This window comes from Hetaerina americana, unplaced genomic scaffold, assembly GCF_022747635.1.
Source record: "Hetaerina americana unplaced genomic scaffold, ioHetAmer1.1.p SCAF_5, whole genome shotgun sequence".
Classification (NCBI taxonomy): Eukaryota; Metazoa; Arthropoda; class Insecta; order Odonata; family Calopterygidae; genus Hetaerina; species Hetaerina americana.
The window spans coordinates 55731244-55875422 of record NW_027287095.1 but is presented as its reverse complement, the minus strand read 5'-3'; the positions used below and the strand labels follow the sequence as shown (position 1 = coordinate 55875422).

At 37.1% G+C, this 144179-nt stretch overlaps 8 protein-coding genes across 12 annotated transcripts in view; 4 read left to right on the top strand and 4 right to left on the bottom strand.

Moving 5' to 3' along the window:
* Positions 1 to 29250: 29250 nt before the first annotated feature.
* On the top strand, positions 29251 to 30923 carry LOC139694067 (transmembrane protein 231-like). The gene is made up of 4 exons (XM_071592489.1): positions 29251 to 29304; positions 29377 to 29505; positions 29784 to 30003; positions 30637 to 30923. The coding sequence occupies exons 1-4, from the start codon at positions 29251 to 29253 to the stop codon at positions 30921 to 30923; spliced, it is 690 nt and encodes a 229-aa protein (XP_071448590.1).
* A 2625-nt stretch (positions 30924 to 33548) lies between these two features.
* Positions 33549 to 38773, bottom strand: LOC139693940 (mitochondrial import inner membrane translocase subunit Tim21). Its single transcript, XM_071592286.1, has 4 exons — positions 38488 to 38773; positions 37803 to 38037; positions 34185 to 34284; positions 33549 to 33807 (listed from the first exon to the last, which is right to left on the bottom strand). The coding sequence occupies exons 1-4, from the start codon at positions 38702 to 38704 to the stop codon at positions 33688 to 33690; spliced, it is 672 nt and encodes a 223-aa protein (XP_071448387.1). The 5' UTR covers positions 38705 to 38773; the 3' UTR covers positions 33549 to 33687.
* Positions 38774 to 38840: 67 nt separating this feature from the next.
* On the top strand, positions 38841 to 42705 carry LOC139694195 (uncharacterized protein C8orf76 homolog). 4 transcript variants are annotated; one of them, XM_071592630.1, is made up of 6 exons: positions 38841 to 38938; positions 39036 to 39174; positions 39347 to 39574; positions 41710 to 41891; positions 42036 to 42207; positions 42277 to 42704. In XM_071592630.1, exons 2-6 carry the CDS (start codon positions 39067 to 39069, stop codon positions 42430 to 42432), a joined length of 846 nt encoding a protein of 281 aa, XP_071448731.1. In that variant the 5' UTR covers positions 38841 to 38938; positions 39036 to 39066; the 3' UTR covers positions 42433 to 42704. The 4 variants fall into 4 exon arrangements, 2 of the variants coding, with proteins under 2 accessions (XP_071448731.1, XP_071448732.1); XR_011702096.1 differs by having other exon boundaries at positions 38860 to 39174; positions 42040 to 42207; positions 42277 to 42705; XR_011702097.1 differs by lacking the exon at positions 41710 to 41891 and having other exon boundaries at positions 38862 to 39174; positions 42277 to 42702.
* A 7-nt stretch (positions 42706 to 42712) lies between these two features.
* On the bottom strand, positions 42713 to 67467 carry LOC139694194 (MMS19 nucleotide excision repair protein homolog). Its single transcript, XM_071592629.1, has 20 exons — positions 67380 to 67467; positions 66993 to 67231; positions 66775 to 66919; positions 66388 to 66575; positions 64356 to 64517; positions 61796 to 62012; positions 55953 to 56065; positions 55756 to 55876; positions 55105 to 55342; positions 52615 to 52706; positions 52300 to 52474; positions 51730 to 51984; positions 51305 to 51446; positions 47551 to 47737; positions 46968 to 47137; positions 46314 to 46426; positions 44138 to 44291; positions 43826 to 44044; positions 43308 to 43388; positions 42713 to 43000 (listed from the first exon to the last, which is right to left on the bottom strand). Exons 1-20 carry the CDS (start codon positions 67465 to 67467, stop codon positions 42896 to 42898), a joined length of 3204 nt encoding a protein of 1067 aa, XP_071448730.1. The 3' UTR covers positions 42713 to 42895.
* A 45-nt stretch (positions 67468 to 67512) lies between these two features.
* LOC139694425 (ubiquitin domain-containing protein 2) lies at positions 67513 to 77217 on the top strand. The gene is made up of 5 exons (XM_071592966.1): positions 67513 to 67689; positions 68008 to 68244; positions 71097 to 71219; positions 71304 to 71422; positions 76180 to 77217. The coding sequence occupies exons 1-5, from the start codon at positions 67608 to 67610 to the stop codon at positions 76321 to 76323; spliced, it is 705 nt and encodes a 234-aa protein (XP_071449067.1). The 5' UTR covers positions 67513 to 67607; the 3' UTR covers positions 76324 to 77217.
* A 505-nt stretch (positions 77218 to 77722) lies between these two features.
* LOC139694424 (heme A synthase COX15) lies at positions 77723 to 89192 on the bottom strand. Its single transcript, XM_071592965.1, has 9 exons — positions 88896 to 89192; positions 88739 to 88822; positions 88533 to 88665; positions 88310 to 88442; positions 87652 to 87838; positions 87065 to 87317; positions 86462 to 86616; positions 81173 to 81286; positions 77723 to 77863 (listed from the first exon to the last, which is right to left on the bottom strand). Exons 1-9 carry the CDS (start codon positions 88974 to 88976, stop codon positions 77723 to 77725), a joined length of 1281 nt encoding a protein of 426 aa, XP_071449066.1. The 5' UTR covers positions 88977 to 89192.
* A 4115-nt stretch (positions 89193 to 93307) lies between these two features.
* Positions 93308 to 107572, bottom strand: Noc3 (Nucleolar complex protein 3). Its single transcript, XM_071591935.1, has 14 exons — positions 107445 to 107572; positions 107075 to 107358; positions 106723 to 106889; positions 104654 to 104898; positions 104397 to 104553; positions 103468 to 103601; positions 103178 to 103378; positions 102869 to 103057; positions 101460 to 101641; positions 99528 to 99751; positions 96603 to 96784; positions 95379 to 95510; positions 94348 to 94445; positions 93308 to 93696 (listed from the first exon to the last, which is right to left on the bottom strand). The coding sequence occupies exons 1-14, from the start codon at positions 107451 to 107453 to the stop codon at positions 93447 to 93449; spliced, it is 2454 nt and encodes an 817-aa protein (XP_071448036.1). The 5' UTR covers positions 107454 to 107572; the 3' UTR covers positions 93308 to 93446.
* Positions 107573 to 128462: 20890 nt separating this feature from the next.
* LOC139693885 (methyltransferase-like protein 27) overlaps positions 128463 to 144179 on the top strand; it is a 16072-nt gene continuing 355 nt past the window's right edge. The window contains exons 1-4 of one of the 2 annotated variants that reach the window (XM_071592201.1): positions 128463 to 128833; positions 142181 to 142332; positions 143137 to 143249; positions 143780 to 143872. In XM_071592201.1, coding sequence (XP_071448302.1) covers positions 128681 to 128833; positions 142181 to 142332; positions 143137 to 143249; positions 143780 to 143872 — 511 coding nt within the window. In that variant the 5' untranslated portion in view covers positions 128463 to 128680. Of the gene's footprint in view, positions 128834 to 142180; positions 142333 to 143133; positions 143250 to 143779; positions 143873 to 144179 lie in introns of both variants that reach the window. The other variant, XM_071592200.1, reaches the window with a different exon arrangement.

The following is a 144179-nucleotide window of genomic DNA, read 5'->3' as shown; positions in this document are numbered from 1 at the left end:
TCGTGTGCCCTGCCGAAAGGGGCTTGTGACTTTACGCGTTCGCTAAGATTTTCCCCAATTTAGAGAATTATGAACTCACTAAAGGAAACCTGGGGCTGAATACTGGCTCAGGCCTGTTTTATCATCATCACAGGTTTTCATTAGAAGATTTGTTCGTAGCAGCTCACCAAACTATTCTGTTCTCCTCCAATTTCGTCATTCCTTCCTTGCGCTTTTTCTATCACCAGCTTCTCGTAATTCATCCTAGGCACCCTCTGCAATAATTCTCATCCATGTTTACTTCAGTTATGATATTCAGTAAACTATGGTTCCTCAGGATATGCCCAATAAATTAACCTCTGCTTCTTGCAAGTGTCCTCCATAGACTACTCTCTTAGCCCACCCTTCGAAGAACTCCATTTGCTGATCTCTATACCAATTTTTTTCAGAATTCTCCGAGAGCACCACATATCCATCGCCTCTAATCTTCTTCTCTCTACTGTTCCTTCCGTCCAAGTCCCACATCCTTAGAAAAGTACACTCAATGTATAACATTTAACATATCGCTTCCTTGTCTCTTCTTCCTTGGGTCATGACTTCCGATTCCACTCCGCTTGCATCCAAATTGTAAGGTGCAATGGCCGTGGAATGGTGATTGTCAACGCCAACAGATTTACAATAAATGGCCTAGTGGATCTCTGAGATGTTCTCGGGTCACCCCATGAGTTTCGGGGAAAAGGGAGGAAAAATTGTAACATGAATACACGTCAGTTTCCGGGGAAGAGGGCACACCAATGGCATAAGGTGAGGAGAGGCACCGGAACACGTGCGGTGTGTCCGTAACCAACTTTGCGTGTGGGCGTTGGGGAGAAGGATGGGGAGGTTAATGATGAGTTGGAAGGGGGAGTAGAGGGGAAGGGTGTGGGTAAGCGGAGGGATCGGGAAGGGAAGAGGGAGATGGGGAAGTGAGGCCTCGTTAGTCTTTCGCGGCCGCTAGTGTTCAGAGACAGAGGCTGCGATTGTTCCCAGAGCATTCGTTTACGTCCCCTCCCACCCCACTCCACCCCCCAACTGATCAACTATTCTGATTTTCGGATGAAAGGACTGACAGTCTAAAGCGATCCTCGAAAGAGAGTTTCTTTTTTTTATCCCTCTTTGCGAAACGTATATCCCAAGTTAACTCATTAACGCATGAAAGGAGCAACCCCCTTCCGAAAAGAGAAATTATTTCCCCCCCCCTCCAGGGGCGCTACTCTCACTGTAGCGCCTAGCTGTGCGACCCAAGGTTTATTATCGTTTCCCTAATAAAACGCGTGCGATCCGCCTCGATTAATGTTACCACTCCTCTTGAATTTGAACGTGGGTCCAAACCTAAAAAAAGTGCGCACAAATTATATCACACTGTAAATATTAGATGTACAGATTTATTATCTTTAAGGAAAGTCTCAAGTTTATGAATAATAATTTAAACGGAAAAGCGAGGCAGCGCTAGCACAAAAAAACACAGAGAAACAAATACAAAAGAAACTTAAACGTATTCCGAATTTTCGGGGGCCACACCAGCTTTCTCTGGGGAAATCTTTCTCTAGGGTATTTACGTTTAAATTATATGCATATATATATATATATATATATATATATATATATATATATATATATATATATTATATATATGGGTCGCGGTAGTCCAGGGGGTAGAGCGTTGGACCAGAGGGTCCCGGGTTCGCTTCCCGGGACAGGCACTCTGGGCACCTGCAGCTCCACCCAAGCTATGTGATTTTTCGGGTACCAGGTCTTCGTGGGAAACCATAACCGGCACAGGGAAAGGAACTGGCCCCCATACCCTGATGTGTGAATTTCACACGCCGTCGGGCTTAGTACTGGATGAATTCTACCATCACCTACCAAACCGACCTTCCGGTTGATTACTGTGTTTATGGTTTATATATATACAAATATAAAAAATTATATATTTTTTATACATATGTATATATATATATATATATATATATATATATATGTATGTATATATATATATATATATGTATACACATAAACATGTGTATTTCTATTTATATATATATATATTTGGTCACCTGATTTCAAATTCAATTACACGTTCATGTGATGGTATCGACCACATATGGTTCTCTTCGATGATAATTGAAGCTCATGAGCATTTAAAAGTTAATTTTCCGTTATCAAATATCTATCTAAAACGTACATTTGGTTTTCTACGATTCGTGTTGGGTAGATAGCTACTGTAAATACACAGCTCTTTCCCTAAGAAAAATAAGTTGCTCAAAACTATAATCCATTTTATTTCCATTAAAGTGTCGTATGAACTAAAACGAACTTTGAAATGTACCACACACTTCATTGATTCCGACTGTCACTTCAACATCTAAGTGCAATTATCAAGGTCTCATAAAAACATATTTACCATTTTTCACCCTTGATAATGATGAGTAGACATGGAGAGAACGGTCAGGATGGACAAAGTTCCTATTATTACATGAGGTAAATATTGCACAAAGTTAGGCCTAAGGGCTTACCAATCACGAGTCGCAGTGTACTCATATAATAGTACAAATGTTCTAATGGCGATAAATCATATTCCATACTAATCACATCTACATTTGACAGTAAGTAATTATTTCAAATTACTACTAATCCGTAAACAGCTTTATTTTTTAGCATTTGCGTCGGATTTTTAACAATATTATAGCATTAAAGAAATTGAAAACATCCATTATAAAGATAATTATCACACAGGTGGGAATCTAGCAGGAGACGTCCGTGTTGGCAGGAGAGGACTTCTCCGCCACCGAGGCCGGCTAAGATTAGAAAAAGATTGCAACATTGTCAAACGTTTTTAGAGATCTTGAGGACTCAATTTTGATACTTAAACCCCAGATATAACGATGATTACCGAATAACACCCTTTTCTTAGGTATCTTAAACAAATATTCCATCAACAGGATCGCCTTAGAGCTCTTCCTTTGAGAACTCAATTATCCGAATCTCATTCTCCTTCGTAGGACGCAGACGACTAACACAGCAGTCTGTTTTCAACTTTTACCCATTCCTTATCAACACTTCATTTATCTGGCCCATTCCACCACGATGCTTGACATTTATTGGGTTCATTTCTTTTCCCTGGAAAAATGTGTACGTCGATAGCAGAAGGAAATATTTTTAGAAACCGTGGCGTTGAACCGTAAACGGTTTGAAGATGCCGCGCTGTGCGACCGAGCAACCATACCAAAAAAATATTTAAAATATAGTAAGACCTATGGCCACACACTGCGATCACCTGGGTTTTTTTTCATTTTCATGTACGGAGTAACGGATATGAGAATTTTTGTAACATAAAAAATGAAAGGTAAAAAAGTTGCGGGACTATGAATAAAAAAGCAAGTGTAATTTGACGACTCTATTAACAGAATTTTAATTTAACCGCTGAAACAATTGCATCTTTCCAGTCCAAGAAGTTGAAAGTTATTGAAAAATATTGTGGATGACAAGACTCAATTACAATAGAAATCGGACTGAATTAGAGTGTAGCTCATGACAGGAAAAAACCTTCCCTTCACTTAAAACATTCGATGCACAAATAACTTGGCATATTCAGATCAAGGTTAGGGGAAAAGGATTACTTATCCCCTAATGTGTATGAAAATGCTAGCCCAATTACTTCAAACTTATTGCTAATAGTGTTGAATGTAAAATATATAAGGCATGTTGAACAAAATGCATAGTTGTGAATTGCTACCTACCTACTGGGTGCATCTGAACAAAAATTCTAAATTCTGCAGCATCCTCAGTTTGCAATATGAATTCCAAAAGTTTTTGGAAATTTTATTTTTCTCTGACCAGAAGAACTCTATATTGCTCATTTACAATAATCAATCAGAAGGTTGGTTTGATCAACACGAAACATGTTGACCTGTTATTTATACATGCACTGAATTTATATACAGTATTCTTTCTATCAAAGTACCCAGTGGTATGTCTCGCTGTAGTCGGTATTTCCCTTATGATCATTATAACAGTTATCAAAGGCTAATACCTTTTGGGTCTTACACGCGTCTGCCGAATTTCAGGGCCATAAGTACATAAGCAATATAGCTCGTTAATATTATTAGTGAATATATTTTTATAATCTAACACCATTCATGACCACAATAAATGTTCTTAAAACATTTCTGACACCATTAAAGTACTTCTAATATTTTGATGAGAAGTTCTTCTGAATTTGTTACTATTTCCTTATATAAAAACATAAAATAAAAGATGCCTGTTCTTTTTCTAAATTTCTTTCCTTATAGTAAAGGTGCACGTAAGGAAGGGTGTACGATTGCCGCATTAAGATTAGTTCGTAATTAGTTTGACGTGCTCGTTAAAATATGCGGTGAAAGATTCTTTCTTTCAATCCCTGATCAAAATTTCGATTTGCTTGTATCCATCCTTTTTTGCTGAATGGTAAGTTAACAAATGAAGACGATTCTTTAAAATACACATAATTCTCAAATTCATGAGCAAATCCAGGTAAAATATCGCGGTGAATAAACATCTCACCGTTTCTTAATAATTTTTACTTTTAAATTTTTTAACTTTACTTTCACATACCTTTACTATTACAATTTACTAATTCTCAAAACCATCTCCTTAAGTTGATGATGTTTTTGGCATAATTTTAGCCACAATTTGAGAGAAATGAGATTTTGTTTAATATTACGTTTTCCAATAAAACAATCAAATATAATAAAGATATAATTTTGCAACAACAAAATTATCATAACGAAAAAGCCCAAACCATTACAAACTAAATTCGTAGTATCTGAGCGAGCAAACATAATTAAATGTGCTATGTCTGAGCTAACGCACTGAAAAATCAAGAAGATATACATACAAACAAGCGTTGCACTTCATTGTATTCAACACTAGAATTTGCATGGCATTCTGCTCCATTCACAATCCATAAAAGTTAGTGTCACTGGTGCAATCCTGTAGAGGGTTATTTTTCCATTGGCCCACTTTCTATGGTGCAAGGAACACAAGGGAGGCTGCCCGAGGGAAATTCCAGGAAACAGACCCTTCTTAATACAGCGGGAATATTTTTTCGTAAAATGAGGGTTCTTTATGGCTACCGACCTCCTCGGACCACCAAAGGGTTATGGGCAAATATTGTGACAGGGTACTACGAGGAAACATCTGCCTCTCCCGGCTTTATGCCTACTGTTCATTCCTCCCTCTTCTGCATAGACACCAAATCACCGCAGGGATTGACATTTATTACGCCTTTATTCATCACAGCAATTTTTAAACCCCTCGAAGAAATGGCAGCGGGAAGCTCATTAAGTCGTTAAATTAAGGGTTTGCTAATTTAAATGCACATCATTAACGAGTTCCATACACTTCCCCGGGTTTACAAGTTCCCAAATATCCGGTTCCTTACATAAATAATGTATTACTATACATCAGTTTGGAACAAGAATAGTGTTTTATTTTAATAGCGCAGTAATTTTTATTGGCATGTCTCAGGTAACACTTTTGCGTGGTGCCAGATCCACCGCGGCACGCAGGGTCCGTTTTCGAAGTAGTCGCGCCAACGTTTTCGTCGATGTATTGACAATAATAAAAATATATATAACTGCCCTATTGTGTGACCTATCATGCTGCAAAAATTAGGAACTACTAGGGCAGCCAAAAAGGTTCTTATTCTAAAAAGGAGATGCAAAATCTGCGGGAATGTCCCATTCTGTCATGTTATCAGAGACATCTTACATCAAACCAAGATCGAGTAACTGAAATACAATCACTTTCTCTGCTTGCCATCAGTTAAGTTCGCATACTAACCGAAAAGAGGAAAATGAGAAATACGGGATACTCGCTATATTTGGTTCAATAGATTAAAACAAAAAAAAAGGTCGGAATAATTGGGGCAGCAAAAGTAAAGTAAGCCGTTGATTATTTAACTGTATAAGCCGTTCCCAAACCTAACTAGTATTGTGGGATGAAACTTTAAGATTTCACCTCTAAGTCGTTTTTGTGAGTTACATTTGTAAGCAGTTGGTGCCGATGTTCAATGGTGACCTTATAACGCCATTAGGCGTAGAGATAAACCTTTAACACTCTATACAGGAAGGAAAATCAAGATAATTAGGTGATGGGGAAAATGTTCACTTAAGAGTGCAACTGACTATGGAAGGAAGTCATGAACATTGAAATCCCAGGAGACTTCTCCAGAAGAAGGGTGAGGTACGAGGGTCATCCGGAAAGTAGTACCCGTTCGTGCCGCATGAAGTGCTGACGACGCGAGTAGCCGCTGGACGAGGTCAGATAGCTTCAGTGGCTTGTCTGCCTTCTCTGAGCCAAGTTGCGTGACGCTAGCATTGCCTGTGTTGTTTCTGTGATTGTTTACAATGTTTAAAAAAATTGAGAACGCCGCCAGTTGTGAAGTGAGGGCAGTGATTAAATTCCTCAATGCAAGAAACGTTCGCCCATGTGATATTCATCGCCAATTAAAGGAGGTGTATGGAGACAATGTAATGGACGAGTCGTCTGTTCGGCGGTGGTGTCGCAACTTCAACATGGGGAGGGGGAACACACACGACGATGAGCGTTCGGAGAGACCGTCTGTCATTACAGACCAACTGGTGAGCTCAGTTGACGAATTCGTGAGGAACGATCGGCGCGTCACAATTGATGACATCTGTGAGCATTTTCCCAATGTTTCTCGAACAATTGTTCATGAAATTGTTAAACACCATCTGCATTATGCAAAAATTTGTGCAAGATGGGTCCCTCGCGTATCTCAATGAGCTGGCGGCGAAGGACTATGCAGCAGGAATACAGAAACTTGTCACACGTTATGACAAATGCCTTAATTTGCTTGGAGATTATGTTGAGAAGTAGTTTAAAGTATCCTCTTTCAAATAAAATTTTTTATGTTTGTTAATATTTACTTTTGTGTCTTTATTTCACGAACGGGTACTACTTTCCGGATGACCCTCGTAGAATTTTAGCGATGGGGAAAAATGAGGATAAGCGGGATATAAATTAGGAAATTCCTTGATGTACTGAATCTGAATGACGCCGAAGAGCAAAACAAAGGTTTATTTATTATCTAATATGGACAATTCAATCCCAAAATGCAATGAGTCAAATGATAGTTAATTAATTATAATGCAAGCAGTCAAATTGGAAATGGATTATTTCCTTCTAAAAATTAAATAAATAAATAAATTACTATTTTTCCTAGCATTGAAATGAAATGAAATAATTTACTTGGTGATTCCTCACGCTTTATTTTAAAAAAACACGACCCAGGTTTCGACGCTGGTATTTTTTTAAATAAAGTGTGTGGAATTACAAAGTAAATTATTTCATTTCAATATGCTATGCAAATTCCATAAAGTTGCGCCTGAGACAACACATTTTATTTCTTAGCAGTGTTAAACACCTGTTTTCGGCAGACAGGAAAAAAAATAGTATTAGCAGAAAGCCGTAGTGGTAGTATAGTGATTCTTCATAATTTCTGAATTTTACTAAGAAATAATTATTCGTTTCTATAATGTGAAACGATCCCACAAAATTAAACTTCATTCCATTAATTTCTTCTCAAAAGACAGGAGTTTCAGCTGATTCCCAAGGAATCAAATTCAAACGGATTTCAAGGACGCCACAAGCATTTGAATGCGGACCTCCTTGGAATGAAAACCATAGTATTGGACTCCGACATTTTCGAAAAATCTTCATTCCACTCTGGCCGTGACTGAATCTCTTGATTGACAACTTTGAAGGTAGAGCTAGTTAAAACAGATGATTCATCTATTACAACAGTTTATTTTGAAAATATTAGATAAAGCATGAGTGCGCCAAGTGAAGATGAGAAATTACGGTGTGTGAGGCGCTAATACACGAAGCCAATATCGTAGAAAATATCGTGGCTGATGTCGACTTATTTTGCGGGAGATCGGTGCATCTCATGGCGATAACTACCGTCGGACGTACATTTTTCCTCAGCTCTATGAATATTTTTGGAGCGATGGATGCTTACAGCAAGTAATAAATTAGGGAGAGGATAATGTTGACGAGATACCTAAACGCCATCGTCGCCGCATCAATCCTTCAAATTCGTTCATCGCTACTCTCAGATCTCTTATCGGTTGATCTCTTCAAGTTGAAGTATTTTTTCTCTTCAGTGGATGCCATTATGCGTTATATCGTATGCATTTCATCCTGAGTCTTCCTCCTCTATGAGCATACTAATCGCATAATCAGGCACATAATTTAATCAACTGCTCTCGGAACCTCCATCCAGTTCAAAAAACACGGGGCTGTATCGGGGATAGGAATATGAGAGCTTAAAATGTTAGCATTCCCTAGGAATCGCATAAGGAACGTGTCGGAATGCTCAGCCTCCTACCAAAGCTCTCTTCACCTTTTGTACAACGGTCGTGTGTGCCCAGACCTTCATCCGAGCTCTCATTTTCAAGTACATCTCTGGAGAAAGATAGCTCTCATCAGAACTAGAGCCGTTGTGGAACACTAGTAACTATTTTTTCCGTATCAAATGCGTCATGAACCCTTGGTGGAAAAATAACATTCCATATTTTTATTATTTTATCCACCGATATATTTAAACTTCATGATTGGAATATTCCGACTTTTATATTTGATGTTTTCAGGCTAAACTTCGTAGAAACCGAATGTCACTGAAGTAAAAAACACAATGTACCTTTCCACCAATTTGGAACTTGGAATTCCACAAATTGGTGGAAAGATACATTTTTTACTTCAGTGATTCCGACTTTTTTTCATAACTATATTTCCAATATATTTCCCGCCATTATCATGACTGGTTGATTTGTCGAAGATTGCAAAAGCAACTAATGATGAAGCATTTCCATCGCCTCCGTTCCTCTGCTCAATATCTCATTTCGTCCGATATTCTGAGGTTGTGGACGATCATGCAAATACCTAGGTGGTCGAGAGAAACGGGGAAGGTTGGTAACTGCCCTTCCCAGGGAAACTGTGCCTGAAGGATGCGTGCAAATTCCCTTAGTATATTCCTGGACCACAAGTTCGCCAAAATTAAAACACGCGCCTTGCATGTATAAGCAGGTGGGTCATCCGAAGGTGACAATATTTTGTAAAACTAAGAACTTACGCCGAGGGCCAATGGCACGCGAAGTTGGGTGTAACAGCCGTAGACCACAACCAAAAATTATAAAACGGCGACTGTGACAAAAAAAAAACCACGAAAACCCCTCGATCAATGGCACGCGAAGTTGGGTGTAACAGCCGTAGACCACAACCAAAAATTATAAAACGGCGACTGTGACAAAAAAACCACGAAAACCCCTCGATCGTAGAATGAAAAAACAAGAGCAAGCGACGCGACTGGTTGCTGGAAGAAGATGAGGGTGAGGGATGGAAGACGTCGAATCGACGGGATGCATTGAAGGACCAATTTACGGGGAAATGAGAGAAGGGGTGGTGATGGGATTCGGGTGGAGTTGAGGGAGGAGTACGCGTGGGAGGGAGGGGCGGAGTGGGGGAGTTGGGAGGGTAGGGAAGGCTTTGAGAAGGAGACGGGAAGATATAACCGGCAGGCAAGGAGGAGTGTGAGGGAGGCGATGGGAGGATGGTCCTTCGGTTCGTGGGAAGGGGGACCCGAGGTTGAAGGATGAGTTCGGGATGCGTAAATAAATCGTTTCTCTTCGCTCCTCGAGGAAAAGGGGCATAAACACTCTTCGCTCCCTCTCGCCACTTCCCATCCCCTTCCCTCTCCTTTCCTTGTCTCCACCCTCCTCCCGTTTTCCCTTGCCACCACTCTCGTGTCGACGTCCGACGGGCAACAAGGCGTGGGTAGGAGCGGCCACACTCGGGGGCGCTCGGAAGTGTGCGTGGCGAGCATCGAAGCTCCTTAGCTTCCCGAAATCTCCTCCCCCGTTAAGCCCTTGTCTCAAGGGCCGTGCCTAAAGCGCTCCGAGCCGTGATTCCAGGGCTACCGTGCGCGTATCCAGATGGGTGGTAAATTCGTCCGTTTATCGAAATTTTATCGTCGCACTTCGATGAGAGTTGTCCAATGAAAAGAAGTCGATATCCACCGTCGAAAGAGAACTTGGAACCTATAAATTATGGAGTTATCGAAATTCTCGAAATCATTGTATTTTACTGCTGCTGTAAATTTCTCGAATTAAGTAATTATACTCCGAGTAACTGTCAATCCAATGGCGTCAAAATATGTAAATATATATTAACGATGGGTCGTGATAGTCCAGGAGTAGAGCGTTGGATTACTGACGCTGGAGGACGCGGGTTCGACTCCCGGGCAAGAATCTTTGGGTGTCCTCATCTCACCCCAAGCTGTGTGATTTTTCGGGTACCAGAACTTCCTGGGAAACCATAACCGGCACAGAGAAAGGCGCTGGCCCCCTTACCCTGATGTTTGAATTTTACACGCCGTATAGGGCTTAGTATTGTATAAGATTTCGATAATATATACATACAGGTATAACAGAACGCGATAGTGAGTTATATATATTTTTATATATATTTTTATTTTTAGCAAGTATAGTAATATAAGTATATATTTAGTAAGTATATGTTTATATATATAGTAAGTTATATATATATATATATATATATATATATATATATATATATATATAAAACCATAAACACAGTAATCAGCCCGAAGGTCGGTGTGGTAGGTGATGGTAAAGTTCACCCAGTACTAAGCCCGACGGCGTGTGAAATTCCCGAAAAACCACATAGCTTGGGTGGAGCTGCAAGTGCCCAGAGACTTGCCCGGGAATCGAACCCGGGACCCTCCATATATCCTGTATATGTATATACATATACATATTTTTTTCACGAAAAATGTACACGAAGGTGAAGATGAAGTCAGCCACAAGCGTGGTAATGGTACAATTTGTATACATACAAAAGATTTGTGCACAATATATATATAATACTTAGGAACACAATATTAATAGACAGTTTTGGTAAATACATGTATGTGTGTGTAGCATCATAATTTTAACCGCCTTAAAAAACAAACTATTCCTCCGACTAATGAAATAATAGGCAAGCGCACTACTATATGGGCACATCTTAAGAATGACTGTTTCTAGATAGACAAGAAAAACCTCAGCAACGACACCTAATTAAAGAAGACAAGAAAATGGGTGGATCAAACAAAAAAAAAGATATGGGGGACGTTGACATCAGTCTTAAAGACATATGGAATCAAATGGTGCTTCGAATAATGGTTGATGAATTTAAACGGTTCCAAGGAAAACAAAGTAGAAAGGCTAAGAACGTCTAATCATATGAAAGAAAGAGGGACCACAGCTGAAAAATGAAGACATTTTGGAGGCAGAGGAAAAAGACTAATGATAAAACAAAAACACTTTGTCATTTTCCACACTACTTTTAATACCATATACCTCAGCCGGTTTCAACGCCTACGCGTCCTCTCGTGCCAAGAACTCTTGTCACAATCTCCACTATTCCCAGAACATTTCATTTCGACCAAATTGTCCACCCATCCCTAATGGTGCGAAAGTCCTTAGCTGTGTCTCGCCTCTCCTAATAACGAGCACTATCATGATTAAGATCTTAATTTTATTTAGTGAATAGCTGGCGACTGGAACTGGCAACCTTAAGGATTCGGGTCAGTGTGTATATACATTCCGTATTGAATTGCGATCCCTGTGCACTCACTATACGATGGCTTCCTCGCTCTAGCTATTGCTCTTCAGTTGTAGGTTTGCTCTGCTTCAATTGGAGTTTCAAGAGGCATGCTGCAAACTGCATTATAAGACAGCCGTATTACAATTCATACGCCCAATTTTCTGGTAAATTATTGGTTCTCAGAGTTCAAATAATTTCATGTAATTTACCAATTCCCTTAATTTTCCCCGGTCCACAATTGGTCAAACACTAATATGAAGAAGAGAAATGCAAAATCATCCGTCAACTCGATTGCGACCCAGAGCAGGCTTATTTCTCGCAAAATGTACGCCCACCCGCTATTTTTCGGCAACATTCTCGAAAGCTGTACGGAACTACGATCGGATGATGATGATTCTTTGTCCTTTATTTTCCGCCTTATAATCTCCAAGTCCGATTTTGAAAACCCTTGACCACTCATTAAAATTAGAACTACGGAATCCCATTACATTTTAATTTCTGAAAAATAATTCTTAAAAAAAACTAGTGAAAAATCAATTAAATAAAAAAAGTACACGAAGATACTTTGGCAATATCAATAGTCCAGAGGTAAAGGTCTTAACTATTCATCGGGGAGGGACAATCAAAATGACAACAGTCGTGCGTGAAATTTCCGTTTACATCAAGTTTCAAAACAACAGCAAAGACGCATGGAAACTCCATGAACAATTCAAAATTAACAAAAAAAACATATACGGAAAACGCAACCACCAATACATTTTTTTCTATTCAACGAGCTTCCCTAATTTTGAATATTAATAAAACAATGCAATATCTGCCTTCCTTGAATTGCAGGTATGTTTGATTATTATTGATTATTGAGTAAAAAAACTTGAAAACAGGAAAAGGGAATCAGACTAGCTAAACGAAATAAGAAGGAAACGGAACAATGACGAACGCATCAGAATTTAGGCCATTTTCAAGTACCCAAAAAAACACGTAAATTTTTAAGCTGAGGCAATTAAATATACAAAAATGTCATAACGCCTCGGAATAAGTAATTAGAATGGCACCATCGACGACAGCGTTCAACGACTCCTGGAGAGAAACCATAATTTAAGAAAAATGAGAGGAAAGAATTATACGAAGATGACCTTACCAGGAATGCTTGACGATGAGAATTATATTGCACAGTGAAAATAATAAAAATAATATATTTTGTGGTTTGGGGCGAAATTAACAGTGCTCCCAACCCAATCCCAGGGACGAAATAAAGACGCAATCTGTGGAGAGAAGAGATTGAGAGAAGCAGCAGGCCAATATCCGACTTTATAAATACTGATGAAAAACGGATTTACAAATGAAAACGCATGGGATTAAATGGGTAGAGAGAGGAGAGAGAAATACTACGAAGAATCCAAGTGACTTGGAGTGGCATGCATATGGAATGGCCTGCTGAAAGATATAAATGAATGGCTAGCCATAGGCGGAACAGAGAGGAGGAGAAAATCTATTTAGGAAGAAAAAACTTATTTTTAATTCCATTAATAAGGAAGGGGAGTGCACAGGGTATTGGAAGCGCCCAAATGCAGAGCAGCGAAGGTAGCTAGGATATCGATTGTGTTTTAGAGCTTCGTTGACGGTTCGTATGACATAATTGGATTGTGCAAACATTTCATCAATTTTGAAAGCGCAAAATTGTGCGTAGTAATTCGAATAACGCCATGCTCTTGTCTCATAATCTTACAAATATATGCATTTTCCTCATACGCTTGAGGCTCTTTGGGTCCCATTTCGATTCAAGGCACCAATACGTAGAGATCGGAATGGAGCGGAGGCTAACGTACTGGCTTCCCACCTTAGAGGGCCCGGGTTCGAATCCCGGCGGCAAATATTTTTCAGTTTTATCCCGACCCCTACTTGCGGTGCTTTGTGGAGGGCTTGGAGTGAATACGACGTCCGTCGGGCGGGACGTTGAGCTGCGGACCCCTTGACGCCTTGGGTTAAGAGTAGGCTTATACCGACGCCGGGTTTCTCTCCACCCTTCATCCTTTCCTGTTCCTCCCCAATCGTGCAAATGACCTCAGCTGTCGGTCACCTCCCATATAAAATACTACTATTACTACTACGTGCTACCAGTTCATGGAATACCCAATGCTTCATCATTGATTCAGACAAGGGTCTACTAGTGTATTCTTGAATTATCGATAACCCGTATTGATTGCCATGGCCAATTTTGCGATTCAGTGGGCGTAAGCATATAAGAATAGGAGGGCCGTGACAAATATCGGCACATTCCCCAGCGCTGATGGAAACATGCGGTTTTCCTTTCATGTTCTCTAAGAAATAAGCAGATGGTTCCACGTATTCAACATTTCCGCTGATTTGGCGAAGGACTTGGATGGTGATTTGGGCGTGCTGGAATACGTATTTGTTGGTAAGGCCAAATTTAAGCGAAAACAGACGACCATTCTGATATTTTGATAACCAGGTCGATTGATATAAATTCAAAGAAATTTTACTTACCGATCGACCTTTTTGACAGTAAGTCTTCACAATTATTATTATCTACACATGTTCCCGAGAGATGACGCAAAAGTAGACGCACTAATTATTATTCCCCGAGTTCTCTTTCGGATTCTCATTTCCTGAAAGTGTATACATGTCAACAGAAGTTGGCTGGAACATCGATATCAAGAGGCTCTAAAAATATGGATTCCAGGGAAACTTGAAGAATCTCTGTCCCTCCTTGATGTCCCAATTTCTCCCAAAACATTCAGTTCCCTATCTTTTTCATCCTCCCTTTGAGACGAAATCTCTCTCCCTCTCAAGCACACAAGTTCCGAAGAATTCCAAGAATTCTCGAATGTATTTATTGTCTTTTCGGACTCTTTGTGCGGCCTCCTTGAGATTTCCAAAATGGAGGCTGAGACCATCCCGAGGACTCGACGCATATTTCTGAAATCAGAGGAATCCGAAAAGACGAGGAGATGAAGCCATTTTCAGAGTAATAGTATCAACAAAACGAAGAAAGCACCATTTGGTGCCATTTTACGAACACTCATAGGGTTCCTTTGCTGCCACTAAAATTGGCGTTACTTCCCGATCTTCCTTGATCTGAACCAATAAAAACATTATTATTATTATTGATAGTCTTCCGTTTAATGTATGTTTTGGATGATTACAGACTGACATCGCTGTATTTCTTAGCTTCGTCGAACAAGACATACCCTGACACCCCATACTACATTAAGCTCCTCTTCAATTCCGCATACTTACTTCCTCCCTTCATTCCGTCCAACATGCCTATTCTTTTCCTGCTTCTAACTCAATTACCTAGTGCTCTCACCGTCTATGTCAGCCTTTAACCTCCCATCACCCACCAAAATTCTGTGCCTCCACCTTTCCTGCCTCCTTTAGATTTCTTCCAACAATACCCTTTACCTCCTCACCTTGTACAGGGTTCGGCAGCATAACTTGCTGATTTGCATAATATTCAAATCAGCAAATTATGCTGCCGCACCTTACTTCTTCGTTTGTTTTCCTTTCAGCCTTTTTTAACCTCTTCCGTCCTTCCCCAATCTCAAGACTTCTAATCTACACCTTTCAGTTTGCGTTGACGACCATGTTTCCGGCCCTATAAAACCACGCTACATATCGATGTTTTCTTTAATATTTTCCTAATATCCTTACTCAACATCCCTGTCATCAATTCCCTCTTTTTTGTGAAAACGTCTTTGCCTAACGCAATTCTTCTTTTGATGTCCCTACTAATTATTTCAGTCAGGTCCAAAAAAACCTTCAAGATATACTGTATGGTAAGGAAAACTCTCCATCCTTCACACGCACCCGAGCAGTCTGAGACATATACAGGTTGCAGTTATGTCGCCTATCCCTCCTGTAAACTGTTACACCTGCTTTAGATTTTAGCCTTCAATTTCAACGCTTAGTTTTGCCATTTAACTCTTAGAAAATCTTATCAACTTTGTTTAGTAACATTGATCTTCATCACCAACCTATGAAACTGATATTCCAATTCTCTCAGCAATGATTTTGACCCCTCAGCTGACCGTCTAAACCGTAACTAGATCTTGATCATTCGCAAACCTAAATGATTTTATAAATCTCCAACTGACTTATATTCCTATCTCCAGTTTACCCTATGCCTCTTTTGCCATTTCCGCCACATACTCATATTAGTTACCCGCCATACCCGCCGAAAATCACGGATGATAAGGGACAGCACTGCCTTACTACCCTTCCTATCACTTCCCATTCTGACCCTCGATCCGTCGCACACACCTAGTCTGTAACCTGTGCGTGTCTGAGACACGCACAGGTTGCAGATAAGTCGCCTATCCCTTCACTCTACTCCTATCGTATCTAATGCGTTGATAAATTACTCTCAAACGTCTACTCGAAATCTAAGAGACAAAAAATACGTACTGATTGCACTTGATGGTCCTCTATATTAGTGACCTCAACGCTGCTACCTCAAGGGCACGCGCATCTCTTTCCTGAACCCAAACTGATCATCCCCTTTGCAGTCACTTGCCCTCATCTCCATCCTCTTATTGATGATCCTAAGTACCGTATTACACTGACCTCTATACCATGTCCTGGAAGCCACCTCGAGGGCGTGTTGCAGGCGTAGTTAGGTCAGTGTTAGTTATTTTGTTGCGAGTATATGTGATTTGTTCGTAAAGGAATTGAAAGGAAAACTAGGCTTAGATCAGGGATTGTACTCGGGAAGAAAGAGTATATTAACTTTTCAGTACTGGGGCCTTTTTCTTCTATTTAATTCGACTAATCTTAATTGTCGATATCCCAACAGATTAGACCTCCCGAAACTCCATCGCTTCCACAAGCACGAGTAAACTCCAGTGAACACTGTATGTCTCTTATATTCTAGATTTCGTTTGTTCGTTCCGTGCATGGAGGAACCACAATCTAATTTATTCAGTAACCACATCAACCAACTTTCTTCTCATAATAAATTTTCATGAGTAGAGAGCATCTTTTTTATACTTCATCCAATTTCTTAATTGAAAGTTTCTGCGATGAATCTTAAATGCATTCTGCGTAGTCCTAATTAGACCTTACCAAGGAGAAAAAACCATTTGTTATTTATTTTAAAAATATATTTTTCTTCGACCGATCTAAAAATTGAGGGTGGATCCGAGTTATTTGACAATGCACAGACAGACACCAAAATCAACATTCGTGCACCTCCGGAACTCATCATCGCGAAGCCATTTCAGACCACCACTTTACGAGTACTATGCGAACTTATTGCAACGTTTGAGAGAAGAAATCAAGCAAAAGCGGCCGCATTTGGCTAAGAAGAAAGTGTTGTTTCATCAAGACAATGCACCAGCTCACAAATCCGTTCTTGCAAAGGCCAAAATTCATGGATTAAAGCTTGAATTGCTATCTCATGCACCCTATTCACCAGATTTAGCCTCCTCAGGTTATTTTCTGTTCCCAAACTTGAAAAAATGGCACGGTGGTCAAAGATTTTTCAACCGTGAAGAATTGATGTCGGCAGTTAATGGCTATTTTGAGGAGCAACTATTGATGGCTGCCAAACAAATACTAAACAACGTGGCGTCTTCAAAATTGAAACATAAGCTTTATAGACTACGTACTTTCTGATACAGTGATATTTTTCAAATAACTATCCCCATCTCTAGGTCAGGCAGGGCACTATTGGGACCACCCTTGTATCTAAGAAGGGCTGTGTGATATTAAACTGAGATGCCGATCCGCTAATCTAAACGATACACCGCGATAAAAAAACATTATGACGATTATTAGGATTGTTCGACTTTTTTACGCAAGAGTGTTAGCTTATTCCTCACATATTAGTATATAAATCACAATAAGCAGAAACAAATTTCCTTGGCATCCAATCGATTTATAGACACACTTATAGGGGTATTTCATGAGCAGATTCTTATAACATATCAAGTATCGAATAAATACTTGGGAAATCATTTTACGTCCTCTCAAGCTATAATCTTGTCTGGAGGTGTCTCTATCTGAAAGTTTTTCAGAGCGATTTATTTTAACCGTATTTACATTGCCTAGTGCCGGAGCTTTTTCCCTAATTTTATTCAAATGGTCTTAAGTGTCAACAACGTGATTGAATTCATTATTTGCATGCATTTATTTTATGCCATATATTGCCTCTCGACTAAAATATATTGATAATGGGGATACAAATTGGTCAAGTCGAGAATATCCACTAAACCGATTTCATTAAGTATCGATTTTTAGCACAAGGTAACAGCGGTGGAGGAGAGAGGGGTGGCATTTGGCATGCCGAATAACAACCGACCACTACCACGTCCATACGTAGACGCGTCAGGAAATGCGAGTATGGCTATACAACTCGAAAACATCGAATAAAAACACGCTCGCGATACTCAGGTTACAACGGGAATCGACGCTCAAATACGAGTATCGCCGAGATTTAGATCCATAGGAGAATGGGGTCGATTGTGACGGCTTTGCCAGACGAACCGCGGCGGCGGCGCGAGCGAAAATGTTATCACGGAAGGGAAATCTACGCTTCGGTCCGGCTTCTCGCCGTGGGTTACACGTCCCGCGACGACGCGACGTGGAGTACGCCCGCCTCTTCGACGTCACCCAACCTTCTCCCTCGGCACCCGACTCATCTTCGGGTAATTCTGCGCTCGATCCGAGGCTCAGAAACCGTCTCTCCTGCTCCCCGACCCCCTTCGCCGCGGGTGGCCTCGGCGATCGGAATGGGATCCCCTCTGCCATCGTCGCAAATGCCCCACGTCACTCATACGATCCCTTCGCCGCCGTCGCCGCTCAATGCCCACGTTTCCCCCGCGGCGGTCGGTCGGTCGACTCGCGGAGTAAGACTACCACCGCGCGACGTTTGAGTAGCGTAACCGATTAGCGTCATGCGAGAAATGAATGAAAACTCCGCACATTCCGCGCCACGAAAATAGAATTTAATTCTAGCAATAAGTATCTCCCTCGCTCTTCACCATACTTCCCTGCTTCGATTAAAAAAGCACGCATTAGAAAATCGGATCAATTATTGTACGCCTTAAGCGTGCAGTTGATATTTAATTACTCTGCAAGCCACCGCTAGGATGTGTGGCAGGGGGTGAATACACACCAGACTAATTTTGACACGAATATTTTTACACCTACCGCGGTTGGACGATATTATTCTAATCCCTTATCGTTCGTGGGAAAAATGACACCTTAAATCTATCTATTCTACACTTGATATCTATAATTTTACTGGCGTGATCTCGTCTAACGTAGTACGATGGGGGTAATAATAAATTTTCAACATCACTGCTAAAGACACATCCTTCCAATGTGTGCAAGAGATTTATTCAATAATTTAACCTTCAATCAGTGAGTAATGGCCAGCCTAGCGCCTCTAATATTTTGGATATATCCTTTACATTTCTAGCGACAAAAGAATTGAGATCATTCATCAATTACATATATCATTATATATGGTAATTTTATGTATATATATATATATATATATATATATATATATATATATATATATATATATATATATATATATATATATACCCTACCCTACCCACTGGACTACCACAACCCATATATATTTATATATATATATATAAATATATATGGGTTGTGGTAGTCCAGTGGGTAGGGCATTGGACTGCTGACCAGAGGGTCCCGGGTTCGATACCCGGGCAAGGCACTCTGGGCACCTGCAGCTCCACCCAAGTTTAAGTGATTTTTCGGGTACCAGGTCTTCCTGGAAAACCATAACCGGCACAGGGAAAGGAACTGGCCCCCCTACCCTGATGTGTGAATTTTCACACGCCGTATAAACTGGGTGATCTCTACCATCACCTACTAAACCGACCTTCGGGTTGATTACTGTGTTTATGGTTTTATATATATAAGCGATAAGCAAATTCAAAAGCAAAAGATTAGCGGCATATTTTAAAGAGAATCCGAAACAATTTTGGTCGTACGTCAGAGAGGTTCATTCAGTTCACCGCATGAATCTTTCCTTCCATTTTCGATTTTGGCTCCCGTGGGTTGGTTTGATACGCGAGGGTTGGAACCCATGGAACATTCGAACAAATTCCTATCCGGAACGCACACATTTCACATGCTATATGAAACCGGGGGTAATCTTTTGGGTAGGTCATTCGGTTATTAATGACCGTAGGGCTCAGGTTTGATCCCCGATGACATCGGGCGTCCCCAGTTTCGCTTAAGCTGTGTGATTTTTCTGGGGTACGAAAGGCCCAGGTACAGGGGCTGAACTTTGTCTTAAATTCAACACAAAACTTTCTAATTCGCATGTAGTGTATTGTAGGAGAGTGACAAGTGCTGTTCTATTGTTTATCATCATTAGATTTCGTGCATGGAAATTAAAGGTACCTGTAAACTGTAACTTTGAGTAACTAGTAGTAGATTCAGTGGAGGCGACCGATAGCTGAGTTCATTTGCGCCATTAGGGATGATGGGAAAAGAGGAAGGGTGGAGAGAAACCTGGCGTCAACATTAACCTACTCATAATGAAAAGTGCCAAGGGTTCCGCAGTTTGACGTCCCATCCGACGGGCGGCGAACTCACTCTAACTGCTCTCCACAAAGCAGCACCTGAAGGAGGAAACGGAATACCAATGAATAAGATCTGCCGTCTCCAGGATTCAAACACGGGCCCTCTGGGTAGGAAACCAGTACGCTATCCTCTGCTCCATCCCGATCCCCTTGTAACTTCGAGAAACACTAACACAATCGACGTAAGAGGGTTTGGCGTTGATTAACGACCAAAAAGAAAAACCATCGTGCAACGAAGCAAAATATTATGTAAATTCAGAACAATTAAGTCAATCGATTCAGTGACGAAAAAACAAATATAGCATTTTTTTTAATGGGCACGTCATTTGGCAAAACCAATTTTCTAAAAAACTCGCTTCATTTGTGTACATTTTTCGGTTAACACTCATTTCTCGATTTGTTTGAAATACATTAATTTTTCCCTTTCACTACCCACTATCAACACAGTCTCGCAAACTACTACCATTTACGAATTACAGTATCGCTTGGTTGGACTAATTGGATGACGTGGAGTTGACGATGATTCCCACCACCGTATTTTTTAAACGCGCCAGTAATTTTACTTCTAGTTTCATAACCAAACTATAGCTTTTGAAATTTTAATAGTAATTTGCCTTTGATATATTTTTAAATCTGCACGACTGGAAATCAGCATCCCACGAAATAGAAAACTCTATGAAGTTGATGATTATCACTTAGTTACATTATTAATAGAAAGGAATTTCCTCGGAAATTCGCCACTGAATGGCGGGGAAATTCCACGTACATAAAACACACGTATCACCAATAAAATGAAAAATTCGAAGTTCGGCCAGCAAAATACATTACTTAATAATATATTTAGTAAATTTTGATTTTCGATGAAAAGTTTACTTTTAGATTTGAATAGTCCCGGATAGACGCTCAACAAATATTCCTGAATAATTTCGGAGAGGCTTTAAACAAATATTCCTATCACGAATTTTATAATCTCCATCCAATCGGAAAGCATTTTGCCACCAATGTAAACAGTTTCTTTTCAACATGGAAATACTATTCTGAACGCAATACTTACATTTATTAAAATGAAAGGACCACCACACGACAAATAAAAAATAACACAATTACCCACTTAAATTTAAAGTTTAACCTTATCCCCGTCAGAAGAAATCCTTGAGACGTAAATGCGACCTACTAATACTTTCAACCAGGTTATAAAATGCAAAATACAATAAAACTTTAGTAATTAACCTCTAAATTGGTTTACGAACGAGAAATACAAATATGCAGAAGGATAAAATGAATAGGGCATTTGGATATTGTTCATCAGGAGGAGGATTTTCAGCAACCTTACTTATTCAGTGAACAGCCCTGAACTATTTAACCGCGCGTTTCAAGACGCGAACCCCTAAGAGTCCTACGTTCAGTCCTCACCAGAATGGCGCGTATTTTTTTCACTAGTGGCTGGTCCGAGACTTCGGCAGAATCCGAGGAGTGGTAAACGGAAGGAAAAGGGCTATCGGAGCGGGCGAAGGTCAAAGGACAGCAGAGAGAGGGTGGTAGGAGTGTGGTGGGGGGAAGAGGTGGTGTGTGGAGGGGGAAACATGGAAGCGGAAGAGGGGCGTTTTGGGCGTAGGGCGGGGAGAGCGTCCCGTGGACCGGAGGTTGAGAGGGTAGGGTTAACGGGAGGAAGGAATCGAGGGGGGGAAATGGTGTTTGGGTCAAGAAGGAGGGGCGTAATCTCTTAGGCATTAGGCTTTGGGCTGGGGTGGGGTGGGGTAGGAGAGGGGAGTTTGGTTTGAAACAGGACGGAGATGAGCGTTTCTCAGTCAGATAAGCCTCGCGGGGGTGGGTGGAGTACAAGCGCTTACGTTTGTTGTGCTCTGGACGGCCCGCGGGGTCGGCCTGGCGGAAGGTCTGGAAGATTTGGGCCGGCCAGGATGAGATAGGGGAGTAAATGAGGTGTGGGAGGGCGGGGGGAGAATGGCATAAAGGGAAGGATTGAGAGAGGTGGTGGGGCAAAAGGAGGCGCCGGGGAACGAGAAGAGGATGGCATCGGGTAGTTTGGGGAGTAGTGGACAGTAGGGGAAGTTCCAGCGCCTCTTTTTAACCTCTAGGTAATTAAGGAGCAGGAGGCTTATCCCTCGGGTTTTAAGGGACGCGATCGTTCTTTTACTTACATCCATAATCAATTTTTTTAAATCGCTTATCATGTACAATCCAGTGGGTAGAACAATGGCCTACTGAACGGAGGGTCCGGGTTCCATTTTGGGTGACGTCTCCGTGTAACCACAGCTTCAACCAAGTCGCGTGATTTTTTGGGCACGAGATCTTTCCGGAAAAGCGCAGACTGGCCCGAGGTTTAGTAACTTGCCCCCTCCACACCCTACCCTGCTGGTGTGTGAATTTCACATACCGCTGGGGGCTTAGAATTAGATGACCTCTACCTAACTATCACCTGTCAAAGCTAGCTTCAGGATAACTGCGGTTATCATGTGCAGAGCGCAGATGCAACAAACTCTGCAACATTTAGTATGAAGAACGGAGGAAGGTTAGGGCCGAGACGGGCCACATTTCTATGTGCTCTTAGGTATTCACGGATTTAGTAGGAGAGTATCATTAACACAGCCTTTAATTAGCAGGGCCATGCTTGGAGTTGATGGTAACAATCCTCCAGACACAGACCTCGCCAGAGATTTCGATTGCAAACGGCCTATCAGAGTACTTGAATAAAACAGTCGTATTCGAAATTTCGAGCCGAGTTGAGTTCCCGTTAAAGGTAACTTGACGCATTTCTTAAAGGCATGAACACATTGATGCGATTAGTAGTTACTATAGCCAAGCTAGAGTCGCACTTAGAAGTGAATATTATCTCCTAATGCCAGAAGCAAACCAAGGACACGCGGAAAAGTCGGATGTGGAAAAGATACTTCGCAGTTATACGATTACTGGTGAATTATACAACCGGGAATCGTCTCACTTCTGTTGAAAATAACTATTTCATAATCCTTCAATTTTACAAATTGTTAGAAAACGAAAGAGAAGGAAGAAAATCATGAATGAAATCCATTCACTCAAATATTTAAAAATCATGTGCTCACACTCAACCAAAATTCCGCGATTTTATTTCATTCACGCCTGTTTCATAACTAATTAACCGTATCCCAGTTATTGGAGAATCACCAGGCTTCCCGGGTAACTCATGTTAGTGGCAAATATCACGAAGTGATTCCGCGACCATCGTGACACTTGTCATTCTAATGCTCACCTCATTATTGGCTTTAATTACTAAGGAAGATAGTAGACAGAATTTAGTGAATATATCAGCAAGCCATCTCACGGTACCTCTTTAGAAGATGCATTTAAACCATTGATCGGGGAATTTCGCCATGAAGCAAAACAATCTTGGAGGTTCGAAGCACGGAGGTCGCGAGTGCATTGACTCTTGGAATGCAGTTGTCTTGATTGTAGTGCTTACCATATGAAATAATAACAGTCTCAGGTGAGACTGGAAAGCAATTGTACTAGTCAGAAAAAAACACATTTCGTGAGAGAAAACACTCAGATATTATGGAGTGCAAGAAATCTATTAAGAACAAATGTGACTCATACTACATTTAAAATAAGTCAGCTATGTCGGTATTCTTTCATTGCGACACCATATGTCCAATAATGTCACCCTTTTGCTTCCAGAGTTTGAAATGGCACACGCATGCGTTTAGGGCCACTTTAGAGCGCAAATCGTTCGACAGTGCAAGGTAAAAATGCACAATAAGGTCATCAAGCTCTTTTATGGCTGCAGGTGCCCTGCGGTACAGTTACTCTCTCAGAAAACTACAAAGAATGAAATCCCGCTCACTAAAATGGCAATTTGAGAGGGGATACATATAATTACCGCATTTATTCTTCATATCGACCATTTTTGTTTCATTCACACCCCCAGGAATGCGATGTAATGTAAATAGATATTTTTCAGTTTCACCAAGTATGTTTTAATTTGTCTAAAGATCATATGTGAGAAAAAATGATGAGTAATGAGTTTAATATACTGGTAATTTCTGTCTGCTAAAACTATTTAGCCAGTATTCATATTCTTCGGTTCATTATTTTTACAAAAGTTAATTCCAAAAGTGACCCCATCTCGATTTTCCCTCCGCTAGAAAGCAATCTAAGTCTCATACTAAGTTGTCACTTCTCCAGCTATGCTAAGAAAATGTCTTGGTATATGTAAGGGAGAATAAGAAGATTCCGAATTCGAATTTTAAATAAGAGCATATGCATTTAAGACAGTACACGGAAACAGCAGGCTACCAATTGATCATTTAGAGAGTTTACAAGGATAAAAAAGAGACATTTTACTTTTTATTTCATCAAATGAATTCGAATCAATCAAGGTATGAAGTTAACGAGTTTCACCGCACCATTAAACAAATATCTATAGGGCGAATATCGACTTAGATAATTAGGCCGAAAGTTTTAAATAGTTACTAGGCACATTTCGCGGTGAACACCGAGGTCCTCTGGTATTTTGTTGATCGGAGTTCAGTGTACCGAACGAAGCGCTGTTATTGTTCCTCAGTACTTTTTTTTATTGTTCAAATACAATCTAATAATAAAATTCGAAGCTCCTCATAGTATCAACGATGAATCACTTTTCCGTAGGCTCTTGGTACATTTTTGTGCCATGTCCTCCGCAAAGTGGTAAAGAACACCATGTGTCGTTAATGGCGCCTCCGTCCGAAATAATTCGATCGCTGAGTACGGTTTGGCGCCAATTCCGACCACTTATTGTTCAACTCTCATTGTTGTTGCTTTGGATTTTTATGCAACGTCGACCTTTCTGCAATCAAAATATGGACGAGCATTTAGGGGACGATTTTTCGTCAACTTGATAATTGATTTACTTAGTAACTGATGAGGTATCATAAAATACTTGCCAGTCAATTGCTACTTTTTGCAGAGTAGGAATACGAACTTCACAAAGCCTAATGGCAAATGGCAAGACCTTGGAAAAATCCACCTACACAGCATCTTTGTTTTGGATAAAAGTTATATGAAATCATCCAAAACACAGGTGCCATTCACAATGAAACGTTTTTATAAATAAAAATAGAGCCCTTAACAACATGGAAAAATCTTGCAAAATAAATCTAGAAGCTTCCTTCACCATTAACTATAATATCCGATATTAATAAAAAAAGGTTAAACATGACGATCAATGAGTTGATCAAACAAACTCCTTCGATAAAAAAGGAGGAAGAAAGCATTAATGAGAGTGGCCGTTTCTTAATGGAAATGGCCAGCTAACAACATAGATTTAAAAGAACGTAGGCCTAAAGGTGCATAGGTCTAAAAGCGAAGCGCGGTCGTAAAATCTAGGGCCTTGCCACTAAGGCCAGTAAACACAATTTAAAGCCGACCTCCAGGAAAATAAGGAAGGGCCGGATGTCACGATTAGGGGTCATTTGCAAAAAAGCAGTGTTTGCATTTTCCAACAGACACGATTAGTTACTACCATCCTGGCGTGCTGGTGCGTTCCGATGTCCCCGAGAGCTCATGCGGCGGGGTTAATGATAATTGTTCTTGGGTGGGTGTCGCCCGTGGGTTGAAGGGTAGGTGCCAGACGAAAGGTGGTCTGCCCAGCGTCTGTTCTTCCGTAAGCCAGCTGCTAAGGCGTCTGACCACAGAGGGGGGTCCTTTAAGTGATTGTGTCGCGTCAAATGCACCATTGAGGAAGACAACGGGAAAGCTCCGAACATATATATATATATATATATATATATATATATATATATATATATATATATATATATATATATATATATATATATATATATTGTGTTCGTCCTTTATGTGTGTTCCTATCCCTTTTCCTTATATCTGTTTCTGTATATATGAGTATTTATTCGCCGTTTGGCGGGATTTCGTGTTTGAATGTGTATATATATATATATATATATATATATATATATATATATATATATATATATATATATATATAATCGTATACATATTGGCGATACCACCATTCTCCCTTGAGAAGGTGGTATCACCACCGAAAATTCGGAAACGAGTGAGTTTCTTTTCTTTTTTGCGTGTTTCTGTGTTTTTGTCTGTGTCTATTAGTGCTAAATTTTACACATAATTATTCACGTCCGTGAGAATGTCAAAAAAGTGTTGTATATTTATTCTCTACATCATTAATATGGCCGGTACTAAACAGATAGTGAATCCTGGCAACAACGGGATTCGGTCTGCAGGGCCGATTGTGCCGAGTTGTAGCGGAGTTAAAAAGACCTTTGCGGTCATCATCAAATGAAATTCTTGCGCAATCTAACTGCCAACAGAGACTAAGAAGACTCGGAAGAACCGAAGCGGTCAGGATAGAGTCATGCACTGTTATATAAACGTTTATAAAAACTGTTCATGTAGATATGTTATGTTTGAGAGAAGTGTGATGAAGACACAGCAGGGTTTACTGGAGCGATAGCTGCAGAGTGATTTATAGCAGGGATTGAGGAGAGTCAATGTGGAGTAGGTAAAAGTACCGAAGAGGAAACTCGGGAGAAATGAATTGAATACTGAGAAATTGAGTGATAAAGTTTTATTGATTGAGATGATAGCAGATATAGCCATGTAGGAGGATGAAGTGTTTGTTTTATGATAACAATCATCTAAATCAAACACCATTACATGTGTAGACAGACATGGAAAATGGCCGTATAAAAATGTAGGTACCAGTTATGATTATTTCAGGATAAGAGATAGGTTTAGGAACAGTGTCCATCAATTCTCAGCCCTTCCTGAGGGCGGATACAGTTTTGGACCATAATTTAGTTGTTGCGAAATGCAATCTAAAATTCATTAACATTAGGAAGACTGCAAGATTGCGAAAGTGATATGTTCAAGTTTTAATGGAATAAGAATTGCCGTGAAAAACATAAAATATCTAATGAAGGATATGGAGCTGTAGAAAACTTTGGAGGAAAGAGGGGGGTAGATGATAAAAATGGGACACAACGAGCAGCAAATGAAACAATAGGAATGATACACCACGAGGGCTCATAGTATCCTCGTGTGCCCCTGAAGAGTATGAGTAGTGTATATTTCCTTCATTATATTATATTGAATAGCCTAATGTCTCCGAAGTGTTTCTAAGAATACCGCATAACTCCAGTTAATGTTCCTGCTAACTTATAACTATTTCAATTCTCGTAAAGAGCCGGATTCGAATAAAGACTGCAATTATAAGTTTCTATTAGTTTAAATGCCGTCTTCAAATTATTGAAATATTAACGCAGTTGAGGCCCAATTTTCTTCTTTTACAATATTCGACGGCTAAATCTCTTACTCTAGCGATATTTTTACGTCATGACTGCGTAATTTAATAACGAACAAGCATTCCTGTTAAATAAATAACGTCAATATATTACTAATTGAAATGTACGTTTTCTTTGAGGTGTTAAGGGTCCCGGATACCTGACTAGAAAACGACTCTTCCAGCTCCATTCCTTGAGTCACCTTAGCTTATGCATTAGTGACACGTGATGAAAAGAAATGCAACAACCATTCATGCGCACTTCGAATACAGACATGGCGTGAATATACCCTTTTAAGCAATAGGTGATCTCATTATTTTTTAAGCATGCTCAAACTTATATATGAATAGTTCTGAGGCCCCTATTTTCGAAATTATGCGATTTCCGTTGTTTCCCCAGGAATGAATTAATATCATTTAAGCTAAGAAGGTTAGATGCTGTTATGTCAAAATTGTCACAAATATTATATAATGGCAAAGATTATTTTTTGCCGTGAGAACGACGTGTTTATCTGCATCATTAATCTATTAGTTTGGTGATTATCGTCCTCAACCATAAGAATGAATGAATTCATGGATTTTCGATGCAAATGTCTATGAAAAATAACATGGGATGAAACTGTTTTCTATTAATGCTACCAAAAATTTACCTTATTGAAAATATTTAATTGCGTTATGTGTATTACATTTTAAATCTAACGTACATTAATATTGAATCCATTAACTGGTAAGAGTAAATATTGAAACCAATGCCTGTGGAATTTCTTAATTCGCAGCAAACGAAATGGGGAAGGCCATTCCTTTTAAAAATGTTATTATTCTCAAAAATACTTTGATGTATTTAAACGTGAAAAACGCAGAAAAGGCAGTTTTAAAAATGTCATAAGACGTAATCAAGTCAAGAGACTATTTTAGGGTTCGAATTCAAAATTTGGGCTTTACAACAACAACTTAAGCCATTTTTTTCACGCACTTCCATAGTTATTCTTTGAATATCTGCGCGGGGTCACTTTTAAATGCCCTCGCTATGATCCGGCCAAATGGATTAACGCGGATGCAACCATCAGTAAATTGTCACTAGAGCCTTCTACACAAAGTTTAAATAATTAAAAATGCCACTTTTCATTTGACATGTCAACAGATTTCACTATTTTTCCCAAAAAAATAATATCCAATTAGTAGCCAAATTTGAATTGCAAACGTTCCATAAAATGGAGCACTGTTGCCACCTACACGGATTTTGTTACCGCTAGTTTCGGTGCTGTGGGCCCCACAGGACCTCTGGTGTTGGTTTATACAAGCTTTAGAGTCGCTACCGTTGCCATGGGAACAGTTTCAAATGGCTATTTATCAGTTGCATTCCCAGTGCGTCGCCTGCAAATACAAAAATTCTTTTTTCTCAACGGCGTTCGTATTTGTCGTGTGTTGCTTACTTTTTGCATTTATCACACCCATTTTCATAATTCACGGATATGACGGTATCTTTGATTGGCGAAATGTGGATCATCATATCCTTAGAAAATAATCGAGATTGAACATTGTTTACATATATCATTCACAGGTTTCTCTCGTCAAACTGAGGCAAGGCGGGAAAAACCTAACGTCCATTTCAAACACGAATTCCTTCTTATCGTGGAAACCAACGAATTGGCATTACCTACAGTATGTGGAACTATGTTATACCAGCAGTTATTTTCCACGGAAAGGAACATCTGTTCAATGACCAAGGTATTAAGCTAATTAATAAATTTCCATTCTTGACGGTAAAGGATTCACATTAACTTCAGTAAATTCTTTCAGGTGCGTGAGGAGGATATTGACAGAGATGGGAAATATGATAATCTAAATTTGGAAATTGAAGTACCACTTGTGGGGAATGAAATGGCACATCATGTGAAATTGTTTCTTATATTTGACTACAAGCTGTCGGTGAGCAAAACAAATATATTAAAATAAGTCATATTGTAAATATGGTATAACACAGATGACCACAGGGATATGCTAAAATTAATGAAAATCATTCCAAATGCTTAGTTTCATAAACCATCTTTCAAAAATTAATCACAATTTATATTATTGAAATTCACAAGACATACATGGCAAATCACACTTTCCTTCATTTTACGGTTAGTAAAAAAATCCTAATATAATGTTTCATAGTATTCAAGGTAATACCCTCTAACTAAATGGTATTTTTTTCTGTATAGTTAATGACTGATTTCCATATGGAGACAATGGTGTTTATAGAAAAGGGTGGATCCTGCCTCGGTGGATCAAGACTGGATATTTTTGGTGACTTGAGATTGGTTCTTAAGGAACCAATTACACCATATACTGTTGATACAAGATATAACACACCTATCTTCAAAACTGAAAGGGAAAATTTTGATATTCCGTCAATTCTGAGAGACTACTCCATGAGAAACAGTGAGTGATAAAAAAATTATCCTAATTTATTAATTTAAATTTTGACAATATTATACATCTGATTGAAGAACGATAATGGTGCCAAAAGCTAAACCCTAACGCTTCAGAGTATCTAGTATGTTTTCTAAATTTCTTGAGTTTTGATGACTTAATTTCCTGCAAACTCTGGTGGCAATTAGCAGAAAAATACAATTTTTGACTTTTGAGAATCAATTTGTAATGTGAGCAAGGATCCTTCCGAGGAAACATAAAATGAGCCGAATTTTGAAAAACTCATCTAGTAATACAATTTTTCTTAACCAATAATATCCGATACTCTAAAGTGACCTTTTTAACAGAACTACCAAAAATTTGCCAAGTTTTTAAACTCCCTAAGATTCCAGGTTCTATAACCGTCATGCCCTGAAGGGGGAGGTCTTGTTTTCAAGCAAATTAATAATCATAATATGCATTCTAAATGACCATCTAGAAGGACAATTAGTTGGCAGCACTTTGGGCCATTGGTATATGCTTCAGAAAGAAACAAGAAATAAACTCCTAAAATACCAAAGACCAATTCTTCAAATTTAGAAAATCTATAAAAGATACTTTACAATATTTAAACACAACTTTCTTACCTTTCTTTTTTTTTAGTGTCAACACATGTGTCCCCCATCAGTGCCTTGTGGACATTTGGGCGAGCACCATCAGACCCATTCATATTTACTGTCACCATCAATTACCCTGAGGAGCAAGTAATTTTCCACGCCAGCATATTCAAAGGACTTCAATGGGCTTGGATACAGTATGCGACCTTGCTGTTGCCATTCCTTTATGCTACTCGAACCCTCTGTTCTTGGGTTTTTAAAAATGGCATCATAAGTGCTGGAGTGGTGATGGACCCTCCTCTTATGAAAAATTTTCCTAAGAAAATGTACTAAGATATTTAAGCCTTTCCTATTCTTCGAATGAGAATCAACAATCAGATGTTTCTGCCTGGTTTAAATGAAAAGGATGGAAGGATGCAAGATGTCAATGAAAAGTTCTCTTAAAGTAGTACAGTGTACTCATAAAGAATATTCAATAATATAATGTGTTTATTAAATATAATTGCCAAATTTGGTTAATATTTAACCTATGGCCTTACATGGGTCAGATGTAATATTTATGAAAACATCTGAATGTCTTCTTTGTGGGCAAATGTAAGGACAAGTTCACAATATATATTTTTAAGTATCCAGTAACTCAATAAATACAATATTTTAATATATATTTGTCATGATCATTAACTGGGCACTACAATTCTGAATCATGCTTGAAAAACTGAAATATTAACAACACATCAGTTCTCATTGGTACAATGACCTTAATCATTTTCCATTACTTCATTGGAAAATTGTTACCAATGTGTTTGCATGAATAAACTACATCTCAATGTCTTCTTTGAGTCTAAATAAGTGATAAGACACCTTGAGCCTCACTTCTACAGCTAGATGAAAATGAAATCACAACAGCAATCTCTTGGCACTAACTGCCACATTAAGATTATTTATATCCCCACTCTATTGAAAATATACAAATGATGCAAAAAATTGTATCTACCCCCATCAGGAGTGAATCCAGGCATTAAATATAGCAGGAGTTGTAATCCTGGTATAGTTTAAGAAAATGATATTAAATGAGCCTAGTATTTTTTTTAATATCATGGAAGGCATGAAATCTGCTCGGCATGATCTGTTCTAATTAACTTCAGCATTTTAGCAAAGTATAAATGCAAGTCAAAACTATCTGGGTCAAACTATTTCAAATTATTATTTTTTCTTGAAAAATTGGATAAAAATGTGTTGAACAAACGTTTTGGGTGAGGGGTACCACAACCCATCACTGAGGTATATGATAATCTCAACCATTGGTACTGGGATAGATAACAGACATTTCAAAAGTTTAGAGCCCTTGGGAGTTTTTTTGTTTATTGACTCTGGCAGATTGAAGCTATTTTTCTATGACTGAGGTAAACTAACTTTTTCCCATTGTAAAAAGCTCTCATAGGGGATATTGTCCCTAAACACATTTTAATCTGGGTTCAATTGCCTCTTCTCAGTTCCAATAATATTGACTGAGACCTAACTGGGACCACGCACTGAATAAACATTTTTATTGACAAATCATTAGGTGTAGTTGATGTGAGAGATGATTACTTGATTCTGATACCTTTTCTGGGAAAATTATTCTATAATTTTGAATAAACTGATAAGTATGCAGCCATGATGGAAATTTGTGAATGTAGGTACATCCATAAGTTTTGTACGAGAATGACATTATACACATCTAATTTGGAAACAAACAACTTTAAATTATTGTAAAGCACATATGAAATTTGTTATTCCATGAAAGTAGGTAATAAGCTACCATATGGTTATAATAACAGCATTTTGTGGACTCTTAGGCAAATTCATTTACTAAAGAGGGTTTGCAAACGTTGTCAAATGAACTCCCTCAAGGTTGAGTGTTATTTAAACAAATCAATAAATACTTTAAAGATAAATAAAACAAAAAACTTTGAAAATTAATTCAATCTTAAAATGTATGCGAGAGTTGCAGTGAAGACGCTTGGAAATTACTGATAGAATATCACAAAAACAATTTTAGAACCTGGCTCAGACATTACTATGGGTTCCATAATCTGGTGGCATGATCTGCATAAACTTCCATATTGTTGTCTTATAAGATATACAAATATATGTATATCTTATCGAACAAAAATTTTCAAGAATTTGCGGGGAAAAGCTCTCATTACTCCACGACAAATCTGGGGTAAGCCATTTCTCAGAAAATAGGATTAATTAAAAAATAACTTTGTATGATAAAAAAAAGAATAGCAACAAACCCTATAATAAGTGGGAATCAAACTAAAAGCTGGGCCACAACAGGCATTTGCAAGAAAATTTGTTTGCCTCCACCACAATGAGAGTCGATGGATATTACATTAAATGTACATTTGCAACATATTTCTCAAAGCAGTTTTCAAGGATTTTCTTGAATTTTGTGTCAGGAAACAATGGAGAACAGAAACCACATGTTCCAGTTTGATGCTAGTTTAAATTTCAAAATATAAAACCAGTATTTGTCATCGCAAATTCTCTTAATCTAATGAAGCTATTCAATTGTCAAAAATCTTTTAAGTCATCACCTATATCAAATAAGAAAATATATTTAACTTACATATCAACACACTACTGAAGCACGTTGGATTATTTACATTAAATTCAATTTATTTCAGGTAATTAAAATTGGGATTTACGAAGTTGCATTGACTTTTCATGTTGAAGACCTCCCACATATTTCCTTCACATGCTAAATGAAAAACATCATTTAATTAATGCACAAGTCAAAAAAATATCCAATTATTTACAAGACTTTTTTCAGACAAAGCTATTTTGAAGAAAATTAACAAACATGCTGAATAATAGAACTACACACTTAAATATAACATGAAATTAATGGAATATGAAATGCTTTTTTCCCCTTATTTCTAATTGGCAATATGGAAAGCTCAAATAGCAATGTGTATAAAAGGATCATTTTATTGATAAAATTACCAGCTTACAAAGTAGAAAAACAGATACTATTTAAGCTATACACTCTACGTTGATGTAGCATTTATTTTCCTACCTTATAAGATTATTTACAAGTATTAAAATACAATCAGGTAAGGCTTGCAACATCTGATTTATCACTGCGGTTGTCTTCAAGGATCACTGTGTCTCTAGGAAATGTATCTAACTGGACAAACAAATACCTATATACAAATTTTCCAGATTCGTTCTTCATTATTGAACATGAAATGAAATAGTAGCACAATTAAATACAGGAGGTAGTAAAATAAAATATTTCAAGCAACAGAATTTTTTATAAGTGCTCACAATAAAACAGAGGACATAATATTTTAAACTATTTTCTTAATAAAAAATGAATAATCACAATTCACATTATGGATGTCAAATCAATTCCTTGGGCAACTCTCCTTTAAGTGCATTAAAATAATTTAAGTAACTAGCCAAAACAAAAAATGTTAAGAGTGCACATTAGTGCATATCAGGTGCAAAGATATAACTGGCTCTTTCAATTCTAGGAATTCATATCAACAGCAAAAAGGATTGAATAACAATAGAAGCAAAGAGTAAAACACAACCATGTTGTACCTTTTTCATTTCCAAATGGACAGTTCCCTGTCTCCTTATTCCTTGCACATAAAACTTCATCCTGAGGTATTCGACTCCATCACGTTCATACAGAATATGGCTACAAATCACAAATTTTCAAATGCAAATAAATATAAAATATTTAATAAATTAATTCAATTTAATAAAAATACATCAAGATTACATTTAATATTCCATATGTGGTGTAGAAATCCATACCTAGAATACTTGTACCACTTCTTTAACATATATATTAGTTTTCCATATTTTAAGTAATTATTATGACACCAATTTGTCATAAAATACCCATCATTGAAATGTAAAATTACCAGCCTACTAAGTAAACAGTGGAGTATGAGATTTTGGAATAGTTTATTAGGGTAGCACCAGTTTTGACACAAGTTGAATTATTAGGAGACCTCATCAAGCAATATAAGATCGCCAGATGATATTGCCTATGCATCAAAACCAGTAATACTCAGTTTAACTTAAGTGATAAACAAATAGTTTACTTATCTAGTAATCAAGAATTTTCAACAAATCCTAAACAAAATTACACTTAAAATTCAATTTTATCACAAAATGAATGTAATATGTTAGAGTCAAGGACCATTAGCATTCATGATTTGAAAGGGCTAATACATTAACTGAGAATTTGGCAAAAAAGATACAACTGATTTGTAATGTGAATATCTGAATAACTATTAAAACCTTTTTGTGTGTTTCAGCTGTTTAAATAATGAATGGGGAAAATAAACTTTTCCGTGATATTATTGGACAGTGGCATGATGTATTATACTACAATGGAGTGCATTTATGCGTACAGTCACAACCATGCATAAATCTTGCATTATGCAGGGTGCAGCCAAGAGTGGTAAAGTGAGGGGGGAGAGGTGTTCACATTTTTCAATGCCACTTATTGACCAATGTTTTTGGTAGGAAATCTTACATTCTTCCATCTCGCTATTTCCCCTCCCTGCCAGCAAAGCCCTACATCTTTTTTTTCCTTCCCACCTCTTTCTTATTGTTCACACTCTAGTGAGTTCCTAAGAGAGAGCGAGGAAGGGGAGCAAAGTAGAACCATCAGGTTCAGGATTCCTCATGACTGTGGCTAATGCATGTGCCAATTTGCAGTATCGGTAATATAAACCCAAAAATGTGTTAAGTAGCCAATCAAAGAAATAATTAAATGTTTGGGACCACTAACATTTTAATCAATCAATTTATTTTCCCCAAGTTATCCAATTTAATATCTGGAAATGAGGTAGTCAGAAGGGCAAAAATCTCTTATTGGTCAACCTTTCCATTTCCACCTCTGAAACTACAATGTGAGATTCGCCCAATATCCATTGGAACCTGAGAGATTTTCACCCTGAAGAGTCATGGGGAAAGCACAAGATAATATGTCTGGAAACCTGATAACTCATTAATTGGTTCTCATGAATCACTCTCTAGAAATTCTGAAGATGGTACCTAGGGCTAGAAAATCAAGTACCAGTCCCTAAATAATGCAGCGGAAAGAATCTCCAGTTGAGCGTTTTGGAAGAATACTCCATAAGATGAAACTTTAATTACTCTAGTGATAACAGTGTATGCCATGTATAATCAGAACCGATGCCAACCAACTTTTATTTGACATAATTGGACATGCCAATTTTTTAAATTAAATTTCTGAAGTAGATTGCTAAAGATCAACCTCTGGTTTTTTATTTTTTAAAGACAACTGGCTTTAAATGAAATCAAAATTCAGCCTGCATACACACATTCAATATGATATTCAGAAAAAGGTATTAGGATATTTTGTGTTATGTTAGCCAGTGCTTAATAACACATGTGGTTCATCATAAAACTATACAAACCTGGTACTCTACTGCTAATAACCTTCTTTCGGTTACCCCTTGAATTAACATTCATACAAAATTAATAAAGTCATTCTGGGAGCATTCCCCCAGAAAAACTGGATCAATAATTGTAAATATGATATCATTGAATCCTTTTTCATAAATTGTTTAAATATACTGGACAATATGATAACATTATTTTATTATTAGAGGTAATCTACTGGTTGAGGTAGGTTTTTGATGAATACAAGCTACCAAAATAATTCTTATGCCTCTACTAACAAAACACAACCCAACATCCTACTCTACAACAAAGTCCCTCTTCATCTCTGTGTACTTCCTTCTTTCCTTCATTCTGTCCAACATCCGTATCCTATTCCTACCCTTACCTTGTCTGCCTAGCATTCTCCCTCTATCATAATTGTGAGCATCCCATTGCCAATCAATATGCTTGGCATTCATTTATCTTATCTCCTTATGATTTCTTCCAACAACCCCTTCTCTTCCCCCATCATTCCTAGCACTTACTCATTTGTCTTCTTTTCTGCCCACTTCACCTTTTCCATTCTTCTCCACACCCACATTTCAAAAGCCTCCAATCCATGCCTATCATTCTGCTTCAATGGCCATGGTTCTGCACCATACATACATAACCATGCTCCATATCAAAGTTTTAACGAGCCTTTTCTTAACATCCTTACTAAACGTCCCGGTCATCAATTATCTCCTCTTTGTGAAAGCTACTTTGCTTAACACAACAATTCTTCTCCTTATGACCCTATTACTTCGACCATTTTGGTCCAAAACACTTCAGAAATATATTAACTGTCCCACCTGATCTACTTTTTGCCCTCTCAAATAAAATAAACTCAAAAATGGAATCCCAAAAAATGCAACCTACTCTCCTCATAATGTATTTGGGTATTTTTTTACAAATATGCAAGGAGCTCATTTAGAAATTACTCAAAAAAAGGAAAAACTCGGCCAAATCATGCGCATTGCAAAGTTATGAAGTTGCATAAAGTTATTACTTATGAATTTTACCAATGGCCCTACTAGGCTACAGGGGTCACTGTAAATAATGCGTGCATCCCTCCTTAGATATGAGGCTCTGGTATAATATTTGGAGCCTCCACATAAATCGAGGTAGCACAGAAAATTTGAAACATAAGTAGTTGCTTCCTGAAAAGAAAACTTTTGAAATACAATCTGGAGAAGAAATTTGGATTTACGGTGTAAAATATACCAAACATATTCATATATTGTGTATTAAAAGAGTGTCGTCTCCTCAGTCAAAACATGTCCTGCATTGTGAGATCTTATACAGTGGGACTACTATCAGATTTCACCTATTTTTTACACACGTCTGAATAGAGCTGAAGAAGTCCTGAGTTGAAATTGGCTCCATGAGCATGGAGTGTTATTTTTGAGACAATTATCTGAGTACCTCTGATTAAGCTACAAGCATTATCAATAGTAGTGTAGCCTTACACGTGCTCTTCACATTAAGTTGTAACTTGAGTACTCTAAATAACAACTACAGAATAGACATTTTCCCTGGTAAAAATACACAAAGATAATTTAAACAAATGTACTCACTAATATCTGAAAAACATCATGATTCAGACCTTAAACTATTAAGGAATTGGTAAGAAGTTGCTCAAAAGCATAAATCAATATATAAATCGTATTGAAGGAAGATTTTATGATGAAAAATGTATCGTTAGTGCATGAGATAATTTATCTCATTGAGATAAATTACGCTCCATATACACACCTAACATGCCGCCTTCTCCCTCTCCTGGTCTCTTCGCCGAACCCTTTAATGGGCTCTCCGAGTAGATCTATCACTCGAGGATTGTTCCTGCATTTTTCCAGGGCTGCCGTATATATACTATTTGGACTATTACTTGAAAATAATTCCTTAAAAACAGTGTACAGAATAAATCCTGTAACACCCACGCCAAATAAAATTACTCCTAAATAGGAGACTGTCTTTGTAGTTTCCTTCACTGAAACAGCAGCAGAAAAGACTTCAGTAGCTTTTAAACATGGGAGTTAGTTGGATCTTAATGAATAAATACTGGGAACAAATGACACTACGAAATGAATGTACCTATATGGCTACTAAATGCATATTTTAGAAAAACAAACATTTCGTAAGCCGAAGAAATACCACGATTTATTTTTTACTCTATTAATCTGGGCCCCGAAATAAGGACAACGTAAGAAAATATAAATCTGGCCCAAGTAGAGAGAATCCATTAGAGTTTATTGACATGTTTAACAACGCTTAACTTTAATGAACGTTATAAGGCATTTCTGAGCATTCTAGACACATTAAAACAAAACTAACAGTATGATTGCAAATCGCCCGGCACCGCAAATATTGCCTAGAAATAATAAGCAGTGCACTTATGTATATACAGGCCGCGATTTCACACATAAACTCTTTCATTTACCTTCTTTAACAGTTGTTGATATTTGATCTTTAGTTTTCACTTTGGTAAGAGAAGAGGAATCAGCTTTTCTTTCGGACGCATAGTACCGTTCGCTTAGTTTTAAATTAATTCTATGTTTTAAAGCGATACCGCTACCTAATCTATTGTAATTAATAAATTTAAAACATTTTATGTGATGAAATATTGCAGTGCACCTAATATTTGAGACTAGTGACATATTGCATATTTTCGCTAATCAGTTTCAAACAGCACTACTTGCACCTCAAGCCTCTCTTGGCACTTCTTACTGTCGACCTCTGACCAGTAAGTCGACTTACGATTTGAAATTAGTTTGTGTTTTGAAATCGACTCATCGACGATTCAAAAAACGATAGTGTGAGCAGAACTAAGGTTCTCTTCACTTCCCTGTCAAAAGGAATCAAGTGTAAATTTATTATTCCATAACCCAACTGTAAGGACGTTATCCATCACTATTAGTATTAAATTATTTTATGTATTGGGGTTATAACTAAAAGTTATCTTCGTGAAACTGGCGTCGTCTCATATAGGTTACATGTAGCGCAGATTGGTAATCTTGTTATGGATGTCACTAATTTGATACAATTCGAAGACGATTACTTTGAGACGAAGGAGAGAAAACTAGTTACAGAAAATGTAAATTTTAGACCAATAATGTGTCATACCCGGGTAAGTTGCTCGTAGAACCTTGATACATTTCCAAAGTATCAATGTTGACATTTTACGGCACATATGGTACCTACTTACAATACCATGAAAGAGGATTTGAAAAACATTTTACGTATAATTTTGTAATCCCGATACACAATGCATCTGTATAATTGTTAAGTTTTTTCCGCAGTGGTTTTTCGATGACCAGGCTCCTGAAACAGCCGAGAAACTCCAAAATCAAGCCAATTTCTGCTATTGGACTAAAGACTTCAAAACTGCAGTGTCCTTGTATAATAAAGCTCTCGAAAATTACTTTACGAATAGTCCATTCATGCGACGCAATCTTTTGGAAAGTATAGCTCGATGTCACTTCCAGTTAGGGGATCTACCCAAGGCTCAAGCCCTTGCTGAAGATTGTGTAAGGGATAAAATTTCTATTATTAATATTATTAGGGCTTAAATTATCATGGCTCGGCTATCAGCTGGCTGTCGCTTCCCCTAACAATTTCCCCCACTCCAAATGAATTTAATTTCAGGAGTTGATATACCCTTTTTGACGACTTTGCTTGCCTGTGTTTACGAAATATTATGTGACTGACTTTCTATTAGTATGGTAAATTCAGAAATTTTGCCCGTGGATTTTCTGCATTTTTTGAAGTAAAGGTGGCCGGAAATAAAATTTCCTGAATAGCCCATTAGCTCACCACATTCTTTTTATTGAAAAAATCTTATCAGAGTCTACTCTTTTTTAAAGCTATGAAAAGTAATTTTTCTTAAAATCTCTGTTGATTAAAATATAAAATCATTTTACGACAGCAGGTGAGGTTCTGTAGCTCAGATGCATTTTCCGGAAAACTCCCTGATTTGATTGAGTTAATTTTTTGTAAGGCCTCAGACAGCAAAAATATTCCAATTAAACCTTGTTGAAGGATCTAATCCTAATTTTCCCAATTTACCAGAGAAAATCTGTAATAATCAGAGGGCAATAAGCACTGTGTCATGAACAATGTTAAATATTTTTCTTCGATTTTTGAAAACCTAAGATTTATCAATAAAATGATGTGGTAGATCTAAAAAAAATGGCAGTAGAACTACTCAAACTGCAGCAAAATACAACGAGGGCCTACAATGAAAATATAATCTCTGCTGTAAGGAATAATTTGAAATCACCATGGGAAGTCATTTATGATTCCAAATGAAAAATCATTCTACGGACTCTCCCCACATTTACTGACCCAATCAGCCATTCATCCATATCTCACTCATTTTGAGCAAAACGTTTTGATTTGAAATTTCTTAAAGATAATCCATTTCAAGCCACAAACCCAAAACCATCTCATGCATGAAATTGTGGAATGTACGAAGTTCCACTTCTGGAAATATAAATTAAAGTAATACGTGATATTTGATGATTTCATGAGTTGAAATTATAAAATAATTTCAATATAAAATAGAATTCAGTATCAGATATATCAATAATGTTTCCTTACAGATAACTGTATTAATGCAAACTCTAATGCCAATTGCAATGAAACACCTGGTGAAATAATCTGTACTTCCGCCTAATTAAAGCCCACCTTCTGCTTTTGACAAACAAATCACATTTCCTAGTATTTTTCCTGAAATGTTCGAACATCCGACATATTTCGTTATAAAAAACTAGTCTCACCTAATGACTTCAGTAATCAGTGGCCTAATGTGGAATAAAATAAATTTTCCAAGGTGTTCAGGAAAGTCTTGCATGCAATGCTCTTTGCGTACTTGGAAAGGCATGATCTACTTTCCACTCACCAATACAGCATCAAGCATGAAATACCCACGTCTATAATTTACCATGTAATTTATACATTGCTATATGCTTGAAAACTATTACCTTATACTGATGATACAAACATAATTCTATCATGATCCTGAAATTATTCTCAAATTCAAAACTCCAGACAAGCCACAACCAACATCAACAATTTGTGTATAGAAAATCACCTTAACATCAATATAAATAAAATTCATAAGGTCTCCTTCGTACTCAGAAAAATGGAAAAGAAAGTCCACCCATACAAATAACTAAAAAATTAATGGAGCAATTGCCAACCTTCTGGGAATTTGCCTAAATATGAATCTAACATCGGAATAAGTCGATGCCCTTTGTCATAAATTCACTAGTATGTGCTGCGCTGCCAACTCGGGAAGCTATATCAAAAAGTGCCTATGTCCTATTGAAATTCTATTATGGTGAATTATATGTCCACATTTTAAAGAGCATAATTCTTTGCTGGTCATCACAACTCTCACAGGTAATATTTAAAACACAACTAAAACAATTAGAATTATCTCTGGTCAAGGCCACGGTTGTTCAAAAAAATTAATAAAGAAGGACATATCTATCAATTTCTTCATCTTAATGGTAGATTCTTCAACATAAACCTTTTTCTTACGCCTTGCATTCTGAAAGAATTATATGGAGTTAATGGGTATTCCAACTTATCACTTTGACCTTAAATTGTTCTACGTATACTATTTGTCCTTGTTTTAATTAGTCCATTATCTTTTCAGCTGGCCATGTCTTACACAGTCGAGCTCAAAAGTAGTATCCTAAATCTTTTGAGTATTGTGTATAAGTCACAAAATCTATTTAATCTAGAGAAAGCTGCATTGCTACAATTGATCTCACTCCATCCTCAAAACTATAGAGTATGGTTAGATCTTGCCTGCTGCTTTTCTGAAATATCTAAAAGGTGCTTAAGCTTTTTCTTATTTAAATTTTGAATATCTAGGATACCGATATCATGTAGCAGTTACCCTAATGTTAGCATATGAATACCATCTCATTTGTTGTTTTCCAATGATTACTGTCATGAAATGCATCTATTGTGTTTTAGACAGACCGAAGAGAATTATCAGCTGATGTTGATGGAAGCAGCTTGTCTGCTACGCATATCAATGATTATTACTGCCATGAAAAATAGTGAGGGATGTTCAGCACTGGAAATGGTGGACAAAAGATTGGCTCATTTGAACCTTCCTGAAAATTTTTTAGCTGCTGGGAAAAAGGTTAGTATCTCCAAAATGAAATGCAAATTGGTGATTGAGTAACCAATCATTTAATAATGGCCAAAACAGTTTTTCAGCCAGGATTTGTTGGAAGAACATTTAGTCGCAAAACCAAAGGATCTAACAGCACCAGATGAAGCTCAAGGTTCTGGAGTCAACGGTGTGACAGCAACGTCAGATGATGAGAAAGTCTGGTTTAAGTGGGTGCATGAATTTTTAAAGTGAATCATAAATGATGTTTCCCACAAATGTGGAATGTGGCCTGAAGTCTGTCCATCCTTTTTGAAGACAGATAAATGATGTATGAAGATGACTATTGGATGGGTGAATGAATGTACATCTTGCACAGTTTGAAAGATAGGTATGCATTTATGTTTTACAGTGTACCAGTGGAAAAGAAAATATTCAGTTGTAATAAATTTATATTTTTAATAGATTTTCATTAAATTGAAGTATTCACAGAAAATTAATTAAAACGTATTTGAAAAATTTATGACTGCTCAAGTGGAAAAGATCATGTTTCCAGTAATGCAAAACTTTTAAAGAAGATAGAAATTGAGTGACCTTAATGGTTGTTAGACTCCTGATAATAATTACGGCCATTTTCAACTTACCATTTATTTCTAACAGTTCCTTTATGAAACAATTACAAGCATTTTAAAATTTGACAATTAAAATTAAAAATCAACTATCCTGGAGCTCCAACTAAAAACCACTGACAACGAGCTTTAACAGCATCTCGACGTACAAGTCTCTTTGGGTCATCTAAACAGGGAGCCAACCCTTGGATCACCTGAAATACAAAGTATGAATACACTGTTAAAAAAGAACCTGTAACTGTAATGGACAATTCAGATCAAACGGGAGAATTTTCGGTCATCATAGCTTCCAATTAATTTGGTCTCTAAATCACTTCCCATGGATCTATTGATAAACACTGGGGTTAGAAGAACAACCTTGTACTGTAATTTTATTTCAAAAATCTCTTTTAAACTCTTTGACTCATTAATACTAAGAATACTGTGAGGGAAAAGACATAATAAAGATGAAAAATCCACTGAAAAAATTTCTTATCATAAGTATTGAACATAAGTACTTACAGTATACTTATATGGCAGCAGAAGTATTATTGGATACTTGGTGAAGTGGTAGAGGCACATTAAAGCCTTCTGCCTGACAACCTAGAAGATATTATTTCCACTTATGAGTACGAACTGGCACCATTTCTACTTGATCTAATTCACTAACCCACAAAATTTGGTTCAAATTAATTTCCCATACATTACCAATTTTAATAACTTATCTACTTCCCATTAACCGGCTGGGCTAACCATATTTCAACTAAATAGTACTGTTAAGTTTTTTTGCTCATTTCAGGGTGATCACTTGAATCAAATTTAATGAGCCTAACACACTATGCACCAAGAAATATGTTGAGGCCACTATTGTATCTGACCAGTCAACAAAGAAAATGAATTCCCCAAATACTTAGAAACTCAGTCCCTTATTTTTAAAAAATTATATTAACTTTAATTCCTGCAGGTTCCAAATGCAAGGCCTTTTCAAGAATTGAGTCTCTGATTAGGGGACTTTACCTTATATAGATATGCAAACTTACCATGTGCTTTGATGAGCGGGCAATGTTTAAGAGTTTTGGAATGAAAGTTTGCAGGTGCTCTGACAGTGTTGTGTTTAGTGACATTAAAAGATCATTTAAAGTATCTAACGTTGAGAGGAGTAATAGTTTTTCCTCTTGGCTCTCATGGGCACTAACAGCTTCAATAATGTCATTGCTAGGTGATGGTTGCTTAAGGGACTCTACTAATAATGGGATTATCTGTAAAACAATTATAGGTATATAATGCATTAAACAATCATAAATACAAATAATAAATAAGGCATCAAACAAGCATAAAAAAATGTGACTTACATCTGGCAAATCATCAAGAAGTAGTGTCCTAGGAACTCCACTCATTAGATGAGCAAGTGCGAGAAGAAAGTTTCCTTTTGTGCTTAAAGAGGCCTTCTGATATGACTCCACCAACTTTGGTAGAGTAAGGTAAAATCGTTGTCGGAAAAGTATCCTAGAAATCAACAATGTCTGTATTTCAATATTATTACACTTCAAAAATGTAGAGATAACCAATCATGTAATTTAAAAAATGAAATACAAATTAACCTCTTGTTACAATTAGGTCATAGTGATGAGTTCCTTATAAATAAGAAAGGCTGGATAGTACGAGGGTCATCCGGAAAGTAGTACCCGTTCGTGAAATAAAGACACAAAAGTAAATATTAACAAACATAAAAAATTTTATTTGAAAGAGGATACTTTAAACTACTTCTCAACATAATCTCCAAGCAAATTAAGGCATTTGTCATAACGTGTGACAAGTTTCTGTATTCCTGCTGCATAGTCCTTCGCCGCCAGCTCATTGAGATACAGGGTCACTCATCTGTAAGCTTGCGAGGGACCCATCTTGCACAAATTTTTGCATAATGCAGATGGTGTTTAACAATTTCATGAACAATTGTTCGAGAAACATTGGGAAAATGCTCACAGATGTCATCAATTGTGACGCGCCGATCGTTCCTCACGAATTCGTCAACTGAGCTCACCAGTTGGTCTGTAATGACAGACGGTCTCTCCGAACGCTCATCGTCGTGTGTGTTCCCCCTCCCCATGTTGAAGTTGCGACACCACCGCCGAACAGACGACTCGTCCATTACATTGTCTCCATACACCTCCTTTAATTGGCGATGAATATCACATGGGCGAACGTTTCTTGCATTGAGGAATTTAATCACTGCCCTCACTTCACAACTGGCGGCGTTCTCAATTTTTTTAAACATTGTAAACAATCACAGAAACAACACAGGCAATGCTAGCGTCACGCAACTTGGCTCAGAGAAGGCAGACAAGCCACTGAAGCTATCTGACCTCGTCCAGCGGCTACTCGCGTCGTCAGCACTTCATGCGGCACGAACGGGTACTACCTTCCAGATGACCCTCGTAGATGCTCTTATACCACAATATCCCCTATGTTTCTGGTATTGAGTTTGTAGCAAGCAAAACAAAATTTTCCTGGTACCATGACATGAATGCTTGACGGAGAAGAAAAACTTCACCCTTTCTTATTATTTTGATATCTTCTACATTATCCCTTGACATCAATACATTTGGGCATTTTATCAAATGAATTATAAAACTAGTCTTAATTCATTTATTCATAAGATATATTTCTAGAAATGTTTGAAAAACTATACTTCTGATTAACTAGACTACTCCTAAAAATGCTGCCTTGCAAACAAAAGAAAAAAATGCTGCACGGAGAAAATCTAACAGCGACGTTTAAGCTGGAAACCATTAAGTTTGCTAAAGAAATATGAGGCAGCTAGAAAAATTAACATTGGAAATTCAAGTTTATGGGAATGTAGGAAAGAAGCATGAGTCCATTTATAGGCATAATGTATAATACAAACCTGTATAATAAGATGTTTACTACTACTTCAGAGAATAAATGCGCAATGAGGCTCAGATGGTGGTTCAGGATAAAAAAGCTTATATGAGCGAGTTATTTTAGAGAGATTGAAAGAAAATTTAGTGTCCACACGTAGCATTTTGATAAACCACGTAGTTTCAAGCTTAATTTGGTGGAAACGATTCACAATGTGGAAAACCACTTTGCATTCCACATATCCTTCTCTATTTCATAATTTATGTTTTGACTTAAAAGATCTTCACGTGAATGGTACAAAAGAAATTTTATCGTCCAAGGTATACATAGGGGATGTGGTAGTCCAGGGGTAGAGCATTGGACTACAGACTGGAGGGTCTGGGTTCGATACTCTTGGGCACCCTAAGCTCCAATTTAAGCTGCGTGACTTTTCAGGTGTTGGTTTGCGTGGTGATTAATTTAAGTTTTCATTGGCCTAAAAATTGGTTGATTTATGGGGAGTGTGTTGGGTGATACAAATTTTGAAGTATTAGGTAGAAAAAAATTGCTACTAGTAGGACTCAAATTCTGGAATATCTGTTACTGACAACAATTAGGCATGGATAATGAAAAATGTAAGTAAATATTAATAAAATTTTTAAAATATACCTGATATGTGCATGGCAGTCTAAATTCAGGTACCCTTCAGACTGATTTATAATTTCTTGAAAACCAACAGCTGCTTCCATGCCAATTTTTTCTTTTCCCAAAATTCCAATGAGCTAAAAATCCAAAAACCATGAAATTATGTAATATTGCACTAAAATTTTTACAGTCATTAATATGGAACCCACATCTAGTCACCTATGGCTATAAATTAGCACATTTAATTTGATAATAAAAAAGTTGATGCATATTACAAAAGTAATAATTTATTACAAGTACATAAAGAAAGAGGGTATTGGTGCAAAAAATTATTACTGAAATGATTTTTTTCCCCACGAGCCAGATTAAAACTCTTTAGACACAAGGAGCATCGTTTACACAAATTAATGTACCACATGTTTTTATAAAATTAATTTAATGACTTTCTTTCAAAGAAAGTGGCAAAATCCAGGTCCATTATTTTTTAATCTGGCATATATTATTTTTTTGCATAAATAGGGCAAAATTCAAGGAGACAAGCTAGATGAAGGCTTGTATGCACTGGTAAATAAGATGCTCTTGGTGATCTATATTTTTTTTGTAAATTTTCATTATAATATTAATAAAATAGTCATGATTCATAATCTGCAAGTTTCTTATCTTTGAAATAGAACATACCCTTTCAATCCATATATCAGCATCTTCATGACCTCTCAACAGCAGTGCCTTAGTAACCCAAACATGAAGCTTGACAGAGCTAATTCTTTGCCAATCTGGAATTATGACATCCTCTAACACTGGAGTCACAGCAGCCTTTAGATCTGCCAAAATTTTAGTCAGATGCATTTCTGCAAAGAATTAACTTTTTCAAATGTATGTTTACACTTAGTTTAAAGTACATATATCCAACTTTGAAATTATAAAATTTTTTGTACTACAAAAATAATATTATAAATGTAAATTCACACAAAAAAGATTATGAAAGAGTGAAAGTTCACTAGACGGATAATTTTAATTTCCAAGTTTACTATGCACATGTAAATTCATCTTTATTTGTGTAAGAGCCAATAAAACACTGGAAAAATGTAATCTTTTAGGAAAATTATGAATTTTCAACTTAGAACCATATTCGCCATGAGATTAAACAGGTAGTAATTGTTAATAGTGGCAGTATAAGATTTTAAAGGTATATATTATGAACTAAAAAAACAAGGTTATACAGAGCAAAATATCTCAAAGATATTGTAATTTTGTCTCTTACCTTCTGGTAATTTGTTTATTAGACATCCCAATAATCTGGAAGACGACACTCTAGTAGGTGGATGCACATTAAATATTGCCAAAGAAATCAGCTGCTCAAAAAATTCCATGATTCCAATATTTGATAGAGCATCATAAACTTCATGTTCTCTTCTCAATGAACCTATTAAGGCCTCCAGAAGAATTACCTGAATAAAAAGAGTGAAACATTACCAAATATCTAATGATAATTTTACCTTATGAGCAAAAGGTATGGATAAACGAGTGTGAAAGTAATCAGAGAGGAATAAAATGTTGATAACATAATAAAATAATCCCAGTGATACAACATAAAAAAATGCATTATTTTGATTATAACAGCATTACATTTTATTTGCGACCCTTATGAGGCTTTGAAAAAAATATGATTCAATTCAAAGAAGATGTAATCAATTTTCATATCTCTAGCCAATAGTAGTAGAGAAACATTCATTTTGAGAGTACCTACTACATACTCAAGTTTTGCAACCTTTTAAATTGCTAAACAAAATTTAATTACATACCACTTACCACTAAAATGAGACTTTAGAAACATATATTGTATTTGATGGCATACAAGAAACACCTTTTTTCTACAGTTAGTATGACTCAAAAATCACCTGCATCTTAGCAAGAAATAATGAGCTCTATGGCCTCTCAATTAAAGAAGAAAGGGGAAGAAAACTCCAATGGCCGTAAGAATTAGTTGCCAATCTCTCGTCAGACCAATTGTTGTGTTGGTGTGACGGGAATCACGTCAGGGACCAACCACAACCTCTCGACCAGAATACCCTCTGTGGTGGTTTACGGGAAATTAATCCGCGTCAGGGACCAACACACAGCCACACGCACACTATCCTGACTGAAATCCTTCACGAGGCTGTGAGACCCTGTTAAAGAATTTCAGATGGAGATGGAATCCTTCACGAGGCTGTAAAGTAGACCCCGTTAAAGATTCCAGGATATTCTCAAGCACACACTCTGTGACTGGCACAGACCAATCACACACACAAGCACTCAAGAAACGCACACACACTCAAAAGGGCCCAACTTCTGGGAGAATCTGGACACAGGTAAAGAGCAACTAGGAAATGCGTCGAACACGCGTGTTTCGGCCACAAAGTGGCCCTCTTCAGCGAACCGAAGGGAAAACACCTCCAACACAAGGTTGAAAGTAAACAACCGGAGACAAACGTCATATTTATATAGAGACTGTGGGAGTTGGGGGGACCAATCGAAATAGGTGGAAGATGGAAAGGGGAGGGGTACTTTAAACGTATTGGTGAAGAGGAAGGAGGGGGGGGGGAGGAAAAACAGATACCAAGGGACTGAGTGGAACGGGAAGGAGTAATTATTGAAGGAGAAGGGGGGGGGGAGGGGGGGCTTGGGCAAAAGTGAAAGGTATCCGAGTAACGGATTATGAAGGGGAATTGGGGGGGGGGGGGTTTAAACATATAAATATGTTTCAAAACTAGAGAAGTCATTTCAAAAGGGAATACAGTGGGGAGAATGGAATCGGCCCTTTATCGTTATTGACAACCACATTTCTAAATTTGTGTATGAAAATGCTTTCGTATGCGTCTAAAAGGTGGTTGGGGGTCTGTTTGATCAACTTCAATTCCTTTTCTGATGTTTTATGGTTTTCCTTGAGTAAGTGTAGGGCAATGCTCGATTTATCTGATCTGTTGTATCTGTAATGGGCCATATGTTCTTTGAATCTAGTGTTAATATTCCTCCGCGTCTGGCCGATGTAAGTTGAATCGCAGGAGGAGCAGTTTATTTTGTAAATGCCGGACTTGTTTGAGGCGTCGATTTTGTCCTTAGTGTTGCCTAATAGATGTTTTAGTTTGTTGTTGCTGCTAAATGATATATTAGTGTCAACGGTTTTAAAAATCTTTCCTAGCCCTTTTGTTAACTGTGGGTGGAACGGCAGTTTGATATACCGCGGGGTTTTATGTTGTGTGAGGGTGGTTGTGTTTTGAACTAGTTTTTTATGTTTGTGCTTTTTCACTAGATTGTCAATTATTGACTCTTTAAAGCCATTTTTAAAAGCTATAAGTTTGATGTTTTTTAATTCTTTGTAATAGTTGTTTCTATTTAATGGAATATTTACTAATCTGTGTACAAGGGCATGGAAGGTGCCCAGTTTGTGACTGTTGTGTGTGAAGGAATCATGATGTATGTAATTGTTGGTGTGTGTTGGTTTGCGATACACGTCGTATGATATTTTAGTATTTCTTGTTAATAGCAGATCAAGGAATGGAAGTTGGTTATTCTTTTCTAATTCGTATGTGAATTTAACCGAGGGGAATAAACTGTTTAAGTCGTTAATAAACTGATCTATGTTATATGTAGTGGTGTCGAAAATTGCAAAGATATCATCCACATATCTAGGGGGCTCGGGAAAACCAATTTGTTAAACTCACAAACCAGCCACTTGGATATGAGATATGTGGGAGAATCTATGCCTGAAACAATGGGTCTCATGGGGAGACCAACTTTGTGGACTTTAGGTAAGCAATATAATCTAGGTAAAATTGGATTTGACACTGAAAGTCTGAAAGAAAGTGAAACCCAAAGCCGTACACTTAAGGGCACTTATAGGTGGAATATAGAAGGGGGTGGGAAAGTTATTGTTTGGCGGGAAGCCAGAGGCCCGTGACCCGTCACTCAAACAAATGAAAATTAAAATAAATAGTTCTACCAATTACTCCCTTGATCAGGTATTTGCACACCAAATTGACCTTAAATAACGATAAAGGGCCGATTCCATTCTCCCCACTGTATTCCCTTTTGAAATGACTTCTCTAGTTTTGAAACATATTTCCGTTGGACTATGGTCCAACGGAAATATGTTTAAACCCCCCCCCCCCCCCCCCAATTCCCCTTCATAATCCGTTACTCGGATACCTTTCACTTTTGCCCAAGCCCCCCCCTCCCCCCCCCCCTTCTCCTTCAATAATTACTCCTTCCCGTTCCACTCAGTCCCTTGGTATCTGTTTTTCCTCCCCCCCCCCTCCTTCCTCTTCACCAATACGTTTAAAGTACCCCTCCCCTTTCCATCTTCCACCTATTTCGATTGGTCCCCCCAACTCCCACAGTCTCTATATAAATATGACGTTTGTCTCCGTTTGTTTACTTTCAACCTTGTGTTGGAGGTGTTTTCCCTTCGGTTCGCTGAAGAGGGCCACTTTGTGGCCGAAACACGCGTGTTCGACGCATTTCCTAGTTGCTCTTTACCTGTGTCCAGATTCTCCCAGAAGTTGGGCCCTTTTGAGTGTGTGTGCGTTTCTTGAGTGCTTGTGTGTGTGATTGGTCTGTGCCAGTCACAGAGTGTGTGCTTGAGAATATCCTGGAATCTTTAACGGGGTCTACTTTACAGCCTCGTGAAGGATTCCATCTCCATCTGAAATTCTTTAACAGGGTCTCACAGCCTCGTGAAGGATTTCAGTCAGGATAGTGTGCGTGTGGCTGTGTGTTGGTCCCTGACGCGGATTAATTTCCCGTAAACCACCACAGAGGGTATTCTGGTCGAGAGGTTGTGGTTGGTCCCTGACGTGATTCCCGTCACACCAACACAACAATTGGTCTGACGAGAGATTGGCAACTAATTCTTACGGCCATTGGAGTTTTCTTCCCCTTCCTTCTTCACCTGCATCTTATATTTGACGGTTTGAACTCCATTGAAATGAGAGTATATATTATAAGCCATCAAATATGGTAGTTTAAGAACTCACAGTTTGTGTTTGCTGCCACGGAGATGATTCATCTAATGGTTTGAAATCCATTGGGAGGTCAGCACATTCCAAACACCTCTGGTTTGAAACACTCCAGTGAAAAAATAATGGCAGAAGCCTTAATATCAAACTTGACTGGACACTAAAAATGTAAAAAAATTTCTTAAGTACATTATGGCACCAAAAGAATATATCTAGGTACTTTTATTTGAAAGGATGTTTCATTTGACATGCACTTTATTTGATTTATCAAACCATTAAGTATATTATAATAAATTGAAGCTTTTAATAAATTACAGTATTAAAAATTTGTCAATTACCCATGACTAATAGCACTAACCATGCATAAATCACAATTTAACATTAAATTTTGAAAATAATTCATTGCATATTCATATTTACTTGAAATGCATTGATGACTATACCTTGATGACAATGATCGCACAATTAAACTAACAACTGTAGCTACTTCGTTTAACAAGCTACAGTCTTCAAATATCTGCCCAACTTTTTCTGTTGGTTGTCCTATTGCATCATTCACAGAAACCACACCTTGTAACCACCACTTAATTAAAATTTCAGGTGCACTAACTTCATCATTAAGGTATTCACACAGCCAATCTTGATTAGTTTCAGATAATTCAATGGCTCTTTTCAGACTAAAAATTCCAACATGAGACCTGAAGGAAAAAAATGAGATGCAACCTATTAACGGCATAGACCATTTTGCAGAACTATAATACCTATTGGCTATATAACATAAGGAAAAAAAAACAATCTGGAAATTAGAATTTGGAGTTCATCTATCAGATCAATAAACAAGAAAATAGCACACAAGACAGGTGATCTTGGATTAAAATTTTTAGTACAGTGTGACTGAACTACCTATATGAGTTTGTAATTAATTCATATTCTGACAATATGACCAACTTGAGGACAGTATTAATTTTTTCTTAGCCAAGCTAAATTTACATAATTTCAATTGGCTTACTTACTTTATTACCCCATTGGTAGACATATTTATCACAGCAGAGATTACTTTTGGGATAATATATGAAGAAAATGGCTCCCCAGAACAGCAAGCAAGTTCACACATTGACGACAACCTCCTTTTTAACAAAGTCAGATATTTAGAAACATCTTCAGGACTCATGTCACACAGTTCATCATCTGAAAGATAAAATACTTTTTTTTGTAATTCACAAATTCACTTAACAATTAGTACAGACTTAGGAGTAGAAAAAGTATCAAGCATAAAATGATTATAGGCATTAAATCAGCTTCAAAGAGAATTAATCAAATTGTATTACCTTCTTCAGGAATTAAATTCTTAACGATTAGTTCCATAACTTCCTTCGGGTAACATTTTGCTTGAGCTTTCAAGCACTCCATGCAAGAATTTCTAAAATAAAATTTTTTAGAATTTATCAAAATTACATTTATCTAGACTGGACTGGATTTATGCATATTAGGATATTTGAAACAACCTTCTGAAAAACCTTAAAATAACAATAACATTGTAATTTTCAACTACTTACTATAATATACACTAAATCAACACCAAGATAAAGATTTTATCCTCATCAATTGTCTCAAAATGCAGCATGAGTTTGGTTGATTAAGCAATACTGGAATGCAATTATATCCATCATAAAAAATGTGGGCAACATCATGAAGTGATTGATCCACCTTCAGAATATGGCATCATTATCAATAGAGCTACTTATGTTTACATCAAATCAATTCTCACAGTAACAATTAATTTTGGTCAATTCAAGTTTTCCCTGCCCAATTTCTATGCTGAGCTACTTAACAAATATTACAACACAGTCAAATTTTTAAGCACTAAAAATTATTCAAAAGACTCAAGGGAGAAGCAGTGGCAATTATTTTAACAGAGACATCCGTTAATGTGCATCGAAATGCAGAAAATTTCAGAATTTAAAACTCTTTCCCCTTTACTGGGACTCAAACCCAGATCCCTTGATTTCCATAAATTTATTTCTGGAGGTATTTCTGTAAAATAACACCTTGATCCTTTAAAGGCACTGGATTTTCACAGTACTAGAAGACACCCTGGTAGCTTATTTGTTTAAGGTATTTGGTTAGAAATAGAGACATCCAAGAAAAAGACTTGGTCAAGGTAAATGATTTTGATGCTGTGAAATTCCTGCATTACTAAAATTTCTCAAAAATTAACAGTTGATCAAAATTTCATTCAAATAATAAAATATTCCATTCAAAATATTCAAATTTATGTGAATGATGGTTAATGGTCCCTTAAATAAGGCTTCTCCTTTGATACACATATACCAGACATCTTGAATGGATATTTACAATTTGGTACCCAGTAGTTCATTATAAAAATTCTCATTAATATAATTTAAAGGAAAAATACCGCCTAGAGAATTGTGATCTTCCTAAGTAGTTATCTGCAGCTTATTAGTCCATATATGTACACATAGAGAGGACAATGCACAAGTCAAGCAACGAAACATCAACCAGTATGGAACCCCGGACCCAGTGGAAGACCTGAGAAAACGTCATCAAGCAAATACTCCGGGAAAGCACCAGATCTTACTTTACCCACTGAGTTATTTATACTTGGTTGACTGGTCTGCATGATCTTAACCACAAGCTTTCTATAAGCCTAATTTATGCAATATCCTCCAAAGAGGTGCCACTAAGGGAGACCATTCTAATGTTTTGGCTGCAGGGTAGACTATGAAATTGACCACACACAATGCAAAAGTCATTATCCCTGTCTCATTTATGAACTCATTCATCTGGGAAATCTTTTTTCACTTGACAACTCTGATAAATAATTTGGAATAATTAAAATTTGTCAGCAATTAAAGGCACACAAGATCAGTGAGACAGAAGACACTATATGGGAATACATTTGTCAAATCCCCAATTAGTAGCGGGGGTTGGCATGGACTGATTTGGCATTTATATAAACTCAACTTTCATCAAATCTGCACATGTAAAATCTAGCACCGAATGCATAACAGCATACTAACATAAAAAATTACTAAAATGGAATCAATTCAAATCTTCATGTACACCTATATGCAAAACTTGGAATGCATGCAGCCTTATGCCAATTGAAATGGCTGCTTGAGATCAGATTGTTGTATGTATGACTATGAAGGATCTCCAGTCAATCTCATTACATATTTTTTGAAGTACAAATATTTATCTATATATGACATAATTTAACTAAACAGTACTAAAATTAAAGCCTTCAAAGTTAAGTAAATAAAGCATGAGTTTTCATAAAACAAATTTTCCACCTATCTAGGTTGTATACCTTTTTATCACAAGGTATTTTATTTCAAAAAACTAAAATAAGAACAATTCTGATTTCAAAAAAATAAAAATGACAAAATTTAAAATTGCAGATTATTATGCATAGCAACAAAAGGTATAACATAAGTAATATAATATTTGATTGAAAAATTTGTTGGCCAAAATTGTTGTTCATCAAAATATGGCATCAAATTATAGGTTTTGAATAATATATGGCAAAAATAATAAAACATCATTTTCCATTAAAAAATGATATAATACTTTACAAGAGAATTCCAAAGAAACTGCGGGAGATGCCGCAACAGTAACTTTTAACGGAGTCATCCGCTAATGTGCATTGCTTTACAAGTGAGTAAATGGAATGTTATAATGATATTTAACCAAACTAACTCACATGATAAAAGGGGATCAGGATTTTATAAGGTAAACCATGTAATGAAAAAGTTTTTAAATGATAACAGAATAGATTCATAACAATAACCACATGCCTTATTTGCACAGTATCCACTTCTTCTAAAGTCTGGCAGATTAGCTGATACACATTCTCTTGGGATGGAGGGGATGCTTGAGCTGGTAGGGAAGCTGTTGATGAATATTTTAGGAGAGGTACAGTTAGAGTAAGGCCTCGCCAACCCTCCATTCCTAATCGGCCGTTTTCCGCAAACCTATCATTAGCTGCAGCCAGATAAAGCCCAGGCAGGCATTGTGACCAGTCTGGTAAAGCCTCTGCAGGAGAAGAGAGTTTTCATTCATTTGAGATTCAGATAAGATTATAACATGACATTGGTGGTGATAAAGTTATCTGAAGTTACCAAAGAATCCTGTAATCTCAAAATTTTAACTTGCAGTCTACAGGTATGAATGCTTGTTTAGTAAATACATTTGTATTATCAGTATCAGCTAAATTGGAAAGGCAGAGGTAAGCACCATATTTTTTTATGAATTTGAGATACTGATCGAGAAACAACAAAAACAATAAACTGCCAATATAAAATCTATGAAATTTGGATGCAGTTTCTATTCTGTCACATTAACTATGTACTCTATGTCATATGACTATTTCTTCAAAGAGATGTTCACAAATTTCCATTTTTATAATTTACAGGAAGAAGGTTTAATTAATGTACATAGTTACTGACCTGTTATGTCCACCCTGACTTCATCGCAAACTTGAAGGAAATTTGATATTGTTAGAAGAACATTCGAAAGTATGATTGTGCTGGGTTTCTTCAAACATTGTTCAATTAATTCAGGCAGCACCTAAAAAAGGAAGAGTCTATTTTTGACAAGTTCTATCATTCATACATGGGAAAAAATTATCTACCAATATTCTTACTCTGGTGATGATGAAATGGCAGGCAAATGATGATGCTCCTGCAGTAGCCAATAGCATTTTTGCAGCAGATACAAATAATGTTGAATCCACTTCACTCAAGAAACTCTGAGAGGCTGCAAGAAAGAAAATATTTCTTTATTTTCTATGTATGTTTAAACAGCCTACAGCATTCAACAAGTAGTAAGGCTTAGGCAGGACTACTAATGAGTCATTTACAAAGGATAGCAAAGATGAATGTTCTGGGACAGTGTAATATTCTCTTTTTCACAAAATGGGACTTCGACAGTCATATTTTATGATGTCAATAATTAGGCCCCACACTCTGATATAAAAGCCTAATTTTACACCCATATTCAGTATATAGGCACACATAATGAATGTTAGGAAATAAACACAGTAGAAACTCATAACTATAAAGCTGGACAAAAAGAAAAATTCCAGCTCGGATAATTTTTTCAGATTTTTAGATAGGTTACTGTATGATTTCGTTAGTTAAGACAGAAATATAACATTCTTCAAGCCAAAATATTTAAAAAAATATTCGGCAGCCTTAATGTACTGAATACACCCATGTGACATCGCATGAAATACTATTTTCAAGTGAGTGACATTGACCAATTCAAATTACATAAAACAACATTAATGCTCATCCATCTCATAATGCCATTGGAAATTATTTTGGAAATACAAACAACAAAAGCCTGGGAGCCTACACACGAGCTCTGCAGGTTTAAATAAGCTTATGAAGATATTTAACTGTTTATGGGGCAATGGAATTTTTTTTACAGGAAGTGGAGGTAAAAACTAGTGCCTTTTCATACTCTTTATTTATCATTAGGTGGTTATATACCATAACAGATGTTGTCAAAACAAGAGTACCTGAATACATATTAGGTGAGCACTAAGTCACTAGTGCCAGCCCCAAGAAATTAATTAACAAAGAGTAAAATGGGCATATACGTTTGACTGTCAGGGTGTCCATATGTGACTGCCTAATTTTCCGACAGGCAAAATAGTTAGAGGATTCAAAGGAGAGAGGGAGATACTGCAAAAGTAACTTTAACAAAGCCATTTGCTAATTTGCTTTGGCAGCAATTTCAAAGGGTAAAAATCATTCACCTTGACCATGCTTCAAACCTAGATCCCTAATGAATAGCCGAGTGCTTTAGCCAGTTACGATACTGAGGTGTACTCTAACAATCTTACATTTTAGGGGCTTTCAAGGAACAAGATGCTATGATGAAATACCATACATACAATGTCAAAGGTACAAGGTCTGTTCAAAACACTCCCAAACTTTTTGAAAAGCGCACCTTCAGTTGGTTACTTTTAATCCAATTGGAGGCGTTGTGTCCGTGGAAACTTCCCAAATAACCGCCTTCAACCATTTTGATGATATCTTGTTTTGTTGATTAGTTATAACAGTTTATATGAAGAGTTATTTGTGGAGTGCGGCGAAAAATCGTATCCATAGAAATGAGCTCTTTGAAGGAGCAGCATTGTTCTGTGAAATTCTGCAAATCCTTTACAGAAATTGAGTTGTTGACCAGGGCTTATGGTGAGCATGCCATCAAATGTACCTTGCGTTATGAGTGGCTTACTCAGTTCAAAAATGGGCAATTAGTGGAAGACAACGAACATTCTGGAGGACCATCAACGTTTGATCATAACTTGTGCTGTTTAGAGTGACTCAAAAATTTGGTCTCAGCAAAAAATGGAGTTAACTTGTGAACACAATTGTGCGATGATTTTTTAAGACTTTCAACGTGGATTATCAAGACAGGAGTGCATCAATCAACTTAATTCCAATTTTGGCGACAAAGCCCCATCCTTTGCCACTGTGAAACGATGGTATAACAAATTCGATCATGGCCACCGTACACTCAGCAACGAAAGTCGTGAAGGTGGTCCAAAATCAGTTATTGTGCCAAACATTGATGCTGGGCAAGAACTAGTAAAGGAAGATCGTCATCTGACTTATCCTGAGACTGAGTCATCCTTGGGGATTAGTATGACGAGCATCAATAAGATATTGCACGAACATTGAGCTGTGAAGAAAATTTGTTCACATTGGATCCCGTATAATTTGACAAAAGCTCAACAAGATGCTCATGTCAATTGGTGCAAAGAAATGCTCAACAAATACAATTGCTGTGTATAAAAAGCTGTATAGTACGAGGGTCATCCGGAAAGTAGTACCCGTTCGTGCCGCATGAAGTGCTGACGACGCGAGTAGCCGCTGGACGAGGTCAGATAGCTTCAGTGGCTTGTCTGCCTTCTCTGAGCCAAGTTGCGTGACGCTAGCATTGCCTGTGTTGTTTCTGTGATTGTTTACAATGTTTAAAAAAATTGAGAACGCCGCCAGTTGTGAAGTGAGGGCAGTGATTAAATTCCTCAATGCAAGAAACGTTCGCCCATGTGATATTCATCGCCAATTAAAGGAGGTGTATGGAGACAATGTAATGGACGAGTCGTCTGTTCGGCGGTGGTGTCGCAACTTCAACATGGGGAGGGGGAACACACACGACGATGAGCGTTCGGGGAGACCGTCTGTCATTACAGACCAACTGGTGAGCTCAGTTGACGAATTCGTGAGGAACGATCGGCGCGTCACAATTGATGACATCTGTGAGCATTTTCCCAATGTTTCTCGAACAATTGTTCATGAAATTGTTAAACACCATCTGCATTATGCAAAAATTTGTGCAAGATGGGTCCCTCGCGTATCTCAATGAGCTGGCGGCGAAGGACTATGCAGCAGGAATACAGAAACTTGTCACACGTTATGACAAATTCCTTAATTTGCTTGGAGATTACGTTGAGAAGTAGTTTAAAGTATCCTCTTTCAAATAAAATTTTTTATGTTTGTTAATATTTACTTTTGTGTCGTTATTTCACGAACGGGTACTACTTTCCGGATGACCCTCGTATAACATCTACACAGGTGACGAATCTTGGATCCATGCGCATGCACCCGAAACAAAACAGCAATCCATTGTACGGGTCTTCCTAGACGAGCCAAATCTGGCAAAAGTGATTCCTGCACAAAGCACATCGAAGCAAATGATACCCTGTTTCTTCAGAATAACTAGACATGTGGCAACTGTACCGTTACAGCAATATTGAACCGTGGATTCTGAATGGTACTCCAGCATTTGTTTGCCAGAAGTGCTTGGTGAAATACAGAAAAAGAAATGGCAATGAATGATCATTCTTCATCATGACAATGATATGATGAAGAATAATCATTTGTTCTTCATCATCGTCCGTAGAAGCTCTCACTGATCAGCAGCAACAGCTACCTATTTGACTGCCAAAATGTCAAATTGATGGATCATTCTCTGTACAGCCCTAATTTAGCACCAAATGACTTTATTTATTCCCGTTTATCATGAAAAAATTGCATGGCCAACGTATTTCAACACCCGAAGAAGCCATTGATACATTCTAAAACCATGTTTTGGAGGTACTTCAATCAAAGTGGAAAAATAGTACCAAAAATTGGTTCAAGCGCATGCAAAAGTGTATTGATTATCATGAAGAATACTTCAAAAAACAATAGAGACATTTTCAACAATAAATTACTGTCTTTTCACTATTAGGCTTAAAATATAAATAGCAACTCTTGTAAAACAGTTGAAGAGTCATGGGTTTCTGGTTATGACCTAGAAACAAAAGTGCAATCTTCACAATGGATTGGTGAAACATTTCACACCCAAAAAAAGCTCGACAAGTTCATCTGAATATCAAGGCGATGTTGACTATTTTTTTATGCAATATATTTTTTTGTGTATCACGAATACCTACCATAAGGCCAGGGGGTCAACTCATAGTACTACCTGGGGGTTAAGAAATGCCTAAGAGAGAGAGGCAGGCGAAAACAGCCTGAACTTTAGAGGAGTAGTGGGTGGTCTTTTCACTACGACAACGTGCCAGCTCTTTCATCTCTCAGAGGTCATGAGTTTTTAGTTAAAAACAAGACCGCTGTGCTTGCCCACCCACCCTATTCACCAGACATGGTCGAATGTGAATTTTTCCTGTTCCCCAAACTAAAAACCCCACACAAAGGATAAAGATTTGCCACCATTCCATAGTTAGGGAAAAATTTTATGGAAGAGCTTATAAGCATTCCAGGACTGTTTCAAAATGTGGAAACACTGTTGGGATAAGTGTATACATTGAGGAGGAGACTACTTTGAAGGGGACCTTGACCGATAATTTGTTAGTGGAGTATTTTTTTGTAGTAAAGCTCAGGAAAATTTTTAACAGACCTCGTATTTGTAGTAGTAGTAGTATTTAGGGGAGGCGATCAACAGCTGAGGTCATTTGCGCCATAGGGGATGGACAGGAAAGGATGAGTGGTGCAGAGACACCCGGCGTCGGCATTGGCTCTTTACAAAAGGCACCTAGGGGTCCACAGCTTAACGTCCCATCCGACGGAAGGCGTACTCACTCAAAGTGCCCTCCACAAAGTACCTCAAGTAGGAATCGAGATACCACAGAAAAATATTCATAAACACCGCCGGGATTTGAACCCTGGCCCTCTAGGTGGGAAGCCAGTACGTTAACCCCTGCACCATCTTGATCCCCTCGTATTCGTAGTCGTGTGCTTTGCACATAAGTCCATGAGGCTAAAGGCAATGTTTAAACGCAAAGGGGTTAACCTCATAGAAAAATTCAAAGCACTATGGGAGATACCGCAACAATAACCTTGACAAAGTCATCCACTAATATGCAACAATTTTAAAGGGTAAAATCATTCACCTTGACTGTCTCATTAGTCTCTCACACTGAAAATTTTGATACGCTTGTAGTCTTGACTATTTCATGGACTTTGATTGGTAGATCACTCAAAACCATACCATGATTTAGTCCATCATTTTGGAGGAAGCCACTTTCACTGGATGCCCCAAACGATGTTCAACATCTGTTGAAGAACAACCACGTTTAAACTGATTTACCCAGTTCGAAACAGCAAACACAGAAGCAGATGTACGTTGAACTTTGTCCAATTTGGCTTTTATCTCTTTCGGTGAAAAGCCTTTTAAATAGACGTGTTAAATCACTGCACCAAACTACATTTTTTCCATTTATCTAATTTTGATCAAATGTGACCAAAGGATTGTGGTCTCAACTCACTATAAAAATGGAACAACGTGATGGATATCGCTGTAATTTAATAGCTGTCTAGTGAGAGATAATGCTTACTAAAAGCAAACCTTTTCCAAAACCAGCACCATCTCTTGGATTTACTAAGGACTTATTCAAGAGCCCACATATTCACTTCTGTTATAATGATCCCATAGTGTAATTTTTGACATAAAAATACATAATAGGAAAATTCGAGTAACAGGGATGCACAGAATGAGACAAAATCTTAAATTCCTGAAAATTTCAAGATAAAACCTCTTGTTTTCAAAGAGCAATTAGCAGATGATATTGTGTCATTATGTGGCTGGTCAAATGGGGATAAGAGGTCTTCTTAAGATACAATATCCTGGTGAATAAGGTCAACATAAAACGTTTTCAGATTCTTGAGACTTTTCATTTCAGTGTAGATCAATTCAAATATTTACACAAAAAAGTTAACAAAATTCTACGCATTTGATCAAAGACCACTTAGTTTCAAATTACCATCTACGTATTTCGAAAGAAGCAGAATCAAAATTAATATCTTACTCTATTATGAATACAGGGATAACATATAATATATAACCAATGTTTATTTATGCCTTCTTGTAAATTTTCCATGCTATTTTAATGACAGTGGCCTTGGTACTTTTCATTCATGACTGTTATGATTAATGCTAGGCCAGTCTTTTACAAAAAGTTTTGATACTCACCACCAATTGTTTGGGTGAGAAGCTCAGTGAACAGTTTAGACTGGTCTTTATCCACTGCATCCGATGAAAGTTTACGTGTAAGTGCTCTTAAAACAAAAATAGCTGCATCCTGGACATCTTTATCTGTTCCAGGTAATATTTCTCTCAAAAGACTATTCCATAAATATTTTAAATGGATTTCCATATCTTTCACTGAAAATTTACAGCATGCCTCTTCCTGCAAATAGTATTCAACAAAATTAAACAGGTGTCTTAAGGGTGATAAAATTCTAATTGATGATACCAATTTTATCGTAAAAATGAATATTGGACACAAATTATTGCTTAAAAAGTCCCCATAAATTTAGTGATATGCAAAGCAAGAGCTTGTTGGACTTTAAATTTTGTTCAGAGTAGTACTGTATCTCAATAAGGCAGTAGCCTCATTTCTTGTCCAGTAATGTTATTTGGCATTAGGCTTTTAAAGCTACAAAATAATATTAGGATATTTTGAATAACTCATTTCCAAAATTCGATTTTTATGATTCAATTTAAATTCTTTTTATGGAGTAATTATTATTTAAATATTATTAGAGTCTAATAGATGCACACACAGCTTTCCTCAGTAGGTCTTGTTTAGTAGTAGTAGCAGTTAGGGAAGACCAAAAGCTGAGGTTCTTTGGTAATGATAGGATATTCACGGAATGTGGGAATGGCAGAAAGAAACCCAATGTTGGCATTAGCCTACTCTTTGTGAAAGATATTACAGTATGCTAGCAGGATTCTGAAAAAAAGTTCTGTCGTTACTGGGATTCTAACCTGGACCCTCAAGGTGAGAAGCCAATACATTAGCCAAACAAACCAATACTCAAACTTGTGATTATTTCCACTACAGCTGTATTATTGACTTGCCAAAAAAAGACTGCACAAGACAACGAATTAGGTAGACAAAAGCCACAAATTTGTGTCCATATTCTGGCACCCATATTTTTACCAGGATTCAGTCTTGATGAATACCAATGGAGGACCATGGTAATTAACCAGAGGGTTGGCTTGGTTGGTTAGGATATATCTCATCTTGTACTGAAATTCAACATTAAAGGAGGGCTAGTTTCCCTCCTCTTGTTTTTCCTATGGTTTCCCAAAGATCTAGTCCTTAAAAAATCATTTTGAGTTTGACCTGAACAGAGGATGACCAACATCACCAGGAATTCAATTCTGGTCAGTAGGCAAACATTCTACGTGCTAAGCTACCATGCCTATGATGAGAGCAGCAGACTGTCCATCGTGTGGATATATAAACAGGTGCAAACACTGTCAAGAATCCTAAAAATAAACTATTTCTCTAACTATAGCATGCATCATGAGTGTCCACAGGCCTATGAAAACATATACACCTTTTGAAATAACCAATTAAGGAGATTTATACGAGGGTATGGCACATATTCTGATTATTAGAACTGAGCATACAACCAACCATATATATTACCAGTTCTGATGTGAAGCACACCCACATCCTCTCCTCTGCAGCTAACCCTGAAGCAATGGAGTGACATGCTCAGTACACCAGCCGCTAGTTGCACCATTATAGGATTCTTTTTTTTTATTCCAGTTGACAACATGTCAAGAATGCAGGTTTAATGGAAGATTTTGTCGCTATATTTTTAATTTTCTTTCAGGTTACAAAGTTGGACCACACTTGAATACCACAAGTATATTGTCAGTAATAGGTTCTTTGGTGCTGGTATGAAATACCACAGTATGACAATCCATTATAAAGAAACATGCAACATAAAAATATCCATTATAAAGAAACTTGCTATGCCATTTAAGGCACAAGTTGACCTTAAAAGACCCCACCATATATATTGAAATATTTTGTTCAAAAGTTGAAATTCACCATTATTAACAGAAGAATGACACATGTATAGGTCTAGGTTAAAGTAATAATGATTTAAAAAGAAAAGGTATGCATTATGAATTGAAGTAGGCCCATGAATACCCCAAACCTCAATGGATTTATGGGTTCAAAGATTTTATGTGGCTCATTGTACTTCATATAAAGCCACAGTTTTGTTCCAGCCCACAAAATACAAATCTTGATTCATTCAGGCTTTGACCGATGGTGCATGGATATGGCGGGTCACACAAAAAAGAGAAAAATTCGTACTTTCTCACCAAACTTATGATTTTTAGCATGTGAATCCTAATGTCCTTCAAATTCATACAAATAAACACCACTCTAATTCATTTGCTTCCTGATAGGAAGGTCTGGGTGAGAGATTCCCAGTGACTTTGGATACCCTCATCATCACCCAAGCTACTGAGAAATTGTGAGTTTCAGTTCTTCTGAGCGAATTTTATACTCAAATGATTGGGCTCAACATCAGGTGAGCTCTACCCTCACCTATCAAACCAATCTTTCAATGATTGCTGAGGTGTTTTCATTTGATATATTGCAAAGATTATATTTTGGAAATGGCAACAAATATCATGGAAGAATCATGATATGCACATTGTTTAAATTCAAGTACATCACACCATAAAGTTAATTTTAGTATTCAAAAAGGCGTGAACTTACCAAAACATGAAGAGCATCCAACTTAGCCACACGGACACTTGAGCCCAGTTTTTCCATTAAAATAGGTATACAGAATTCTGCAAATGAGGGTGTTGCTACCAAACAGTGAGATAATGAATTAGCAAGTTCTTCTCTGCTGACTGCATTTGGATCATTAGCTGGCTGAAAATTTAAAAAAATTCAAGTTATAAATTTCAATATGATAATGAAATAAAATATTAAAATTTGAAGAAAGTAATGTACAAAACACAATGAAATGTTGGAGATGGAATTTTGGGCCAAATGCATTAATCTCTAAAATCAATTTGCAAGGGGTAGTTTTCATACTTCGACAAACAATTTATACTTAATGAACAAAATGCATAGTTAAGTACTTTCATATTTTATACAATTTAATTGCATACAGAATTATATGAAAAAATAATTATTCAGTAGTTCAATCAAATGCAAGTTCAGATCATGGACTAGCAAACATTTAATGTTAATTGTTATAGGCTTTCAATCAAAATTGGTGTTGGGATTAATGTTAATTGATCATATAATAAGCGTTGTGAAGAAGTAAATTGGAGTATTTTGGCATTATCCTTGTTCCTCCTTAAGTTGTGCAAAGGTTCTTAACTATCAATTTGAAAGTGAATCGGGGAAAATTCTAGTAAATCAATCATAATTATACCAATCCATTGACTGAAATTATGGTTGCATTCCTCCACGTTTTTCAGGTCTTAACTACATAAGATGATATTGGGTAGTAGTAGCAGGGAAGGCTAACCACAGCTGAGTTCATTCGTACCATTTAGGCATTTTGTATAGGCGAGTCATTTGGTGGATGTAGGATGTTAAGGGAGTGGGATGGGGGGATAAACCCAGCATAGCCTACTCTTTAACAAAAGATGCCAAGGGTTCCACAATTTAAATTCCTTTCCAATGGACAGCATATCCACTAGCAGTACTCTCCATAGGACACCCAGGTATGGATTGGAATAATGTGTCTGAAAACATTTTCAACCACCAAGAATTGGGCCTGGGAAGCTAGCACACGCTACGCCCCAGCAAAGCAACATTGTAAACAATACCAATACCAATAAAAGCAAATTTACATTACTTGACCCCATATACTTCAGAAACTACAAATTCTAGAGACGAAAGGTTGACTACATCAGAAAGTTTGTGAAATAGTATCAATTGTAAAAAGTCCAAAACTAATGCGTTGGCAAAGCATCCTGGTTTGAGTGAGTATATTTGAGAAAAATTTCCTTCTAGCACTACTTGATTCCTGAGGCTGGATGAATTATTTTGAGTGTATGAGCAATTTTTGCACACCAACAAGTTATCTTTTCTAACAAAAAATCATTACAAAAACTGTAACAAGCTCTCTGCTATAGGTTCATCATGAGGGTAACGAACAGGTTTAATTCTAGTTTGTGTAACCAATGAGGTGAATAGCATGTATCAATGCTTTTCCAACCAATGTAGGTCATGTGTTAGCTCTTGATGGGTGGAATGGGAAGGAATGGACATTCTTCGAACGTAACAACTGTTAGGTCATAATTTTTAAACTGGTAATGCACATTTATTGTCTCTCTTGCTCCAACAAAGGGTTTGACATGATTATTTATTAAGTAACTATGAAGGCATTTCATTCCTGATTTCAGTGGGAACAGACAAGCCACATGTTGGGTCTATTTTAAACAGATGGCGGGACTTAACTTACTATGCAGAGTGGCATACAAATCAAATCATTCAGGTTGGTTTGGTCTCGTTCTTTTCCAAAGCTAAAAATTATTTCCATGTAATATCAAAACGATATTAAATCATAAAAGTCAGAATGAGGTACCTTCAACATTTTAACATATTATTCAGCGACCAGCAGACATGTTCTCTGTCATAATGCTGGGGCTCAATTAAAAATTTTTGATAATGGAAGTTCGCTGATTATTTTACAGCAAACTGTGAACTTAAAATTAAGAATATTCATGAAGACCAGTGACACAACTTATAAAAAGCAGAGAAAAGTTAATCAATTCAGACTTACAGGGGAAAAGTCAACAGGAAAATAGCATGAAATCACATCAAACATCTCTTCAGTTAAATGGCCCAGAGGAAATACTTCTACAATACTTGGCAGTACACCGAAAAGAAATAGGAGATTCCTAGGGTCACGTTCACCATCAATAAACTGAATAACTCCAGCAACAAGATCAGGCCCCATTTTCTTCAGATCTGTAAAAAGTGTGAAAATAAGGTATATTTTAATTCATATTTGCCATACTCATCCACTAGGGACTTATGACAAATTAAATTATTTTTAGAAAACGGCAATCGTGAAAATGCGCGTCAATATAATTATAAATTTATACCATGAAAGAAAATTATATTAGTATAGCTTTAGAAAAGACTACATTCGTATAGTTTCACTTACCCTCCCCTTTGGTAACAATTAAACAATTCAGTATGCTGTAAATTACCCGTCGCTCAGCCTGGAGCTGTGACTGACAACTTATCTCACGAAACATTGTAGTCATAATAAGTATAGGGGCTTCACTTGGTAAATGTTTCATCGCCACCTAAGGAAAGATATTCCGTAACGATAATAAATAACTTAAAATACATTGACAGCTATATATTCAAGACACTAACAATTGCCAATATCCCCTTAAGCACTGCCGGGATAACACTATGATGATCCTTCAACCGATCACAGAAAAAATTTGAAATGTAATGCAATTCATCTTCCTGAAGAAAGTCTGAAGGAATATTTTGTAGAACACATGTTAGCACTTGAGTTCCACCTTCACGCAACTGGGGGTCTTTGTCCGTCAACGCAAACCCGAGTTTTTCAATCAGATCCACAAAGAGCAGATTTCTCCGCTGAATATCTACAAGAAGAAAGATTTTATCATTCTGGTGACTTGGTCACGTCGTTCTAGCAAATCGTGTTTTGAGAAATATAGACTTTTCCCACACTGAAAAAATGCTAATCCTTAAATAACATAAGTGTGATATTAACAACACATTTCTTCTTACCAGAAGCAACACCATGACAACATGTAATTAAGTTATTTTGTTCTTTAACGACTTCTCGTAGTTTATCATCTAATGATGGTGCCGCCATTTCTGTTTTCATTGCTCTACTTTGGTGCCCCCCGTGTAACGAAAGTGAACTTCTCGAGAATGGTCGGAAAATGGATGAAAGCCTCTCAAATGAACTGGTGATTAATTTGGCTGCGATGCCGCTAAGACTTAATACTCAGAATGGGAGGATGTATTGGTATTAATCGCTCGAGCAGTGGGACCATTGAAAATACTTCCGAGGTTGTCACCAGGCCTAACTCCGGTAAGAACGTTTAATTTATTTCAGCTAAGCATTGAATTTAGGGCACCATAATGTTTGTAGTTAAAAGCAAAATATATGTTCACTTTAAAGTTAGAAATGGGCTATTGTTGCTTCAGTTAAGACACATGCAAGCTGATGTAACGATAAAATGGTGGTAATATCGGTTTATTGCCTGTTAAAATATCAATACGCAGTACTATCTCATTGGAATGTGCCTATTTTAGTCTACCTTCAGTTCACTGTAAATGATTTTTCGTAAATGTGTTGAATGTGCAAAAGATTTCCGTAAATTTAGCCACTTCTTACGCCTGTCTTCAGGAAACGCGCGAAAAAATCATCCACTATGTCATGAAACCATACGATGGAAATCTGATGTACCCCTGACGGACGGGCAGCTGAGGAGTAAGCGAGATGAGTTTTGGGACACCGCTCCAGCTTTCGAAGGACGAAAAGAAATTTGGGATGCTCTTAGAGCCGCAGCAACTGCAGCGGAGTCGCAGGACTTCCAACTTGCTCAAGCTATTCTGGATGGAGCAATCATATCAGTTCCTAATGGTAATTATTCAGATTGGCCTAACATAGTTTTAAACATCGAACTAGGCCCAATGGGTGAAAACGAATTCCATAGTATATCACTCCTTGAAATTCCTAATTGTCTCTTCAGTTCATCATGAAATTTGCGTTGAACCGAAAGTGTGGTATGCTATGTGAAAGTTGATGCAGCACCCATGTATGTTCACCTTCCTAAGAGCATGATAATTTTAGTTGAATGATTATCTAATCATTAAATGTGAGAACTGCTAGTCTTGAGCAGATATTCCTGGTAGAAGTAGCGCCTAAAAGCTTACACAGGATTTGCAGTCCTCATGAGATGTCTTCGTAATCAGAGTACAGTATGGTGTTAGATATGCAGCAGTTAATTTTATTATTTATTCAATTCTCCCAAAACTTTCCAATCCTGAATCAACAAATAGTGAGCTAGGTAATGATGTTTAGGCTTGTGTTTTTCATGGCATCAGGCAGATTAGTAATTTGTAGAACTGAAACGTTTTTGCCCTGTCTTGCAACTCACAGAAATGAACATTTCGTCCATGTTTTATTATAAAATTTGTCATAATATCAAATTATCATTTTTATTTGGTAGACAACAGTTCAAGGTAGAGGGAAGACATACATGACAGCAATTTGGCAGGGCAGAAGTAAAGGGAAGGGAAGAGTTGTAGGGAGGCTGGTTTCTTCTACTCCAGCCATTTAGGAAAGGTTGTATACATTTGAGAAGCAAAATCAGTCAGTGTGTAAGATATCTAGCTTATAGCCCCTCGAACATTTCCTTTGTTCTGTATAGTTGTTTTTTATTCTCACATTATATTATTTGCCTGCCTAATGGACTGTAGATGGTAGTATTTCTTGATTGAGCAGAACAAAATAAGGTGGGAAAGGCTCTATTATCCCATGATTAGCGTGAAGATAGCCTCTTGGAAGTTTGAATGCTCTTTTGAATACAAACGTGAAAGGCAAAACTGTAGAAATAATACTGCCAGTGTAAGTAGGATACGATTGTAGAGGCCAGTGCAATTTTTGTTACTAAAGTAAGAATGGGGGAAGTGATATTCCAGGGGTAAAGTGTTCAGCTACTGATGGGTGGACCCAGGATTGATTCCCAGGTGCCCTCATTCACTCAAGCTGTGTGATATTTTTGGGTAACATAACTTCCTAGGAAACTCTAGGTGGCAGAGGGAAAGGATCTGGCCCCCACTACCCCAATGTGTGAATTTCTCATGTCATTGGGCTTAGTATTAGGTGAACTCTACTGGCACCTACCCAACCGACCTTCGGGTTGAAGATTGCATTGATGATGGTAAGGATGGATAGATAGATAGATAGCTCTCTGCTATTTTGATTCCGCATCAGCATGATATTACAAGCAGACCTTCTGTTATTTGGTTAGCATCAATTCATGATTGTCAGGTTGAATAGTCATTCAGAGGCATACGTAATTTATGAATGGCCACAACAATTGAAATAACCTGTCAGTAATAAATTTTTATAAGGTTTCACATTTGAAATGTACTATTACATAGGTAAATAAATTTTTGTGACCATGGAGTTCTGGTAATGCATATCTATACTGCATGCCATAGAATTCAATAAAAAATTCTCTTCAATTCAATATTTGTTGATTGAAATGGGATACCTATCAATGGATTGTAGTTGAAGTAAGGTGATTGCTTGAATCATTTCTTACTGCAGTGTTGTACAGAGAGTGGAAATATCTCATTCATTCAAAATGGCACTCATCATTCCTGGGAAATAACTTTAAGCTATAATAAAGAATTGCTTAAGCCTAATTACACATTAAAAATGAACAAACTACAGTTGGTTCTGTAGTAAAGTCTGTTTCTTAACTCTATGCACCACATCATGTCATGCATGTCCAGGTATACATTTATGAGCTATGTCATCTCAGAAACTGTTAAGTAAAAAAGTGACTGTGAGCAAAGAAGTTTTCTTTGGTTAAGAACTCGGGATATGTATTTATTATTTGCAGCATTGGGCCCATAACCATTATTAGACCATGGCCAATGATCTGAGGGATACTGAAGTATATTCATCAAAGTCCATTTTTGTGTGGCAATTTGCATGGAACTCATCGATCAGAAATGATTACTTCATTTGATGACCATTCATTTTATGACTTTTTGAGGAATCAAACTCTTGTCGTAAAGCAAGGCATGCTTGTGTTGTTATCCTTACATGTGAATTTTTTTTTCACTTTGGCAATAGGTGGATTACCTTATTTCCCGCTTTATGAGATTTTTTTTTGCTTTAAGGTTATTGCTTTAAAAATCACTATGCTACGAGGGCATGAATGTAATCAACTCACTGTTTTAATGCCTTTATAATGTCATAGTTTCATGGGGCAAAGCCAACAGATGTACTCCAGGGCCAAATTTCAAAGCCAAGAAACAATCTTATGCCAGATACTTATTTGTAGCATGCTTAAAAGCAGAATTCAAATGTTAATCTGAAAGTATCTACGAAACGTTTCTGAAAATATATACCTCCCTTTTCTGCAACAATGCTTTCTGAAAATTTTAATGTTCCCGGTGCTGGTATTGATCCTTGGCGCAAAACTTCTTGTGGCATTTCCATCACAATGTGGGCAACTGCATTTAGATCAGTTTAGCATTTCTTAAGTTCTTAATGTTATTGTGTCTGGAAAATATTGGTGAAACCTAGAAAAATCATAAGGCTTTCCCTGATGGTTAAGCGCATGGAAGGTGACAGGAGTGATTGGTTCTGTTGAAAAAAAGAATGCAATTAAGAAGAGCCCATATATGTAAACAGGATTTAAGTTATTCATTGATAATCATTACATTTTCCAATCTGTTGTAATCTCATTACAGGTTTCTTGACAGAATGCTATGATGAACTAGGAAATCGCTATCAGGTTCCAGTGTACTGCCTTTCATACCCTATTAATATTGTGAAGGAAGCAGGTGGCAGAGATTCTCCTGTTGAATGTTCAGGTGAGGAATCCCTTGTTTGGCTGTAATTTATGTGTGGCATTTGGCTTTATATCTGACCCCTTCATTGAATTGTTTCTTTCACAGAGTCTTTAGATGGAGGGACTGAAGTGATTCTGAAGTTGAGGCTGTCATCCACGTGTTCAGATGTTAAACTTAGTGTGTATTCAAGTGATACTATTGCCATAGCTAAGAAAAAATTACAGGTATGTTGTCTTAAAATTAACTCTCTTAAGTGCAGTGCACAGTATGATATTTGATGAAATATGTGAATATGTCTAAACACATTAACCTTGGTTACACCTTTAAAAATATATGGAAAATCTTTTCCTTCTCATTCCATTCCTAGTATAAAAATAAATTATATTAACTACCTTCCCAGTTGTTCCAGTTACAGAGTTAATGGGATGAAATTTCACTATGGTTATTAGGTTTGCTTAGGTTTGCTCACGCGTGAAATATTAGCTTTTAAACTTATTAATCAAAAGGTAGGTTCCAAGGGCTTATACGAGGGTGGTCCTAGAAGTACCCGGCCTGACCTAGAGATGGAGGTAGTTGTTTGAAAAATATCACGTATTAGAAAGTATGCCATCTATAAAGCATGTGATTCAAGTTTGAAGACGTGGTGTTTAGTATTTGTATGGCAGCCATCAATCGTGAATGTTTTCAGTGAATTTGTGAAAATGGGAGGATATTCGCCATCGTTATGTGATACAATACTTATTTGGAAGGCCTCTGCCCAACCAATATAAAAGCTGAACTGGATTCTACTCTGGGTGAGTCTGCTCCATTGTTTACAATAGTAAAATATTGGGTGGCAGAGTTTAAACGAGGCCGTACGAGCTGTCAAGAAGAGCATCAAATTGGTCGACCAAATGAGGTGATGACTCCAGAAACAGTGGAGAAAATCCACAAAGTGATACTGGGTGATTGTCGACTGAATATGCGCGAGCTAGCAGACATAGTACGCATTTCAAAAAGTGCGGTACATCGCATATTAACTGACACTTTGAGCATGACAAAGCTGTGTGCAAGATGGGTGCCGCTTTTGCCGCCGTTTGCTCACACTCGAGCAAAACCAGAGTCGTGAAGATGTTTCAATTGAGTGTTTACCAAAGTTTCACAGCAACAAAGAAGACTTTTTGCACCATTTCATAACCATGGATGAAACATGGGTCCATTACTTCGAACCCAAGACAAAAGAATAATCAAAACAATGGATTCATAAGGGAGAAACGGTTTCAAAGAAGGCAAAGACTGTTTCATCTACAGGCAAGGTCATGGCATTGGTTTTTTCGGATGCGCCTGGGGTAATTTTCATTGATTATCTTGAAAAAGGAAAAACTATCAATGGTAAGTATTATGCAAACTTATTGCTATGTTTGAATGAAGACATCAAGCAAAAGCGGCTGCATTTGGCTAAGAAGAAAGAGTTGTTTCATCAAGACAATGTCCCAGCTCACAAATCCATAATTGCAATGGACAAACTTCATGTATTTAAGTTTGAATTGCTACCACATGCACCCGTTTTGCCAGGTTTAGCCCCCTTGGATTATTTCTGTTTGCAAACTTGAAAAAATGGCTCGGTGGTCAAGATTTTATAACCGTGAAGAAGTTATGTGGGTAGTTACTAGCTATTTTGAGGAGCAAGACAGTTCTTATAATAGAAAGGGTATCGAACTTACTGAACATTACTGGGAAAAGTGTATAGAGCTGAAAGGAGATTATGTTGAAAAATAAATATAATCTTTTCCAAAATTTTGCGTTTTCTTTGTTGGGTCGTGTACTTCTGGGCTTATCCTTGTACATAGGAAATCAAGGAAAATGGGATATAAAGATAATTCTCTATTCAAATCTTCATGATAAAGGATAAGATGTGTACTTTTACTTGCACTCAGGATTTCCTCATTCTTGTATAGGCCTCGACTTCTGAATTAGTTGACAAAGATCGGAAGTGGATTTTCCATTACAATTATCCCATTAAAACTTCATAAAATATCTTGATTTACTTATTTGTCTTTGTAAATTTTGTCTTAAAAGTCGGTCTAGTTATTTTGCTGCTAGTTTGAATCTATTTCACTCCCGCTTCCAGCCCTTCCCAAGCCTCTCTTACCTTCGCATGTATGTATATTAAGAAGAACTGGTGATAGTGGGCGTCCCTGTCTCATTGTCGTAACTTTCTATCCACCATACTCACCTGAGCAGTATTAGGCATGTACAGGTTGTGGATGAGTCACCTATCCCTCCTATCTACGCATATTTTACATAATACTTTCATTAATTTGACCCAATTTATGCTATCAAGTACTTTCTCAAAATCCAGGAAACAGAAACTACATCGTGACTGCATCAAATTTTTTTCTCTATTAGCCGCCTCATTACTGCTATTCTATCATGCACACATCCACCCTTCGTGAACCCATACTATGTTATCAATTGCCCACCGCTCCAACCTTTTAATCATTATCCTAAATACCTCTTTAGCTCTGTGAAAATTAAACTTATTGTTTTATAGTCTTCTTATCTCTCTTTCCCTTTTTTTGGAATTGGAACTTACACTGATCTGATGAGATCTTCTGGACAAATTCCTCTTTCATAAATAGTATGAATTAACTCCTAAAAACTCTCCCTTACACGTTTTCCTAACCCTTATGTAGTTCTGCAGGGATGTTATCTATATAAATCACAGATTCAGGTGTGGTGTGGTGGAACTGTTCCATAATAACAGAGATTAAAACTCTTGCAAGTTTCCACGTAATAAAGATATATTCTCGACTAGTTTCAATGTACTGCATCATTCTATTGATGTAGTAGCACATTGAAACTAGTCAAAAATTAATCATTAAGTGGAAAATTACAAGAGTTTTTGTCCTTGTTATGTATCTCCAAAGCCTTACTTGACTTCAAATCCCTTATTGTCCTTTCTGTATCACTGTCAATCATGCCTGGATGTAAGCTGTCCTCATCATTTTCTCTTTCCATGTCTAAACTTGGTGAACTAATATTCTTACCATGTATACTTTCCATCTCTGTTGAATATCTCGGGTCAATTGATAATTTTCGTGCCGTATCCTTGATGGTAAATGGATTCTTCCCTTTTACTTTCTGATAGTACTTTCACTTTCCTACTAAGTACACCCATTTTACCTGTCCTCTGTAATTTCTCCATATTATCTCACTGGAGACTCCACCACTTCACTTTCACCCCATTAGTTTCCCACCTCAGTTCATTCTACTTCCTTATTCCTAATGATTTGTTTATATTCTTCATTATCTTATCTCCCTTCTATGTTTGTATTTCCTTCCCCTATATTTCAATTTGTGGTGCTCAATATCCCTTTTTGAGATGTTCCCATCTTTCTCTCACTGTACCCATCTCCCTTTCCTCACTTGTATATTTTTCCACGGTTTACTGGTACTCATTCCTTTCTCTCCCAGTTAATACTTCCACATTTTTCTCTCTCATCGTTCTTCATTGTTGAATTCTGTGAATCTTGGAGTTATACTTAATTAGCACTAAATTAAGATCTAAAATACTAAATTAGCCCAGCAAATTTTCCATGACTTTTTTATGACTGTGAATGCTAAAATTCTCCCTGCAGTCACCTCCAATATAGTAAAATTCTGTGAGCTGGCTATAGTACTGAAAGGTGGAATGGTTGATATTTACAAATTACATGCAAATAAACTTACGTATGGTGAAAAATTTCAGAAGGGGAACTCTTTTAACTTGCCTTTAATCATGAATTCCAAGATTGCCTCTTCATAAGCGACCCCTGTGGAGAATATCCTACATTTTCAGTGTCCACATACTAAATACACCACAGTCCACCCAGGATAAGGTGGCCTTCACTCAGTAGCCAAATGTGCAGGTGGTTCTAATCTAATTGAGATAATAGGAAAGCTTACACAGAGGGAAGACATACGTGACAGCAATTTTAAGGGGCAAAAGTAAAGGTAAAGGGAAGAGAAAATTTGTAGGGAGGGTGGTTTCTTTGTCTCCAGCCAATTAGGCAAGGTTGTTTACATTGGCTTATTTATGGGCCCATAAAATGAATTTTATTGCTAGCATTCTAAATTTGGACTTGCCAGAAGAAAAATCAATCAGTGTTCAAGACATAGTTTATAGCCTATCAAACATTTCCTTTGCTTTGTACTCGCACATTATAATATTTGCCTGGAAAACACATATGGACTGTACATGGTAGTATTTCTTGATTTGAGTTGAACATCAATTTCCTCATCTTTCATCCCCATTGGATGCTATTGAATATCAAAATTTGCTCAATGTCTATTATGCTTCTTCCTACATTTTTATTGGATACTACTACCAACCCACGCTGGCCCTCTTCCCCTGTGCAGTATATTGCTGTTCATCTCCTGCTTTATTTTCTAATTCCCAGTTCTAAACACTAACCATGAGCATTAATATTGCAGAAGTATTCTTACTTCTGTTATATTAGTGGTATGCATGTAATAAGGTGAATACACAACACTAATTTGTGTTGGTGTGCTCATTAAGATGATTCGCAAGTAGAAAATAAGTGAGAAAAGGCCTAGAACCCTTGTTGGAGGTTAGATTTTGATCCTGAAGATGATACATACTGCCTTCTAATGAAACTTTAATGCCCAAATAAAACCATATATTAGTACGCATGTGTAATATGTGCTTTGGAAGGGTCAATAACTTGAGGTTAGTATAGTTGCTGGGGAATATTCAAGGCCTTCGATAATTGATGTCTCTTAGATTGTAGAATCATCAGATACACAAGATAGTACTTAGTGGAAGGCTGCTTGGGATAATTGTGAAGATGGAACTGTAAAAATTTGATTCTTTAAAGAGGAGATATAATGACAGTATGAGCAGTAAATGAATTGATTGATTTCAATAATGAGTATTTGCAATTCCTTTACACTTATGAAGGCTTGTTGCATTGATTTCCATTCATTTCCCCCTTCACAGAATCAAGAATTTATTGAACCATCTTGTCAGAGGTGGTTCTTTGGTGGAAAGCTGTTGAGTGATAAAATGAGGATTGAAGAAGCCAAGGTGACCCCAGGTTACGTCATTCAGGTCATAGTAAATACTTTGAAAGAAGGCAGTTGAGTCTGTTACCAGTTTTGGCAGCTATGGCTTTTCCTGCCACAATATTTGGAATGTGTCAAACTTGTAAGACTGAAGAATTACTTCCGTGCTAAGCATTGTGTGAATGATTTCTTATAAAATTCAGTGGCACACATCTTATCGTTGTTACACTGGATTGACTTAAGTAATTACGAACAATATCATAATCAACTCATAATAATTGAATTTTTGCTGGTGCTTCGCATTGAGCAAATATTGGGTGCCTGAAAGTTAAAAGTTGTACAATTTGTGGGTATCAATGGAGCAATGATTCAAGCGTAAAATTAAAAAAATTCTAATACTCCTTAGGAATAATTTGATCTATCACCTTTAAAGGCAATACATAAAAGGTGAATTTTTGATTCAAAGTGATCCCCAGCAGCTCATTACAAATGTTGGCTGTCCGGTTTTGTTATTGTGTTAATGCTGCAATACGTTTGGCTCATTTTTAGCACTTATGAATTTTAACAGTTGTGAATTTTAAATTTTAATATTTTTCCATTTTTGTATTACTTTTTCATGTTTTTTAAATGTTTGTTTCATTCAAGTTGGCATGAAGCTGTGCAGAAATAGTTTTTTTTTTTAAATAGTTGATGAAGTGTAAATAGAACTTAAGTTTGAATATGGATTCTTTAATCTATTCTTATGCAAAGAACTGTAAATAATGTAAAGAATTATTCATTCAGTTGTATCTTGTGCCCAGTGCTGCTCTGGCTGTTTGGTGTTGGCAGTTTTGATACAGAATCACTACCTCAAATCATTTGCAGGTGCTGGAAGGTTTTGGCATGGCAGTTGTGCCAGAGTATCCTTATCTGCTACATTTCTGTCTGCCAAAGCCAAGAAAAGTGTTCATCTGTGGAGGATACCATTTTTTTATTATGTGAATTTTTGTTGTGATCTAGTTACATTTGTTTATTTCACTTTTTACCATACATTCCAACCACTTGCTAAATTCAGAGTATGCTGGGCAAGAATGGACTTAAAAGTTGAAGACAAGAGCTCATTCAATGTGAATTAATACTCTGTAGATAATATCTAAAGATATGGATTAGAAAAACCTGCGTGTTGACTTACCTATGTTGAACATATTGTCAGGCAAATGCACAACTGGTGTAATGGTTACTAAACAAAATAACTCATAACCCTCTTATGATATTTCATTAATTTACCTAATATGCCAAAGGGTAACAAAAATAGTTTACCATGAAATATTTATGTATTTTACAAGAGCATTTATACAAAGAGTGAATTGAGACAGTTGAAAAAAATGGTCATTTTAAACTCATCCAAGGCTTTCAAGAGGAAATATAAGCAACTCTTTATCCAGCTTGCCTCTGAACTGAAGACTACAAACTGAATGCATGAAAGATTCCCAACTGCTCTATTTTGGAACTGCTTTGACAAGTTTAAGCTCATGTGTGAGCCATACTGCAAGGGAAAGCAAAATTAAAGATCCAGACTGATGGGTTGCTGCCACTGGAACAGGGACATACATCAGCAGCGTTGTGATTCCAAGGACCACCTGCAAATCAAAAGCATCCTTATCACTACACATATTGCTTGCGTGACCCTGACACTACTTCTCTCAATTTTGACATTCTTTCCTTTACAAACAATGCTGAATTTGACAAAAAATTTCTAGTTGCCTACATGAATCTTTTTGCCAACCAAACTTGATGAAGAGAACTTCAACATTTCCTTAACTGTGAATTCATCCAAATTGTGTATGCTTTAGGTTAAACTCTCAATTTTCAAGGAACCAGTTACTAGAATAGAAAGATAGTACAACTAAAGTGGCACATTATACATTTTAGACGGTGCTGTTCTTCTCCACTTCATAAGAATAACGGCTTAACTCAGTGCATAAATCACATAACTCCCTTTATGGCAGAAGATAAGTAAAACTTAAAGATCTGTGGCTCTACATCATGATCAAAATCAAGTGCCCCAAAAATACGGAGTGCCAGACTCAGTCTGTTAGGCTTCATTATGACTGAAGATATCATTTTACTTTTACAGCAAGAAAAGGCCTACTAAGGTTCTTTCTTACTTTAAGTAGAGGCTATATATTTTCACAAATTAAGAATTCAATTTGAGCCCATTATGAAAGTCCAGCATTAATATATAATTGAGTATATTATTGACTGAATTATATTTAATCTGTACATGAATCAGTTTACCATATTTTCCCAATTGTAAGCACATACTACCATTTTTTAGTAGCCGTGAATAATTATAACCCAATTCTAATTTCCCACAAATTGATGATCAAGCAGGTGAGGTAGTGAAAAAGTGTTTTCATATCATGTAAATGCTTTTTAAATTTGCAATAATTATGATTTAACTTCTGACTAAATATTGATGTCTCCATTGACTACTAACTAATCGAAAACAATGGAAATGTTTTTACTTGGCATTTCAGCAATTTCAAGTAAAATATATGCCCTCAAGTAGGAAGCCAACTCATCTGAAGAAGCTTACCGAAGGTTGTGACTATTGGTTCAAATATATATGACAAATACAACATAGGGGTAACTATGATATAAAAGTCATTCAGTTTCCAGCTCTCATTTGAACAAAAGTTTAATTTTCATGAAAGAGTACTTAGTTTTCCAGTTTGTCATTTGGTTAATTTCTTAAGTAAATGTATTTGTCTCAGAATTTAGTGATATATTACTGTTCTTAAAAATATTGCCAACGATAAAAATGATTTACTGTCAGAAAACACTGGATCATGATTTTTTGGTCAGTGACATGGGTAGTCTGGAACAAAAAAGTGACTGCACCTGAGATAAGCCAATGTTTCTTTAAATATGACCATTTAATTTTGGGATGGTTAATCTAAATAAATGATATTTTAGGGCCTATTGAAAATAGGCAACTCCCAATATTTGAGGTGATTGCCTCTCTTTTTTTCTTTTGACTTCAAAAATAATATGGATGCTAAAACTTGTATGATGATAGCAATGTATGGAATTTTGCATTTATAGTCCAGTCGCCAACAACTAAAGCAGAATGAAAATTCATATTTTACATTCAATTTAGTTAACTTCTTCTATGAAAGCACCTTTTACATTCCACTCCAAATTAAAATGCAGGGTGTCCTCTTAACTGAGAAATAATGGAATTTATTGAACCTATATAAGTAAGGAATTTCAGGAAATCACCCTGGGCAGGCCTTAAAAGGATAAACTGTGGAAGATTAGCATTGATTAGTTTAAACAAGATTTTTGTTATGTATTTTGGTTTAATAATACTCTAAAAACTTTCCAATCTATTTCTCACCACTGCATCTTAATATACTTCTACTTAATTATTATTGTTTTTATTAAATCTTCCCTTTTATGAATGTGATACATCATATACAAACTAAACCTGGCTTTATATTTTTACTAGTGGTCTCCCAAGAATTACCTTCCCTCAACTTTGGCCTAGATATTATAGAACTTTCTAATAACTTTTGGCAGACATCCTGAGTATAACTTCAATTCAATTGAGACAGCTCAAATCCAGTGGTGTGGATTGCTTTTTAACAATATGTGCAGATGACCATACTCTTGTTATGTATGAGCAATATTATTGGACATTAAGATTACAATAAGTTTAAAACTACCTAATAATACTGCATAAAGGGCAACTATTGAATTCCAATTATCCATTAAGTGTGGCCTATGCAAAGAATTAAGGTTAATTCTGTTTGTAAAATATTCTACTTATTCAAAATTGCAGTCAAAGGTTGAGTCACAGTTCCATTTAAATTAAAAGTTAAAATCAGCTATCTTTTCTTGCATATTTTAATCATGACTTATTTCCTTCATTAATTGTGTATTAGGACAATTTGAATCTATTTGGTCTTAATATAAAAATAGGCAATCCAAAAATGAGATAAAAACAATCTTCAACAAGAACCTATTCAACATAAAGGTTCTGAAAAATTTTATAACTATGATGCATAGCAGCCATCATGCTGATCAGTTCAAGTTGCTGTCGTTCATAAATGTCATAAATGAAGACCAGACAATAACAAAAAAGTAATAATTATGTTCAGAAAAATAATGGCTAGAGTTGACTGCTTTTTAACATCAGGACGCTTGTCAGTGGAGTTCTTACTATACTGTCTGTTAATGTTTGGTGAGAAAGCTAAATGTGAAAGCCTACAATTGAGAGAATATGGTACACCCTATGAAAACATAAATATCATTATGAATAATGAAATGGAGAGGCATAAATTATTTCCTCTCAGATAAAAGAGCATACTGTTACACTATGATAGCCATTCCACAATGCCCTTGGATACTGTCCAGCTTCCACCAGAAAGTGTGACTTATATGGTGTTAAAGATATGTTTATTGTACATAAATTCGTTCTCATTATGCAAACATCAAAATTATATCACTTATGACTGTGAAATAATAAAAAGGTCAATTAAGTACAACTTGTTGTTTGACTGATATCCTTGCACATTCTCTTTGTGCAAACTACTTTTATAAGCAGCCATAACATCATTTAATAGTTGACATGTGTAACAACTTATGCATGCCCATATTGGGGCATAACATCCCTCTATCATATGAATTCACGAGAAATTGTTTTATAAGTAATATTTAGCTTAAAGAATCTACTCTCCTGACCTAGAAGCTGGGATCACGTCAAAGAAATTGCAACTAGACAAATGAGCTCTTATTTTACAATTGTGGAGCTAGCTTTAAATTTAAAAGTACTGATGTTATTACCCTTTACATAAACAGCATATAGAATTAAATGGCAGCTTCAATTTTTGTTCAATTAAATGCAATAAATTTTTTATATATTTTCCATCTGAATTATTTACCTGCATCCATGCCATTGCTGCCACTGCATTTGTTGCAGCATAAGCACGAGGAGGTAGATGCCTTCGCCTGGATACAAGCCATAGGCCAGAAATCATTAAGAGTGTACTGATCCCCTGAAAGACATGAAGAATAATTAATTAAATTTTGCATATATAATTGGTTAATTTGAGATCTGATACAAGCATTGGTTGTGGGATGATTTAATAATAATATTTTCTTCCTGGCCTCAACCCTTCCTGCTGATGAGGCTTCCTGAGGACATCACAGAATCTAAGGACTCATTATTATTATTAAGTAATCTACCGGCTAATGTAGGTTTTGGATGGACACAATGATCAAATAAATATTTTGTTTCTCCCAACAAATTACAATCCAGCAGCTTACTCTACATCAGGTCCCTCTTTACCTTTGTGTACTTCCTTCTTACCTTCATCACGTCCAACATCCCTATCCTGTTCCTGCCCTTTCCTCGTTTGCCTAACATTCTCCCCTCTATTACACTCTTCAACATCCCACTGCCAATCAAAACCCCCTTCATCCATTTTTCCAGTCTCCTCAGGATTTTTCAAAACAAACCCATATTCTCCCCCACCATACCTAGTACTTCCTCATTTGTTTTCCTTTCAGTCCATTTCACTTTCTCCATTCTTCTCCACACCCACATTTCAAAAGCCTCCAATCTACTTCTCTCATCCTGCTTCAGTGACCACTTTTCCCCACCATACATACACCGTAACTATGCTCCGTATCAAATTTTTGATAAGTCTTTTCTTAACATCCTTACTCAACGTCCCAGTCATCAACTCCCTCCTTCTTGTGAAAGCCTCTTTGCCTTGCGCAATTCTTCTCCTTACGTCCCTACTACTTTGACCGTGTTGGTCTAAAACACTTCCGAGATACGTAAACTGTTCTACCTGCTCTAGTTTTTGCCCTCCTATTTTAATGTTAAGCTTAGCCTTTTTCTTTCTAGAAAATCGCATAACCTTTGTTTTGTTAATATTGATTCTCATCCCATACCTGTCATACTGAATTTCCAATTCACTCAGCAATGCTTGCAGCCCCTTGGCTGACTGACAAACTAAAGCTTGGTCATCAGCAAACCTAACTGATTTTACGAATTCCCCGGCCATTTTCATTCCTACCTCGAGTTCTTCCCATGACTCTTTAATCATTTCCTCTGCATACAGGTTGAACAGCAACGGTGATAATGGGCAACCCTGCCTTACACCTCTTCCTAACACTGCCCAACCGGACTCCCCGTTCCCCACTCGCACCTGAGCAGTCTGAGAAATGTACAGGTTGCGGATTAGCCTCCTTTCCCTCCAATCTATTCCTATTTTCTGCAATATACTCATTAGTTTTTCCCAATTCACTCTATCAAATGCCTTTTTTAATTCTACAAAAGAGGCAATTATGTCCTGATTGTATTCTATTCTTCTCTCAATTAGTGATCTTATTACTGCAATGGCATCGAGCATGCCTCTCCCCTTCCTAAACCCAAACTGATCATCCCCTAAGAATCATTTGCCTTACTCTCCATACTTTTGTTGATGATCCTGAGAACCACTTAAGCTGCATGGGAAATCAAACTTATTGTTCTGTAGTCCTCACATGATGTAGCCTTTATCTTTTTCGAATAGGAACAAACACTGATCTCACCAAGTCTTCCAACCATAAGGACTCATATTCTTCCATAAATGAATAATTAATCATTCGTATTGCTGCGCATCAATACCCATGAAATACTGTAAATCCGCCAATGTTCACTTTCAAGTAACTGTAGTCAGGATGGGAATTAGTCAACTTCATAACAGAATGAGCCTAATACAGCTAATGTGAGTGTAAGCCATAATACTTCACATTGTTTATAATCAATTCCAACAAACCAGCTGTCTGTATATTTCACAGCTTTTTTCAAAATATGGCACCATTAATAATGCACCTAATTTAACTTCCAAACTCCCTCTCAGCAATCAAGAGAAAATCATGCTGCTTTTGGCAGGAGTTAATCCTTCCAGTGTTTTGAATACCACTGAGTCCTCGTCTTAAAAAATTTATGAGGGCATAAGACCCTTTATCTTATGCCACCCAAAAAATGAAACTAACCTTGAGACTTATATGAGGGAGTAAAAGAAGTTCAATTTACTCTGGAATGGAATTAATGTAGTATAATTTGTGGAAAAGGATATCCTGGGAGATTTCCAGAAAGAATACTGCAGTCAAAAAGAAAGATGCTGGGTCAGAAGCAAGAGGGGGTGCATTTAAGAATCAATATATTTATATACACATCACAAAACATTAGCTCGACTTGCCCCTGAACTCTGCGATGATAGTGGGTTAGTTCTACTGCTCATCATGATTACTGGCTGGATGACAGCTTAACACCTGTCGGGAGCCACAAGTCCAGTGTAACTTGAGATTCAAAAGACTCGTGGTGTAGCATGCTAATAAATGAGATTCATTTATCATGGATAGGATTTAATTGGTGGTATGTACTTGGAAGGTGAGAGTTGCAGCTTATTTTAATGAGCTTGTCATCAAAGTATGTTGACATGACATCAAGTGCAGAGTATTGGGTTATGAAGGACTTTGGAAGGAAGACAGAATAAAACAAAATAGATATTGGGAATGTTCATTTACTCATTGAACAGCATGCATAAAAATGTTACAAATGAAAATGATAGGAAATGGGTTACAGACGATATGTTGGGATGATTAAAGGACATGAACACAAAATCAGGGAGGATAAAATATGAAGATCTAAAGAGAGAATACTGCTATAAATGTGTAGTGGAAAGAGAGGATATGGAGAATTTAAAAGGATAGGGTGAAAGGGATGCATTATACAGAAACATGAAGGAACTTAGAATTTAAGAAAGAAAAATCTACATACACTATTATATATGCTAAGTGACAAATAATAATTGAAGTAGAAGAGATTCTAACAAGTGGGAAATAATGCAAGGATGAAATTGACGGTAAAGATATTATGCCATTGACCCAGATACAGAAAGGACAAATGATGTTGAAGAGGAAAGCTTAGGACCCCGAATACTTGATTTCAAGGTAGAAAAGCATCAAAGGAAACTGAAAAAGGGTGTACATTAAAAAAGTATGCATATAAAATCCTTGCAGAAATACTTAAAGAGATCAGGAAAATGAGAAAAAATTTTTATAGGGGTTCATTCATAGCATTTAAAATGTAGGAATGTGTCCAGAAGAGTCCACGACATTGTATTGATTTCATTCCTAATTAAGGGAAAGGAAGCAGTATGTGACACATATGGAACCATAAGTTTCATTTCACATGCAGAAAAGCTAATATTTTGCATCACAAATCAAAGGATGGATAAGGGGGCATGTGATTACCGTAGTTTCCCATCGATAATGCACACCCAGAACTTTATAGTTACCATGAATTTGTATAGATAATGTGCACCCAGGGCTTTAGAGTTATCTTGAACGTGTATAGATGCCGTAAAAATAATATATAGTGCATGTAAAAATGTCTATTTTGGAAGTGTGCGTAAAAATACATCTATGTTTTGTTTTCTTCAATTTTCATTACATATCGCGAATCCTCATTTTTTCGATCATTTGAACATTTTTGTATAGATAACACGCACGTTATCGATGGGAAAATACAGTACTTGGAAGAAAACCAGTTTGGATTCAGAAAAAGGGATAGAGTATGTCCAATAGTATAAAAAAAGAGAGGTCTCAATTAGAAAAGAATATATGGCATAACCAGCATGTATTTCATTACTTAATAGATATTGAGAGGGCATTGAACAGTATATATTGGGCAACACTGAGGAATGTTTTGTAGAAGATAGGAATACACTAAAAAGATAAGTGACTTATCTGAAACCTGTACATGATTGAGACTGTGTAAGTGCAGATAGAAATGGAAAGTTAGAATGGACTTTTAGGCAGTGGAGTGCGACAGGGCTGCCCCTTATCACCCAGACTGATCAGTAAACAAAGTATATAAAGAAGAAATGGTAACAGAGGGATGTGGATGGGACCAGAGTTGGAGGAGAACTCATCAAATCTGATTTGGGGATGATCAAGCTCAGAAATTCAGTCAAAGGATTCCAATCATTTCTCAGTGCAAGTATATAATCAATGTGGTTGGTGTGGGATGAAAATCATTTTTTAAAATATGAAGGTATAACGGCTCTCAAGGAATAGGAAAGCTAAGGTAACATCAAAGTTGGTGGGCATTAGGTAGAACAGTTCACCCATTTAGAAAGTTCATTAGAAGGTGGGAAATGTATTAAGGACCTCAAAAAAAAATTTCATTGAGTAATGAAGCTTTTACAAATAGGAGTCAATGATATTAACCTTATGTACAGAAGAGTAGTCAAACTTTGATCTGGAGCACAGTTGGTGTGCCTTAAGAACTCTGTCAATGAAGCAAGAGGATTAGCATGGATTGGTGGCTTTTGAGATATGGGTACAAAGAGAAATGAAAAAATTAAAACTGACAGGAAGGTAAAAATTCAAGAGGGGCAAGAAAATTTGATGCAAGGTATTTTTTACATTTAAATTAACACTATTATTAAGATTATGAAAACAGTTTTATTAAAACTAGTCTGATGAAGAGTTGTAAAAGATAACAATATGAACGATTTGTTATATGCTGTCCCTTCAAAATTTTAACCAATTCAAATATAATAATGCACCTGTCATTAAAGTAGCATTTGAATTGATTTATTTTGGCCAAATTTTAATTATTTATTCTACTTGGAATAAAAGTAATATATTTTGGGTATTTGGTAGTTCATGGTGTGTTGGACTACTGACTGGAGGGCCCATGTTCGATTCCCAGGCAAGCCTCTCTGGGCACCCTCATCCCCACCCAAGCTTAATGATTTTCTAGGTTACAGACCTTCCTGGGGAACTATAACCAGGCCAGGGAAAGGAACTGGCCCCCCTACCCTGATATGTGAATTTCACACACCGATGGACTTAGTACTCTACCATCACCTACCAAAACGACCTTCAGGTTGATTACTGTGTTTATGATTTTTTAAGCATACATCTCATACTGATGAGATGAGTTTTTTTAACTATGTCTTGTCCATGAAATTCCAATCACATTAATGATTGAACACACAAATATGACCTGTAAAATGGATCAAGGGTATTCAAAGGACTTTCAATATCCATTCCTGTCGAGATCACTATCACCAATGTTTTCATCAATACAATACCTAACTCATGCTACCTATGGAGGAAAAATTAAAATTTCGCACAGAAATAAATCAAATGCTAACACTTACCAGAACTCTGTGATCAAACTGTACAGTGGTAGGGTTTTCAGTAAAATTACTAATTGCGGGAGAATATGCTAATATATCATCAGGAATCCATCTATCGGCCATTTTAGGGAATGAGTTATACACCAGACCAGCATCCAGGCCAGCAACAAATGCACCTAGACAGTAATTGTGCACATAAAACAGTTGTTATTAAATTACATAAATCAAGTTTAACCAACTTACTTAGAGCTAGATTGGGATTTTAAATTATAAACCACCTTTAAAAACTTGCTCAGTTCAAAATAATTATCAAGTTCATAATTTATATTTTAATTGAAAAAAAAGGATTAAAAATATAAATAAGTGCGAACCAACATTGTCACCTCTTTGTTTTGTGGTTCTCAGATTTTGATTACTTGCCTTTCTTTCATTAAATCATATGTTAATTTTAAGAATAATCATAAATCTTAATTTTATACTTAGTGCTCTTTAACGACAATAAATTAAATTTCCAACATTGTAATTTCATCAGGTGGAGCTCCATCAATTTTCAGCAAGAAGAGTATTGAAAAAAACTCATGACTACTCACTAAATTTTAAGCATAAAATTTATGGAAAGAATACCTGAAAGAGCTGTTAAGAAGACCATTCCTTTGCAAGCATGGGCAAACATTCGGAATCGCCTTGTGGCTAGTGTTGCAGAAACTGCCTTTGGAGGCAGTAAATGATCCAATGAGGACCAGAGGAATAAAGTATACAATACAAAAGCAAGACTCAAGTGCGCAGCCAAACGGTACTGTGAAACCCTTGGAACATCACTTTCGGAATGAAATCGATCCTCCAGTCCAGACTTGACCATGTACCAACCCATTAAACCCTGGAAACAAAAAAATCATTTATGGCATTACTATGAATTTCTGTTACGATCCAAATAATACACAACTCCAATCACAGAAATACAACACCTGACAGATGGATGGTTAAGATTGGACAGATGTCCAGTCTACAATTAAATATTGATTCTTAAGCATATTTTATACTATACATCTTTTATACTTTTTTATAAATAATATTTTCCATCAGATATGATAAGAAATTCTTGTGTTCCAGACCTTAGTTTTTAATAACAATTCAACAAAATTAAGTTGTGGTAAGGTTAATATGATTTCAACCCATTACAGGTCTCATCTTAAGTAAATGTGGAATATTACCTGACAAGCTAAAATTGTTCCAAAGGCTACAACACGAATTTTCATTCCTTTCTTAAGCCAACCTTTGGCCCAAAATATGGCAGCAGGAATATAAAATGCAGCTCCTATTGCTCGACCCCAGGTACGATGAAAATATTCCATCCACCATATCCATTTAAAATCTTCAAGAGTTATTTCCTTATTTTTCCTTAAGGAATAATAAACTATATTAGTAGTTATATTAGCTACTCATTAATATTGAAATTAAATTTAAAATACTTCGCCTTTCCACATAAACCACTTTTATTACTACCTAGGTTTCGATATGGTATAACATCATCAGGTCATGACCTGATGATGTTATACCATATCGAAACCTAGGTAGTAATAAAAGTGGTTTATGTGGAAAGGCGAAGTATTTTAAATTTAATTTCAATATGAAGAATTTCCACCAAGTGACGCCAGAAACTGTTTCATTTAGTTTCGCTAGTTTCACTTTTTTGTTTCTGCATGTAGGTTTTTCAATAGACTTGTAAAATTTAGTCCCCATGGGCTATTTAATTTTGATTCAATCATTTATACATGTACTGGCCTTGTCTTGTGACAAAGAAAATCAGTTATTAATTCAAATTTAGCCAAGTATCAAAAAGGGAAAGATTTTTTGTAAAATCATGCATACAACTTGAACTCTGGATACTGTTGATAATTTTTAAATTCAGTTTCCCATTCCTCTGGAGTTGTTGGTGGCTTCTCCCCAAACAGCTGCCATGTTACCATCGACAAACCGGACTCAGTCAGCCTTGTAACACCACCTAATTCAAATTGAAGCGAAAATATTACAATAACTGGCCACCAACTGACATCTATTTAAACCAAGGATGAGAGAAGCAATATTTCCTTACCTAATATAACTGCAGTAAACACCATCCCACTGCATCCTAGAAGCCAATATCCAACAATCTTATCTGTTTTTAAGGGAAGTGCATGCGCAACTTCTTTGGCCTGAGTTGTATTGCATCTAATTACTGGTGTAAACTAAAAAAAAAGTTGCGTCAGCGTTATTGAAGGTATTAAACACTAACAAGATGTGGGCCTATTATAGACTTACCAAGTTCTTGAATTTCGTCCACCTGCATTGAGTGAATGCTTGACCATCATTTACTGATTTGCCCCACGCATTCCTTACAACAGCCTAGTTTAATTAGAGAACAATGAAGAATAAACGTTACAAACAAATAATCTTAGCTGAATGTGCCGGTCCTTACCTTGGATGTTTTTACTAAAGACGCAGTGCCACTTAGTCTATTTAAGAAGCAGATACTTCTCATTGAGTGTACACTCAGCATGTTTCAGTGTTAGAGCTCTTCAATCAGGTGCTATATAAATAACTTATAATTTTTACGATCCTCAACTTAATTTATGCATAACGGCATACCGGTATTAAACCGTTAATTCACATATGTCACGAATGAGTGATGGAAAACATTACATCTATATTCTGTCACACTAAAAAATAAATTAACACGGGTTAATACTTTGCCAGCCTTAAAACTCACACCAAAATTGACAAACTTCAATTTCGCATGTCTTTTGTCACATGAGGAACCCGAATACACACGCAGCCGCTTTGATTTGAACAAAGAATTAGTGATAGTAATACTAAATTACCTTTCAACTCTTCATATTGAACTTTTCTTCTATTGAATATCTCACGCAGATAAATGCGATTTTTTCATTTCCGTACGTCTGGAACGCAAGCTAATTCAATCGCAACTTTTCTAACCGTGGCGAATGGGAAAAGATCGTAAATCTTTCAGTAGCTTAAGTTTTGGGTGGGATTCAATAGAACAAGAACGGTTGGTGCCTTAAACTTAATGTGGCCTTAATATTTTCATAATTATTTGAAAAATAAAAATATTTATCCATGGGGCGCAGAACATGCCTCATTTTGTACATCTGCCAGCAGAATTGAAAACCTCAATGTCCCTTACATCGTTGAAGTATTAGCTGACATGCCTCTTGTTGAAAGGAGCATTCTATGGCACCAGCGCACACATTTCTTAAGGCTAATGTTGTTTATCCTCATATGAGATATGTGCCATTTTTCTCTTGCATTTACTGGTCCTAGGGCATATACATTTTGTTCTCTACACGCACTATGCTAGGAAATATGAGATCATACATTACTTAAGGAAGTTCTTAAAAACTAAAATCGATTATGACGGTACAACTAGCAATTACTGAAAATGGCCATTAACTAGGAATAGAATCATTAATAAAAAGAAACACTTCTTTAAGCTCAAATGTCAACAATCAAAGGTGTTAAAAACACTATTGAGGAAGGAAACGGGCAATCGCTTCAACTATTATTCCCGTCTTTTATGATGGATACTTCAGAGAATATGAGTCCTGGCAACCGCGGGATTCGGCCCAATCGGCTGTGTGTCGTGCCTGGCAGCGGGGGGATGGGGCTTCCTCGGTCGTCATTCCATGAAACCCATGCAAGGGAAAACCTACAGTAGCAGGGCAGAAGACGCAAGAGATGTCGACCAAATTCTGTACATCTGGACCTTTGCTATCTACATTGTATTCCCTTTATATGTCTAATCTTGTTGGTCTGAGTTCTTTACCATACAGTTCTTCTATGTATTCCTTCCATTTCTATTGTATCTTTTCTATGTCAACTATTATCTTACCTGACTTATCTCTAACTACTAACACAGATCTTCCCTTCTTACTTCCCGATAGTGATTTAACCTTACCATATAGTACCCCAATTTCACCCTTCCTCTGCAAACTTTCCATATCCTTGCACTGCTTCTTTTGTTGCCCACATCAATTTATTATTTAACCCTATATACTTCATTCTGCCTCTGTGTTTACACTCTTCCATTTTCTTCTCTCATTCATCTTTGCAATCATCTCATCCATGATCAATGATTTCCTTTCTCCATTAACAGTTCCTAGAGTGTCTTTTGCAGCTTTCAACATCCCTTTCTTGATACATTCCCATTTTTCTTTAATAGTACTCAGCTCTTTACGGTCCTTCATGATTTTCTGTACAGCCTGTTGGTACGCCTTCCTTGTCAATCCATTTAATGCTTTCACATTCTATTTCCTAACCCTCCGCCCGTGCCTTATCTTTTTGAAACAGATGGGACATATCATAACATATAAATTATGGTCAGAGTCCGCATCGCTCCCGGGAAGCTGTGTGAATTCATTGCACTGTTCCTAAACCTGAGCCTAACCAGAATATAATCAAACTGATACCTTTCTGAGTCACCTGGCATTTTCCATTCAACCAATATGTGGGGGGAAATGATTAAAGAGGAACTGGAGGTAGGAACGAAAGTCGGCGGGGAACTCATAAAATCAGTTAGGTTTGCTGATGACCAAGCTTTAGTTTGTCAATCAGCCAAGGGGTTGCAAGCATTGCTGAGTGAATTGGAAATTCAGTGTGATAGATAGAGGATGAGAATCAATATTAATAAAACAACGGTAATGCGATTTTCCAGAAAGAAAAAGGCTAAACTAAACATTAAAATAGGATGGCAAAAACTAGAACAGGTAGAATGGGTAATGCATCTCGGAAGTGCTTTGGACCAACACTGTCAAATTAGTAGGGATGCAAGGAGAAGAATTGCGCTAGGTAAAGAGGCTTTCACAAGGAGGAGGGAGTTGATGACGACGACGTTGAGTAAGGATGTTAAGAAAAGACTCGTAAAAACTTTGATATGGAGCGTCGCTATGTATGGCGCGGAAACGTGGTCATTGAAGCAGGAGGATAGACGTAGACTGGAGGCTTTTGAAATGTGGGTGTGGAGAAGGTAAAATGGACAGAGAAGAAAGCAAACGAGGAAGTACTTGGTATGGTGGGCAAAGAGAGGGGTTTGTTGGGAGAAATCCTATGGAGGCAGGAAAAGTGGATGAAGGGGGTATTGACCGGCAGTGGGATGTTGAAGACTGTGATAGAGGTGAGAATGTTAAGAAAACCAGGAAAGGGCGGGAACAGGATAAGGATGTTGGATGGGATGAAGGGACGAAGGAAGTACTCAGAGATGAAGAGGGACCTGATGTTAAGTAGGTTGCTGGATTGTGTTTTGTTTTGTTAGGAGTCACAAAATATTTATTTGGTAGCTGTGTCCATCCAAAAACCTATCTTAACCAAAGATGGTTTTCATTGTTTTTAGTGGTGAGGATTTCAGGTAGATCATGCCTCTATCAATTTTCAAAGCAGGAGAACAATGCGTTTAGGATAATTTTTTTTGTTTTCCATTCACTCCTGGCCAAAGGTAATCTAAACTGAGTAACACAAAAATTCATCCCCTGAAGTGTACCTATAAACAGCTTTGCAGCTTTCCATGCACCAGGTCCTATTGACCATGTTGCTTAGACAGCTAAAGTTAACAACTCAGAATATCCATTCACTTACCTGACACAAACGACCCCAAAATAAACTGAGATGGAGTCCTGGGAAAGTAACTGTGCATTATCTCTAGTAGGATCCACAAAGTCAATCTAGCGGCTGGAAAAGAGCAAGATGCACCAGCAAGCATGCCTCGATGCCTGACATAGGCTAATCTAGTCGAACACGGTCTTAAGGGTGAGGTCAGGTAGACCTTCCCCTTATAGGGTAAATTCACCTATAATTCCAATAAACACAGGACAGCCCTCCCCTTGCTTGCTCCAAGGAGTGGCTGTATTAAGAATAAAGCTCATTGATTCATCAGTAAGATTGCCTTGGTAGCATTTTGCAATGCTACTTTCAAGCAATAATTTAAACAACATGCATACATTAGCAATAATGACATAGTCAAGCCATGTCAACTCAATATTACTGGATGTATGGTCTGGTCAAATTACTTATTCCAAGTATTTATGCAAATTAGTAGTACTCTGTTAGGGGCAGGTACACCTGAAAGAAATTTGCTCTTTCTGAAATGCATCGATGGTTTCATCAACAATAACTAATATGTACACATTTATTTTTAGAATTATCGTGTATTGAGTAAAACCACTGCATTTTCATGTTGCCACGTTACATTCCAAGAAGGAGAAAGTGTAGATTGATTTCCTTGTGCACTATTCCTTATTAGCTCCAACTGGGGGGCTGAAGGAGTGTTATGCAGTATGGAAGTAAATAAGTCAGTATAGCTGGATGGAGGCAAGAGGACACAAAAGGTACCATTTTTCCAAGTAGAGCAGTGACCATTAAAAGTTGAATCATCTCTGATTTCTGAGGGAGGAGGTTAAATGAAATCCTCACCCATACAACAAAAGGCCGGGTAAAATGACCCATAATGCATACCCTCAATTTTAAACTTATCAATGGGTCCACAAAAAAAATTTCTCAATAAATATAACAAAATAAATTTTATAGACGTGAAGTTTGGTCCTGACCTGCCAATACCTTTACATGCCATGTTACTGAAAACTCACAACTCAAGTTTATCTGTTCTTCGCTAGCATATTCACTTTCATTGGTATTTTCTGACCTCATAACAGATAAAAATTGCATTTCATCATTTCAGATCATACAACATCTCTTTTAACCCTCGACTCTTGACTAGTGTTGATATGCACCACATTCCTCTGTACTGACAGTACTTGGTTGAATAAATAAATATGTTGTACATATAAACAGAAAAAGTCCACTCTTCCAAAATAATATACAGCCTATCATGCAGGCAGAGAGACTTGAAACATCTGCTCGTAAATAAACTTAGCATTGGGAAAAAAATGGTTATAGTGATTAAGACACAAGTATATAAAATGAATGTATTTACAATAAAGAAGTATGCTGGTACCTGATTTTATACTTCACATTTCACTCTTACATTGGATCTCCCAGTGATATAATCACCATAAAAGTCTAAGTTATAGCATTCATCACATTTACTAACATCTTTCAAAGTATCTTCAGCTTTCTTCTGGAAGTATAGATTCTTGAATACCATTCCCTTAGGAGGTTTTGATGCATTAGCCTGACGCTTGGGTGGTGGCACCATAGGCTTGAATGTCATTTCCTTAGGGTTGAATTCCTGAAATAAATCCTCAGGTGACCTACAAAAAATTGCACATCATAAAAAATTTTTTCTCAATTCCTTAGTCCACATTATTTAATCAGTTTATGGAGCCTAATGCTAAGAAGAAATAACATAAAATACAGTTAATGTAATCAGTTGTAGTTAGCATTTAATTAATCTGCTGTATGGGTCTGAAATCTGGTTTTTGAGGCAAGAATATGAGAGTATATTAGAGGATTTTGAGATGTGGGTATGGAGAAGAAAGGAAGTAAGTTAGATAAAAGAAGAATAATAAGGAAATTAAAAATCGAGTCGGCTGAGGACAGTTGATAGTTAAATAAAAATATGCAAAAAAAGTGGTAGGAGGAAATACAGTGAGATGGTAAGGCATTGAAGGCGGTGAATGAAAGGGAAATTGTTCAATAAGCAGACAGAGAAAGGAAGATAACACAACTTTTGAATGGCATGAAAGTAGGCAAACAATACAAAGAATGTAGCAAGAAAATAATGTAGGAAATACAATCTAATATTTAACAATCTAATCTACAAGTTAACACAGTATATAGAAGATACAGTCATTAGCAACCACCCAAAACCTAACTTTAATTGGTAGAATACCAAAGAAATGAAAGAAGGAAATATAATTTAATGAATATAAGGAAAATGAATTTAGAATTGAAATTCTTACATTTTTGACAGCTCAGGTGGTAGGTTTCCCTCTCCAGATGATGGGGAACCATGAAGAACATGTAGAGCAAACTTTCTCACAATAGGATGGTAATGATTCTGAAAGGACAAATGAAAAACAAGTTATACAATAACATAAAATAAATTTAAGGAGAGACAGTTCTCATTATCGTAAGATTTTGATTTAGTACACATCAACAAATTTATTCCGGTTGCTAGACAATGGGTTAGTCCACTAAAGAGTCAGTTACATCTAGAAATTCCATTCATATTGCAGTATAATTTCAAGTTCTCCAAGATATTTTGAAGTTATCAATAAATTAATACAGCAAAACAAGTGTTCCAAAAGTAGTGGGAGAAATAGTTATCACAGGAGTCACATAAACAAGTTCCCCCAATGGATTGTAAGGCTGAAAATTTCTCAGAAGAAAAAGAAAATCATTTCTACCCAAGGAGAATGCCAGGGAATAATATTAAACATAACCTCTAAGCAATTAAAAAAACCTACTTGGGTGTAATTAGTACAATGAACAAATTGAAATAATTAAAAACAAAAGGAAAGCTTCATTGCTATTTTTAACTTCCTCACCACTTGGGACAAAAGTAAAAAACATGAGCAGCTCAGAATGATAGACTTTGTTCCTTCCCTAAAGTGACAAAATATTTACAATACAAAAAACATGAAACTCCTCATTGGAGAAATTTTGGCAAGAGCCCTAGGTCCCCAGTAAAGTACTTAACCAGAGCAAATCACTAGAACGTGTGATGAAATACTGTTATCTTCTCCAACATATATCAAAATGCTACTAAATGTCTTCACTGTCAACATTCTTCCCTATTCACCTTTCTCTCACAGCATACTCTTGACTATTTACTGATGGAGAAGTTATTCAAACTTAGGGCACTCCCTGATGATACCAAGTAATTTTTTTGCATTTTTCTCACATTTACAATAATCATAACTTTTTATTTTATTAAGTTAACCAGAAGAGAGAATAAGAGCTTGGCAAATATCCAAAAATTCATGCTTACAATTAAGTACAGGAGTTCCCAGAGTGCTGAATTGCTTGCATTACAATACTCAGGTTCCTCAAGCTCAGGAAGATATATTCCACCTCCAATGGTTGACTCTGGATCAAGCAACACATCAACTGCCTTGTTGAGCTATTTTAAATAATAAATCACCAGAAATTAATCATTTACAACAACAGTTCAGATGAAACTAAAGCTAAACTCTTAAAAAATTATTTGGAAAATCTAAGGAGAAAAAAATTTGACTGGGAAATACAGGAATTTTGAAATGAATGAAATAGAAAAAAATCTAATTATTCTGTATTTGTTGTAAAATCATGATGTCATCTCATCTATAATTAAAAGGCAAAGCAAGTTACCAGGAAAGTTATAAAATATTTTTTCAAACTAAACAATAAAGGAAGAATTTCCAGCCATAAATATTCAATAAAATATATGAAAATGAGTGCCTAACAATGAGAATAAATCTGTTAACAATGGACTTGATTGACATTAACCATGACATCTGCATCACTAATTTTTTCAGAACAAATATTTTCATCTGATAAAAAGCAACATCTTTCCTCTTTTAACATCACGAAAGAGTTTCAGCAAATGATACTTTATATCCATACATAAAATTTATTCCAATTAATTTCTTTTTCAATAAATTTGGAATATCTTAGATAGGACTTGTTGTCTCCGGCATAACTTCATAAAATTTATATAACATATTGAAATGAAATAATCATCAGGTTTGATGATGACTACAATGTTGAAACCCGGGTCGTGCTTTAATAAGTGTGTGAAATCACAAAGTCAATAATTTCATTTCATTACAATATCTTGGATAGAGATTCCCAACAAATTTGGTTAACTATTAAATTCAAAAGGAAGCCTTTAACTCTTTAAGAAAATTTATACTTGCCAACAAAACCTTGTCACCAGGCATGCAAAAAATTCAGAATTAACTACAGAGTTTTATAACTCAAAATAGAGAATTGGGTTAAGATAAAAATACATTTTAGTCAAATGAAATGGAATGTAAATCCCAAGAGTTAAATCTTACAATACATGTCTTATGAAATATTAAGAGAAACTTACAGGTATAAAAACACACTACATCTCATGAACAAAATGGCAGACAATTCTTCCTGCCTATTCAAGCTGATGAGGTTTAAATACAGGTATGTAAGGTGGCAATAGCCAATGAAAACATGTTTTAACAGCAATGAATTTACAAACCTGGATTAGTGTCCTTATGATCTTCAAGCAAGACAAAGCACCATTATGGAGAACCATCAATGATAATGTGCCAAGACGCTTTGTAAATGCAAGCTGACGCTGCAGGGAGACCTTTTTCCTTCTCTTAATTAATACTGTGTCGACAGATGAGATAACACAAGGAAGATCTTCATAGTTTTTACCTAAAAATAACAATTATCAAGTAAATTAATAAAGTTTACCTTTTCTATACTAAGCACCAGCTATTTTTTTAGGGTTTTTCTAGGGCTTCAAAGAACATACAAATTTAATTAGCCTATCCTGTTTTTCTTTATAGATGTTTAAATGACTTTGTTCCTCATGGTTTTATTGATAAAATGTGTGGTACAATCTTTCTAACGGCTTCTAAGCATTCTACACTCATTTCTGTATGCTAATCCTCACTGATCCTCTCATTTCAAATTTTGTACACTTATGTACAAATATTCTAATCAGCAATTCAATATTTTGCATTTTTTCTCAATTTTTCATGCTACCACATGATGAAAATCTAACATTAGTTTGGAAATAGGACTTAGGATAAAGTCTCTTAAAGCAAGGAGAGCTACTGTGATGTAAATGATTACGATTAAACCTCAAACTATACTTAAGGTCACATTCATTTATTCAATGACTACACACAAAAAAAATGTCTGCTAATGTATATGTTTTAGCAATGGAGAGAGCAGTATGCTCAACATACATTTATCTTAAAATTGAAAGTACAAATAACAATTTTAATATTTACATCTTACCTAAGTATTTCCTGCATAGTTATGTTAGAAGCTAAAAGTTAAATATTGATACAAATCCAAAATACTCAATGTAACCAACAATTAATCAGCATATTTTTCATGTAACAAAAGTTATTCATATGCCATGTCAAGACTTAGAACACTTTGAAATTCACTTTGGATACTGTGGAAGCTTCATAAAGTGTAACTCAACTGTGCGAAAAAACAATGGGAAAACAGTTTTGCCATAGGCATCATGTTGAAAGTGAGATCACACCAAAGAAAAGGAAAGCCCATGAGGAAAGTTGGGAAAAAAATGGCATCAGTCAGCATCACAGAGCGATTTTATTCCACCTTGAAACATGAATAATTCCACATTTCAATGCAACAATTTCAGAGTGTAAAATTCATTTGCTTTGACCGGGATTCAAACCCAGATCCCTCAATGTCTGGCTGAGTGCTTTGGCCAGTTAAGCTATTGAGGCATCCTCTTAAACTCTGAAATTTTGAAAACTGGCTAAAACACTCCGCCGGACATTGAGGGATCCCGGTTTGAATCCCGATCAAGGCGAATGATTTTACACTCCAAAATTGCTGCATTGAAATGCATATTTATTAGCGGATGACTCCGTTTAAAGTTACTGTTGCGGCATCTCCTGCAGTTTCTTGGAATTCCCAACTTTCTTTTAGAATAATTAAATTTAACAGTTTGCACTAACTTGATGCAAAAAAAATGTCAAGCGAATAAATAGTACAGGGCTCCGCAGCATAATTTTCTGATTTGAATTGAGCACCAGGAATTGAGATTTGGCCCCTAGAAGCCATGGATGATGTAATTTGATAGGGTGGATTCCTCTTTCCTTGCTATTTAAGACCTAGAATGCCTTCCATGAAGCAACAGCATACGTTTGGATAGACGACTACTCTTTTCTAATGGTTGCTTGACGTTTGCCATGCAGTGAGCATTCTGTAGTCACTTCAATATCGCCACCCGAGCTGGTATTCCTAGCTGGCAATCGATTACTATGCGGGCAACACACAATCAGGAAAAATTGAAGTGTGGAAAGAGAAGGGAGGTAAAACCCGAGACCAGCCCAATACATTGATGCAGTAAGGCAGTCATTTTTGCAATTTCCTTGGTGCTCTACATGCAGTTGCACTAGGAATTTCTGATCATTCTGTGAGGCAAATTTTTCAATATGACTTTAACTTTCATTCTTAAAAGATGGTTGTTTTGTTACTGTATGCAATTTTGCTTCTTGCCAAACTGCAATTGAAGCGTTCCTTGAAACTTTGCCTGATGATGCAATTGTGTTATTTAGTGATGACACTCATCTTCATCTTTCTGGATGCTTGAACCAGCAAAGTACTGGAGAGAGATAACAATTCCAGAGAACTTCATGAGAGGCCACTTCATTGTGAACATGTAACTGTTTGGCGTGCACTGTTGAGTGTACGCATTGCTGGTCCCTATTTTTTTAAGAGAATGAGGTTGCAGTTTCAGTGAATTAGACCGCTATGTGAACATCATGATTGAAGATTTTTTTCTGCTAAATCTTGATAAAATGGATGTTGGGATTGTGTGGTTTCAGCAGGATAGAGCCACAGCACACATGTTACAAACCACAATGAGAGTTTAGTGGGAACAATTCTCCAGGTGTCTGATCTATTTGATGGGTGATCTTCAGTGGCCAATGCACTCACCCAATTTAACCCCTTGCGACTTCTTTCATGGGGGTATCTCAAATCCATTGTGTACACAAATGGGTCTAAGGACCCGTGCTCAACTGAATATTTACCAAGCAATATCCAGCATAGTCATTGCTATGCCAGAGAGAGTCGACCAAAACTTCAGAGTAGTAGTAGCTTCATGGAAGGCAACTAACAGCTAAGATCATTTGTGCCATTAGGGACAGATCGGAAAGTAAGGGTGGAGAGAAACCCGACATCGGCATTAACCTACTCTCATCGAAAGGCACCAAGGGGTCCGCAGTTTAATGTCCCATCCGACGGATGGCGTACTCACTCAAAGTGCTCTCCACAAAGCACCTCAAGTAAGGATCGGCATACCAATGAAAAATATTCGTTGTCTCCAAGATTTTAACCCGGCCAAAACTTCAGAATTTGGGTAAATTGGTGTATCGTAAATGGGGGAACTTGATAAATTGCTTACCTGCTGTTACATGAAGTAAGTTTCTGTACAGATGTGCGTAAAATTTAAGTGGATCAATGTTGATAGCAATTCCTGGACCAGAAAGAATTGAAAACACAGTTTGTATGCAATGAAGTTGCTCCCGGCACCCTAATACTGTATTGTTTTCGTTGTTTCCAGACACAAGCCCATCCAAAACATTGACTAGATCATGATAAAAGTCAATGTTGATGCAGTGAGCATACCTAAAAAGAAAAAATGAAGATTAAAAAGCATACAATAATTAGTGACAAATATTAAATTTGGATTGCTCAATTCGAGATGTCATAATTATTGGATTTACATGGGAAAAATACTTTTTTCTTCCTAATGGCTATTACAATTCCCTGTGCAGGACCAGAGCAAACTGTTAACACCGAGCAGAAGTAAGAATAATTAACTCTCTCAAGTTTTAGCTCCAACTTAATATTAGATATAAGGTAAGGCCTTATTTTGTACAAAAAGTAATCTGCATTGTAACTACCTTAATATATCATTTTATTTACATTACTTTCATTGGCACTAATGGACATGGATTTCAAAATCTGCCTAGTTAATGAATTTTAAAGACTCCTCAGCCCATAAAAAATTACCCCCACAAGCTAATATTTTACTAACGTGACCATTGCAAACACACACTTTCTCTTGCTATTCATCAGAAATCATTTTTCATGCCAGACACAACACAGGACACATTCACAACACCTTAGTTCATGGGACCTTATCTGTTTTACTGACTGGGGGGTCACTAACAGTAACTATGTCACATACACAGGTGATGGGGAAGTTATACCCTTACTAGAAAAGACCAACTTACTCAAACACAAAGGATCTTCCATGTTGTTACATGCATATATTGAGGCCATAAGGGCTCACCTAACTTTAGTTAGTAAACTTAAGTTACAGTCAATAATTAACTTAAGGGCCCAAATAAATATGCTTAGCTTTATTACAAAAATCTATCCAGAGTACTTATGAGTAAGTTCACATAATTAAGCAAGAGGTATCTATAATACAAATTTAACAATAATACGAGTACCTAGGGGGATCGAGATGGTGCGGGGGCTAACGTACTGGCTTCCCACCCTGAGGGCGCGGGTTCAAATCCCGGCGGTGTTGAATATTTTTCAGAGGTATCTCGATCCCTACTTGAGGTGCTTTGTGGAGGGCACTTTGAGTGAGTACGCCGTCCGTCGGATGGGACGTTAAACTGCGGACCCCTTGGCGCCTTTCGTAAAGAGTAGGCTAATGCCGACGCCGGGTTTCTCTCCACCCTTCATCCTTTCCTGTCCATCCCCTATGGCGCAAATGACCTTAGCTGTCGGTCGCCTCCCCTTAAAACTACTACTACTACTACGAGTACCTAGTAATCCATTTTAACGATCACTATCTCAAGTAAAGTTATTTTAAGTACTTAAAATATTTGGTCAAAATTGAAAAATATTGCTTTCATATTTTTTTACACACAACTGATAATAATAGCCACTTGCCAAGCCAATATGCCAAATATAAACATAAAAATTAATTTCTATATTGAAACACAACTTCTAAGTCCTTCTGACCATTGCAGACAAGCATAAATGCAGGGAAGATCTATCTCAACTGAAAATGTTACTGATATTGTATACATTAACTGCAGAAGATAATTAAGAATTCTCAAGATCAAGTTGATCTTGCCATATATGCACTTATGCTTACCCCCTCATTACATAATGCTTCAACCGAATGTTCACCCAAGACCCACACAAAAAGTAATTTTTCAGAAACATGAGAAGATGCTAAGAAATCACTAATTGCAAATCGAGTATATTTTCATTGCGCATGGAATTAATACCATTGAAATAATAACTGCATCACCAATCAATATGCACATAGAATTTACCAATGCCAATTACTATAAAATATTATACATACTTTGCTAATCCTTCTAAGGTAAGACTCAGGACTTTGGAATGTGGGGCTGTTTTCAGAATTCTGAAATAAATAGTAAATATAGTCTTTGTGGTTTCAGTTAGGTATTTCATTTTGGACTGCTTGCTTTCTTCTGCTTTTGTCTCAAGAAGTTCCTTCTCCAGCTCATCAATTTTTTTGCTTTTCTGAAAAAATAAAAATTGTTAAGAAGGTACTCCTCGGCTAATCAATGGTTCAAGGGTGATGCCATACATTTTATTGTGATGTAATTACTAAAAAATTCAAATTTCTTTTATGAAATTAAAAGAGGACACAATACTGAAGAAGCACCAAACAAAGATGACTAAATTTCCCTGAATATTATGTACTTGATTAAAAAATTTGACAATAACAATATGAAGAAATCAAAGACTTTCAAGTATATATTGCAGCAATACCTTTCCATGTTCCCTCACTTGGATGTGCTTGTGAGAAAACAAAATAGGTGTGCATAATAACTATAAATTTGGAAGCAAATTGGTCAAAACTCAGCTGATTTAAATCATGCTGACAAAAATTCAATAATTGACTAAAGGATTACACTCATCATTGCTTGCTGAATTTCTTAGCCAGAAAAAAAATATGTTAAGTGTGCTGGTGCTTTCATATGATATCACACACAAAAGAGAGTGATTGATTATTACAAACACCTCCGAGAAGGTTAATGATTATAAAAACCTATAAGTTAAATAGAACATATTAGTTAAAAAGATCAACATTCTATATAATTTGCACTCTGCCAGTAAGATATAGCATGCATAAGTATTTCAATCATGCACATAATGATAATAATGGTTAGCCAATTAGAACGGAAAAATCACCAACTTACATGTAGTTTAAAATGGATATTGTATAACTGAACAATATTTCTACCATATATGATCTAATTGAGTCAATTGATGAAGAAAAGCTGATTTTGTGCAATTTCAGACACATAATTACCAATTTGGATGGCATACAGAGATAATTAGTAATATAAATATAATATTATATATGTATATATATTTTTTTTCATATGTATATATATATATTTTTTATAAATGCATATATATACATATATATATATATATATATACATATATATATATATATATATATATATATATATATATATATATATATATATATATATACACACACACACATATATATATATATATACATATATACACAAATATATACACACATATATTTTTATATATATATATATATATATATACATATATATATATTTATATATATATATATATATATATACATATATATATATTTATATATATATATATTTATTTATTTATATATATATATAATATATTTGATTTTGTTGGTGATTTCTCAAATCCTTACCACCTGTGATAGGCTGAGGTACATACCTTCCTTTCTCTTTTCGACAAAACCAACAACTTTTGTTTGTGTGTCATGAATTTTTTCATTTTCATGTCATCTTCTTTCTCCTTATCTAAATTCACTTCTTTCAAACGCAATGAGAGCAAAACCTCCAAGACTTCCTTGTGAACAGCATGGGATTTGGCCTTAACTAATAAATTTATCTTCTTAACAATCTAAGGAAAAAAAGTAAAACTTTAAGGCACATAGATCAGTAAATTAGGGTTTTCTTCAATAATAAATGGAAATTGTGAGATGAGAAATGGAATCATTTTCTTCTGGCTCTGAGCACTAACCTCAAGAGTTATCTCCCCTCTTTTGTCGCTTCGAAAAACACTTCTGACAGCTCCAGCACCAATGCTCCTGACTGATGATAACTTGTGGTTAAGGAAAGGGACAACAAGTTGCACAATATTCCTCCAGAAGTTGAAGTATGGATGTGTTACCATTAAATCACAAAGGCATTTGAAAGCCACTTCTGCTAACTTGACTTTTTGCTGGTTAAAAAAAAAATTAAAACAAAATAGTGACCTTAGACAATATATGATATTTTCTAAAACATCCAACACCAAATAAAAAGATTTACCTTGTTCTCCTCTGGTTTCCGCCCTTTCTTCCGAATTATAATGCTCATTATTTTCTCTAGTTTTTGCAGATAGATTTTGTAATAATTTAAGAGATTTTTTTCATATCCTCGTAACACCAGGGTCTCTTTTTTTACTGCAATAAATAATTAAAATTTCAATTTATCTTTAATATTATTATTAATTTTTTAACACTATACTTTATGCATACTTGATTAGTCTATTAAAAACTTCAAAGTACTAATATAGCAATGGAAAAGTGAGAATTCATGTACAGAAATGGTATGAGATGTTAGGAATATTAAAAAAGTATTCCAGTCTTGATTTGGCAGATAAATACAGAAAAAACTAATTTTATTTCAGAGATAAAAAATTCAAATCTTTTGACAATCTTCCTCTCAGAGCACATAAAATCGAGCAAGGATGACAAACCATGATGAGAAAAAAGAGGAAGCCATAAGGAGCCCAATGAATGGAAAAAGTAGTCAAGTTTTACTGTATGATTCCCTCCCATGATCTATCACTTGATGGGGTGGCATGCCTTGCATGCTCAGATGACCTAGGGAGCTGTACATGCAGGGGAACTGATAATGATTATACGAATATTTAATATCCCCACAGAATTACTAAAGAGTTGAGGGAAACATGAACTGGTGATTTTTAGGGCTTTTATTTTTCATGTACAAGGAAGTATGTTGGCCATAAGATTTCATTCAATCAATTTTGATCCCCATTCCCAATAAGAGAGTAAAAACTAACATGTGTGGATATATTACTGCGTATAAAGGTTTACCGAGGAAAATGACAGGGGATGAAATTTGCATAATTTAAATATTTTCAGCCAAATCCCAGGTTTCTTAGAGAAGTTTTCTTTTTTGTAGTTTCCCATATTTCCAGGGATCTACCAAGATAAGTATTTAGTAATACTTACACATCGCAGTCTCCTTTTCAAACTGTTTAATCTGATAAGATGGAAGAATGTCTTTGAAAACTTCAAGGATGGACACACTCGCAAGCTTCTTCACTGTGATTTCCACCTCTGGGTTTTTTTCATCCATCATTTCCAATAAGTACTTGAAGTTCTTTAGCTATTGGATATAAAATTTAAATATTTAGAAAACTCAAAATATTGAGATTTAAATATTATTTTTACAATTAAATTTATTGGAAGTATTTTTCAAGATTTACCTTATCCTCTGGGTTTTCAAGTATTCCACTACAAAGTATCCCAATGAGAAACTTCCGCTTTTGAAGTGCTTCTTCCCTCCGAGCAAATAGTTCTACAGTACTCAAGGAACTTAAGTCTTCTTCTCCATCATCCAAATCAACATCCATTATATCACTGTCATCATCTGAAATGTCTTGATTGGCTCCATCCTCGTCATTAGTTGCACCATTAACCTCTTCGTCATCACCCATTGGTTCCTCTTTTACTGCAAAAAGTTTTTAGAAATATGAGATGAAATGAAATCTTGTTTGCAAAAGTAGCCAATGGCTTATTACACATTAAGCTTTATGCTTGGCAAAGCTCCTGTCCATGGGATACTGTTTCATATACATTAACTACTCATTGTAAAAGACTAATTTATTAAATAGACTTCCTCATAATCCAGCCAATGTGGGACAATAACCTTGCTCATATCAGTGATGACACTTGATCAGAAAAATTAAATGAAACTGTCATGAGTCTATAAATTTGAATATAATATTTATTACATGATGCATATCTTTTTTATATTTAACGAAGGAAATATTAATGAAATAGATTCTTCGATATAACTTCCCTAAAAACTATTACCATGAATCAACTTTTGGGAAATTGGAGGAGTCAAAGCATTGCTGCCTAACTACATGCCTCAGCTATAAAAATTTATTGTTTGTATGATGGCCTGGCTTCTGAGATGAAATAAAACAAGCAAAACCTCTCTAGTCAACTTAAATTCTCCGAATGTTAATTTTAAGATGAGTCTATAGCTTAGGAAGTATACAAGAATACAAATGCAATTAAAAAATAAACATTTTTTAGAAAAAGGAAATTGTTATGTTTTACTACAATTTTGTTTGACGTAAACTTAACAGCAGCAAAATGGGGGTGTGCGTGTAAGAAAAGAGACTGTTGACCACCATTTTTATGAGGGGATTCTCTAAGGATAACATTAGTTGCTCAAAATTGTCCAGGCAAATGCAGCAGGAAAAGCGGAGAGCCTATTGCCAAGTCGTCTGGTTGTTGGTATATTTTGCCGTTAAATACAAAACTGGTTTGTTCCTGACGATGTTATACCATAACAAAACCTAGGTCGTAAATAAAAAATTTCCATTGTGGAAAAGCCAAGTTGTTTATTTTCAATTTCAAAATGATTTCAAATTGTTTAATGTCATAATGCAACATTTGCAATTTAAGAGGTTCAATGAAGATAATGACATTAAGTAGGAATACACTGGGCTGAAAGTTCAGGTGGTATAGTTTTGCAACAAGGGTAATTACAATAAGTTCATCCATAGGTCACATTAATAGTGTGGAAACAGAAAAATATTGCGTGGGCAATATAGCCTTTCACTTTATAATTTAAAATGTGACAATGAATTCCTTTAAAAGTTATTCTTTCAATGTTTAGTTTTTAAACAAACTTCATGCATAATAATTATGTTTTACCCTCTGGAAGCCCAAGTTGAATTAATCTTCAGCTCCCTACAACAAAAAAGTATAAGTTAAGATCAACTGTATTAATTTGGATAGTATTTAAATCATAAAACTGAAAATGGGAAATAAGTTGGCTTCTTAGAGCTGCATTAACCTCGACAAAGCCTTCACAATAAAAAGATATATATGATGGAATACCAATATTTGGTCACAGACATTAATTTGTGACAAAAATCTCTATCATATGATAGGGTAACATTGAAAGAGAGCTCGAGGGAACCAATTTCGAATCCAATATAGGATGCATCTTTATGTTGAAGCCTGGTTACTACTATACCACAAGTCCATGAAGTGCAGCACCAAAAGCAAGCCATCAAAATATACGAAAAGATGACAATCATGCTATTGTCCTGGATTACAACTAAATTCTCACATATATACAAACTAGGTATGTATTTATTAATGAAGGGAAGCAAAGTGATGGGGCGTATTGCATTTAAGTTAATAAAATTATATGGATGTCGAATTAGGCCCAGTCACGTAAATATTTGTATACGAATGCATGGTAAATGTATATACAATTTATTACATTTGAGAATTTATATTAATTGTATACCTTGCTGCTTCATTTCTCGCCTGATTAAACCATGCTTAGTTTTTATTGGCAATAATGGTTTCATAGATACTCCTGTCTCCAATTGTGGTAGCACTTCATCTTCATATTCATCTTCTATAGACTTACAGTCCTTTGGAGCCTTTGTTGACGATTTAGGTTTAGCCTTCCTAATATGTAAACAAGGACAGTAAATGACAGACATATACGTAAATAAGGGCAGTAAATTGTACCCATTACACAAGATATAACAAATTCTGGTTAAATTCACTAGTTTTGCGCAGTCCTTCGCCACGGAGTATCGTTAGGCTCAGTAAACAGTACACTAAATTAAAAGTGTATTGATGATACTCACTGAGTAACCCTTATTTTATTTAATAAGGAGTAGCTCCTGTTAACAACCGCTGACTTAAGAAATTCAAGATCATCTTTTTCGATCATCTCGAGCAATCCGGCTCCATCGTCACTTCCTTCTGCCTCATCCTCGTGATGCGTTTCAACAGAATGACGAGTAATAGGTTTACTGATTCTCTTCCTCCTATTAATTCCAGCTTTTATTTTCCCTTGATTGACTAATTTATTCCTCACTTGATTGTTTCTTTTCACCTTACTAATTCGTCCTCCGCCTTTCTTGCGTTTCTATCAAATTAATAAGAAGAAGATATTGATAAACAATATTCGGTTTCAAGATATATATGGATAATAATATTATATATAAAACTAACCTGTGCCATTTTAACGGCTTTATTTTGCTGCTTGCGTCTATTAGGCTTAAATGTTTAATATTACTGGGCCTTCAAGAAGAATAACAGAGTTTAAGACAGGCACTGCCGCATGTACATAGAAAACACATGGGCAAAAACAATTGCTCTCGGATTTTCGTTGAGCGAACGGACTTGTGCCATTTCCATTTGCCGGATAGGAATTGCAAGCGGGATTTTTGAATGAAATAAAAGTATTTTGTATTCCTAACAGTAGTTTACCCATAAAGATAGGTTTTTGATGGATAAATAAACCCAGCGTTGCTGTACATTCAAATTCTGCCTATACGGCAATTAATATGGCAAAACATAAACCCAGGACCTCTGGGGGGAGGGAGCCACCACGTTATATAACACACCATCCCGATCCCCCTGTTATTCAGTCTATCCATTTTTTCCAACCACACTTACTCAAAATTATACCCTCCATTACATTATATGTTCTCTGAAAATGATTTGTCCCATTTCTACAGCCTTGCTCGAGCTTTTCCCAACATTATTCACCCCTCTACTTACCTACCCCTCCCTCATTTTTTTCTTTCTGTCCATTTCAATTTTTCCATCTTTATCCCCACTCATATCTTAAGGACCTCCAATGGGTCCTTGAATTCTAGCCATAATGATCAATTTTCAGATCCATACAAGGCCACACCTCATGCCATGGTCTTTGAGTATCTTTTCTTTGCTTTCGGTAAAAAACATTTTTGGTGGAATTATGCTAATATTTTGGTTAAGCAGAGTCTCCAAGCCTATTGCCTCTGCCGCTATGGAATCCTGTATACACGTACCCTTCCTAGATTAAATGAGCTTGCTCTAAGTAGTCATTTGATGCTTCCTCTGCCCTTTTCTTGTTGAACCGTAGTTATTGATAGTTACCATTGTTATGCATGACATTAAACTTATCCGATAGTTTCTTACAAAATAGTTCCCACAAACTTCTACCTTCTCTTTTTTTGAATAAGGAAATAATATTGACCAAAATATGTTACATGAGCAATATCCTTACTCATAATTATTAGGAATGAGTTCATAAAAAAATCTTCCCTCCACATATTTCTAGACATTTGAGTGGATCTGTAGGAATACTATCACTCCTACAGCCTTGTTGAGTTTTATTTCCTTTCGTATCCTTGGGCATAAGTTATCTTCATTAACATTATATCCTATTTCTATGACTAAACTAAGTGGTCTAATACCTTTTTCATGCAGCTCTTCAATTTCTTCTTTCTATTTTGCCTTAAAATCTTCTGGTATGCCAGTAGGTTCCTTTCTGATGGTGTTTTCACCTTCCAGCCCGGTGTGCATATTTCATCCTTTCTATATAAACTCTCGATATCCTCACACTGTATATTCCATCCAACACATTTCTTTTGTGTAGGTGAAATAATAAGGATGATAATATCTTGCCGTTATTCATTATTTAGTTTTTGTACTTTCTTCTCCATGATTCCAGCCTTACATTCTAATATTTCCTCACCTCATCTCTTCTTACTCTTAATCACCACTCTTCTTAATAATCTCTTTGGTAATCCTTGGATTTATCATTCTTTTCCTATTTATCTACCCAACTGTTTTATTTGTTGCCTCCCCTTATCCCTTCTTGGAAATGTTCAGGCCTTATGTCTACTGTACTCACACTCTTGTCCTCAATCAGAATGTTGTCAACTGCTTTGTAGTATCCCTTCCCATTTATCCCATTTAAAGGATATACATTCAGCTTCCTGACCTGTATTCCCTTTTTTGTTCTCTGAAAAATAACATTACACTTCATGAATGCAAAATTATCATATGAGTCCACATCCACTGCCAGGAGTCTGTGAATTGGTAACATTGTTCCAAAATCTATGTCCCTCTTGCCACTAAGCCACTCTTGCAAAACAATTGTTTTCTCCCTGTGGTCATTCTTTGTACCAAATCAATACTCTTCTACAATAAATAAAAGTTGATTTTCATTAACTTTGAGGTATGCTATATCATAATAATAAATTGTTATAGAAACTTTAATCACTCATAACATTGTATTTAATGAATACTCACATCATATTCAGCCCTGATGATGATTTTTTTATTGAAACAATTTAAAAACTATAGTTGTGTGGATCATTTTGTTCTGTGGCATTGTGAAAGTTTCTGTACAAATACATCATACTCTCTTCCCTCACACCCATTTTTTCCTTTGCCTACCATGGCATTCTAGTCTACCATACTTATCAAGTGTATTCTTATGGGAATGACTTTTATCATTTTCTCTGGTTGTTTTTATTTCCTCCCAAAAGCTACTTGTCACATGGGCCCATGACCCAATCTTGGGGAATTTTGTTTGGCTTCAATACAATTCAAAATTATGATTAATAAAATGCCTAAATATATTGAAATGAAATAATTGACTTACTAATTCCACACACTTTCATGCCTAAATATAGTTTTGAATACTTTCCATCCCTGGAGAAGAAAATTATTTACCATAGGGTGCATTTTGATCCTTCAATTAGTGCAATTATTTTATAATTTAAAATAATAGCCAACTTTTCTGAAGGAAAAGTAACCTTATTGAAAAGTAACATTATTGTTTTTCAAACATGAATATGATTTCTTTTTGGAGGTTTTCTAGATATACTACTCACTCGTAGCCATGTAAACTTGAATAAAAACTAAGCCCTTAGTTCTGCATTAATCTCCAATGATCCATCACCAATCTGTTCTGATTAAAAATCCTCTTCATTATTTTATTTAATGCTACTGCTGGCTCTCTTTCCCTCCATTGTACATGACTCTGTAACTATCACTCCAGTAATGTAATCACTGCAATCTTCCTACCTCACCTTGTGCAGCCCAAACATATCTATATTTCCTCACACCATATCTCACTTTTAATATCCCTGATCTCAACATCCTCCTAACATTTCATGTCCAAAAACAATCAATGTATTAAACAAGTATGGCAAGAAAAGAGAGGGGATGGGATTTGAGTAACTCATTTGACATACACAATGAGGTGAACCAAGAATACAGAGTCACCATTGTTAATGGATGAATATATGAGAGATGGATGCATAGATAAGTTAGGTAATAATAGGAGATACATACCCATGCTTCTTTACATACATATTGCAATTCTGCTAGCTGAGAGCAACAGATTTAGAGTTTCATCACATCTGTGGCATCTTGAGGTGCTCAGACAACTATGATGAAACTGGTAGTACTGCAATAATGTTTGGTGACTTCTATATATGGAAGCTATGCAATACATATATGCAATTAATATATAGCTTCTATATATGCAATTAGCTGATGTCCAGTGTCTGGAATATGGTAAGAATGGTCTCTTTGAGAATGCATTTGACAAAATAATTGTACAAGTGGATTACTTAGTGCATGTGACATAGAGTTTACAATGGATGATATGATAAATAATGAGATTAAAAGATGTTTGAAAAATTAAGATTAGATTAGATTAGATTAGATTAAGATTAGATTAGATTAGATTAATCAAATGTTTCCTTTATCCTTGAATGAATAAGTGTCAGCATATGGACCTCTATCTTAGCCACGTGTGAATAAAGTTAAAGAGATTCAAGAGATAAGGAATATTATAACTTTCAGAAACAGATGAGTTTGTATGAAAAATGTATGAATGTGTGATGGTAAAAAATACCTACGGATCATGAATATCTTGAATGGAATTAATGACTCAGAGTAGATAACCTGAAATATCTTAAAATTGGGGTTTTTCACCTAGGCCTACCCTAATATGGAATAGTATGAAGGCATATATACAGGCATATGCTGATGCAAATCAAAAGGAAAACCAAATCACTGTGAAACAATGGGTCATATTTTTGTCCATCATGTAAAAAGTTCACGGACAAAACATCTTTGAGTGATCGAGGATATTCTAGGATAGCTTGGAATTTAAGTTCTTGGAAAGAGTAACAGGAATACAAATCACTCACTGTAATTAAAAATATTCCTAAAATTTATTTGGAATGCTTGCTGAAAAACTTAATAGCAATCATAAAGTTGAACTTTCTTTGCATGTTTGGTGAAAAATGCTGAGAAAAAGAATATTATTAAATGACAGATGCCATTACAGGTCATTTATAAAGATACATGCATTAGCATTCACGCAAACCACTTTCTCCTGTAAGATGATTAAGGCGGCCTTTAGATAGCATATGCCTTTTCTATTATTAGTTCATTGGCAACACTATTTGGGGAAGGGATGTCTGCAATATAATAATGTTAAATCATACAGGCACTCCATTGATGGGGAGGTATTGGTGATACAGCACACACCACTACGCTCTCATCTCTTTATGAACCTAAAATATCAATGATACTTAAAAATTTTCCATCAAAATTTTAAGATTATTAGAATCCAGCATATTCACTTTCGTTATCAATACAGGGACACAAACCACCACATACAGAATGCTGTTTAGAGCAAAAGAATGCCATTGAACTATCTATTCTCACATAGAATAAGAAAAAAAAGGTCAAATGAGAACGAACGTGAATTAATTACTATTAGTAGGAACATTGAACAAACAATCTAACAAAGAGGTAAACCATTGGTAACATAAGAATGCATGTCGGGGATAAGAAACATCGCGTCACGTCTTTTGTGGAGAGGGGGTTTATTTATTTCAAAAACATCTTGCTTAAATGTGGAAGTTTCCTAAAATATATTGTTTTATTGAATAGATGTAATGCCTCGCTGAAAGACAAAAAAATATTTTCGGGATCAATGTAAAACTGCAGAATTGTTGTGAAGGGAAGCCGCAACTAGAACTGGCAATGCTGGAATGAATCCCACAAAACATCATAGGGATTGAACTTTATAAAATCAGTGAAAAGAAAAGAAAGGATCACCAGAAAACAGTTAGGAAAATTATAAGAGAACAGGCTGACTTGGCTGACTGACAAATTTAGTTTGTCAGTCAGCCAAGGGATTCTAATAATTGCTGAGCGCTTTGGAAAGCCATCGTAATAGTTATGGGATGACATTAAATACAAAATTTTATGTCCTTTTTGAGAAAGAGAAAGGCTAAGTTAAACACTAAAATAAGTATATGATCTAAATAACAATCTAGAGCAGGTGGAACAGTTTTCATAATTTGGAAATGTTTTGGACCAAAATGTTCAAAGTACAAAGTACTAAATAATGAGATGAAGGATGGCATTAGGCAAAGAAACTTTTGCTAGGTGGAAGGAATCCATTACAGGGGCGATGATTAAGGAAGTCGAGAAACGGTTCTTAAAAACTTTTAAATATGGAGCATGGTTTAGCATGGTGTAGAAACACAGTCATTGAACCAAGATGATAGGTGTAGATTGGAGTGGAGGCTTTTGACATGTGGGAGGGGAGAAAGATAAAGACGGTGAAGTGGACAGAAAGGAAAGCAAACGAGGAACTGCTAGTCATGGTGGAAGAGGAGAGAGGATTATCAGGATAAATTCAAAGGAAGCAAGGAAAGTGGATTCGGTGTTTCGATTGACGATGGAATAATCAAGACTGGTGGAGAGGAGACCGTTAGACAAACGAAGAAGGGGCCGGAAAAGAATAAGCAAATTTGACGGAATACAGGAAGGTAGTATGCGAAAGTGAAGAATCTCTCTGTCTGAAGCGGTCAGAACGTCAATTTTGGCTCCCCAAATTAGGCGAGATAAAAAACACATGCCCTTGCGTGTATTCCTGAAACTCTCAAAGAAATAAATAAAACTTTGAATTAAGAGCATTGTCCGAAATCAGATGAAAAGAAATCGTTATATGAACCGAAATGAAAACGTTGAAAATCTCCAGTTTAGAAGTCTTAATTACGAAGTGATGAAATTGATTTGTTTTTAGGTGTTTCCCAAAATAAAAAGATGAGTTTTAACATAATAGTTTAAGTATCTGCAACCAAAGTTGTGTTATAAAATAAATTTGCAATACATTTTCCGACTAAATTATATGCGGATGAAAACTGCTGAATGGAGGACTTAGTGGACACGTCACAGGTCCCATGACGTACAGGTATATCCCATTTGAAGTGACGTCAGACGTGTTAGAGGGGCTGAAATATGTGCATAGATCAAGATGCTGTATTGTTTTGATTTTTCTAGTCAAGTTATTTCGAAAATACTAAGGTAACTAATCCTCTCGAATCCTATTTTTACGTTTGTCTTCGGATTACAAATCATTGGACCAACCCTAACATGACCCCGTCGATTACTAGGAGGGTAGGAACGTTTAGAAATTATTTACTCCCAATAAACACTAAAAAACTGCATGTCTTCAGCCACTTACTATGCTCTGAATCCATATAGCCGATCGGCCGATAAAACTGCAACAAAGGACGTTAAACCCACCAGTGTTAGATGTAATGCCACCTAAAGTACAGAGCCTAGCCTTTATCTACGTAGCAAATGCCCGAAGTATAAATAAATATCGCAAATTAAGAAAAATGAGTCAATTCATATTGTGACTCTCACGGCAATTTCTCCCTTATGTTCCCCACGCCTTTATGCACCGTACCGTATTCCGTATACATTCAGCGGACGTCCTCCTTAAAAGAGCTTTCGAGAAATTTTGTTGTCTGGGTCCCTGCTAGATAGGAATTCAGTCTGAGCAAAATTAAAAACAAGGAAAGCCGAAGGTAAGCACTAGAAAATAAGCCGGATGACCTAGAGTCGTTCTCTTTCCCCTTAGAGCCATATGAGACCGCTGCTTCCGACTCACTACATCGTAGTACTATGAGTGCAATGGCCTTCTTTCGGGGCGATGAAGAATAAATACGTATGTACAAGCTTATGCATGTAAATGATATTGCTTTGAGACTCGTTGCCACTGAATATTCTTCAGTAAACCCCAAAAAGGGTACATACCGGTAAGTCCCATTAAATGAAAAGCGTAACATATGTTAGAAGACCTCATCAGTCAACCAAGAGAAATACTCGCTTTTCTCTGGTGTGAAGGCTATTTTAAAATCAGAATCGTTGCGATGCTCCGGAAAGTTTTATGGGGCAGAGTGACATTGACAAGTATCGGAAACCAGCAGCTCTTGTTTGAATAATAATATTCTAAAGAGAGGAGATGAACGAAATGAAAAGTATAGCGGACAATTAAAGAAAAAAATCAACATGTTGCGTTTAATCCAAATCTTTGGAAGCAGAAAAAGAAGGGATTTACACTCGCAATTTGCTCATTAGCTTGGACGAAGGAATAAAAAGTTAAAGCAGGAGATGAAAAAACATAAACATGAGTTTATATAACAAGTATTTTATCATTTCTCTGCAAGTTGTCTGTGTAAGTAATTCACTCGAATTTTCAATTTAAAAAGAATAATGTACCAATCGTCCAATGGCAATGTTTTACCAAGAGATTATTGTCCTCTAGTTCTTGATATATGATGATGTAACGAAAAACCATGCATTGCGGATTCAACGACCGATTTCAGTACGAATCTTTCGTGAAAAAAGCTGGCCCCGGTGGCGACGGGGTGACGACCTCGAATGCTAAACCAGGGGTCGCGGGTTCGATTCCCGCCTAGGCGAGATATTCCTCCTCCTAGGGCTTGCGTGTATGAATTGTCTTCAATGTCATGCGTAACAGTTACGTGGTAGTATTAATCTCAATCTCGCCAAATGAAGTCAATAAATAAATAAAATCCTCGGGAGGAAATGTCTAAAACTACGCAAACAGAAGGTTGAGATAAAATAGAGAGCAATAAGGACACGCTCTCAAAACCTCTGCTAGAAGGCGACAGAATATCCATCTCACGTCTCCGCTTGCCTCCGAGTGTCGGACTTACCCACCTCTATGAATCCTCGTACGTGGGGCGTGAGATTTCGAGTATGGATGCCCATCATAATAGCTTGCAAAAATGTTGTTTGCACTCAATTTCTAAAGAGAAACAGAATCATATGCAGGCGATAACTTGTTTTCCAAGTCAGCAGTTGTATTCTGATTTATATATATATTATATATATATTATTTAAATATATATATATATATATACTCATATATACAGAAACAGATATAAGGAAAAGGGATAGGAACACATATAAAGGACGAACACAATAGAGGTGGGGAAGGCGGAATCGAACGGATCACAAGAGTAAAAATATTTCCTCAACCGGGACTCGAACACCGGATCTTTCCACTTGCCGGGCGGATGCTCTTAACCACTTGAGCTATCGAGGATAGTCAATTTACCCTGAGATCCGTGGGTCTAATATGTCGCCAAGCGCCCCGATTCTTTCAGCCAAGAGATGGCGTCAGGGGGCAGTTTCACCCACCAAAGGAGAAATAGACAATACACAAGGAAAGGAAAGGACAGTGGGTTAGAATTCATACAACATCATACAGGAAAGGAACAGTGCGATTCGTGGCACGCATAGCTAGCTCAAGTGGTTAAGAGCATCCGCCCGGCAAGTGGAAAGATCCGGTGTTCGAGTCCCGGTTGAGGAAATATTTTTACTCTTGTGATCCGTTCGATTCCGCCTTCCCCACCTCTATTGTGTTCGTCCTTTATATGTGTTCCTATCCCTTTTCCTTATATCTGTTTCTGTATATATGAGTATTTATTCGCCGTTTGGCGGGATTTCGTGTTTGAATGTATATATATATATATATATATATATATATATATATATATATATATATATATATATATAAATTTATGTGGGCCGCGGTATTCCAGTGGGTAGAGCGTTGGACTGCTGACCGGAGGGTCCCGGGTTCGATTCCCGGGGTAAGGCACTCTAGGCACCTGCAGCTCCACCTAAGCTATGTGATTTTTCGGGTACCAGATCTTCCTGGGAAACCTTAACCGGCACAGGGAAAGGAACTGGCCCCCCTACCCTGATGTGTGAATTTCACACGCCGTACAGGGCTCAGTACAGGGTGAACTCTACCATCACCTACTAAACCGACCTTAGGGTTGATTACCGTGTTTATGGTTTATATATATAAACCCTCCCCGGACTACAACCTTGACGTGGTGGAAGGGCTTGTACGTTCCGATGACCCCTAGAGCTGTGCTGGCGGGAGTAATAATAAATGCTCCTGGTAGGGTCACCCATACCAGATAGGTCGAAGTTTAGGAGCCAGGCGAAGGGTAGTCCACGCAGCGTCTGTTCCTCAGTGAGGCGGCTGCAATGGGGTCTGACCCCTGTGGGGCGGCCAGTAAGTGATGGTGTCACGTTAAAAACACTATTGAGGAATGTAACGGGAAACCACCTCAATTATCATTGCCAAGATTAACATGATGGACTTAACAGATATTTTACCTGGCAACTACGGGGCTCGGCCCAATCGGCCGTGTGTCGTGCCCGGCAGCGGGGGCTTCCGGTCTAGAGGCTTCAAGGCTTCCGCGATCGTCATCCCACGAAACCCTTGCAAGGGAAAACCAGTAGCAGCAGGACAGAAGACGCAGGAGAAGAAGACCACATTAGTTAGAATAGGAACGGGGAATGTTAGGACAATGATGAGGACAGGGAAATTGGAGAATATTAAGCCAGAGATGGAAAGGGGAAATATAGATATTTTAGGTCTATGCGGGGTGAGATGGAAGGATAGCGGGGATTACTGGAGTGATAATAATAGAATAATATACAGCGGCAGGGACGAGAGCCAACGAGGGGTTGCTATAGGATTAAATGAAGAGGTAGGAAGAAGCGTAGTCAACATAGAGCAGGTAACGGACAGGATACTACTTGTAGAGATAAAAGCAGAACCGAAGAACTTGGTTATTATTCAGGTATACATGCCACCGAGCAACCATAAAGAAGAAGAGGTCGATAGGATATACGATCAGTTAGAGGACATAATCGCGTGTGTTCCCGCAAGGAAACATTTGATAGTGATGGGGGATTGGAATGCGACGGTAGGCGAAGGAAGAGATGGTGATGAGGTGGGGGACAACGGTTTAGGCACGAGGAATGACCGCGGGGAGAAGGCAGTTGGGTTCTGCAGGAGACAGGGGCTAGTCATCACCAGGACTTGGTTTAGACACCACAAAAGACGCAAGTATACATAGAAAATGCCAGGTGACTCCGAGAGGTATCCGCTAGATTATATCCTGGTTAGACACAGGTTTAGGAAGAGTGTGATAAATTCGCACAGCTTCCCGGGAGCGGATGCGGACTTTGACCACAATTTAGTTGTTATGAAATGTAGCGTCCGTTTCAAAAAGATAAGGCATGGGCGGCGAGTTAGAAAATGGAATGTAGATGCATTAAATGATTTGAAAAGGAAGGAATACAAACAGGCGGTAGAGAAAATCATGGAGAATGTTAAAGAGATAAGTACTATCGAAGAAAAATGGGAAAGTATCAAGAAAGGGTTGTCTAAAGCCGCAAAAGACACTATTGGAACCGTTAACGCTAAAAGGACTAGGAAACCTTGGATCACGGATGAGATGATTACAGAGATGGATGAGCGGCGAAAATGGAAGAATGTAAATACAGAGTTAGGCAAAATGAAGTACAAAGAATTAAATAATAGCTTGATGCGGGCAACAAATAAAGCAAAATAAACTTGGTGGAAGACGCAGTGCGAGGATATGGAAAGTTTGCAGAGGAAGGGTGAAATTGGTGCGCTCTATAGTAAAGTTAAATCTCTATCGGGAAGTAAGAAAGGGAGATCTATGGTAACAGTTAGAGGTACGGCGGGTAATGTAATAGTTGACGCAGGAAAGATCCAAGAGAGATGGAAGGAGTATACAGAAGAACTGTATAGTAAAGAACTTAGACCAGTAAAATTAGACATAGAAAAGGAACATGACGTAGAGGAAGACAGCTTAGGTCCAGGCATACTCGACGATGAGATAGAAAGGGGATTAAGGGAGATGAAACTAAATAAGGCCGTGGGAGTGGATAACATTCCCGCGGAACTATTGAAATGTTTAGGAAAATGTGGGAAGAAGAGGCTATATGCGCTCATTCGCAGTATTTATGAGGAAGGAATATGGCCGGAAGACTTCGTGAGATCAGTTTTAGTTCCTACTCCGAAAAAGGTAAAGGCTACATCATGTGAGCACTACTGGACAATAAGTTTGATATCCCACGCAGCTAAAGTTGTTCTTAGAATCATAAACAAAAGGATAAGGAGTAGGGCAAATGATTACTTAGGGGATGATAAGTTTGGGTTTAGGAAGGGGAGAGGTACGCGTGATGCCATTGCAGGAATGAGATTATTAATCGAGAGGAATATAGAACACAACCAGGAGGTATTTGCGTGTTTCGTAGATTTCGAAAAAATGTTTGATAGAGTGAATTGGGAAAAACTAATGAGTATTCTGCAGAAAATAGGAATAGATTGGAGGGAAAGGAGACTAATCCCCAACCTGTACATTTCTCAGACTGCTCAGGTGCGAGTGGGGAACGGGGAGTCCGGTTGGGCAGTGTTAAGAAGAGGTGTAAGGCAGGGTTGCCCATTATCACCGTTGCTGTTCAACCTGTATGCAGAGGAAATGATTAAAGAGGCATGGGAAGAACTCGAGGTAGGAATGAAAGTGGCCGGGGAATTCGTAAAATCAGTTAGGTTTGCTGATGACCAAGCTTTAGTTTGTCAGTCAGCCAAGGGGCTGCAAGCATTGCCTAGTGAATTGGAAATTCAGTGCGACAGGTATGGGATGAGAATCAATATTAATAAAACAACGGTAATGCGATTTTCTAGAAAGAAAAAGGCCAAGCTTAACATTAGAATAGGAGGGCAAAAACTAGAACAGGTAGAACAGTTTACGTATCTCGGTAGTGTTTTGGACCAACACGGTCAAAGTAGTAGGGACGTAAGGAGAAGAATTGCGCTAGGTAAAGAGGCTTTCGCAAGGAGGAGGGAGTTGATGACGGGGACGTTGAGTAAGGATGTTAAGAAAAGACTCGTAAAAAATTTGATATGGAGCGTAGCTATGTACGGCGCGGAAACGTGGTCATTGAAGCAGGAGGATAGACGTAGACTGGAGGCTTTTGAAATGTGGGTGTGGAGAAGAATGGAGAAGGTAAAATGGACAGACAAGAAAACAAACGAGGAAGTACTTGGTATGGTGGGCGAAGAGAGGGGTTAGTTGGGAGAAATCCTATGGAGGCAGGAAAGGTGGATGAAGGGGGTAGTGACCGGCAGTGGGATGTTGAAGACTGTGATAGAGGGGAGAATGTTGGGCAAAAGAGGAAAGGGAAGGAACAGGATAGGGATGTTGGACGGGATGAAGGGAGGAAGAAAGTACTCAGAGACGAAGAGGGACCTGATATAGAGTAGGATGATGGATTTTGTGTTTTGTTAGGAGTGGTAGAATGTTTGTTTGGTAGTTGTGTCCATCCAAAGACCTACCTTAACCGGTAGATTACCTTAAAAAAAAAAAAAAAAATATATATATATATATATATATATATATATATATATATATATATATATATATATATGTATATATATCAAGGCAATAAGTACGTGAAAATGAAACTTTTTCTAGCTCTGGAGATCGTTCGGTGTACTCACCAACTTGAATATTACGGAAGCGTTCAAAAAGCAGACATTTCTCCACCCTCTATGACTCTGTTAAGGAAAGTTTTCACAGTGCCGCAGAAGAAAAGGCTACCAGACGAAACATTCTTCAACCTTAAATGGGTAAATCCTTATCCAGACTGAAACACGAAGAACTAATGCCACCGGGAATTACCTTATTTTAAGATATATCTTAGGTGCGTGACACCATTTTCGCCCCGCCGAGGGGAGAAATCATCATATTTTCAGTTTCAACTCTTCTTGGAACATTTGATTGATGGTAAAATCACACATATTCACGTTAGGTAGTCAAAAGACCGGATGAATGTACAGAATTAATTAATTCCTCAATCCTCCTAGGAGTATAAAAATGTCTCGAACCCGGACCGTTTATGTTAAAACTTCCTCATGGGTTTCTCAGTGAACTCCGTGATTCTTTTACAAAATAGTTACCAGTCGTAACTGAATAAAACTTCACTAATGCTTCAATAAATTGTCTCCTGAGGTGACGGAAGCTCATCAAATTATTATTAGTGTTTATACTAATTTGATGAACTGATTTGAGAAACTATTTGAACAGTTCAGAACTGGGCACCCAATAGTCTAGACTTGACTTTCAATAGTGACCAATTACTCAAAAATTTCTTTTTCTGAGAAAAACAAACTAGTTTTCCTACCATTCTACACGATTGAGGCGGAGATTCAATTGTGAGATGTTATATTAATACAGATATCCAATTAAAAATAATCTGTTCTGGGAACTTCGTAAAATAGTCAGAAAAGCACATTCCCAGCAGCATAAGGGTGATCAGGAGACTCCATAAACACGGATATTGGGGTAAACATAAGAGGAAATTACGCGATAAGATAGCTATAAAGTCAACCGTCAAATTTAAAAAGTGTGAGCCATGAGGACAATAGGGGAAAATATGTCCCACCGGGAAGTTCATTTCAAATTTTGGAATCAATACATTGATTCGAAAGGGCTGGTTGAAATAATTATGATTACAGGGCTTTGCAGCCCTTTAAGCATAATTATTGATAATTAAACTGTTCCGAAACTGTTGAACTGGTGGTAATTTCCACGTGATAATGGACTTTGAGATAACGAGAGGAAGACGACGTTTAATTAAATCCTAGCATGAATAATGTTTCTTGGAAGTCAAAATCTCATACGTACGTCACGTGGGAGGTCACCGAATGAGATAAACTCTATATCGACGACTCTGCAGCGAACGGCATCGTAGGGACGATAGCATTCCATCGGACCAAGAAGAATCGCATTTGTGCTGAGAAACGTCACGTGCGAGTTCCTCCATAAGCGCCGATTAAGCATTCTGCGGACAGAGGTGTTGGTTTAAAGAGAGCGGAATTTTTCAGACCCAAGCAACATGGGAGATTCTACTCAACCTAATATACGAAAAAATAGAAGCAAAATGCTAGATAGGACTAAATTTATCCAGCACGGGAGAATGTAAATCATAATTACACACTGTAATATGTTATTTAGTCATGAATAAACGCTCGTTCCTCTTTCGCTCCACCCGAGATCAAAGTATTACCAAGGTTAAGCATCCTAGCATCAGGGTTACGTTCATTGACTAGAACCTGGTAACGTTTTAGGTTTAGATTAAGTTTTCGCGCTAAAACGGTCTTATGTCCCTTCTACTTTGACGATTTGGTCCAGAATATTTCACAGATAAGTAAACTGTTCCATCTGCTATAGATTATAAATTATTTTAATATTTCACATAACTTTCCTCTTTCTTGAAAATAGCATAACCTTTGTGATGATGGCAAAAAAGAAACTTTGCCCTTCCACTTCTAGATTTAATACTTCACACGACCATGGTTTCGATGCTGCGCATCATCATCATGTGATGCGCAGCATCGAAACCATGGTCGTTTGAAGGATTAAATCTTTGTGTGGAAGGGCTAAGTTTCTTTTTTACCTTCATCACGAAGAAATTTCAAAGAGTCAGGCCTAAAACTGTTATGTTTACAGCACAACCTTTATTTTATTTACATTTATTCTTATCCTATAGCTAACACAATAGTTTTCCAAAGCGCTCAGTAACGCTTGCAACCCCTTGGCTGACTGATAAACTAAAGTTTGATCATCCGTAAACCTAACTGATTCTATGAATACCCCTACCACTTCAATTTCTATCTCCAGCTCTTACTCTGCATCTTTTGCCAATTCCTCCACATAAACGTTGAAAGGTACAGGTGATAACGGACGCCCCTGCCTCACACATTTTCCTGTAGCACTACCCATCCCGACCCTTCATCCGCCACTCCTACTTGAGTGGTCTGAGATATGTACAGGTTGCAAAGAAGTGCCCTATCTCACTAATATACTCCTATTTTCTGCAGCAAAACCATTAATCCTACCCAATTCACACGGTCAAACGCCTTTTCAAAATCTGCGAAACGGACGAATACATTCTGATTGAATTCCATGTTCCTCTCTATTCGTGACTTCATTACTGCTATGTCATCAAGGAGCTGTCTCCCCTTCCTGAACCCAAACTGATCGTCCCCTAAGTAAACATTGGACCTCTTCACCATCTTCTCATTGATGATCCTTGACACCAATATTGATGCGTGCAAAATAAAACTTATTGTATTGGAGCCTTTACATATTTTCGGTCCCGTAAACGGCAGGGTAATGTCATCGCCTCCCTACCCAGAAGTCACGGGTTCCCGCCTTGGTGGGTAGTATTCCTTCATCTTGAGCATATTTTTTGTGATTATCTTCAATATATGAGAACTGCTTAGGGGTTGGGTGGAATAAGGGACTATATAATCTTTATTTCCCCCAATAAAGACGAAAAATAAATAAATAATATGGCGAACTTTCCTCATTTCGGATTCGAAGTGAAAATGATTTCACGAATTAAAGTAATTTTCAATAGCTCGCTAATTTACTAGCAACTTTGAAAATTTTGTTTTAGGAAGTGATCGAAGGACGATATTACTGTTGGTGTGACGGGTCTTATTATCGAAACAAGGAAGGACAATTGTGCATTATCCTCCGCGACTCTCTTGCATTTAGTGATGGGTGCCGGCCCGAAGGCAGGGCGATTGGTAATTCAACTTGAAGTCTATATCATGATAGTATTTCAGGAAAAAAACGGGATAAAAAGTAAAAGAGAAATTTTACAAGAACCTAGTGAAAATAAAACCTCAGTTGTAAGATTGACATGTTTTTTAAGCTTTTCAATTCTTTGCAAGGTATGCACAAAATAACCATTTGCCTTTGTTCTTTTAGCACCTCATTTCGTTGTTGGCCTCTCCGCTTCCATGATAGCCCATTGTTCCTGTGTATTGGCCTGGGGCCACCCATCAGCTAGTCGTAATCTACGGCAAACCGTAGTTAGTCATCATCGATGACGATTCCTTCTGCGAGAATTTCTCTTCGTTAATTGGAAACAGATCAACTGTAAACGTGGTTAAACAGGTTAACTAGTCTTCTTTCCGAATCTGGCGTTTTTTTTATCGTAATTCTTCTCATTTGACAAAGAATAGTTCTCAAGAAACGAGAATCAGTATTTCGAGAAATATTTATATTTTCTCGACTCCTTTACCACTTAATAAAAGAAACTCAACACCCTCGACAGGAATACTACACGTACAGCACTACTAGATATTAAGAATTTCAAAACTATTACTATTATCATTCTCTCTTCTCCAGTTACTCATTTTTACCCTCGTTCTTGTATTTTTCTTGTTTTCTTTTCCTTCCTATCTAGGCTTCAATCTTTCACCGATCTACATTTTCGGAGATCGTACCACTCATCGGGCACCATCCCTTAAAATGAGGCATGAGATTCGGTAGAGAACTTGGCTTTACCTAGAATGGAGCATTGATATTGCTTTACATGATGCTCATGCCCTTGAGATCTATTCATTGTCGTTCGATTTCAGCAACAATTATCATCCGTGAAAAATGACGACAATCAATATTTTAGCCAATTAAAAATCTAGTCATTTCGTTTAAAAATGTTACATACTACCATAAGCTGTGTTCATTCATCATAAGATATGTTCTCACTAAACGATTCCCCTAAATTTTCATACATTGGGAACTCCTGTAACACTAAAAATATCCCTATTTAAGAAGAGTGCATTTAAACCCGCCGGCGAAATTGTCCTCTGTTAAGATAAGGGCGCCACCTCTTTGACCTCTACGTTCACATGAACCGTGTGGGCAGTGAGAGCTCGATGGACGCTTTATGGAAATTTGGCCATACTATCAAAACCTCTCACTGTAAACAAAAATTTGTTATCCTGAAAACTAGCATCCCCTCACTTAATAACCTCTCTGAGGTAGGTTTGGTTCAGCATGGCAATATGAATTTTTATTCCCCAAGAAAAAAGTTTTAAAACACCTCATATTGATGAGCTTAAGGTCAGAAACAACATCTTACTGAAACCGAGAGATAGAATGGCGTGGCGTGTGCGGACGACGACGTCATTCCAAGACTTTTGCACCAATGTCGAGGGAGTAGGATAGACGCCAGGTTTAACAGTCCACTCGCGGTGGGAGGGGGCATCACTCATAGATGCCGACGTTCAAAGAACCACTTGACCCGGGATCCTCAATATTTGGCCAAAAATCGCTTGTTTCAAGCAAGTTAAATTGTAGCTCCTTTTGGAATTAGGTACAGGTGGCGAATCCCAAGATGGTACATACACACACCGATGAGAATTTGTACTCGACCACCAGACTTCTAAAAAGTTATTATTTTCAATTAGCCCTCACTGACTCACATATTAGCCGGAATTTTGTGGTACTTATTTTTTTTATTCACATGTGAGGGATGTAAGTTGGAAACAGGAAGAATAAGACGAGTTATCAAATTAGACGGGGTTTAAATATGATGAGAGGAAGTTGTATGGGGAAATCCGAATACGGTAGATAAGTTGAGTGGAGTAAAAATTGAATGATAGTGGTGTTAACGGCCGCGATAGAAGGGTTGTGTAAATGGGCTAGAGAAAGGGAGAGAATAGGCTTTTTAAACAACATGACGGCAGGCAGAAGTTATGACGAGGTGAAGAAGGAAATAATGTAGAGCAAACAAAATTAAGTTCTTGTGATACGTAAAAGTTAATATTATAAGTCATTAGGGACCTTCAAAAATATACTTTAATAGGTAGAATATCTTAAATGAATGTAAGGGATCAGGTCTCAGATGATTTAATTTTCGTTCCAGCCTTACAACCAACCTGACTGAGATAAATAAATACTAATGATCAGGCTCGACTTCTAGGCAGACTTAAACCACACGAGAAAAACAAGAGTTGGTATTTTAGAAGCTAGAAGTCTGATGTGCTTAGGGTATATTATGATTTGGCAACTCCATCGATACCCAGAGTTCACCCCGATTGATCTCGAGAACCCATTCCGGATGAAATAAAATTTGAAGGTTCAAGGCAACTATAGACATATAAGGTCAGAGACATAAAAAGGAAGGGGAAAAAATCAACTGAATTCTACAGTTTTTTACGTGGTGTATGATATCACCGAAAAGTACGAGACAAGATGACGTTAACGAATCATGAATTGGCAAAGATGGAACCGAGCGTCATCAAAAGCCTATGGATGAAAAATTAGATCCTTGTGGTACGATATTGTAAATTCCTCAGCCAATAGTTCGCGCAAATAATCTCAGAAATATAGGCTGGCGGAATCTCTGGGTCCTCGGATTTTCACATTCCGCTAAAATTTTTATACGACAAATTATAAGAGATGCATCTCCATCGATACTTCCAGTATAAATATGACCTTATTTCATCGGCCACACATGGTTACAAATGTTCAACTTATTCAACAACTATAACGATCGATTTACCTCTCATACAATTCATCACACTTAGAATCATTTCCAACTATACATGGCAACCTTTCGGTAGAAATACGAAATTTGATTTATTTCGTCGACACCGTGGTTTTGATGATGCCCAATTATGACATGAGATCTGGTGCTATCCAAGCGTTTTACGTGTAGACATTTATCTCGGGCCTTCCACCTTCCATCGAGGCCTCGGGTATTCCGGCCAATATTATATTTCGAAGCTCGACTCGGGCATGGTTTACAAGGCAAATTTGAAATTGGCCTGAAGACGATACCTGAATCGAGCATCGAAACGTCGGCCAGAATGGAGACTCTCGCCCTGTGGATGACCCAAGGGGAATTTCTACACACAATTATGACACTCTCCGAATAAGTCACTCACACTTTCCAATGGTTTTCAACCACAGTCTCCCTGAGCTCCTTTCCTCTTTCTACGTAAAGGAATTTAAAGTTGACTGTCCCATTTTTATGAAGAGCACCCCACTCCCCATTTCCAATGAAAAATAGTACGAACGTTTTAAAAGAGATAAAACAAATAATTTACATTCTCTCCCCTCTGAGTCTCTACTTGGTGTCCTCCCTAGTACCAAGTTTATTTTTTTTAAGGTAATCTACCGGTTAAGGTAGGTTTTTGGATGGACACAACGACAAACAAACATTTTATTACTCCTAACAAAACACAAAATCCATCATCCTACTCTATATCAGGTCCCTCTTCATCTCCGAGTACTTTCTTCCTCCCTTCATCCCGTCCAACATCCCTATCCTGTTCCTTCCCTTTCCTCGTTTGCCCAACATTCTCCCATCTATCACAGTCTTCAACATCCCGCTGCCGGTCAACACCCCCTTCATCCACTTTTCCTGCCTCCATACGATTGCTCCCAACAAACCCCTCTCTTCGCCCACCATACCAAGTACTTCCTCGTTTGTTTTCTTCTCTGTCCATTTTACCTTCTCCATTCTTCTCCACACTCACATTTCAAAAGCCTCCAGTCTACGTCTATCCTCCTGCTTCAATGACCACGTTTCCGCACCGTACATAGCTACGCTCCATATCAAAGTTCTTACGAGTCTTTTCTTAACATCCTTACTCAAAGTCCCTGTCATCAACTCCCTCCTCCTTGTGAAAGCCTCTTTGCCTACCGCAATTCTTCTCCTTACGTCCCTACTACTTTGTCCATATTTAGTCCAAAACACGTCCGAGATACGTAAACTGTTCTACCTGCTCTAGTTTTTGCCCTCCTATCCTAATGTTAAGATTGGCCTTTTTCTTTCTAGAAAATCGCATAACCTTTGTTTTATTGATATTGATTCTCATCCCATATCTGTCGCACTGAATTTCCAATTCACTCAGCAATGCTTGCAGCCCCTTGGCTGACTGACAAACTAAAGCTTGGTCATCAGCAAATCTAACTGATTTAACGAATTCCCCGCCCACTTTCATTCCTACCTCCAGTTCTTCCCATGCCTCTTTGATCATTTCCTCTGCATACAGGTTGAACAGTAACGGTGATAATGGGCAACCCTGCCTTACACCTCTTCCTAACACTGCCCATCCTGACTCCCCGTTTCCCACCCGCACCTGAGCAGTCTGAGACATGTACAGGTTGCGGATTTGCCTCTTTTCCCTCCAATCTATTCCTATTTTCTGCAATATACTCATTAGTTTTTCCCAATTCACTCTATCAAACGCTTTTTCCGCTAGTACCAAGTACCTTAATAAATATGTTCATTGCAGATATTACTAATATGAAGAAATTACATCCTATTCCCTCCAAAAACATCATGAACGACTGGAGTGAGGTATTGCATGGAATGATGAGAGGGACGAATAGAGCTGTAAATTGAATTCGCATTGAATGGTTTCCGAAATCCTGTCATTCAACTCGGGATTATGTCGTTAGTCAAAATTTGTGTTGGTCACATCACATTACCCTGTACCGGATATTTAAGATCTTAATATCCGAAAAGCTTCCATACCTCGCATACCTCACTGATACGGATTATCCGGATAATCAATTTCGATTGAAGCTCTCGAATAATTGATATTTCGGACAATTTGGACATATTCAGCCCTATAAATGAGCGAGAATCAGCCAGATACGATCCGTTGAAGCTTCATCACTTATTCCCAAATGTAGGCACCTATTCAAAGTTATTTCCTCCATTATCCTCCATATTTTTATGAATCATCATGCATAGAAATACTACGAAGGGGGTGTTTATCAAAATAAAGTATTATTGTTGTTAGAGAGGGGGGAGGTAAATAAATAAAAATTAGGTTGACGTCATTTCTGGACAGATCCCCACGTTTATGACCGGGTCGCGAAACGCGCCGAACATAAAAAAGATACGCGATGTGCGTGTGAGAATGTGATACGAATGGGTGCGCGCTATCGCTCGAATAATGCCTCCTCGCGAGTTTTATTGCTCTCCGCCTCCCCTACGAGTTTTGCTGTGTAGGGCCACGTGCAACCACCCCGCCATCAACTCCTGACTGAATGAATACCTCCTTATCACCCGCTGGAAGACGGAAGGAAAGTCGTCGATGCCACATCCTGGCCACATCCTTTTCCCATGCCCCACACAATTTTCAAGTCTGCCATTTGCTGCCTCCCACTCCCCCCATAGGCTGGAAGAGCGAAGAGAGGGTTCTCTCATTTTCTCTCCTTCCCCGTCTCTTCCATTTTCCCTCCAATCGGAGTCGCATTCGACCGATAACGCGAAGGGGGCAGCACTGGATCTCTCCCCTCAAGCAAGGCGCGAGACCTGGCCCTCTTTCACTCCCACGGCAAAACCGTCCGCGAATTTATCACCACTCCTCTTCGGTCGAAGTGTAGACAGCACACTCGATCATGCAAAGCAGCGAGAATGGCCTGATCGGCGCGGAAGGGGTGCCGGTGGACGAGAAGGACGCGTACGCCGCGAACTACAAGGCCCACCGCAAAGGCATTTCGTACGATAAGGTGATCAAGACCTACGACGAATGGGCGGACAATTACGACAAGGTGAGTCGCGCTGCTCTTCAGCTTGATCCAGATGGTGAGCGAAGTGAATCCACCGCCCTACTTCGGATTTAGTTTGTTCGTCTTTTACGGTGACTTCATCGGTCGAGTATGTGCACTTTTATACATCATGGTGGAAGGTGTGCTTACTTGGAGACACAATGATCGCCGATAGTGGTGTTGTCGTTTATGCGGGTGGTTTCTTGAATCTCTTAATTTCAATAGAGTTGTAGATTTGGTTCTTAGGTGAGTCCTTGATGAGTGAGATGTTATGAATATTTTTGTAGCCGCAGCTTTTCGGAATTTGGGAGATCTAGATTATCGCTGGATGAGAGACCAGGGCATAAGGGCGTCAAAAATTTCTTCCTGTGGTTCCGAGAGCCTTTTGGTAGTCCTAATATTTGCTGTTTCCTCTTCCTCATGGACATAGGGGTTGATCGTAGAAAGCATCGTATCTGAACTGTGAATTTTCTTAGCAAATGTTGCAGCTGCATGCATGTACATGGGATATTGGTGAACTGCCTGAGCTAATTTTACTCAGCAACTATTAGGCAAGTTCAAGGCTAACATCGCATCCGTCATAATCATCTCGTCAACAGACATCCCTTGGAATATCTAGAAAGAACATTGACCTTGACGAAAGTCTACTGAAACATTTTTATTCAGAGGGCATAAGGGGTGAAAAGGTTACCTTAAATAGGCGAAAACGGTATATTAGAGAAAAATGTACTTGGAGGGACCTGAAGAATTCCTTTCTATTCGGTGTTCAATCCCGAGGCGCCTTCCCTGGTCAGAATCAAGTGTTTGGTGGGCCCAATCTTCCACGCCTCTGCTCGAATATTCACCGAGGGTTTTCGAGGTCGATTTAGTGACGTGTTTTTGAGAGTCCACCAACAAATCAACCAATAACGATCTTTGCACCGTATTATTTTGGATGGGCGGCTGATTACATAAAACAGATAGGAAGCGGAAGAAAATGCACGAATTAATAGTCTTGTACTAACAGTCCCGTATGATAGGATACGTGATTATATAGGGCATTGTACTTTCCTAACTTTTTGACTCCTTGCGTATGGAAAGCAAATATATTGAATACAAGGTAGACTAGGGGATTGCAAAAGTTAACTCAATCAAAACGAGCAAGTCGAACGTTAAATTTAACTCGTTTAAGTTAAATGTAATATAGTTTTAACTGCTTTAGTTAAAATTGAAACTCAAATAAAAATAATTCACGTCAAGTTAAATAATAATTAACAAGTTAATTGAATTCTCAAGTTAATTTGACAAAAATAATTTCACCCCCACTTAAAACTCGCGTAACAAATTTTCCATTTTTCTGAGAAAAGAATAAATCATTACGGAAGCTAAAGAACGGTTATTTTTTCTGAAAATAAGGGTAGAATTGCCTAGTCGAAGTTGAAGTCTTCTCGTTCTCTTTTATTTTGCCTCGCATTGGAACCTACATAATATTATTATAACGAGGATCCCCTGTTACCCGGCGAATTAATTACATGGGTGCAAGTTTTACATTGAGTAATTTATAATAATATATGTGTGTTAAGTTAAACAGTCAAAGGAAAATAAATGAGAGAATTCGGACTTGATCGGATAATTAACTATATATGTAATTTAACAAATTGATGTGTAATGCACTACGTGTTGCCTAATCTGGAGTTAGGTAAATGTCTACCCTTTCCACCATTAATACATAGTAATTTGAAACTTTCCACCCAAAGCAGGAGATATGAAGAGGTATTTGCTATGGATACCCTCAAATCTGGGTAGCCTAATTCTAGACGCACTATTTTTCGAAAGATTAATGAGAAATGGAATGGCGCTCAAAGTTGTGAAATTTAGACAAACACAGAAATTCTTGGAGCATATTGGATCCGATACAGAAATCGATTTTAAACTCAAGAAATTTACGCGAAACTCGAAAAGCCAAGATCTTGGTCACGAATTATTGGTAAATGAGCGGGAAGCAGAAGGCCACTAGGGCCATGGCGATTAAATAAAGAATAAATAGCTTAATGCGAGGATTACCATAACCAATATAGTTATTTCGTCGGTTTTTTCTTTTCTAGTATGCTCAATTTCACGAGAATATTTTTGAGAAATAAGTTCAAGGTAGAAGAGATCCAACAAACGAAAGTGTCGCCATTGGGTCACAGTTTTAGCGGTGCCGGTGATGCGTATTTCATCGAAGTGGAACATTTGTTGATGGCGCTTTCACACGTCTTTTTTATATCTCTCTTCATTGCTGGCTGAAAGTATCGCAGTGGCGTCACAATTTTTTTAATCCATTTCCCATTCATAGCAACCATCTTTCAATGAGATTTTCAGTTTTTGACCGAATGCAGTTTTCAAGTATTTAATCCCGAGAAAGATGTATCTGGCTCCATCTGTGCCATTCCATTTTACTTCGACGGGTATTTGTGTTAAGGAAACCTTCAGGTTTTTTTAACTGTTGATAAAACACAAGAAGCGCATGCCATGTCCAGAATTGTGAGCCATCCAACAGAAATGGTAGCCCATTCAGTGTCTTTAAGTGTTGCTGAAGTCGTCAATATCTCTTCCTCTTTATGCATAAGGCGGGTATCATGCAAGTACGGTATATTAATGTTTTGCTAGTCATTACATTAGCTCACATGATGAATTCACGAATTTTCAAGAGAGGGCGCTCAGTTCCGCTCAGCCATTGATCCGGGCCTAAGGAAGCATTTAGTTGCAAGGTTTGCAAGGAATTAAAATTCGTCTTATTGAAAGAAGCCGACTAACGGTGATTTTTTCTGGTGCATCGTAACACGAGGCCATTTATAAGAAGGGATTTCAGAACGTTACACTGAATTGCCTGCACACTTAAAGAAGAATAAGTGTTTTAAGTGCGGAGCATTGGGATCTAAGTAGAAGAAGGATTGTAAATCCGAAGGAGTAGAGGCTTCCTACCTACCGACCGGACCGGAGACGTGATTTCTTTCCAGAAAAGACTTGAGTGCATACTTTGTCGGATCATAAGGATAGTTATTTCTCTTTCATTTGTTTTCCACATTATTAGACTCTGAATTCTTACTAAAGGAAAAAATTTCCCGAACATTAAACATTTGATTTTTTCTGCGTTCAATCAACTAGACTCAATCCATGGTGGACGCGGTTCTTGGCCTTTAATATGACGGTATCACTCACAATATGTCCAAACAGTTGAAATTTGATTGGAGGTAAACAACATGGAAATGAAATTCGTTGAATATATGTAGCAACTCATCATCCTCGAGCAGTTGACTCTTAACTTCAGGCAAAATATGAAGGAAACAATTAAGAGGAACATGCTGTCCTTTTGGTCCGTTCTGATTATTCTCGAGGGGCGTGGTTGTGTACTTAAGTTATTCAACACTGGGTTTATGAGTGGAGGCTCTGAGCGATGCCTCTTGATACTTTCTTAAAAAGGCAGAGTGTATGACGAGTATATTCCTCGTATATTCCTCTCACCCTACAGATTTAGGCAACATATTTAAGTTTACAGTAAATATTATTTTGATAACTTAAGATACCTACTTTAGTGTTAACTGGAAGTCTGAATGGGCCCTCGGTGTGTAGCCAAATGGGAAGAATATTACGTCTTTTGAATGTTAAAATCGAGAATGACAAATAAAGTATAAAAATATATATGATAAAGAGGCAGAAAATTGATAAAAAAACGGCTAAAAGAAAAAGAGCAAAGAAAAAAATGTTTGTTAAATTTAATAATTTCAAGGCCAATGCAACAATTTCAGAGTGTAAAAATCAGCCTTGACTGGGATGCCATACCAGTCAAGGCGAATGATTTTTACACTCTGAAATTGTTGTATTGAAATGCATGTTGGCGGATGACTCCGTTAAAAGTTACTGTTGCGGCTTCTCCCGCAGTTTCTTTGATATTTTATTTCAAGGCATTCCCGGACAAATTTCCATCGAATATGAATTCGAAATTTGCCGATTATCAGTTTGATGAAGACATTAAAAATAATTTTAAGCGCTCACCATCTCGCTGATTTAAATGAGTCCAGTCACTAGGATCCTTTTATGACATAAGTAAGATGGGCAAAGGTAAATCAAAGTGTCTTACCGAAAACTCGCATGAGGTCTATGAGCCGCATTCACTTCGATTTTCGATGACATTTTGTGAATAAGTCAGCTCTCTTGTGTTCCTTCTATCATAATGATTTACCTTTGAAGAATGAACACACCTTAAAGTGAGTAAAAGGTAAACGTAAAATTCAGTACATAGGCCGTATATAGAGATACAGAGCGGGAGGGGCTAATAAGCAGTTGTTGCCCAACACCACTATCAATAAAATAACACCTTGCTTTATGGATACTTTCCCCCAGTTTGATCCATTTTACCGTAATAAGTGTGTCAAGATCATCAAGATACAAAATAACTTTAACCCGATGAAAATTTATGAGGACCATGATGAGAAGAAGTACACGGGCAATTAACAAAAATGATTGCAATAAATTATTGACCCTATTCGTTGTCATGGGCTCATCTTGATCATTGACTCCCATCCACCCACATGTTCACCCATATATTCACCCACATTGGTGTTCACCAATGGAAATAAAGGAAGTTTTACTGGAATAAAGGTGAACCTATTCGCAGTTTTTCGGCTTTTATTTCCAGTTAACGAAGAACTCTAAGAAATTATGACGGTAGACTACTGTTACTCAATAGGAATTTATTTACTTTATCAATATAATTCTCCTTAGTTCATTTAGCTTACTTTTGTTTCCTGACCGGGGGGAAAAATTGAGCGAACATAGTTTCGACTCTACGACTGCAATGCAGCATTGTCAGCTTGTGCTTCGATCGCGTAGAGAATTGTGAGAATCAATGTGAGAATTTCGCTTTTTGAGCTTTTTGAGAACGTTTTGGTTTTAACGTTTTAATCATGGAATATTTTGAAACAAAAGTGATGCCATCCATTGTAAACAATGAAAAACTGCTCTAATTGATAGGTAAGTGGACAGAATGAAACACAATCCCGAACGCATAATACTCTCTAAGTCAACTGACGACAAATGCCTCAATACGATTTTTTGAGGCTATAACTTCTATATGCACCAAAGCAAAGATGTAGATGTAGAAAGCAAATGTCGGAAAATGGATAAAATGCTTACACCACCAGAGTTTACTGTCACCTATATTGAAAGTTAGTTGAGAGAGTCGTATATTTTTTCATCAAGATAGTGTGAATTGGTTAGAATTACCTTCAATACAAACTCTATTCTCAAGGTGTCCGCAGTTTCACCCGCGGCAATAAACCTGAAAGAGTTAAAATCCAATGGTATTGAAGCGGCGATTTCCTTTGAAAATGTTCGCAAATCTTCCTCCAGTTCTAAGATTTCTTGGAAAACGGTGGTGAAATATAGAGAGGAAAATGTATGTGCGGCGTTTCACTTCCGACAACCAACTTATTAATTGACATAAATAATGGCAGTAGGTCAGTCGAATTAGTGATCTCTCTCGAGATATGAAAAAAAATTGAAAATATTTAGGAAATATAATAAATTCTTGTTGCGACAATATCTTCCACATAATTTATATTTATTGACTAGGTATAACGGCTCTTTCGAATCAGCCATATAGTATTCATACTATATCCATCAGCACACAGATACGCTTCCCTAAGAATAATAAAGCGTTCAAAATGATTTCCGATAAAGTAACATATTCACTGCTCATTAAAAATAGATGTATTCCACACAATACAACAGATATGTAATGAGAAAGAAAGCGTAAAAAAATTACTTCGCTTTGAAACTTCCCGCTTTTTTTCATTTTCATCGTGATAGCTCACCTAAATTACTTTTTACGACCTAAAATAATTTTGAATATTTGTTAATAGTATCAGGTAAGGTTATAAAATTTTTAATTTCATCCAGGTAAATGCTATTTAGCATGAGATAGTGTGAAGAATGAGACTTGATAATTTCGCCACCGAAAAGAATTCCATGAACGGGTATGATGTCACAGCATTGCTTGAAAAAGGATTGTAGATACACATTTCGTTGCCCCTGAGGTATTTTCGTGCGAAGAGAATATTAAATTTAATTACCCAAACACCACATGCAAATGGCATTCTCAATGCCGCGTTATGCTAAATGCTGTAATAAGCCACTCCACATTTCTACCGTTTCCGTTAATATATAGAATTGAGTAAGGCACTGCCGTTAAGAAAAGATGAGCGGATAGCTCTGTAGCTGCGCATCTGAAAGAGGCAAGCAGATGAGCACAGATTAATAGCTTTGGAGACGTGTGCATGGTGAAGAATGAAGGAAGACTAACCTGCTTAGAGAGGAAAGGACAAAATACTTACACCTGCTACATATTTCCCCAGCATCAGAGTTGTCAATGCAACAATTTCAGAGTGTAAAAATCATTCGCCTTGACTGGGATATAATGCATTTGTACAAAACATATATATCCCAGTCAAGGCGAATGATTTTTACACTCTGAAATTGTTGTATTGATATGCATATTAGCGGATGACTCCGTTAAAAGTTACTGTTGCGGCATCTCCCGCAGTTTCTTTGGAATCAGAGTTGTCTACTAGCGCGGATGAGCCACAGTGAGGATCTGTTTCACGTTGCTTGGAGTTGATGATGTAGTGAATGCGATTTGAATGCCATATGTGCCAAATACTAAAATTGTTTAGCGCAGATGGGCGATTTGGAAAACGCCCTAAGTTGGAGAGCATGAGGGGCTGACATTGGAGTTCTGTTAAGTATGGTGAGAGAAGAGAGGCAGTTGATGAAATCCGGGAAAGCCATTTAAAGTGGACGAAGGATATACTAAGAGTGTGTGTATTGCCGGAGGGAGCGACAGGCAGAATTCTTGGAACGTACGAGGTCTATCCAATAAATACGCGAACTGGTGCAATCTGGCGGCCATGATGCGGAATATAGCCCCGCTCACTAGCAGCAGCGATAGTTGGCAGAGACCCAATAAGCCGTCTGTGCTTGGCGGATCGTCGAGCTGTGCGTTTGGTGCCAGTTATGTTAGTTTCTGTTGTACTTGCTTTTACTGTTTGTCGAAAATGGAAATTGACGAAATCACGGACCAACGAGTCAATATTAAGTTTTTTGGGGAAGTGCGGTAAAGGTTATCAAGAAAGGACAGTAGAAAGATACATTGTATTCTTCATTTAATAAACATGAATTTCCACAAAGTTGACCCGGGAACAATTGAAATTACTGAAATGTTTACAGCTCTTTACGGTGATAATGCTCTGAAGAAAACATCTGTTTTCAAGCGGATTAAATCAAACCAAAAAATCAAGAAAAAGCCGATCGAAAATCAAAGCCATGCTCATGGTTTTCTTTGATGTCGAAGGTGTTGTTTATCATGAATTTCTTCCTGAAGGACTCGCAGTCAATACTGAGTTTCTACCTTAGAGTTCTCAAGCGTTTGAGAGATCGTGTGCGACCAAATTTGACTCGAGGCAATGGATGGATCGTTCACCTTGGCAATGCATAGCATTGATTTTTCGCCAGTTTCTGGCAAAAAATTCAATCACCATACTTGATCATCCTCCTTATTCGCTAGATCTCGCCCCCTGTGACTATTTCCTATTCCCAAAATGCAAAAATGTGATGAGTGGACATCACTGGGAAGATATGGACACAGTAAAGCAAGAAACGACGGGGAAAACTAAAAAGCCTAACTGCCAAGGACTTCCAAGGGTGCTTTAAACAGTGGAAAAGAAGATGAAGTACCAACGAATGGAGAGTACTTTGAAGGGGACAAAATCGATGTAGACTAAATTTTGCAAAATGAAGATTTAATGGCGTCGGTTCTCGTATTTATTGGATAGGCATCGTATAAGCGGGGAAGAGGAATATGCCTTTTAGGTGGAAGAAAGACCAGGCAATATTAGGGAGATAGTAGTTGTTAGGTACATTGAAAACATACCTTTCAGTGATGGAATGCTTTGAATGGAAAATACACCGACTGTTGTACATCAGTAATGATTATTCATTCATTATTGAACAAAACCAACAAAACGTAAACAGGCTACTAAAAAAATAAGGTATATTACATTAAACACATTATAAAGTGTACGTATGTTATTTTTAATTTTTACGATCGCTTTGTTATTGAAAGACTATGAGATTCATCCTATTGATCATAAATTTGAAAACTGTGGGCTGTCTTCGGGAACCATTTCGGTGAAAAATAAAGCTTTTTATCCTTCCTATAGATAATTCTTTGCATGGGGAGAGTCTTGTGGACATCAAGCATTCGGATAGAAATATATATACATATTAATTCACGATGGTGGGAATGGGCTAACTATGGGAATATGAGCTCACTTTACGCAGGAAATGATTAATTGAATTCTGTCCAGGTTTTTTTCAATATTGACATTTTAAAAATTTCGTAAATATGGGGAGAGACCAAAAAGTGGCTCGCCATAAAGAATTAAAGATCAAAACTTCAGATTTTCGAATAAGCAGGGCATACCCAGTTCCCAAGTGAATGAAGTACATTTTTAAAGAAAGCAGAACATTAAGCTCAACCCTATGCATTCACTTCTTTTAGGCATCCATTTGAATCCCTTGATCCTGCTGAATATTCTGTTGCTTCAATAGGTACATCTTTGATGCATCTACTAATGAGAACATATAGTCGTGTGTAAAAATAGGTCATTCATAACAAACGTTTCACCAGTTTGTTCAATTCACTGTAATAATTAATATTTGCTTTTTCTTCGAATGGGGAGCATTTGCTCAAGTGTCATACTACAGGAATTTAGGCAGAAAGGGAGAAACTTGTACCGTTAACCCCGGAAATCAGATTGCTGACACGCATTTATTAAATTTAATTCAAGTCTATGAACGTTATCTTAAATACATGTTCCTAAATTCAAATTAATTACGGAGAAGAAAGGACAAAGAGCTGGATAATAAATAATGGTGACAAACTTAAAGTAAAAGAACAATGGGAAGATATGAAGAGTTCGCAAGGATAGGTTGCAATTGTCCCGCTATATAAAAGATGAAAAGACTACCAGGGAAAAAAAGAAAATCGCAAACTTACAAGAGTTACATGGAAATTGCTAATCGAACCAGGAGAGCTGCAAATGATGTGAAGAGAATATATCAGAATAACTTTATGGTATAGACATAATATCAATGAGTGTGTACACACAGAGTAAACGCAGAAAAAATGAGGATGACAGCTTAGGTCCAGCTATACTTACTAAAAAGATAGAAAATGCACTCAGGAGAAGGAATACAAGCACAACAAAGGGAATAGATACGAGTAACATCCTTGCAAAATGGCTCACGGGTTTAGTAAGAAATGGAAGAAAGCGATAGAATGATTTGATCATCCTCTACATCATCAAAAGTGTATTTAAGAAAATATAATTAGCTGAATAAACGACATTTTACGTATGGACAATCACCAGTATTTGATGGTATTAGGCTACACTTTATAGAAATTTATGATGAAGTAGACATGATGTAGTGGTGATCGAGTACATGGAGTAGAGGTGATCGAGTGGACAGATCAAAGGTTACTCCTGCCAAAGACCCATGAAGTGACCAAGCAAGTTGAGATGACAGTGTTTCTGCGATATTGCACAGGAGGTGAATCGTAAAACGGACCACTTCATATGAACCCCGTATTGCAGGAACCCAGTATATTCGGAAATTTTGGCGTATGAAGTAAGTGGTCTTTTACTTACAACACTTCTATTTCAACGAAAAGACGGAAACCGTGCTTCCAACACCTTTTTGAATTGTTTATCAGCTACAATTTTTTTACTCATATTGCTTGAAAATTCATAACACATATTGAAGACGAAGCCATAGTAGAAAACGGCGCGACTGGTGTTCAGCTTACAGGCATTTGCTTCAATTCTGCATCTTTGCTAGGCCGCAGGGGAAGCCCCTTTGTGTATTATTCACCAAAACAAAAAAAACATATCAGCGTACATTTTAATTATACATACATAATATAATAAAAGATCCAAGAGCGATGGAAGGGATATATAGAAGAACTGTATAGTAAAGAGCTTAGACGAACAAAGTTAGACATTGAAAAGGAAAATGACGTAGAAGAAGATAGCTTAGGTCCAGGCATACTCAATGATGAGACAGAAAGGGCATTAAGGGAGATGAAACTAAATAAGGCCGTGGGGGTGGATAACATTCCCACGGAACTATGGAAATGTTTAGGAAAATGTGGGAGGAAGAGGCTATATGGGCTGATTCGTAGTATTTATGAGGAAGGAATCTGACCGGAAGACTTTGTGAGATCAGTTTTAGTTCCTATTCCGAAAAAGGTAAAGGCTACGTCATGTGAGGACTACAGGGCAATTAGTTTGATATCCCACGCAGCTAAAGTTGTTCTCAGGATTCTAAGCAAAAGCATAGAGAGTGGGGCAAATGATTACTTAGGGGATGATCAGTTTGGGTTTAGGAAGGGGAGAGGTACGCGTGATGCCATTGCAGTAATGAGATTATTAATCGAGAGGAATATAGGACACAACCAGGAGGTATTTGCCTGGTTCGTAGATTTCGAAAAAGCGTTTGATAGAGTGACCTGGGAAAAACTAATGACTATATTGCAGAAAATAGGAATCGATTGGAGGGAAAGGAGGCTAATTCGCAACCTTTACATGTCTCAGACTGCTCAGGTGCGGGTGGGAAACGGGGAGTCCGGATGGGCAGTGTTAGGAAGAGGTGTAAGGCAGGGTTGCCCATTATCACCGTTGCTGTTCAACCTGTATGCAGAGGAAATGATCAAAGAGGCGTGGGAAGAACTGGAGGTAGGAATGAAAGTGGGCAGGGAATTTGTAAAATCAGTTAGGTTTGCTGATGACCAAGCTTTAGTTTGTCAGTCAGCCGAGGGGCTGCAAGCATTGCTGAGTGAATTGGAAATTCGGTGCGACAGGTATGGGATGAGAATCAATATTAATAAAACAATGGTTATGCGATTCTTTAGAAAGAAAAAGGCTAAGCTTAACATTAGGATAGGAGGGCAAAAACTAGAGCATGTAGAACAGTTTACGTATCTCGGACGTGTTTTGGACTAAATATGGCCAAAGTAGTAGGGACGTAAGGAGAAGAATTGCGCTAGGCAAAGAGGCTTTCACAAGGAGGAGGGAGTTGATGACGGGGACGTTGAGTAAGGATGTCAAGAAAAGACTCGTAAAAACTTTAATTTGGAGCGTAGCTATGAACGGCGCGGAAACGTGGTCATTGTAGCAGTAGGATAGACGTAGACTGGAGGCTTTTGAAATACGGGTGTGGAGAAGAATGGAGAAGGTGAAATGGACAGGGAAGAAAACAAACGAGGAAGTACTTGGTTTGGTGGGCGAAGAGAGGGGTTTGTTGGGAGCAATCGTATGGAGGCACGAAAAGTGGCGGGTTCAAATCCCGGCGGTGTTGAATATTTTTCAGAGGTATCTCGATCCCTACTTGAGGTGCTTTGTGGAGGGCACTTTGAGTGAGTACGCCGTCCGTCGGATGGGACGTTAAACTGCGGACCCCTTGGCGCCTTTCGTAAAGAGCAGGCTAATGCCGACGCCGGGTTTCTCTCCACCCTTCATCCTTTCCTGTCCATCCCCTATGGCGCAAATGACCTTAGCTGTCGGTCGCCTCCCCTTAAAACTACTACTACTACGAAAAGTGGCTGAAGGGAGTATTGACCGGAAGCGGGATGTTGAAGACTGTAATTGAGGGGAGAATGTTGGGCAAAAGAGGAAAGGGAAGGAACAGGATAGGGATGTTGGACGGGATGAAGGGAGGAAGGAAGTACTCAGATGAAGAGGGACCTGATATAGAGTAGGATGATGGATTTTGTGTTTTTTTAGGAGTAATAAAATGTTTGTTTGTCGTTGTGTCCATCCAAAAACCTACCTTAACCGGTAGATTACCGAATAATAATAATAATAATATAATAAGCACATATACTCAGAAATGCAGCAGCAGAAATGACTGCTTTAAGGAGGCTGAATCGAGATGTCGAGAATACGGCGTTTTGATAAACCTTCTATTTTTTAGCCTTAAGTACCCTCAAATCAAACGAAAATGATAAAACAGGCCTTACTATGCTAGTTTACATAGAAATTGACATCGAAAATCCATGATTTTATACATACCCTAAGGCTGTGGAGGACTACTACCAGAAAAATTGTGGATTATAGTGCAGAAATATATGTCGCTGTCAAGAAACACCAGGGAGCAATAACAAAATGGCTTTAATACTGATAGCATGGCAGAAACTTGTTTTTAAGTGACATTGAATAATAAGTGAGACTAACAGTAGCAATCGCTTAGTTCGAAAGAAATTGGCGACTCGGAACTAGTTCACAAAATGTTTTGAAATAAAGAGGACCTCACAGTGTTTAAAGGGGAATTAAAGAGGACCTAACAGTGTTTAAAAACTGTATACATGTATGCACGTCATATCTTTTTAAGAAATACCCATGAATGAATGTTACATTACTTTCCATTACTCATTGTTAATATATGAACTAAGTTAGCATCTTGACTCGAGCAGTTACAATCGAAGCCCCTTTCTTTTTGCCACAAGTATACGGAGAATTCACTTTCATTGATATTCCTTTGCTGGAGGTATAGTCGTATAAGCATGGCCTTGTATGGGGATATTCCCAGTCAAAATTCGTTTAAAATGTGTCGCTCTAGTCGCGCTTTCTACTTTATGGCCCTTGAATGTTAAAAATTCCGTTTATATCTATTCATAGCATAATTGCAATCACATCGCACTTGCGAGTATCTTAATACCCAAGTTAACTAGGATACATTAGTTACAATAATTAACTAATATGTTTCAGTAAACTGCCGTCAAATCGTAGCAATGCCATTGGTAATGGAGAGAATAAAAAATGCTCTTCTCAATTTATCAGAAAAAGGGAACAGTTCGATAAATGCAACTGAAAATTGCCAAATGCAGAACCAATCAACTCTATTATGCATCTTCTTTTGAGATGCCCAAACACTGAATAACTTAGGTTTTTAATAATTTCGTTGCAGTAATAATGTAGCCAAGGCAATTCTTGCAACCATTTCTTAAAACACACACCCGCAGCAATAATAGAAAGTTCTGATTTTCCAAAGAAAAAACTAATCTAATACACCAGATGGGCATATTTAATATTGGAAAAAATTAATAATAAAGGAAACTTTTCGCGTAATTTCAATTATCTGACTTTATTAAATGCATTTGTTATCAAAATAAATTGCGGGAATAAAAATATTATGTGATGCAAGATGAGAGAATTCTGACGGTTCTCTAAGGCCACACCTTATAGCTTGATGTGTATTCCATTTGGACAGGATCTTTGCCCTGGAGTCTACAACGGACCAGAGATTCTGGCCAAGGCGGTTGGGGAACAGTATGTCGGCGAAGAGAAGCAGGAGGTGAGGATTTTGGACGTGGCCGCCGGAACCGGCAGGGTCGGCGAAGAACTGCAGAAACTTGGCTTCCGGTAAGTAAAAACAACACAACCGCATTCCGCGGCAACCCACCAAATAAATAAAGTTTAATCTTTCTTGCAAAAAATAATAAATGCCGATGAAAAATCCACGAAAGGGAGGTAACTGATATTTTAAAACACTTTCCTCCCGGCACCGTTTGGTCAAATTTCTAGCCCAGGACAAAATCATGGTTTTGGTATTTCCTGAGAGAGAAGGAAAAAATTGTCGTCTTTTAAATTAATCAAATTTACGAATTTTGGAAAAATTATAAGGCTGCTTTACGAAGTGTTTACCGTGTATTTAACACGATTTCACGAACATTTTTTCAAGACTTGAATAATTCTCACCTGTCTTGATAACAGGGGTACGCGGCAGTCTAGGGGTCATGGTATCAATATCACAAACGTCAGAAACTAATAAAACGCTCACGGAAAATTTGCTCTAGCTTAACTTTCGATTGAAGGTAACGTAATTTCAAAAGAAATGGGCCTCCCAAGTTACAAATGTATAAGTGGGCATCACTTGATCTAATTTAATATACTGAACTGCATTAGAATTAAATTTTTATTCTGATGTTAAGCTAAAACCGGAATTTGGATACGATACGTTCCAATCTTCCACACATACAATGGCATTGTCAGTGCAATTTTTATTAGGTTCAATGAATAACTAATTCTTAAATGAAAAAACCTATTCAGTAAAAAGTCAAATGAAATATTCGATAAAAATGCAATCCAGAAGCTAATCACATATTACTTTTGCAATAGTAATATTAAGTATATAAATTAACCATTGCAATGAATTTTTTCCAGAAGGATAGATGCTCTTGAACCATCAGAACGGATGCTCGAAATATTACGACAGCGGGGTTTATATGAAAATGACTGGCACGACTCCATTGGGTTTCACCAGACGCAGATAAAGGATGGTAAGTATTGAGAGATGATTGGACGCTCAAAATCTTGTCATCAGCTCCATCATCTTTGCTAAGTCACGCAAGTCTTTCGGATCCATAGACATTAGACACCACTATGGAATATTTTATCTTAGCTCATTGTAAATCCTATGTAAAGAGTTAAATGTATAGGAAAAATATTTGTTTAATAAATTAAAGCGTTAGTTCCTTTTAAATCTCACTCACCTGTGAGTTACCATTAATTTCATGGATTGTATTATGAGAAAAGGAAAGTTAAAAAGTAGGAATATGCTTGAAATGTTATAATGGATCGTAGGAAACCTAAAATCAAATTGTACTGTGCTTCAGCCTAAGTACCCTTTTTTGAATGTGTGACACAAACACCTCTGCCCAAAGCGTTTTAATTTTTAGTTATTTTTAACTGTTGCCAAAATACCATCGGAATTGCAATACAATTGACTGTAAATGCTATACTTATTTCATTGAATTTCTACATATGATGAAGAAATTGTGAGTCTCACCAAAGTGCCTTGACTTTACAGGAACATACGACTGTGTGGTATCAGCCGGAGGAATGGGCGAAGGGCATATGCCAATTTCAGCTCTGGACGAAATGATAAGAGTACTCAAAACTGGTATGTATGCTGCAGTGAGCTAGGAATACGGAATCATACGTCATTAGATTTAGAATAAAAATCCTTGGACACGGGAGGGATTAATGCAAAGCCTTACAACGTAGTTTTATGCTAGTTATAATGAAATTTCGAAAGTTTGAGGTACAATTAATAGTATCACTAGGGCGATCTTATCGTCTCACCGGCGTACGAAGGTCATGCGGCAGTAGGCGCATGATGAAGTACCTATAATCAACTGCTTTAGGGCTTGTGTCGTGACCTAGTCCAACTTGGTCAAATAGTGAAAGCGGTGTTAATAATTCTCATA

Excerpts from the sequence above, each read along its gene's own strand:
- LOC139694067 (XM_071592489.1), top strand. The coding sequence starts at position 29,251 with ATGTTATACCAGCAGTTATTTTCCACGGAAAGGAACATCTGTTCAATG. Across the intron at positions 29,305-29,376 it reads ACATCTGTTCAATGACCAAG|GTGCGTGAGGAGGATATTGA; the intron begins GTATTAAGCTAA and ends AAATTCTTTCAG. Across the intron at positions 29,506-29,783 it reads TATTTGACTACAAGCTGTCG|TTAATGACTGATTTCCATAT; the intron begins GTGAGCAAAACA and ends TTTTCTGTATAG.
- LOC139693940 (XM_071592286.1), bottom strand. The coding sequence starts at position 38,704 with ATGTCACTAGTCTCAAATATTAGGTGCACTGCAATATTTCATCACATA. Across the intron at positions 38,038-38,487 it reads ATCAACAACTGTTAAAGAAG|TGAAGGAAACTACAAAGACA; the intron begins GTAAATGAAAGA and ends CTGCTGTTTCAG. Across the intron at positions 34,285-37,802 it reads GGGAGAAGGCGGCATGTTAG|CCATATTCTGTATGAACGTG; the intron begins GTGTGTATATGG and ends TGTGATTTGTAG.
- LOC139694195 (XM_071592630.1), top strand. The coding sequence starts at position 39,067 with ATGGATGTCACTAATTTGATACAATTCGAAGACGATTACTTTGAGACG. Across the intron at positions 39,175-39,346 it reads CAATAATGTGTCATACCCGG|TGGTTTTTCGATGACCAGGC; the intron begins GTAAGTTGCTCG and ends TTTTTTCCGCAG. Across the intron at positions 42,208-42,276 it reads TTTTAGCTGCTGGGAAAAAG|TTTTTCAGCCAGGATTTGTT; the intron begins GTTAGTATCTCC and ends TGGCCAAAACAG.
- LOC139694194 (XM_071592629.1), bottom strand. The coding sequence starts at position 67,467 with ATGGCGGCACCATCATTAGATGATAAACTACGAGAAGTCGTTAAAGAA. Across the intron at positions 44,045-44,137 it reads TTCTTGATGATTTGCCAGAT|ATAATCCCATTATTAGTAGA; the intron begins GTAAGTCACATT and ends ATTGTTTTACAG. Across the intron at positions 43,389-43,825 it reads CCCGCTCATCAAAGCACATG|GTTGTCAGGCAGAAGGCTTT; the intron begins GTAAGTTTGCAT and ends AATATCTTCTAG.
- LOC139694425 (XM_071592966.1), top strand. The coding sequence starts at position 67,608 with ATGGGAGGATGTATTGGTATTAATCGCTCGAGCAGTGGGACCATTGAA. Across the intron at positions 67,690-68,007 it reads TGTCACCAGGCCTAACTCCG|GAAACGCGCGAAAAAATCAT; the intron begins GTAAGAACGTTT and ends GCCTGTCTTCAG. Across the intron at positions 68,245-71,096 it reads AATCATATCAGTTCCTAATG|GTTTCTTGACAGAATGCTAT; the intron begins GTAATTATTCAG and ends ATCTCATTACAG.
- LOC139694424 (XM_071592965.1), bottom strand. The coding sequence starts at position 88,976 with ATGCTGAGTGTACACTCAATGAGAAGTATCTGCTTCTTAAATAGACTA. Across the intron at positions 88,443-88,532 it reads GTTTACTGCAGTTATATTAG|GTGGTGTTACAAGGCTGACT; the intron begins GTAAGGAAATAT and ends AATTTGAATTAG. Across the intron at positions 87,839-88,309 it reads CAGTATCCAGAGTTCAAGTT|GAAAAATAAGGAAATAACTC; the intron begins GTATGCATGATT and ends TTATTCCTTAAG.
- Noc3 (XM_071591935.1), bottom strand. Across the intron at positions 101,642-102,868 it reads TGTCGAAAAGAGAAAGGAAG|AAAAGCAAAAAAATTGATGA; the intron begins GTATGTACCTCA and ends TTATTTTTTCAG. Across the intron at positions 99,752-101,459 it reads ACCTTAGAAGGATTAGCAAA|GTATGCTCACTGCATCAACA; the intron begins GTATGTATAATA and ends TTTTCTTTTTAG.